Genomic DNA, 120,668 nt, shown 5'->3' with positions numbered 1-120,668 from the left:
CAGAGTTAAAATCATTATACTGAGAGATTTCAATATATACATAGCTGTAGAAAGCAACAGTCTTGGCTCTGGGTTTCTTTCCCTACTAGACTGGATTGGCTTTTCCCAGCATGTGAATGAACCCACTCACTGCTTCAATCATATCCTTGATCTTGTTCTAACATATGGCATTGAAATTTACTAGTTAACATTTTTTTTTTTGTTTACCTTAATTGGTTGCACAGCACTGAGGAATAAATTCAGCTATAGAAGATGTTTATCTGAAGCTGCTGTGACTAAATTTAAAGAGAACATTTGGTCATCATCTCCAACAATGGCATATCTAAATTCAAATGAGAATTTCTCTCATACACTGGTTGATGACATTGTTATTAGCACTATGGCCACACTATGTTCAAATCTTGATCATGGTGCCCCTCTCAAAAAGAAAGTAATCAAACAGAGGAGGCTGGCTTCATGGTATAGTTCCCAAATTCGTGCCTTAAAGCAGATATCAAGGAAATTAGTAAGAAATTGGTGTTCCAGTAAGTCGAAAGAGTCTCACTGAGCCTGGAAAGATAACTTAAAAATGTATAAAAAAGCTCTACACATTGCTAGAAGCTCATATTACTCAGCACTAATAGAAGAAAACAAGAACAACCCCAGGTTTCTCTTCAGCACTGTAGCCAGCTCAGTTGAACCAGTGATCCCCTTAGTTCTAAGCAGCAACGATTTTACGGACTTTTATACAGATAAAATTCTCTCAATCAGAGAAAGAATTCATCAGCTCTTACCTACATTAGACAATAATCTTCTACTGAATACAGCAACTCCTGAATCAACTGCAACGCCTATTATAGAAGCTATCTCTCAGAGCTAGCTTCTATAGTCTCATCATCCAGATCACCAACCTGTCTTTTAGACCCAGTACCAACTAGCTTCTTTAAAGAGATTTTTTACTTTAAAGAGGCTAGTTGGTACTGGGTCTAATAGACAGGTTGACGGTCCGGATGATGAAACTATAGAAGCTAGCTCTGAGAGATTCAGAGGTGAGAATGATTCCAGATGTAAAAGAGGCGCTGCAGCTGATTCAGGAGTTGTCGTATTCAGGAGGAGATCTTTATCTAACATAGGTAAGAGCTGAAAAATACTTTCTCTGATCATGAGAATTTTATCTGTAAAAAAGTTAATAAAATCATCACTGCTTAGAGCTAAGGGGATCACTGGTTCAACTGAGCTCTCTGTCAGCCTGGCTACAGTGCTGAAGAGAAACCTGGGGTTGTTCTTGTTTTCCTCTATGAGTGCTGAGTAGTATGAACTTCTAGCACTGCGGAGAGCTTTAAATGTTTTTAGGCTATCTTTCCAGGCTCTGTGAGACTCTTCTGACTTACTGGAACGCCAATTTATTTCTAATTTCCTTGATGTCTGCTTTAAGGCACAGATTTGGTAATTATACCAGGGAGCCAGCCTCCTCAGATTGAATACTTTCTTTTTGAGAGGGGAGGCATTTTCGAGATTCTAATGCAGTGTGGCCACAGTGCTAGTCACAAGGTCATCAACCTGCGTATGGGAGAAATCCTCATTTCTCCCAGCAGCATCAGATAAACATCTTCTATAGCTGAATTTATTCCTCAATGCTGTGGAGCCCATTAAAGTAAACTCAAATGTAATAAGGTAATGGTCAGTCAGGAGAGAGTTTTGTGGAAGAATTGTTAGCTTGTCAATTTCAATGCCATATGTTAGAACAAGATCAAGGATATGATTGTAGAAGTGAGTGGGTTAATTCACATGCTGGGAAAAGCCAATTGAGTCTAGTAGGGAAAGAAACCCAGAACTAAGGCTGTCGCTTTCTACATCAACGTGTATATTGAAATCTCCCAGTATAATGATTTTATCTGTACTGAGTACTAACTCTTATATAAACTCAGAAAACTCTGATAGGAATTCTGAGTACGGACCAGGTGGACGGTACACTGTAACTAACAGAACTGGTTTTTCACCTTTCCAGTCTGAGTGGGAAAGAGTGAGAGTGAGGCTTTCAAAAGATCTGCAGCCATATTTTGGTCTAGGGTTGATTAATAGGCTTGACTTAAATATTGCAGCCACCCCCCCTCCTCAACCTGTGGTACAAGGGATATGAAAGTTAACATGAGTTGGGGGTATAGCTTCATTAATGCTAACATACTCATCCTGCTGCAGCCACGTTTCTGTTATACAAAATAAATCAATATGATGATCAGCAATGAGATCATTTACTAGAAGAGATTTTGATGATAATGATCAAATGTTCAACAGTCCACATTTGATCGCAGTGTTATTTGAGACTGACTTTGTGGCTGTTTTCATTTCAGTTAGGTTATTGTTTTTAGCTCCTCTTCTGTTTAGTTTGGGTTTATTAACATTTCTAAATTTAGGTGATCGGGGGACAGAAACAGTTTCTATACCTAAACATAGACAGAGACTCTATTCTATTCTCAGCAGGTGATTGCTCTGACTGAGGCGTAGAGGAGCGTGTTAAACTGCGGCTGTGCCTCCTGGTCTCGACTCGGGATTGTCAGGGTTTTGGATTTGTAATAAAATCAGCCATATTCCTAGAAATGAGAGCGGCCCCCGTCCATGGTGGAATGGACACCATCTCTCCTAATTAGACCAGGTCTCCCCCAGAAAGACTTCCAGTTATCTATGTAGCCCACGTTGTTTTCGGGACACCACCTCAACAGCCAGCGGCAAAGATATCACTGTGCACAGGGGAGGCAGACAAACCAAAGGCTGAACTGAGCTAGAAAAGTAAGCCTTTTGGTTGACAAATGTTGAACATACATTGTATTTTGGGGTTTCTGTTCTGGATCAGAAAGGAACAAAAGTCAGGGGCCTTATGATATCTTGCTGATTGCTGTTTTTTCCTGAAAATTTGTTGCACTTTCGGGTAGTTTATTTTTTATTTAATCCTGATTATCTGCTTGCTTCAGCTGAAGACAGATGACAGACTATTCATTGTGTGTTATGACGTCCTGCGAAAACAAGGATATATACTTAGTTGTGTCTGTCTCTATTTAGTCTCACAAGGTTTATTACGCATGCATTTAGTAAAAAAATGTTTTCTTGCCATCTTGTATAAGACATAAAATTTCTTTGTTATCTTGATGATCGGGTTATCACTTCATGGCTTTACTACACTGTTTAAGCGCAATATTTGTCACAGTCCATCAATGCCAATAAGAGCTTACATAATGTATAAGGACTGCACTTTCAAATACAAGCACCTGCATCTCTTTTGATGATTGCAAACCTTATAAAAGAAGCTCAGGCAAATTATTCTGGTATGTATTGCTCAAATGTGGCCCAAACAGTGTTATGCTGCAGTGTTGCAGTGGCTGCAGGCTCTGCGGGGGGGCGTGGCAGAGTAAACAAACGGCACTTCACTGCAGATTTTACTTTCACAATCTATTTATTGGCTGGCTTTTTCCCTTACTACCATGACAACCTATACATCTCAGCCATATACAATGTCAGATAAAGGCTGAATGTAAAAAAAAGTCAGTAAAAGGCTGATAATACATGACGACCGTAATTTTTTCCAGTTGTCTTTCTCAGAGAAATATTTGAACAAGTTCATCTGAAAATGCAGTCAGCAGTTAATACATAATGACCTGTAGATATTAGCTTAATGCTATCAATTAGTTTACCCAAGTAAGTGTCACTGAGTTGGCTAAGTATAAAAAAGCTCTAAGTATACTTTTTCTCCGCTAATTCGCTGCCTTATTCCTCATGACTACACTTCTCTGGCTCTGACCTGGTGCCTGATGTGATGCCGCTTTCAGGCTGCGCTCTCACAAGTATTTGACTCCAATAAGATCCCCCAACCACCCTACTTCCTCACTCCCCTTTCCTCCCCTCCTCCCACTGTTGCACTCATCATCACACAGGCTGTGCTGTGAAGGTGGGGAGATGTGGCAGTGGTGCATTTGCGACAAAAAAATAAATAAATAAAAGAAATTTGAAGCCGTGGCTGCTATAATTTAGCAGTAGCGGGCCGTCACTGCTAAATGAATGTAGAGGAAACACTGTGCTGGTGATCTGTCCTTATTTTAGCAATGTAGTTGGAGCTTAAAGCAAGTTTAAACCATGGTGTTCAGGGTAGTGAATAGAGTTGTAACTAGGTTTTATTTAGTGCTAAATATTATCATAGAGCTCATTCTATCTAATGACCATGAGGGGCTGATTCCATTCATTCATTCATCTTCTACCACTTATCCGTTTCCAGGTCACTGGAGCCAATCCCAGTTTACACTGGGTGAGGGTGGGGTACACTCTGGACAGGTCATTAGTCCATCACAGTGCCAACACACAAAGATAGACAGAGACCAACAACCAACAATCACACTCACACTCAGACCTACAGACAATTTAGCATCAACAACTAACCCGACATGATGTCTTCTAATGGTAGAAGGAAACCAGCGTACCTGGAGGAAACCCACACAGGCATGTGGAGAACATGTAAAATATACACAGAAAGGCCCCAGGCCGGGAATTGATCCTGCCACCATAAGGTTAAAATATTTGGGTAACTATGTTCATGATTTTCTACATGAATGCATATTTACATATTTTTTTAAGTGCTGAATAGCTACTACAAGCACCAGAGGTTGTCATCTCTAGGGTTTTAAGTTATTTTCCTTATTCAAATTCATATAATTCCATGTTAATGAAAATTCATTTACATCTCAATAAATTCTAAACACCAGCTATTTAATTTGGATACTTTGTTTATAGAGGTTATGAAGCTAACAGGAAAATTAAAAAAACAAACAAACAAAAAAAAAAAACAGTATGCTCCTTGACATTTCTGATAACTTGCGTCAGTGGGTGGGATTATTATTATTTTTAAAAATTTTTTTAGCAAATAGTGAATTCTTAAAGCAACTGACAAATTAGCATAAGGTATTAAGGTAATAGCATTATAATTAGCATGCAAGGTTGCAGGGTGAATTTACTGCTAAACTGATAAGATTAGAGTGGCGGCACAGTGATCCAAAGACGTCTTCATAGCCACGAGTACTTTGTACCCCGGCCATAATGTGTTGCGCTTACATGTTCTCCCTGTGCCTATGTGGGATCCTTCAGCTCCCCAAGCTTCCTCCCAAAGTCCAAAAGCATGAACGTTTAAGTTAACAGGTGACTCTGATTTCCATATAGGGCTGATTGTAAGTGTGAATGATTGCTTGTCTATATGTATCAGTGCCGTGATAGACTTGTGACCTGTCTAGGGTCCTCACCCAATGGCTACAGCCCCCCAGGACCCTCATATAGGTGGTAATGGAAATGTGATTTTGCCTCACATTCACTGAATGACTGCAATATTAGCTGCACAAACCTGTACTATATTTGACAGAAGATGCAACTACTGTGATCTAGTAACATGTAACCATGGTGTCATTATCGAATGAATGAATTCTGTAAATGCTGAATTGTGCCGTCATCCCTTCAAACAAGATGTGTAAATTTGTTAATAACTTCATGCTCTGTCCCTGTCAACACACACACACACACACACAAAAGATATTTATGTTGTTTTCCAACCGAAAGATTAATGGAAATAGATGTAATATACAAAATATTATATACAGCTCATGTTCTGTACAATATCTGATTTCCACTTATATTATTGATTAAGTCAGTTTAATGCACTTAACTCATCACCGCCACAGGCAAATGTCTGACAATTACCGTGCTGTCACAAGATACATAGACGAGGACAGCATGACTACATTTTCATGGAAATCAGCAACCATCACAAAATGGAAGCTGCAGGCAGTGTGTTGAGATTTTTATGCGGAATATTCAGAGTACACAAATTCAGGACACAAACAGTGGGCTAGTGACCTCAGTAAATGAGGCTCTCCAGCATTTTAGCTCACATTCCCAAAAGTCAGAGTGGCTCATCACATTATTTATTTCAGTCCAATGAAATACACTTGGGAGACACAACATACCCCACAGGAGAGAAATGCATGGGTTGGGTTAGCATGATTAGCTCAGTGTCTGCTCAACAGCAGCTTTACTCATTAGAAGTGCAAAATATTTTACATATGATACGTACACTTATTGCATGATTAGATCACTTAGCAAATATTGCTGTGTACTGAGGGAGTTACAACAGATAGACACAAGAGACCTTGAATTGTAATGAACTGAATTTTATCAAAAGGTGGTCTCTTCGAACCATATCTCACTTGTAGCACTCACATTTCTGCCATTTTTAAGATCTCCACGAAGCCTTTTATGAGGTTGGTGAAAAATTGACATTTACATGCTCTGTTTCAAAAAACTTCCTGGGGCTACATTCACTTTTATATGAATAACACAACCAGAAAGGCTTAGTGGAGCTTTTTCCTTTTTGCCAACATGCTGCTTAGAGTGATTGTTTTTCTCCTGCCTGTTCATTTTCCTCAGGTTTTTTTCCAAGCGCAAGATCCCGCCTCCATGTTTTGAACACTTTTTTTAACGTACCTTAACATCTATCACATTATCAAGTGTGTCAGTAACAACTGTTATGTCCTGGTCTGAGTCCAGGGGAGAACAGGGCTAACAAATTACTATGACCAGAAAGGGAGAAAATAATATGCTAGTATTTTAGTAATTTCTTAAGGTGAAATCAAAATATCATACAGAACAGTCCTAATATAACTAATCAATCTACACCATTTACAAAATGAACACAATCCATTCAAAAGGAGGGACGATAAACAAACAAAAGACTGAATCAGTACAGTTTGAGCTAAACACAGTCATTCCACTAGTAAGCCTATACAATTTCATCTGGGAAACAAATGCACACTTTTAGGCTACTAGCACTATTAGCTGAACAAGCACACAGTAAACTAGACACAGAGGTTCACAGCTGAATTACCTTCTGAGGGGTAGAACTGTGACAAAGAGTGCAGCAATGTGAACCTAAGGTCACAGTGGAATAGGAAGAAGATGCACAGCAGGGAGGGCAGAGTTCTTGCACCATTTTAAGAGTAAAATTTAATGCTTTTTAAGACCTTTCGAAGACAATTTTTTTAAATGTTGATTTATTTATTTATTTTTACTTACAATTTAAACCTGGCTCTGCTGTGGCTAGCTGCTGCCACATACCGCTGGGGCTTTCCTCCTTTCATATGCAACTGGACAGCTTTCAGACCCGTTGTCTCTATCAAAAAAAGACTTTTTACATAATTTGCACATTGCCTCGTTGTTTTCGGCCTGCGCCAACCACCTCCTAAATGCATCCTCTTCCATCCATTTGTCATTAATTTTGCACTTCCTCATCTTTGCATGTTGAACCACTCACTTCCACAACCACGACATGTAATGGTGGCATGCAGCCCAGCATCAGTCTGTCGCTGACATACCATAAAACGGCTATTATTCGTGGAGTCTCTCTTTTACTCCATGGTCTCTGTACTTAGTTTTACAGTCAACCACTGTGCTTTCCCATTGGTATTAAACGCACTGCCTGGAAATTGAATACCTATCACAAATTTATGGTGAATTTAAGACAATTTAACGCCTTAATTACATGGATTTTAATTTAAGACTTTTTAAGGACCCGCGGGAGCCCTGCACGGGATGGGTTAGAGGACTTGCAATAGGCACAGATTGGCACAGGCCTTGATGAACTTACAGACATAGGGCATGTTGGGCCACCAGAAGCACAGTCTGATAAATATCATGGTGTGATTAACTCTGGAGTGACAGGTAAGAAGAGATGAGTGTCCCAAGTCTATCAATAGTCGCTATATCACGATATAAATCAAATAACTATTTCTGTCAAGTTTAAAGGTTCCTTTTTACTCCTATGTGAGATGTGAAGCTACCACATTAATATTGGTTGAATTATTATTTATTTTCTGTCATAAGTGAAACATATGAAATGTACTACAGAACTTGTAGAACTGTATTTAAAATAAAAAATAGGTTATATAATAAACTAAAATCTTAGTTCTAATCAGTCAGAAGCTTCAAGTGTTACAGGAGAACACAAACAAACAACTAAATTCTTTGGTCAATTACAAAAAAATAAAATAGGTAATATAAAATAGAAAAGTCTCAACACAAAAGCTCGACACAATTTGCACCGCACGCTTCTCTGCTTCATGTCGGACTTTGAATAGCCAAAATATCCCCATACTACCGAATTCCTCTGACCTTTCTTCTCAAAATGTCCTCATCTTTTGAGCCTTGGGGTGTCTTCTTCAGGGACACTGTCCCTCGTGTTCACATTTTCTGCCATTTTTTCACGTATTTCGCTCCCACTACCAATGTACTGGTGGCCAAAACATAAGCACATGTGCTTACTTTTAAGCCGGCTGCATCATCTACACTCTCTAGGTGTGTGTCAACCGAGACTGACATGACTCTCTTCCAAGCTGTGTGATTGGCTCGGCACGGCGCTATTCTCATTATCATTGGCTGTTCGTCTTGTCTGTCAAAACATGGATATAATGAGTTCTATCAACCATGTCTTTCATTTCTATGGAAAAGTTATTTCGTGATAATTATCGTTATAGTTTTATCAACCAGCCCTACCAGAGCAGACCAATCTAGGGAAAAAATGACAGTCTGAAGGACTGTTTCCTGGATCAGGTTCAGTTCTTTCTGCCTCTCTAAGTTCTCTATCTTTCATACTGCAGCAGCCACTAAGCAGGTGGGTGGGTGAGGTAGGGACTTTTGATTGAGCAAATTTCTCTCTGTGATGTTATCTGAGGTGGTTATCAAGGCGAGTACAGAGCTAGATGAGTGAATTTAACCAATGTTCCTCATCCTGATGGGCAAGTTCATCCTTAATAGCAACAGAAAACCCACAAACAAAAGATCCTTGCAAGAAGGCACAGTTCAGTCGGTCTCTGTGGCTAAAATTCTGATTTCAACTGAATAGTCTGGCATTGATCTGTTAGCTTGGTGAATGGAAAAAAAGATGGCTGGAAACAATCTGCCCCTCAGCAGGTTGGCCAAAGACTTTACGCATCTCATCAATTAAACTCAGATATGAGTTGCGCTCCCAAAGTGTGGTGGCCAACTGAGCAGCCCGACCAGTAAGTAACCCCACTCGGTTAGCAATGCACGCCTAGTCTGACCCATAGGATACAGTTTGCTGTAGTCCCACTCAGGCATGGGGAAGAAGGGTTCTGTAGTGGGGAGGGTAAAGGGCAGCAACTTGAGGAGAAACCTAGGAAGTAACGAGTGGTTTCAGAGAAAGGGGGGAGATGGGCTGCCATTTGACCTAGACAGGCCTGAATCTGAGCCGGGATGGCTGAATGTGTCTGGAAATACTCTCTAATTGCCTGAAGAGCTCTGGAGTGTTGGCCCAGGACTAAGGCTTGATGGAGGGCAGCTGGGTCTGCTGGGTCCACATGGCCAGATTGTTCTGTCATACTTAGAGATTATCAGGACCTAAAAGCAGAGACCGAGGTAAGAGACGCACGCCGTCAGCAAATCTTAAGTTTGATTTATCTCTCAGCGACAATGAGTCTCTTTAACAACCAGAGGACTTGGATTTGGTGGTACGAAATTCTTGGTCTTGATCTTGCCTGGTAAGAGTCTGCGTTTTGTTTATGGATGGTAGAAGAGAAGAAAGAGCCGACTGCGGGCTGGTTAGCTATACGGACTAAACAGCTGATGGGGAAACAGCTAACTGTGCTGTCAGCTGATGCCGATAAAAGATAGCTAAAGGAGGGAAAAAGATACAGACAACATGCGTCCGAACAAAATGCCAGCGTTTCAAGAAGTTGAGGAATTGAAACACAAAATAAGTTTCTGCTGTGAGCCAACAGCAGAAAAACATACTTACTCTGGTTGAGGAGGTAAAAGTCCTGCGCATTCAAAATGCAGAAAAGGATAAACGGATCGCTTACCTGGAGAGTCGGGTCGCTGATTTAGAGCAATATACTCCGTTGAACGATGTTGTCATCACTGGGTTCCAAGTGAGACCTCAGTCATATGCGAGAGCAGTGACCAGGGATAGTGGAGAGGAACTAGGCGAGACAGATGCAAACACTACCGAGCAACAGGTGGCGGCTTTTTTACAGTCTACAGGGATAGATCTGGACAGTGATAACACTGAAGCCTGTCACCTTCTTCCCAAAAGAGGTGCCAATGACAAATCATCTGCTATTATTATGAGGTTTGTGAACAGAAAACACAAGATGGCACTCCTGAAACAAGGGAAGAAATTAAAGGGAAAAAATGTTTACATCAGTGTGCATTTGACATAACACAAGCATAATGCTGAAATTGCAAAAAAGCCACGTTATCTGAGGAAAATAAAAACCAGAAGAGGTAAAGGTGCTAATGGTGAGAAGTATGGAGAATCGGGGGAGAGATATCAATAACCAACCATCTAAACACATACTTACATACATAATTATGACACCTACTAAAAGAACTCATACATCTGCATTTTGGGAAACTAGTAACATGACAGAGACAACTGGGGAGCATGGATCACAGGAACTGCAAACATTTCAATATACTGAACAGAATACACAGGATATTGAACATGACCTAGACCCAGATAATAACTTTTTCAACTCTGTCAGCAACAACTGCTGCTACTATACGGAGGAAAAATACAGCCATATTAATAAGGATGGGAAACCCTCAGTTATACATACAAATGGTAGAAGTCTCTATGCAAACGTCACACACATTAAGCAATACTTAAGGCAATTGTCACAACCAATAAATGTGATTGCAATATCGGAAACATGGATCAATATAAAGAAAGGTGTGGACTTTGGGCTGGAGGGCTATGAATATATACATGTAGACCGTCAAAACAAAGGGGGGAGAGGAGTAGCTTTTTATGGGGATAACAATTTGAGCTTTGGGGTGTTGTAAAACTTATCGGGACTGTTAATAATGTTCTGGAGTGCATAACAATAGAAATATATAAAGGCAAAAACAAAAGTACACTTATTAGTTGTATATATAGGACACCGGGTTCCAATATTGAATTGTTCAAGGACTGGATGGAGGAAATGTTTACAAAGAAAACTCATTAGAGGAGTTTAATCTGTGGGGATTTTAACATCGACTTCCTTAACCCTAATATCACAAAATGACAAATGATTTTATCAATATGATATATAGCTTGAATTTATACCCTGCAATTACTGGACCCACCAGAATAACAGACCACTGTGCCACTCTTATTGATAATATTTTTACAAATGACATTTTGAATAAAACAATTAGTGGAATATTACTTTGTGACATCAGTGACCATCTTCCTGTGTTTATAATATTTGATATGATATAACTCATCAATCAGATAAAGAAAGGACAGTGTATATAAGAGTAAAATCAGGAGAATCACTAAATGCATTTAAGAATGATTTGTTCGAACAGAACTGGGATGTTGTATATTGTGATGATTATGTAAATAGAGCATATGATTCATTTCTGAAATTATTCAAAGAATTATATAATAAATTTGTCCTGTAAGATCAGTCAGTAAATAATCTAAGGATAAGCACCATCCATGGATTACAAAGGCTATAAAAACTGCTTGTAAGAAGAAAAATACACTTTATAGAGAATTCATAGGAAAGAGAACCAAGGAGGCAGAGATAAAATATGAAAAATATAAGAATAAGTTAATTAATATTATAAGGGCCAGCACAAGAGATTATTATAGTAAAATAGTCAATGATAACAAAAGTAACACCGGGGAAATATGGAATATATTAAATAAGGTGATAAGGAATGGCCCAAGAAAGGACATAATATGGATGAGGTTGTCGACAAGTTCAATGAATTCTTTGTAAATGTGGGACCTGATTTAGCAGACAAAATTCCTGATCAAATAACTGCTGATGGATGGAGGGACAATCTTATTGATAGGAACATAAGTTCAATGTTTATTACAGAAATAAAAGAAAAGGAATTAGTAGATACTGTCATGGGATGTAAAAACAAAAAATCCACAGATTGTTATGACATCAGTGTGACTGCAGTGTAGAGTGTATGTAGCCATCTCGATTTCTGTCTCCTTTTAACTCCAGGGGCCGGCACACTACTACAAAGAGAGAGGGAGAGCGCATTCAGTTGAGCAGCTGCACCTGTGCTACTTGACTCACCTGGCACTAGTCTCCTGAGCTCTACTCCACAGCTCTCTCTCTCCTGCAGCTCGCACCAAACCACACCCCTCTTCACAGTGTAGTTGAAGGTATTTCAAAGCCACTGACATACATTTGCAACTTATCATTTAACACTGGTGTATTTCCAAATAAAATGAAAACAGCTAAAATCATAAATTTGTTCAAATCTGGGAATAAGCACCACTTTATGAAATACAAAGTGGTTTCTATGCTTCCACAGTTTGCTAAAATTCTTGAAAAACTTTTTATCAAGCGGCTGGATAATTTCATAGGCAAACACAAACTTCTCACCGATAGTCAGTATGGATTCAGGGCAGATAGATCAACAGCATTGGCATTAATGGATTCAGTAGAGGCGATAACAAAGGCTATAGTTCAAACACAGCATGTAATTGGAATATTTGTTGATTTGAACAAAGCTTTTGATACTGTTAAGCATAATATATTATTAGATAAAGTAGATCGGTATGGAATTAGAGGTTTAAGTTAATGGTGAATGAAGAGCTACTTGGATAACAAAAAACAATTTGTAAAACTGGGTGATTATTGTTCTAGACCATTGCAAACTACTTGTGGTGTCTTACTTACAGAAATTAGTATTAAACGTTGTCACAGAATTTGACAAATTAAAAGTATGGTTTAATCAAGATAAATTACCATTAAACTTAAATAAAACAAAAATTATGCATTTTGGTGGCTGGAAAAATAACACACAGACAGAAGCTTTACTGGATGGTGTTGCAATTGAAAGAGTAAATGCAATTAAATTTCTTGGGGTGACAATACACGGAAAAATGAGCTGGAAACCCCACATCAAGCATTTACAACATATCTAATGGTATCTAATATCTAATAAAAGATGCTAGATGTTAGTAAAATAAGTGCTATAAAATAAATTACATACATATACTGTATATATATATACAGTATATATATATATATATATATATATATGTCACACACATGTTAAACAAATTGTTAGTTTTTGCAAAAGTAAGTAATAGTAATAAGTGCTGTTTTGTTTTTTTTTTGTTTTTTATCGAACAGAATAGAAAGGTATTCTAGCGGATCCTTCCATGGTGGTCGGGGGGCTTGGACGACTGAATAAAGTTTTTTCTGAGATGGAGGTGTGTCCATTATTTCATATTAAGACCTGATGGTTCTATAGAATTAAAAATACTGATCCACTTCCTTTCTGTCTTTTTCTGCAGGGTTGACCAATTTCTCCTGCTTTCCAGACCAAAGGCTGTAATTGAAAATGTGCAGGAGGCATGCCTTACTTACTTTCTTGATTTTAGTCTCATTTCCAACATATTTTTGATTTCCCCAATATATAGTTTTTGTCACTGTTGGCATCTTATGCCATAAACCACATTTGTGGTTTTAAGATTAATAGTTCTCTTAGTTCTCTTACCTGTCAGAGGATTCATGAGGAATTTCAGGTGGGTGAAATGTTCCATTCTAGGTGGGGTTTCCTTCTTCATCTTAGCATGTAACTGGATATCTTGTAAATTTTTATTTCTCCTGTATGCTGAGATAATACTGAAGTCTCTCAGAGCTGTGTTTTCCTCCTGGGCCTGTTGGAAGTAGGCCTTGAGTTGGGAGCCCAGTTTCCCAGTGGTCTGAGAGTAGGTGGACACAAAAGGTATTGAAGATCTGTCATCCTTTACCTTCTGGTAAGTGCTTGACCCGGAAAATAGTCTTCTGATGTCCGTTTTGATATATCTAAGGATCTCTTGCTGTAACCCCGAGCTGCCATTGCTGTAAATAGTGTGTGTGTGGCCCTGTCTACATCTTCCTGAAAGGAACGGATCAGTTGAGATTTAATGATGCCTCTGAAAGTGTGTTTGGGGTGAAAACTGGTTTTATGTAACAGAGTATGTCTATCAGTGTCTTTAAACCATACTCTTGTGCCCAGGATTTTCCTCTCTGTTGTGTCTGAAATAAAGAATACTTGTGTGTCTAAAAACTCCAATGGTTCATTTTGTATGTTGTGTGTGATTTTGATGGCAGGATGGTGTGTGTTAAGGATGTCCAAGAAGGTCTCGAAGTCATCCCTGGAACCCCCACAATACAATGAGAAAGAAAGATTGTGACCCTGCCCGGAGGAAGCCCGAGGCTCCCTTCTGGAGCCAGGCCTGGAAGGAGGGCTCACCAGCGAGTGCCTGGTGGTGGGGTACACCATGGAGCTTGGCCAGGCACAGCCCAAAGAAGCAGCATAGCACTTTCTTCACCTCGTGGGCCCACCACCTGCGGGGATAATCAGTTGGGTCAGGTGCGCTGCTAGTTAGGTGGCAGTGAAGGCAGACAGCCTTGATGACCCAGACCTGGGCAGCCGGAGCTTGTGCGGGAGGTGGAGCAATACCAGCTGGATCTGGTGGGGCTTACTTCTACACACAGCCTTGGTTCTGGATCCCTACTCCTGGAGAGGCGTTGGACTCTATTCTTCTCTGGAGCTGCTCATGGGGTGAGTGCTCCACCGGGCTGGTGGAGATACTCACAAGCCCCCAGCTGCACACCACTCCATTGGGGTTTTCCCCAGTGGACAAGAGGGTCGCCTACCTACACCTCATGGCTCATGGTTGTGTGTGTGTGTGTGTGGGGGGGGACTCTGACTGTTGGTTGTACATTTATGCAGCAAACAGCAGTTCTGAGTATCCGGCCTTTTATGGGGCTCCGGTAGGGGGCTCCACTCCTAGTCCTATTGGTAGACTTCAACGCACACATGGGCAATGATGGAGATATCTGCAGGGGCATGATTGGGAGGAATGGCCTTCCTGATCTGAACCCGAGCGGTGGTTTGTTGTTGGACTTTTGTGCTAGCCATGGACTGTCCATAACGAACACCATGTTCAAGCATAAGGATGCTCAAAAGTGTACTTGGTACCAGACCACCCTAGGCCAAAGGTCAATGATCGATTTTGTGATCGTGTCCTCTGATCTGATCTCCTGGCATGAGAAGGACTTTCGGGAGGCACCAAGGTGTTTCTTGAAAACTGTTTGGCATCACAGGAGGAGAAAGCGGGGGACCATCCAAGCCATTTATGGTAAGGATGGATCACTGTTAACCTCGACTGAGGAGGTCGTGCGGTGGAAAGAGCACTTTGAGGAACTCCTGAACCCAACTTGCACAGCTCTGGGGTGGAGGCAGAGCTGGAAGATGATGGATGAACATCGTCGATCTCCCGGGAGGAGGTCACTGAGGTCGTTAAACAACTCCACAGTGGCCCCGATACGCTGAAGGCTCTGGGTGTTGATGTGCTGTCGTGGTTGAAACGGCACTTTAACATTGTGTGGACGTCTGGGACAGTGCCAAAGGACCGGGGTGGTGGTTCCCTTGTTTAAAAAGGGGGGCCAGAGGATGTGTGCCAATTACTGGGGCATCACACTCCTCAGCCTCCGTGGGAAAGTCTACTCCAAGGTGCTGGAAAGGATTGTCCGGCCAATTGTCGAACCTCTGATTGAAGAGGAACAATGTTGATTCTGTCCTAGTTGTGGAAAGACAGACCAGATCTTTACTCTTGCTCGTATCCTGGAGGGGGCCTGGGAGTATGCCCATCTAGTCTGCATGTGTTTTGTAGACTTAGAGAAGGCATACGACCGGGTTCATGGACAGAATATTGAGGCATAGCCATGGGGGAGGAGGGCTGCAGTTCGGGGAGCTGAAGGTTACCCTTCCATCTCTGCCCCCTGCTGCCTTGTCTGTAGCTGCAGTACCTTTACACATATTCACCCCATTTTTACACCCAGGGAATAATACATCCAACACTGCAGACACTACTGACACTGATGCCCACACCTCATACTCACTGACGGTGGGAGGGGGGGGCTAGGTGGGGTTTAAGCGCCCCCCAAAAAAATCGTAGCCCTCCCTAAGTACCAACAAGCAAAAATAACGAAACTGTAAGCAGCATCCACAATCAACTGCTGCGTTGCTATGCTGTTGCTGGGAGAGCTGTCAAAGCTGTAACATATGTATCAAACCCAATCAAATCACACATTACGAAAAAAGTTACATGTATACGAGAGAGCTAGCGTGCGTGTGTGCCCAACAGACAGTTAAAATTCGTAAGCCCCCCCCACCACCTCCAATGAAGACTTTCTGGCACTGTTGCTGCTCATACTTGTATATACAGCTGTATATAGCTCTCACAGCAGAATGTCTGTAAGGAGGACGAGGTTCTCGCTGACAAGCAGCTTTCTCACTAGGAGAGGAACTGCAGTCTGGCCCAAGAGCTTCCACAAATTAAAAAGGAACAGGTGGAACTCTGCACCAGTCTGGAGGGAGAACATCTGGTGCTGAAGCAGGATATTGAAATCTTTATGTTGACCCCTACTTGTGAGGAAAGTGAATGTTAAGATCAGACTGTGCACTCAAGTCCTGATGAAACTCAAGAGTGCAGCAGAGAAAGAGCCTTTTGTCAGCACATCAGTTAAAAGGTTTGTGGTACTGTGAGTACCACAGTAAAGTTCTCCAGGTTCTCTGAAGCAACAACAGACTAATAATAATAATAATAATAATAATAATAATAATAACTAATAATAAAAAAAATATAAAATAAAAAATAAAGAATGCACTGAGAAGAGTTTTTAACAGAGAAAAGTAAATAATTTGTTTGTTGTGCTTGTTTGAATAACTCAAGCTTCTCTTGTTTGTGCTTTGTTGCCTGACTTGAATATCTGCCATTTTACTGTTTTCCCCAAAGGAGCACAATGGAAACTGACTAACTGCAGTCTTGTATGGACTTTTACTATTGTCAAATTAATAAATCTGTAAATATATATTCAATTAACATCAAGAGTTTACATTTAATTCTTTGTACAAATCTATGAATTCACATTAAACTTTTCAGGTGCTATGGACTTTTTGTCATTCCAATCACAATATTTACATCAAAATGCTTTAGGTATTGTTGGGGTCGCCTCACATGTGCTCTGAAAAGAACAATAGAGAGGCCTACATATCCCTCCAAAAGCCTGGTCCAGAGTTGTCTGCCTATTTGAAAATGGCGCCATGACCCCCAGGATCCACCCCTAAGGTATGAATCTGAGTTTGGACAGGAGGGCATTGGCTGGACGCCGGGGCGAGCGCAGACTGCTGTGTTTCTTTTTTTTTTTTTTTTTTTTTTTTTGTTTCTTTCTGTTTTTCCCGTTTTTTTTTTTCTTCCCCTTGAACACGGCGCAGACCGCTGCAAGCAGCTGATCCACGCTGCAAAGACCAGCACACCAACTTTGTTACCTGAAGTTAACGAAGAACATCGTCTTCTGTGATCTTCCCCGCTGCTGCCAAGGAATTCATCACATCGCCATTGTCTGAGGAGAACACAGACCGTTCGCGTTGCGGAAACTCGGAGTGGATTTCTCTCTCTCTCTCTCTCTCCTTTTTACTACCTCACTCTGGAGGAGCAGAGCAACAAAAGTAAGAGGTTTATGTCTGGGCAGAGACTATTAGGATAGCGCGCATTGCATTTTGTTTCACTGTGTCTTTTGTTTATTTGGGATTCAGTTTTTGTTCATTGCTTTGCTTTGTTTTATTTCCCTTAAATCCCATAAGTTGAATTGATTAGTGCTGCTGTGACCTTTCGCCTTCTTTCTTCATCTCACACACACCTCATACATCCTCCATTCAAATGCAGCGCTCAGTCTTGGCTCCAGTCGGTGCATGATCGACGTCACTCCGTCGCCATCTTGGTTCCAGCGGGTGCGTGATCGACGTCAGTCCGTCGCCCACGTGACCTTGCAGCCATCTTTAGTGCATACACACACACACACACTCCCGCCCCCCCCCACCCAACACACGCACATATGCTCGCACACCCACACATACACACTCAAGACTCACAGGTAGACTATTGCAATTGCTGTTCCGATGTCATGGTGATTGTCACTGTAATTACTCACTCACTAATTACTCACTGTAATTAGTTGGTGATGTATGTGATTGGAAAACTGAACTATAAAAGCCACTTATCCTGAGTAAGGTTATCTTGAATAATTCTTGTCATTAATAAATTCTGTTATAATTTAATAATAATAAATAATAAATAATTTCCTTGTTTATGATTATTGTGACTATAATTGTGACAATTGCTGGATTCATAACAGTAAGTCAGTGCTCAAATTTACTCCTTTTGTTAACCCTTTTGAGACTCGATATTGATTTTGCTAATTTGGACATTGGTCCCTGGTAACAGGGTGGTGCCCCAAAATTTGCTACTTATAGTAAATATCCTTAGACGTCAATCAGTTTCATAATCATTGATATTAATTGCCAGTCTCCAAATTGCTCCTACTGGTGCACAACAGTATGTAATTTTTCCCCACTGGAAGCTATCCTATTCATTACTATCTCAGAGAAATTGCAGACTATTCCTTTAAATGTGAATTCAGATGGTCAATGTAGTAAAACTACATTTTAAATGAGCAACTTTTCATATATAAATATTATAGAATTGTGGGAAATGCAATTGAGGAAGGGCTCTAATTTGGACCCCCGCCAACGTCTATATCATGGTTATGCCCTTTGGTACTGTTGTGTCTCATCAATTTTATAAATTTCTATCATGTCTCATTGTGCACTTCCTTTTTTATTTTGTACTAATTTCTTCTCTCTTATTTTCAGATCCTGACTTCCTGTGTGTGGGTTTTTGTTTTTCTGCCAGTGTGATTGTCAACCCCACCCTGATTGATTTCACCTGTGTTCCCCTACCTCATGTATAAATAGTCCCTGTCACCCTTGTTATTGTGCCAGTTTGTCTTGTTCAGTATCCCAGCTAGGTTTTGTTATTATCAGGTTTGGTCCAAGTCTTGTGTTGATATTTTTTGATTCCAGTAAGTTTATCCTGTGTCGTACTTTGTCCTTCTGTTGAGCGTTTTATTTCGTACTTTGAAAATCATCCTTGAGTGCACCTTTTTTTAAATTGCAATTTAAATTTTAAGTATTTCTGTTATACCATCCTTTGGAGAGTCCACCAGTTTTGTGTCCAAGGTTGTTACAACATACTGAAAAGGATTTTTTTTTTTATTTAGTACACAGGTCCTTGTAGCTTGATAACTTAAAAAAACAATTCTGTAAGAATGACTGGAACAGCCGTAGGGCACCTGCTCCCTTTCTCTCCCCTTTAACTTCTCAGCGGATCACCTGTTTAACCACAGGGCAAAGTGCCTCAGCCAAACTTTGCCTGAGTTCTGTCTTGAAGTGTATTTTGATAATCCCTGTTTACCTGAGCCTTATTCTGTGTTGTATTTTCAAATACCAGCTCAGAACAATGACCTCCAGCTAAAGAAAAAAATAAGTAAAATAAATAATCATGAACCTGCCTGAATTCTAACAATTCACTGGAGAATATCTTCAGTTTAATTGTGTTGAAAAAAAATTATGATGCTATATAAAATAATAGTGGGCATTGCTGCCCTTTGTTCTTCGTATATATTTCACAAGGTGAGAGGAATTTGAAATTCAGCTCCAAGTTGGCACGAATGTGTTACATCAGAAACTAAAATCAGACTTTACTATCTGTGTTTGGTTCTGATCCAGTCTACATTATGTCCACCACAGTCTCAGATTTTTTTAGCTGATCCCAGAGGAGAATCCCATGTGGCCTTGAACTATTGTCGATTTTTCCAACAGGAACTCAGAGTTATTCATTGACAACCAGTACAATTTTAAAAGATATTGATGTTTTGGTGTGATACACAAAATATGTGATATACAGCTCATGTACTATACAGTATCTGATCTCCACTAATATTAAGTCAATTTAATGTGCTAAACCCATCACCACCACCACAGGCAAATATCCGGCAAATATCATGTCATCACATGATACATAGACAAGGACTGAGCATGAAGCAGCGCTTCATGAAGTACTTAAAAAGTGCAGTGCAGAACAGCACACAGCCTGACAGTACTGAGGAGGAAGCTGTTCCTCAGCTTGGTGGTCCTCGTCTGGATGCAGCCAAGCCTCTTGCCTGAAGGGGGGACAAAACAGTCTGTGTGCGGGGTGGGTGGGGTATGTCATGATGCAGGTTGCTCTGTCCCTGAATCTGCTGTCAGAGGGGGTGTAAACCATATCCGCTTGTCCTGCAGTGCCTGCTTCTCTGCCACTGTGCCGCTGTGATACCACACTGTGCGTGCCACCACACACCTGTGAAGGAGTTCTGGATGTTGATGCCAAACCTCACCCTTTTCAGCTTAGTCAGAACAAAATCTGCTCGGCTCTCCACCGATCTGTACTCCAACCCAATTTACTCTTCTCTCTTCTATTTAGGTCTGTTAGCACTGTGGTAATCTCCACAAGGAATGTTTGGAGAGTCAATATAAATTCTTCATGTTTACTTTGATAGTCCACACAAAAACACCATGTCAATTTTCATACATAAAAATGTCAGGCTCAGTGCTTTCAGGTTGCTGTTCTACTGTGGGATATCAGATGAAAAGAGCTACTGACTTGATAACAGTGATGACAGCGTTTCAGTCCTATGCTTTATTTTCCTCTATAATCTATGATTTCTAATTTTCATAGAATTGTTCCCGTTGAACTCTGCAAACATTCACTGGAAGTTTTATCAAAATGTCTGCTTGCCTCATATCTTAAATACTGCAATTAGAGTTCTGCACATCCTTCTAACAGTCTGAATCTTTAAAGCAGAAAGCTCTGCAGCCTCCTTCACCCTCCTGCGAGGGAGATGACTAAAAATTGCAGGCAGAGGCTACATGTCTCCATACTGTCAGATTTGAAGAGGAGGTTCTTATTTCTCTCCCTCCCTCTCTATCTTACTTGCTCTGCCTCTCCCTCTCTCTCTTGCTCCCTAATTCAATCCCTTTCCCTCTCTGTCTCTCGCTCTCTCTCTCTCTCTCAAACACACACGCATCTAATCATCTATGCTCTCACGATGTGTGGATCCACAGGTCTGATAAACCATGCAGGCATCATTCTATCTATCTGAGGCACTTTGGAGAAGGATTTGAGTCACAGCTCATGTGAGAGGTGAGTCATTTTTTTATCGCTTGTGTCTCTCACAATGTAGCCTTATAAAGCTGCCTTTTTCCATGATTTTTTTTTTTTTTTTAGTCATCTGTGACTTCTAGTCACAGAGTATGTGGTAGCTAATATTAAATGGGCTCAAAGGATCCTCAAGTATGGCTATGATTTTGTTAGGCATTATCATTATTTATTTTTTCTGCCCTCTGAGATTTCATATGATGAAAACTTCTCATTGCCCACATTTTAATCTGTGATTGAATTTGCAGACTTTGTCCAAGGCATTATATGACTGAACATGTTGCGGGATATTTTAATTTTTTTGTTTAAGATTAATGGTCTCAACAATATGTCACATCCAGTCAATCACTGCATATTAGCACACAATTATTAAAAAATGCATATCGCAATGTCTCAGATCAAATCAAGCATGCTGACAACTGCTAGTATTTTGCTTTTCTGAAATACTGCATCATAACAGTCGCTACTCAGCCGCTGTACATGAAAATCTGATTCACCTTAAATACATTTAAGGTGAATACATTGCTTTCATTTTTAATAGCGATAAAGCTGCACAGAAAAAAATCTCACAAAGTTCCCCTTGAGCTGCTCTGCTACTTTCTATGAAAAAACAAACATGGAGAGGTCCAAATGTTGCTTTGTTTCATGGCATTATGCCAGGTCTGTATTTACATTAGCTTTAAGTTACTAAATGTACAGCAAGGATATCTTGTAGTAGCTGTAGCTGTGTTTCAGCTTAGAGCTGGGGGCAGTTAAGTCACATGATGTTACACAGTGTGGCACAAAACCTGAGCAAATTGGATAGGTTAGTGCAACAATTAACTAGCACAAGAATTAATAAATGCCACCACATTGTGAATAAAATGCTCTGCAAGCTCAACCTGTTGGTGTTGTTAGAATTGTTGTTGCACACAGATTAGTCATCACTGTCAAAAAGCAGCTGCGGTGTGGGGAGCTCCTGGAAGCAAATCTCCTGCTGTGAAAAAGAATAGTTAGTTAATAAAACGTAGTTGTTTGTGTCATACCTGCATCTTCCTCCTCTCATCCAAAGTGGATTTATTTTTTTATATAAATTTGAAAATTTTGACAAAATTAATTTATAGATACAACCTGTATTTTTATATGCTGTAGTGCACATTAGATGTTTCATTTTGTAAATGTGATTGCCAAGGATTTCGCACAAGAATTAGTAGCTGGCATTAACTTCGCTTAACTTAGTTTAGTTTATGTCTCTGTCTCTCTGTCTGTGTGTGTGTGCGTGTGCACTGCATGTATAGATGTATATATGTACAGGGCCATGACAGTCACAGTTGGTTGTCCTTAGGATATTCCAATTGGTACTTAATCTAAATTATCCTTAATTTAGAACCCTAACCCTCTAATTATTAAACTCAGTCTAAACTCTTCATCATAACTTGAATCTTGATGCGGTCATCTGGGGAAAATTCCATATGAGACTATTTTTCTGATTGTATAGCCATGGCGATTTCATGTTTTGCTACAAACCATGTCATGGTCATTGGAGTCAGTCAGGTCATAGGATCAGCTGCATTTTGATGTCAGCATAGATCTCAGTAGGTTGTGCTACATCAAGTCTGTAAAAATAAAATCTAAATTAATTTATCTCATTCATTTAACTAGATTTCATTAGCTCATTTAATCTTTACCCCGTAATTTTTCTATTTTAGGATGTAGGTATATATTTTATCATTTTCCTATTTTACACAGGAACATTTAATTGCTGCATGCATGCAATGTTAGCAAAAAGGGCAGATCAGAAAAAAAAAACTCAAATCATACCAATTTGAGACTATTTTTGCATGGTACATGCACTACTTATTCACTTCCTCTTGCTCTTTCCTTCTCATCCCAGAGTAATGAATTTCACTGAATGAGTCATTACTTAGTGAAAGCAGATACAAACTTAAGTTATCAACTTAAGGTCATAAAAATTCTCATAAAATTGTTATTTGAAGCATTTACCATGGTTATCTAGTTAATAACAAGTTTCAGTTCTGTAAGCATTTGAGATTTTATCCAGCCCTCAATAAAAAAAAGAAAAACTTTCTAATACTAAGTCATGTTTGACATTTTGAAAGTGGACCATGTTCCTAGCTGTGAGCATGTCAGTAACAATGCATAATAATACGTAGTAATACATTAAGTCGCTGTTTCAGTCTTATATTGATCCCATATGGTGAAACTCGACTCAAGGCTCTTATTTAGGGCATTAAACTGGATGATTAGAACAAATTTGAACAACAGATTTTTAACTACACTCAAAGTGTGTTGGCCAATCAGGGGGAACTAACATGCACTAATATGCACACACATCATGAGACCAGCAACCAAAACAAACAACAGACGACTCAGATCATAAGCCAGACAGAGGGGCATGACTTAGTTTTCAGCTCAGGATATCATTATTACACAGAAAGTTTGTTGTTTGCAGCTATTTCATTGTTTAAAATCATCTTTAAATTGCTTCAAAGCTGCAGCAGCTTCTAAATATATAGCAGTTATGTCATTTCCTCTCATTCACTGTATTCTCTTTATGTATACCCATCGCCAGCATACAGATTGTTTTTTATGTCTCATAAATATTTCCCTGTGATTAGATTTCATTACATTTGTCGCATTGTGCATAAGTGACGGTGCTGTGCTGTGAATGAATCATGTTGAAAGGTGCACAAACACAAACTCACTAATACAGGATGATAGCGATTAAGTTCTTGATTGTCTGTATGTCCACCTCAGTAACCTGCCCTGGACCCTTGAGTTTTTGTGTTTTATTGATTTACAACAACATGATACAACCTGATTTGGACTCAAGAATGGACCAGTTGTGATTTGAGGGGAACTAATTAGTTGGCAGGGGCATAGAGTAATGAGCCGATACTATCCCATAATAATATTAAATTACTTCAAATATAAAAATATGCTCACAGTTTAATAACACTTCATATATTGTGTTTGAGCTGCTCCAGTCTTAATGCGTAGGTTGAGGGTGTTAAGCCTTGTCAGCTTTTATATCCATATAAGTTTTAATCATTATCATTTGGCCTGACATAGTTTAGGACTATGGACAATGTCTATGTGTCTGTTCTGTAACAGACAGAGACCCAGAGACCCCACTGGAAACAAACTGTCTTAGACTGACGGACAGAAAGACAACAGAGTTGAAGAGGGAAGTATATTCATGTTACTATGACAGGCTCATTTTTTTTGCTAAATTAATCATACAGTCATACAGTAATGACTTTAAATTAAGTACAGTATCACTAACAGCTTAAACACTGAAACTGTGACACAAGTCAGGTCAGAGCAAAAGTAAATGCCCATCCCTCTATGCAGCAAGAACAACCTGAATGTGAATTTAGTTAAATCATTACAGGTCCATGTTTTTTAAGTCAATGAAAACTCTTGAATCCCCAGCTAATACAAAAATAATTCCACAAGCTGGAAAAACTGCATCTGCACATAACAAATCCATGCTAATGCTCACTCTAATTGCTGAAAATTCTGTATCATAAAGAGCAGCTAACCTTTTGGTCTAAACAGCTGCTGTTCAGATGTTAATGCACCACCACTATATGATGATAGTATATATACACTATATATCAGAAAAATCAGACACGGTGCTGTTGAGGATTGGGGGGGGGGGTAGGGTGGGCAGGTTCCTCCTGAAATCCACTGTCATCTCCACAGTCTTGAGTGGATTTAGATCCAGGTGGTTCTGACTACACCAGATAACCAGTCAGTCAACCTTGTGCCTGTAGGCAGACTCACGACTGTCCTGGATGAGGCCAATGACTGTTGTGTCATCTGCAAACTTTAGAAGTTTCACAGAGGAGTCATCCAAGGTGCAGTCGTTGGTGTAGAGGGAGAAGAGCAATGGGGAAAGAACACACCCCTGGGGGGTGCCAGTGCTAATGGTACAGATGTTGGAGAGGATGCTATCCAGGCTCATCTGCTATGTCTTGTCGGTGAGGAAGTTGTAAATCCAATAACAGGTGGGGGCCAGCATGGTGAGCTGAGTGAGTTTGTCCTTTAGGGCTTCCGGGATAATGGTGTTGAACACTGAGCTGAAGTCCACAAACAGGATCTGTGCATATGTTCCCGGGGAGTCGAGGTGTTGGAGGATGAAGTGCAGTCCCATGTTGACTGCATCATCCACCGACCTGTTGATCCGGTAGGCAAACTGCAGGGGTTCCAGCAGCAGTCCTGTGATGTCCTTCAGGTGATTATGTACCAATCTCTCAAAGGTTTTCATGACTATAACAGCTTTATGTGGATAAAAGGGCGATGGGCCTTTAGTCATTCAACCTTGTCATGGTGGGTTTCTTGAGGACTGGGATGATGGTGGAGTGTTATGTGGATATAAAAGCATCCATATATACTATATAGATGCTTTTTAGTGGACTTACTTTAAAATACAAACGATCAAACACTATTCAATCTATAGAAGGGTATTTTGTTTAAATCTTTTATTTGGAGATCTGTGGATTTTTAGGCTCACCCTTCCAAGTCTACCAAGTGCTGAGTTTCACAGGCTGATCTGTTACACTTCCATTTGGCCCAACATCCCCCAACTGTATTTACAACAGTAGATGACTCACCTGACACATGTAACATTGAGGGGTGTATGCATAATTCACCTCTCTTTGCAGTCTTGTAAATGATTCACTGTTTGATATACCAGTACGTTTATGAGGAGATAATTGTATATAATAAAAGTGGTCTATGATTATATGAGGAGATGGAGCTGAGCAGGGTGTGGTGTGGATGTGAAGGCACAGAGCTCAGGTGCACTGTGGTTCTATTTAACATCTAACTCTAATGCTACTTAATTATAAGTTCTGGGAGCTATTAGTACAATGTCGCACCTGACTGATTCCTTACTGTTTTGTTTTTTGGGATGTGTGTGTTCTCCACTCTACTGGTCAAATAATTAATAAAATCCTAATAAATAAATATGCAAAATTAATATAAGCTTAAATTCAGAGAGACAGTGATTGGAATCAGGATCAAAAAACAAAACATCAGAACTTTCCCACAACAGACAGTTTCTTCAAAAAGGCTCTTGTTCCTCAGACCACCAAGACTCTATTCATCAATCTATTCATCCATGCCTGTAGATTTTCACTTCCAGTACCAGTGACGAACAGGACTCTGCTGTGTGCAGTATGTTTGTGATCACTCAACCCATCTAAGTTAACAAATTATATTATTAAAAATATATTAAATGAAAAGTTCATTAATGGAAGAATGGATTGATTAAGCTTGTAGGAGACCCAGCAGATCTCAAGACTCTTCTTAGCAATCAGTCTGATCAGGTACATTCATAGTCACAGATAACTGCTTGGCCACACTCTGTCAAAGCTCCTTTTGAGCATGTGCATGATGTGTGTATGTGCGTGTGTGTCTAATCCAATCTAAACTACTAACGTAAAGCGTAGCATCAATTCATCAACTTCAAGTGGATGAAAACAGGAATTTGTTTACATTTTATGTCTTTTGCTGATTAAAACTTAGAATTTGTTTCATCAGAGCATATGCATGTGTCAGATACAGGCTTTGATGAAACACTTTCACTGTCTTTATTCTGGATTATATTAATATAGGATGTAATTTTGAGTCATTATAACAGGTCAGCTTCTGAATGTGTTCATGATAAAATCAGCCTTGTGACAGCCTTGTGACAATCCATACTAGATTGATGGATGGATAAAGATATGCAATTTGTGTCAAACTAAAATAACCAATTGAGATAACATCTCTTCAGCCACTGAGAACATTGAAACTTTTGGGGACAGCACAATAATGGCAAGGGCTGTTGCAGGTTCAGCCTGGGGCCTTTCTGTGGGGAGTTTGCATGTTCTCCCTGTACGGGTTTCCTCCTGCCATCCAAACACTCAATCACTTTCATCCACTTTATCTATTTCCAGGTTGCAGGGCTGCTGGAGCCAATTCCAGCCAATTCCAGCCAATTCCAGCACACATTGGGCAAGGACCGGGGTACACCCTGGGTGTACACAACATGCAAGGACAAACAACCACTCATACTCACATTCAAACCTACGGTCAACCTACGGTCAATTTAACATTGCCAGTTAACATATACATGCATGTCTTTGGACAATGAGAGGAAACAGGGGGAGAACATGCAAACTCCACACAGAAAGGACCAGGGCTGGGAACCAAACCCACAACCTTCTTATTGTGGGGCGACAGCGCTAACCACTACGCCGCTGTGCTGCCCCCCGTCCAAACACGTTTGGGTTAATTGGTGACTCTAAGTTATAGGTCTGAGTGTGAGTGGTTGTTAGTCTCTGTCTCTCTCTATGTGTTGGCCCTGTGATGGACTGGTGACCCGTCCAGAGTGTACCGGGCCTCACCCAGTGTGAGCTCAGATTGGCTCCAGCACCCCCTGCCGACCAAATTTGCTACCATAATAAAAAAACTAAGTGTGACACTTTAAATTCGCCTGATCAGTTTTACCTTGTCATCTACTTATTTACTCCCTTCTCTTTTCTGTTCAATGCCCATACTTAATCCCTTTATTTCTGGCAATGTCTCATACTGTGAATTTTTAAGCAAAGGAGCTGATGCGGCCCCTGTGCAAATATGTACACAACAATATTGAGTCATTTGACATCACCAGAGGGTTTGTTAGCCCAGTCATGAGTTTAGAAATAGGAGAGACACTTTCCCGCAGGAAAGACTTGTAGGGTTTATTTTCACACAAGGCTTTTCTTTGGCCCAAACTCACGTAAGTGTCATGTATGGGACCTTTGCTCTTGTCTTTCATAAGCAAAATGGGGCATTTCAAACAAACTTTAATTTCATTATGTTTGGTCAGCTGACAGTGTGACTGAACACCATATAAAGGTTTCTTCATTTAAATGTAATCTTTTGATAATTGATGTTTCACATGACTTTATAACATGACTTCCCCCAAAAATACACTGTTTTCCACATATCAGTCCAATCAAGACAAGTGGAAAATGTGTTATATGAATTTGTTTTTTGGTTCTAAAGTTTGACTTTGACAAGAGTGTGTGTAGTTTTGATTGTAGTGCCTCATTTTACACCTCATTTTACACATTATAACGGTTAAAAATTGCTTATCAAAAATTTGAATTTGCTGTGAGTTTGGGATCATTAGCTGTACCCGCTGTCCACTGCTTGTCCAGCTTCAACGACCAAGACGACTTTGGCTTTTGTTGCTGAATGATATGTAGCACACTTGACACTGCGCTGTCAAAACTCTCATTAGGTCTGTCTGTATATTCCAGGTAATGTGAAATATTGCAGCTCACAGTGAAGTCTTTCTTCCTTTCCAGTCTGCTTAGAAAATGCCATCTCAACATGAACAGCAGTAACCTGACCCAAGCCACAGCAGGGATGAATGTTTCTGATGAGTCTCCCTACTATGAGGAGGGTCTCCTGGGTAACTCCACCTGGGGTTACTACCACCAAAACTACACCATGCCCCCTCTACTGTTCCCAGACAAGACCAGTACTTCCAAACCTGTAGCATGCGAGCAGGTCCACATTGCTATAGAGGTGTGTGTTTGTGTGTGAGTAACACTAAACTGACAAACCCCTAATGTTTCTGTGTTGGTTTGTTAACACTGTCAGGTTTTTGAGTATTTTCTGTTGTATTTGCTATTCCTCTTTCATATATGTCAACAAAATGATCTGTTGTTTTTATCTTGTGACCCCTTTAAAGACTGCAGAGGCCAAAACTCACTACTGTGTCATGTCTTTTCCTTCTGAATCAAATCATTCTGATTCAAGATTTTGCAGCAACATGTTTCCATGGAAGTTTTGTGATGTGCACAAAAATGATGGTGTTTTGCATGAATTACATTTTTGTACATTTCCCCATGCAAATTGCTCACACGCTACAATTTGACAGTAATTTGATCAGTTCATATATTCAGGCTGTAGCTTCTATAGACCATTTTTTTCTCTTTAGACTTTTAAATGTATTACCATCAAAATGTAAATGCGTTGAATGATATCCTTCTCTTCTCAGGTCTTTCTGATCCTGGGTATCATCTCTCTGCTGGAGAACATCTTGGTCATCATAGCAATTGCGAAGAACAGGAACCTCCACTCACCCATGTACTTCTTTGTCTGCAGGTGAACTACAACATAAAATAGATGTTTCAGTGAGTTTGCCATGTAGGGATATTTATTGAGGAATTCCATATACATTTCACCACATACGTTATTAGTCAGTAAGTCATCTCTTCAGAGTTCATCCTCTGCATGGTAATGGTCATTTTTGACCCGTGTGTTATAAAAGCATTTACATGACAGAAAAAAGTTCAAAGGCCACAAACACAAACTCTCTCTAACACACATACACACAACAAAGAAACTGGATTCCTATTGATGTATGAATTGAACTTGAATTTGCACCTTCACCTCTGACCTGCAGCTAACCCCTCACAAGATCCCAGACAAAACAAAAAAAGCTAATTCAGTGGAGAGGAACCCCCAGAGAACGAATCTCCAGTTGGTTACTTGCTGAAGCCATGACTGGACATATCACTGTCCAGCAGGTCCTGGACCAGATTTTTCCAGAGGTTCAGGATGAGCAAGAACACTATGATGCGGAAGAAGAGGTATCTGAAGAAGAAGATGAGGAGGAATACAACACAGACCAAGAAGCATCTTCAGATGAAGAAGATTTGACCCAAGCTGACAGAGAGACATATTTATCCAAGAACAGTAAAATAACATGGTCCTCATCAAACACGGACAGCACCCCAGAAAGAGCTGCAGCACAAAACATCGTTAGGATGACCCCAGGGCCAACAAGATATTCAGCTGCCCATGCCAAGGACATCTCCTCCAATTAGAATGCTAATAGAGCCACAACCCTAGATCTAAAACTAGCCTCAATATTCTTCGGCTGATAAACGGGATTACGCATTATGCATGATTGCTGTACTGATAAGGCAATCAAATAACTGGGTCTCTTCGCTGTAGACAGGGCAACTCGACTGTGCCAACAGGCTTCCAGCACCGTCACAATGTCAACATGGCAGGCAGAAATTGCTGCCAAGTAGACCTTTAAGGAGGAGGGGGACAAACCTTTGTCTAGCATGCTCTGAAGGAAACACAAAACAACCCTTATACTGCAGTAAATCGGACCTCCCTACGCACCGCACACCAGCGCGTAAAGACTTGCCATTTATGCCAGCTCACAGCCTTGCTGTGCCATTACCTCCACAAACTCCTTGTGGAAGAGTCCTTTGCAGCCAGCTCTGCTGTGGCTCCTTCCTCATTTCTGGACTCCTCTTCTCCGCCACAAAACTCGCCGACAGCTTCCTGTTCCCCATAATCCTCTTCCTCCACGCCCAACATGGCATCCAACTGGCGGGCATGAAAATCAGAGAGTTCCTCTTGTCTTTCTACAGTGGGCTGAATAAAGCTCTAAAAAACGACAGCAGGTGCTCGGGGAGTAACATAGACACAGGGGCGGCCTCAGGTGCGTCATAGCGCGGGAGAATATCACCTGGGTGTTCAGACCAAGATGTGACTTGGGTGGTGGTAGACGTTTATAAATAAAATTTTATTTAGCAGTGGTGCCAATGACAGCTTGACAGCATGAGTAAGAACTCAAGTTCGAAATAAAGTAAAACCATGTTTCAATGTGGGTTAATATCTCTTGCAATCTGAAATTGAAACTATGAAACACTTGTAAAATCCAGGAAAAGCACAAAGCACAAAAATGCAAGATCACTGTTGGAATGACTGAGCCACTTTCCTTAAGGTGCCATTTGTAAATGTATCATTAGATTAGTCATGATGTGATTTATTTTGATGAATTAATTAAAGATCATGTAATTGATAAGATTATTTTAATTAATTTCTGTACCAACACAATCAAACACTGATTTGTTTGTAAAAGGAGCCCAAAGGGCAGCTTTTCTGTCATCTTAAACCGTCTTGTGTTATGTCCATTTGTTAAGTTGAGAAAGACACAAAGTCAAAGGTCATGTGCATACATCACCAGAATAATGTTCAGGGACCAAAGAAAATGCCCTCTGGAGGGAAATGATGGGACGGGTTGGGCTACAGGGTACACCAAGCCACCATCCACAAACACGGCTGTGTTGGCAGGAGGAAGTACACTTTGCATGTTTAATTGGCTGAGCTTGGTGGTAATGAGGTTGATAGTGTCTATCAGATCCTGGAGGAAGCCATCTCATAAGATTTGTTTTCCTTTTAAAGTGCAGTGGGGAGTCTTCATCTGCTGGGTCCACGCAATGACCAGATTGTTCTGTGGATTGTAATCTAGCAGATTCTTTAGGATGCAGAACCAGACACCAAGTTAGAGAGGGGAGATTAGCAATTAATTTAATGTGAAAGACAGTGAAAGGGGTCTTGGGAGAAAAGGAGAGGTTCCAATTAGCACTGGAGAAGTTGGGGAATGAACCTGCTGGAGCAGCACATGGCACAATGAAAAGGCAGAAAGCTTTGTGGGGCAGAGGCTCGAGTGCACAGAGCACACTCAGCCAGTACAGGCATTTATTTATTTATTTATTTATTCATCATTTCAGTGTGAATATTCAATCAACATTGAAACAACAGTCAATAAATCCCATTCCATTTCGGAAGATATGATTTATTTATAATCAGCCTCCATCATGTGGAGGCTGATTATAATCATATCTTCATATCTTCCGATCTTATCTTCCGATTACAAATGATCCTGATGAAGTTAAGTGCTGAATCAGAATGATCTTCACTTGCCCTAACTTATCTGCTTGTTGCAGTCTGGCCGTAGCAGACATGCTGGTGAGTGTGTCCAACGCCTGGGAGACCATCATCATTTACCTTCTTAACAACAAGCAGCTGGTGGTGGAGGAGCACTTCATCCGGCAAATGGACAATGTGTTTGACTCTATGATCTGCATCTCTGTTGTTGCATCGATGTGCAGCCTACTGGCCATTGCTGTGGACAGGTAATGACAGTTTTTGGTGTATATGAATAGATACAAACACTTCACTAAAAACATTTGTGTTTTTACCCACTGTCAAAAGGCTCTGTTCATAATTGCAATCCATTCATTCATTAATCTTCTACAGTTTACGTGGGGGGTGCTGGAGCAGATCCCAGCTCACATTGGGCGAGGGTGGGTACAACCTGGACAGGTCACCAGTCCATCACAGGGCCAACACACAGAGACAGACAGAGACCAACAACCACTCACACTCAGACCTACGGATAACTTAGAGTCACCAATTAACCCAAACATGATGTCTGTGGATGGTGGGAGGAAATCAGAGTACCTGGAGGAAACCCACACAGGCAAAGGAAGAACATGCAAACTCCACACAGAAAGGCCCCAGGTCATGGACTCAAACCCATGAACATCTGGTACTTGAACAGCTCTAACCACTATGCTGCCATGATCCCCATAATTGCATAACTCAATACACAAAACTCATAGATTTAACTAAGAAACATAAGCCACAAAATGTATTTAGCTAGCAAAAGAAATATATGATTTCATTCTTTTACAGAAACTACATGGCAAGAAAATGCATTTGTTGGTGAAGTACTGCACCTAATTTGTTTCATAAGGAAATTACACAACAATATCATCTGAGTCATTTTCAGTTTCTATGAGGCAGAAAGCACTAATTAATCAGTAGCAGGCAGGGACGGTTTATTAGAAAATACTATGTAGGTGAGTGATAGGGAAATGTAGTAGCCATATTTTTTTTGGAGGGATACCAGGGAGCAAAAATCTGAATGAGAATGAATTTATTAATTGTTCTGCTGTGATGTTGTTATGCACAAGGTGGTGAGCCCATCTGTTGTACAGTGTTGGAATAGAGCTGAGCTTAGTGTGGACACTTACAGATTGGCATGATTGAAGGCATGTGTATGTGTAATAAATGAATGTACAGCCATGGAGACTTTGCATTGAGTGACTGATGGCTAGTATTGCACAATAATATAGAAGTGAGGCAATCCAAATTCAGATCTAATCAGCCAACTGAGACTTCTGATGAATACACAGCCATTGCTCACTGTCCGCAACATTACACTGAACTGTTTCTGCCTCTTAACGGAAGTTTTTCCTTACTACTGTCACCAAGTGCTTGCTCATCGGGGGATCTGTTGGGTCTCTTTAAATCATTTTATAAAGTGTGCCATGTAACTTTGTTATGATTTGGCTATATAAATAAACCTGATTTGATTTGAACTAATGTTGACTGTCTGGACATCCTAAGGACTGGTACTGGGTCTGATCTAGCAAAATTTAATTGATCAAAATTAGATCCTGTTTTTACTGTGTTCTGCTGTATTTCCTGTGTTCTCAGCCTCCTAATGCAGACTCTATGCTTTATGGTACATTTTCCAATAAGTGGCACAAATGAGCACCATGTTATATTGAAGAAGACTGAGGCCATGAACCCATTAGGAAAATGTTTTTAATGAGCTAATAAACCTCATGAGAAGGAGGAAAATTTCCATTCTAGCTAGTAAACATATGCTACCTCCTAAATTGCAGGGTTAGGGTTAGGGTTAGGGTTTAATTGTTTTCATTTTAATTGTAGCTAATGCTCCCAACTTTGTTTGACTGCAATTATATATCAATGCAGCCCTTTAAAAGGTACATAAGTTTGCACATATTATCTGCAGTACCTCAGAATTCTGTTCCTGTAACCCTGTATAGAACAAAGTGGTGAGTCTCCATAACTACAGAGAGGCAATGGCTTTGGTATACAAAAATATCCTTGGACCCAAGGGATTTCCTCAAAGCTCAACTCTGTTGAGACAGATGTAGGATAGATGGATCTAAACTGACGCTTAAAAAAAATCACACACACTGACAAATTAAAAAATGTATATTTGGTACTGGACCTTCAATCGTCAAATAGCAATTGGCGTTGTGATTTATTTGCAAAAAGGTCACAATTTAATAGTTTATTTTGCAAGTCACTTGCTGGGTTTGTCCTATAGTGCTCCAGTAGTTTGTCTCTAAATGTCAGCCCTGTGATAAACGGGAGACCTGTTCACTTCTGTCCCAACCTCAAAGATAAGATGTTTAGTTATTGGAGTGGTCAACTCAAAATTTTATAGGTTTCTTGTAAACTTTGACAGAAAATCATTGACTCCTTTTTGAAATCATTATACTTTGCTATCCACAGATACGTCACTATCTTCTATGCCTTGCGATACCACAACATTATGACAGTGAGGAGAGCTGGCTGCATCATCATGGGAATCTGGACCTTCTGCACAGGCTGCGGTATAGTCTTCATCGTCTACTCTGACACCACCCCCGTTATCATCTGCCTGGTCTGTATGTTCTTCGCCATGCTGCTCATCATGGCCTCCCTGTACAGCCACATGTTTATGCTAGCCCGGTCGCACGTGAAGCGAATTGCAGCCCTGCCTGGCTACAACTCCATTCACCAGCGAGCCAGCATGAAGGGGGCAATAACACTGACCATCCTGCTGGGGATCTTTATTGTCTGCTGGGCCCCCTTTTTTCTCCACCTGATTCTGATGATCTCTTGTCCACGGAACCTCTACTGCGTGTGCTTCATGTCCCACTTCAACATGTACCTCATCCTCATTATGTGCAACTCTGTTATTGACCCGCTGATCTACGCCTTTAGAAGCCAGGAGATGAGGAAGACTTTTAAGGAGATCCTCTGCTGTTGCAGCCTGCGGAACATCTGTAATAACTTCTGTGCTCTGACAGGTAAGAACTGACTGACACAGACTGAGAGGAATGAGTGAAAATTCATCACTCTCCTGGATGACCTTTTTTTTTTTTTCCAAATCTACAGATAAATGACAATTTAAAGGAAAAGGCTGAAAGAGGAATGAAGAAACAGGATGGCAGTGTGCCTCATCACTGGGGGATTTAGGAGTATGATGTGACCTTCAAAGAATTACCTAAGTGAACAATTAGACTGGACTGGACTTGGACTGATGGTGGTGAAGGGGTGCTGTCTAACCCATGACAGCACCCCTTCACCACCACATCAAAGCAGTAAATGAAGGATGATGCTTTGTAAGAAGAGACTGAACACCTTTAATGTTGGTTTTCCTTTCATTTGTCACCCACTATCATGAGTACAACACTGCATATAGGAACACTTTTATTTTAACAATGCATGCTTTTCTGCGTTCCCTTTTATTAATATTCATTAATTGTTGTGGTTAGTGTTACTGCTAGGTCCAAACGACTATGTAAAGTCAGAGGACACTTCACAAAGTACGATAAATGTTTACTGACCACTTCTTATCACTGATGGAGGCTATGTTATCATTGACCTTGTGTCCAGCATCTCAGTTGGTTCATGGGTGAGACACATTTTCACAAGATAGATGTGTGCAAATAATCCGTTTCTGCTGCTTTGATAAAAACAATCTTTTTAATAATTGTCCAACCCAAATTGGCTCACATGGCTGTGAGGTTCCATGTATTATGATTACTTCGGACTGCAAGATGTACTTTACAAGTCAACAGCTGTTTATTCACTTTAAAGTCATATTAGAGTAGTAATTTACTATTGTCCAAAATCTTACATTTTGTATTATTACAATGTTTTGGTGTAGTCAAACCCTATGAAACATTTTACCAGTTCAGATGGTTAATCACAAGCAACATTGTCAAAGCCACTGTACTTTGCATGACATGAAAAGGAACTATGATACATGCTTTAAATGTGATTGTAGGGATGTCAAATAGTGAAACTCAAATGTAAATTATATAATCCCATGACTGGAACTGAAAAAGGAAAGGAACTCTTTAAGCAATTTCCATTGACTCAATTCAGGAGTATATTCTGTAAATAAGTTCATGAATTGTCATCAAGTTTCTCACTTCATATTTTTGCTCTTCTGTCTGATGATGAATGCAGTAGGAAAGTATGAAGATGTGATGCAATTTTTTAAAATCTATTATTATAAGATAAGAAAAGTAAACTGATGAGTGATTAAGTCAATAAGTCAATAATGATATTATTTTTCTAATCAGAGACATCAGAGGTTTAGTTTTTATTTCTAATCATTATTATAAAGTCTCCTTGTCTGATGATGAATGCAGTAGGAAAGTATGAAGATGTGCTGCAATTTTTTTAAATCTATTATTATAAGATAAGAAAACTAAACTGATGAGTGATTAAGTCAATAAGTCAATATTGATATTATTTTTCTAATCAGAGGTTTAATTTTTATTTCTAATCATTATTATAAAGTCTCCTTGTCTTATGGGAGGGAGAGATGGGAGGGATGAAGATGAGTTAAGGCTTCATTATTGTTCACATTATCATCACATTATATTTCAATGAAAAATGAAGCTGGAATATTTATGATGTAATTATGGAGTGTGATAATCCAATTGGGTTCTGTGTTTATTTCTCTACAGCCTTAGACACAGTGGAGTCTGATAGTATGTTACTGTTGTTTGCTTGCTGCAAGTGAGTGAACAGTTTGCTACTGAATCTCTGCCTCTGTTTACTACTGTGTGTTAAACTTAAGAAACTCAATCTCTCATAGGTTTATACTCGAAATGTAAAAACTGAATGTGCAAAGAGCTTCATTGTGTGTCTCCGTGGTGCCTAACCTCCTTTAAAGAACTTTATAAAATAAATCACTTATCAGCTCAAACTGCTTTTCAAACAATAAAATACGCATCATTGTTATGTGGAAGATGTAGAGTATTTGTTTTGCAGTGTTGCATATTAATATTAATTGCAAAGGACGGTGAGATATTTGGGATATTTGTATCTTCACAATGATTCATAGCATCTTCATGCATGCAGAAAAAAATGAAAGCTGTTTTGGTAACAAACAAAAAAAAATCTAATTTTTGTTCTATGGTGTATTTCCGATGAACAATTATGATACCATACACAACTGTATACTAAATAAATATGCTTTTATTAAAACAAACTCATAAGACTGCATGTATTGTCTTTTCCCATCTCTGTTTTTCTCAGTTTGCATTCGCCTGTACAGTGAGACATCTTTGCCTTTTTTCTGTTGCTTATGAAGCACTTAGCTCTTGTTCCCACAGAAACAGCAGCCCAACTGCTGACATAATGGTGTGACATCATATAACTCCGGGCAGAGTTAACACCCACATACTGACTACTAATTGCATGTCCTCTGTTATTGCGCAGTGAGATAAGGACAACAGCTGTGGGGTTGAATCAATGATGCCTAAAATTAACAATTTAATTTGTTGTGAAGATATCAGAATAAAAGCAAGCAGTAAGACAAAGGGCTGTTTTCTTATCATTGTTCCCACCAGGAGCTAAAGGTAGGTGTGAATGATGCTGAGGTCCTTGCTCTACAATTGGGAATAATAGCTTGTTCTGTAAGTAAAACAGATTATTGAAGATATGCCTCAAAAAATAATTGTATGACTCTATGAGCAGTATTGGAAAAGATTAGCAATCGGGGTGAAACAAGAGTCGTGAGAGAAAGTAACGTTGTTGGAGGAGTGGATGGTTAGACAGCTAGTGACGCAGGGAAGAGATCAACAGATGCAAATCCATTCTCTAAACAGTATAAATGAGCACACGCTGTTTTACTCCTATCAAATTTAATGCTTTCATTTTTAACAAACTGCCGCTTTGGGGTTTCTGCAACTCTCAATACTATACTGTGATTTTCTTGTCGAACATCCTCCTGAAAGTTCCAAAAAGAACTGAATAAAATGTTTTGCTGTGTGCTAAGGATGCCAGACTCATCAGGTGTGTGTGTTGAACCATCTCACTCGATCACATGTTGTAGGCCAACATCTGAAATGGATGGTGACGCAGTGTTTTAATTACTCGTTACAGCCTTAAAATACACCTCATCACTTAGTGCACCTTGAGAGATCTTGACTTTTGACATTAAATGACTAAATCTAATAATAATAATTGAACCTTTGAGTTAATATTTGAATAAACGTTTAAAACATTTCTTCAAGGTGTTCCTGAAATATTACATTTATGAGACTGTGACAAATGGACAAAAACACTTCAGCAGTTCTGTGAAAGGAAACGCATTGTTGATAAGAGACACCTGATGGGTTTAAGCTGACAGAAAGGTTGAATTTTGGGCTCATTAATACAGCTTAACAATGGTTTAAATTTTGGACATTGTAAATTGCTCATGCTTTAATCGGTTACCTGTTTGGTGATTAAATCATCAAAAATTTCTCCATGTTCAAAGGGGGTACACTTCTGGCTCCATGTTGTACACACTCACTTGGTGCATGCAGAACAGTCAGTCACATGTGCTTTTTCACACACTGAAGAGCAAAGGGAATTTGTCCAAGTAGCTTTGATCTGGTTTGAGTGATATCCCAGGCAGGGAAAATTAAAGGAAGAAAGGCAAATTTTTGCTGGAGCACCCATAGCTGCTCATCAACAGTACAGGTCTATGTTCCCTCCTAGAAGTAAATGCATGTAATCTGGTGAAAGTGGATTAGCCACTGTTTCCAAGGTTAAATAAAGGCCACTAAAGGATGTTTCTATGGGCATCATTTCCAATTTGCAAAAAGCAGCATTTTCTTGAAGGTTTCTCTGAGCTCTGGGCTGCGGAACGCGTAAATGGTGGGGTCGATAAGTGCATGGCTCATCAGCAGCACCATGTGTAGCTGGAACAATGATCGGTAACACTCACAGTATGGGTTTGTGGGGCACACCATGATAATGATAAGATGAAGGAAAAATGGCCCCCAACATACCATGAATGCCCCAAACAGAATGGTGAGAGTGAGGGCCCCCCTCATACTGCTACCCCAGCGCTGCTGATGGTGACAGTTCCTCCCCCCACTGCTTGGAAGAGCTGCAATCTTCCTAGCATGGATGCGTGCCAGCATGAACATATAGACATAGAGAAAGCATATAATCACCAAAGAAATTATGAAAAAGCTGACAAAGCAGATCATGATAAACGTGGAGGCAAAGAATGTCACCATGGATATAGCCGACATCCCACATGTTATCCAAATGACACCCAGGATGGCCCTGGTGCGCTGCATTGTCATGATGTTATGATATCGCAGTGCATGGAAGATTGTGATGTAACTGAAAATGAAAACAAGTGAGTTAACTGTTGCAGTTGCTTATAAATACCTGCCTAATGTTTCTGTGATCAAATTAAATCCCTACATTTAGAATTCCTTACCGGTCTACAGCAATAGCCAGGAAACTGGAAATGGAGCCAAGGAACGACATGCACAGCAGACAGTCCATCACATCATCCAGCTTGGTCTCAGAAGGACCTTTCTTCTCCAAGTGTCCTACATCTGCAAATGTGATCATCAGGTTCTCACAAGTTTTGGTGAGGCTGGCGATGGTGTTGAAGGCAGCCAGGCTGCAGATGAAATAATACATGGGCGAATGGAGGTTCCTGTTGCATGTCACCGCTACTACAACCAGAACGTTCTCAGCCAGGCTTGCTAATCCAATGGTGAAGAAAAGAAAGATGGGGACTTTCACATCAGGACAATCCGACTGGGTCACCAAGGTGGTGTTCATAGTTTGCCAGGGTGGTTCTCTATGTGGGTTAAAAAGCTGATTAACATCAAGACTACAACAGCATAGACATCAATAACGTCATCTGGAGTCTGCAAGTTGTTGTGCAAAGCTTGACAAAAAGGTTCACGAGGGACATTATCATTTAATACATCTTATTCCTCCTTGCCAAGGTCATGCTTAAGGTTGGGTCAACAGTGTGCCCCAGAAGTAAAACAGGATTATCCCAATTTTAAATCTTCCTGTAAGCTTGAAAGTGATACTGTGCACTTTGGGAAAATGTACAAAGCTGAATTGGTCACAGTGTGACTACTTCCTGGAGTGAAGTTAAAGTTTTACAGTGGGAGGCAGGTGATATTTTCGTCCTTGAACGTCCTTCTATGTTCTACTATCCAGGTGGGGTTTATCTTGGCACCACATTTACAGTCAATCTCATCAATTGCATCAATACTTTCTTCATGATGAATAGTGCAACCTTTTGTCCAGGAGCTCATTCTGTCCGTCAGCAAAATACTCCGTTCAATATTAACCACATTTTTAAAGGAATATTTGCTGATAATCAATTAAAATGAAAAGTACTTTGGAATCTTAGCTATGAGTCAGATTCCTGTCAGGCTGCAGACTGAGGATAATATCATGAGTACACCAAGTTCGCTGATGTCCCTTTCGTTTGTCAACCTCAAAACAACCTCCATGTTTTTTGAATTACCAAGGACTATACATGAAGTCCAATAGCTTACACTTCTAATTGAAATTGTCATTTCACAGACTTTACCACCTCCTATGAGCTTTAAATGATCATTGTTGTAAAAACAGAAATGTAAAAGTGAAATTTTAATGTACCATTTTTCACTTTGGTGTTAAACTGTGGTGTTATTGTTCAATGGCTATATGAAAAATCCAATAAATTCATTAAGCAATTTTTCAAGAAGATCCAAAATCTCACTGATAAGATGCCATAACTTCTCCAAAAATGTAAAAGAAAATACACCAGACTGTCTAACAACAATGAAGCAATGAGAGAGAAATACTGACTATTATTATTTATGATGAGGTATTGAAGACTGAAGCAGACACATATGCATGCTCCAATGCAATGACAGTGCAAATGCTCTTGTATGATGAGCAAGTAAGAGCAGTTGTTGGTAATGGTTGTGATCTAAGTTTAGGAATTTGTGGTGGTGGGAGGGGTCACTGTTCAGCATGGTAAACAACAGCAAATGTGAGCTGGTAAAGGTCAAAACTGTGTGGTGAACAATATCTGTTTTAGAGTTAGTGGATTACTCATACATTATTTGTCAATCTGTGTTAGTCTGCTCCAGAGCAGGTCACTGTTGGCAGCCTTGGACCCCTGCCACTCAAACAGATAAAGCTTTTTGTGCACCTTCAGTAAAAAAAAACTGTGTGTGTACTGCCTGACAAAAGGCCTGATCACATAGTTATCTGTGATGTACAGATTGGACATACTGACCACATAATGAAGGTGTAATTCCACTGGTGGTGTACTTCAGGAAATAATCATTTCATCAGGCTTGGTATCTGTGTTAGTGTGTGTGTATGTGTGTGTGTGCGTGTGTGTGGCATCTGCCAGATCATCGATTAGGTGACAATATTAAATTGATTCCAGCGTCTGTGTACCTTTTCTGCAATTTCAGGCACACTTGCAAACGTCAAAACTAATAGAATTTTCAATTGAAAAGCTTTTCCTATGTAGCCATTACTTTGCACAATTGCTCATTCACTTCTCACTTGCCTGTCATATTACACTTATATAATTTTTTTCTCATTTCTATTTTTATCCTCTCCAGCTGCAATGGCACCTTTAGCCTCGGGAATCATGAAAGTTTAATTCAATCTCCACTGATTCAGCTGATGCCGTTACTGTTGATACAAATCAACAAAACTTGAAACTTTTATTTCTTAGAGCATTGAAGTGTCTCTAACACTGTTCAGTTCATGACTGTATCTTAAAAGATCCACAGCTAAGTAACTGATGCTGCAGAACTAACCTGCTCTCCAGCTGGATAGCTGTCAAATTTAGTCACAATGAACGGTCAGAGACAGACTCATAAAGTACAGAGTCAAAAGTCATTTTGCATACATTAAATTTTTGTCATGTTCAAGTTTATAAGTAAAGTTTAGACTAATAAACTGAGTTCTGCTTTTTTTTCTGTTTTTCAGTTTACAGATCCAAAGTCTATGGCCATTTTTGTAAACAGTGAAAGTAATCAATGAGTCCAAAAGTTAATCAGAAATACATCAGGGCCTGTGTGTATCACAGAGTTCATCCACATCAAACTTCAAGGTTCATTTATAGTTATTTGCATGTTTGCACATGAAAAAAATGTTATGAGGTTAGGACACCAGCAATGATAATGTAAAGAGCTCCAGTCACATGTCGGCAGAATGTCAGACAAGTCCATCTTGCATGCCTTCATATAACATATAGACCAGGAATTTATATACAGCCTATATTACATATAGAATCATATGATATAATCACTAATAAAAAAAAATCCCTAAAAAAATCACCAGTCTAACGGTCTCTAAGTGGCAGCTATGTTTGAGCCAAGTTGTTCTGGTTTTAATGCTCTGTAGCCTCTTGCCTCTGGGGAGGGGGTGAAACTGTATCAGATCTGCCTGTGGGCAGATGGACAGTCTATGTCATGTTGAATAGGGAGGAGCAACTACTGCCACGAAAAAGCTAAAATATTATTTCCCATGACAACATCATTTGAAACTGTGACTATACGTGTGCCACCCAAATTAAAGGTAATATATGCGCACCGACCTATCCTAACCAAACTGGGAGTTTGACTATACAGTGTATGCTCTATAGGGAAGGTATCCATATCAGGGCTGTGTACTGACATTTTTGGGGCAGGTGGTCAAGCAAAGCAAAGGGAATATCTGCCTCCGTATTTCTCTACTTTAATACCCACAGTTTTCCAAATGTTTATTACTGGACAGATTTCAACATTATCATTGTTTACACAAATACAACTGTCTTTACATTTCCCACTAGAGCAGACAACAACAAACTAACAATAGCACATAAGGAGGGAAATGATATTCAAATGTAGTCAGATAAAGAGTTTTTAGTTTTTAGTTTTTTAGTAAAATGTTTTTAGTTTTTTTTTACTCATCCCCGATGAACTGTCTACTCTCATATGAATTCATCTGAATTAGTTGTTGAAAATACTACCAATGTGAAACTGCAGCGTTTAACTGAACCCCTTAGTTGAGGCTGGTAAAAACCAAGGAGAGCTGAAACTATGTCCAGTCTTATTATACCTATTTGGAAAGATAGAATTTTTTTTGGTCCATCCAGACATACCAACTCTGGAGTTTTCAAAATAAAAGAGATCCAGGAGCGTTTTCAAAGCTCTCTGTTAGGAAACTACAATCATTGGAGAGGATGTGAAAACATAGCAAAAGAATTTCAAAGTTAGAATTTGAAATTTAATCATTTGGATATGTATTTATCAGGAAACATACAAGAAAAACATGAACATGACAAATGAAAAATTTGTGGTCTACTCAAAAAAGCCATCATCACTAGAACTTTTTATGCTAAGGTTTTCTTTCCACTTCAGGCTTCTCTCTCCGTAACTTTCCCTTTCCAAATTCCAAAACCGCTGCACATTTTTTTCTGCCTTATCTTCTTATGATCCCGTTGTTACCTCCATGGTTTCTGTGCTGGAGATCAAATGGCTAAATTTACAGGGCATGATGTTATACTGTTGGATGTTCCACATAGTCATATGATCTGTCCTCCCACAGGTGATAGTGAGAAATACAAAGACTTTCAGCTTTATTGTGCACTAACTGTTGCAGCAGTAGAGCTGAAGCCAAATAAAATGTCAATTGCCTGAAAACGAAGATGATGCACTTTGGAGCACGTCATGACACCCACAGCTGGAGTCCAGTGAGGCTGTAAATGTGTGAGTTATGTGTATCTGAGGTTGCAAAGATATGATTCCAAGGTAACACAGTTTTAAGGGTTGCATGTAAAAGAGGGTGTCCATTTTTTCCTGTTTCTTGAAAACTATTAAAATTTCTCTGCAAGGTCATGCTAAAGTGAACTGTGACAATGAAAGAACTGGCCCTCAGCAGGGAGCACTCATGGAAAGGTGATCAAGGCCAGATGCAGAACATACTAATAGAGCCTGAACTCTACAAAGTGGGAACAGCAATGATAATGTAAATGTCGTCACATGTTGGCAGAATGTCAGACAAGTCCATCTTGCATGCCTTCTTATAACATATAGACCAGGAATTTATATACAGCCTATTTTACATATAGACCTGACTGAAATTCTCTGCTTTTAATTTAGTGGAAAAGGTTTTGAAGCACTACCTTCTATAGCAACCCTCAGCAGTGTCTTATCCTTGAAAAACATATTAGTCTGATAGTTTACAACTAGTGTAGCTACATAAGACTTTAAAAATTCAGGACATTGGCTGCCTGGTACTTACAGCTACATGAGGTTGCATAAAATAATACACATGCCCCAATTACTCCACAGAGTCCTTAATTGGACACTGCAAATATAAAAGCTTGAATTAAATGAAAAATAATGCAAAAGCCTTACTTGTTCTTCCTGCTACCAGCTGCTAAACAACTTTCCTCTTTAAAGGCATTTTAGAAGATGATTTGCCTTTTCTTGTCATGATTTCAAGCATCTAAACAAAAGCTGAAAGTGTCGGTCTGAGAGTGTTCTATGAAGTGGATAATGTTTCCATGAGAAAGACCAGGAAGAGTGTTATTGTAGCCTTGAAAGGCTGCTTTGCCAAGGCTGTGACACATGTTATTTAGTCTGTTTCTGTTTTCTTTTTTGCCAGAACGTCCCTAATAATATCCGTACAAGGACACTCACTCCCTGCATTTCTATTTTTCTCTTAGCCTAGACAGTTCTCATGTTATTGACTAAATTAAATTTAAATTTGCTTTTATTCCACTTTCTTGGAAAAATTATTGAAAATACGCTTCAACAAGAATATCTTTGCATTAACTTTTATACCACTGGCCACATAAAATTATTTTTAAAACTATTTTTTGTTGTTGTTGTTGAACTAATTGAGTCTGAATTAATCCCTCTTTTCTCTCACTATGTTGTATATTATTTTGCAGTCGGATGACCACTCTTTCTGCAGATGATGCAGATTAAATGGATGTAATACTTGATATTTACATCAAAGTTTCCTGTTACTCTTTAGTGATGTATGTCACTTTTGGATTAATTAAATAATTTAATTTAAATGTACATACACAATCAGTCAGAAGTTTGGATGCACTTCCCCATTCAAATGTATCGGGAAAGTATGTCCAAAGGTTTGACTGGTACTGTAAATGTATAGGTGTGCATGTTTGTGTGAGTGTGTGTGTGGTGGCTTGTGGGCCAATTAAAGAATCAAAAGATTGCTTTTTCATGAAAGCAGCTTTTTATTTGCTGTTTGTTGTCTACAGGAAATGTATTTTATGCAGATAAATGGGTTGTTGTCTCGTAATAATCATTATCATCATTGTGTTCTGAACAAAGATGAGCAATCACTTATTTGGTCAATATCTATGTATATTAATAACAATTCCAACCAGACAGTTGATCTCTGATGTGTCTATAACTAAAAGTTTAAGCCATTTATGCCACTGCAGATGTGATTATGTGATTTCAATATCGTGGATGATGAATATCTTGACAGATATCCCACGTAAATTCCTTCAGTAACCTATATTTTCATATTTTTGCAGAACACACAACTTATTAGATTCTTGACACCTGAAATATTTATATACCAAACAGTACTCCAGGGTCAAATCCAGCAATGCAACAAAATTAAGAAAAGGATTTGCTCTTATTTTTCTCTTAGTAATGAATAGCTGTGTCTGCTGCTCCTCTCAGACATCACTCTGGTATTATTTACATTTTTACACCTCCTGGTGGACACTCCAGGCACTGAAAATTCAACTGCAGTACAGTACAACTTGACAAATCATTTTGTAATGGCTGTAAAGCTGTAAATCTCAAATGTTATATCAAATCAAATCAAATCATATTTATTTATATAACACCAAATCATAACAAAGTTACATCATAGCAGTTTACATATAGAGTCTAACTCTTTATAAAGAGATTTAAAGAGACCCAACAGTTCCCCCGATGAGCAAGCAGTTGGCAACAGTGGCAAGGAAAAACTTCCTTTAAGAGGCAGAAACCTTGGGCAAAACCAGGCTCAGGGGGGACATCTGCCTCGACTGATTGGTTCAGAGAGAGAGAGAAAGATAGAGAGAGGCATGGGTGGGGAAAGGCAATGTTGGGTAGAGTAGGGAGGGAATGAAATCAGGAGGAGGGGATATTCAAAACAGGTACAAGCAGGAACATGATGCTGCATGGAGTTCATGGAGATGATCCTGTAGTATGGAATTCATGAGAATAAGGGAGCAGCAGGCATTGCAGGTACATGGGGTGGCAATGAGTCATCACTTGCAGGATGAGGACAGGGAGAGAGAGGAGAGGAACTGGGAGAGACAGAGACTTCGGGAGAGCATGGTTAGTGAATGGTTACACGTGCTTAGAGCTGGGAGAAACAGGGACTTCGGAGAATCATTGTTATTGATATGTCAGCACATGCAAGGGAGAGGGAGAGCGAAAGAGTGGGAGAGGTGTTCAGTCCTTCCCCCAGCAGCCTAGGGCTATAGCAGAATTGCTACAGTGTAGATGGACTTTAACTTTTTAACTATAAGCTCTTCGTACAGAAATGTTTTAAGCCTAGTCTTGAAAATTGCTAAAGAGACCTCCCCGCGGACCAATACTGGAAGTTGGTTCCATAGAAGGGGAGCCTGATAACTGAACGATCTGCCTCCTGATTTACTCTTGGAGACTCTAGGAACCACAAGTACACCTCCATCTAGAGAGAGGAGTGGCCTGCTAGGACAATAAGGAACTAGGAGCTCTCTGAGATATGATTGAGCTTGACCATTAAGAGCTTTATATGTTAACAGAAGGATTTTAAATTCTACTCTATATTTTACCAGCAGCCAATGAAGAGCAGCTCACACTGTGATCTCTTTTCCTAGTTCCTGTTAATATCCATACAGCAGCATTCTGAATCAACTGAAGGCCTTTCAGAGATTTGTTTGGACAGCCAGATAGTAATGAATTACAGTAGTCCAGCCTAGAAGTTACAAATGCATGGACTAGTTTTTCTGCATTATCTTGAGAGACGATGTTTCTGATTTTCCTAATGTTTCTGAGGGGGAAGAAAGCTGCCCTACTGACTTGTTTTATGTGAGATACATGTCCTGGTCAAAAGTTACTCCAAGGTTTATTTCAGTAGAGCTAGAACCCATGTAATGCTTACCAGACAGATTAGATGATTAGATAGGATTTCTCTGAGTTTTACAATCTGTATATATACTATTTATATTTTGATATTTCCACTTGATTTTACTTAATCATATGCTCACTTACTTGAATTTTATCTTTAACTTCACAACTGTAACAAACCAAATTTCTCAAGTGGATTCATCAGGTATTTCTGATTCTGAATGGACAAAAGAAGGAGAAGGAACCACATTATATTAATTAGAGAACATAAGGCAAGACAGAAATCCAATAAGCTTTACTGATTATTGGCCAAGTTCATGCAGTCCCCAAATTCATTGATTCCAAAAAAACCAAGACTTTACTCTTCTGTCTTTCCTGCTGCTGCTGACTTTAACCTGATTACAAATTTTAACCCCCATATAGACAATGAGTTCACATGAGTGTGTGACAGTGATATACACTAATTAACCATAACATTATGACCACTGACAGATGAAATGAGTAACAGTGATTATCTGTCTGAAAGACACATATCAGCGGGTGGATATAGTTGGCAGCAAGTGAGCTTTATTAATAGTTAGCCTCACACCTAGAAGATTCTGGGTGAAGTGTGGATTTTGCATGTTCTCCCTGTGCTTGTGTGAGTTCCCTCTTTGGTCCCAAATTTCCTCCCACTGTACAAAGAATTTATATAGTGACTGTTAAATTGCCCTTAATCTTAATCACATTAATCTTAATGTGATCATTAGTGGTTGTTTGTCTCTTCATGTCAGCTCTGCAACAGACTGGTGACCTGTCCAGGGTGCAGGAAATTGGATGCATGCCCTTACCAAATTCCAACTAGATTGGGTTCCAGCCCCACTGCAACCCTGACAGATTGGAGGTAGATAATGAATGGACTATTATGTCCTGAGATTGAACAGGGCCAGTGCACAGGATCACTGAAACGCTTTAAGAACACATTAAGAGAGCAAGAAATACAGGTTAATCAACTCTTGACAAGAATAGCTGTTAAATGGAAAGCATTCCAGGTGACTATCCAATGAAGCAGGATAAGATAATGCTAATATGTCCAATGCTTCCATGCCAGTAAATGGTGCATAATCCAAAATATGAAAAACATTTTTGCTTTTGTGAATTTCTCCATTGTGGGACAATAAAGGAAAATCTAATCTAATCTTTTAGAGCAGCATGGTGGTAAAGTCGTTGTCAAACCATGTTAGGTTCCTACATGAATGCAGGTGTTAATTCATATTTTGGTGTTTTTATTTATGCAGTGTAGTAATACACATAAATGAAAACCTATGAATGGATAGGCGTGTCCAAGCTGCTGACTTTAGTCTATACTGGATCCTCTGCACCGTGCTGTGTCTATGGCTTGGCCCCGGCTGAAGCGAACCGCTGAGATCTGCTGCCCCCTGACGGTGACGTAAGCCGGACGGGCGACGTGAAGGAATTTCCGCCGACGTCAATGCGTATGTCCATAACAGGGCTGCAGCTGTCTGAGACCAACAATAACAAGCCGTACCGACAACTTCACGACCGCTCCAACGGAACCTGACAGCGCCACAGGCTGCCGACACTCACAAAATGCGGCTCTCCAAATAACTCCGGCCTCCGTCTCCTCGTCCTCCGAACCAAAACCGCGTTGTCGTCGCTGCCAAAGCCGCGGAATAAACACGGAGGCTCGGCCGCAGGGAGAGCAGGGCAGTTCGGGGCTGCCTCTGGGTTAGCGGGCCCGTTTGCTGTACCGGTGCCGTTATTTTCCCTGCAGTGTCCCGCTGCGCCCGTCCGTCCTTTCACTACACAGCGTGTGAACCGTTTAACCCGCGGTAACATGCAGGCCAACGGGGCGGGACAGAACCGGGATTCAGAAGTGTCCTGCAGAAACGGAGCTCAAAACGGCGAGTCGTCCTCCGCCGGGGCAGCTCACTCCAACGGAGTGGTGTCAGTCACCAACAATGGAAACACTGTCAGCAACAACAACAACAACAACGGAGTGTCGGGGCAGCCTGCGGCCAACAGTAGCAACGGCTCGTCGGAGGGGAAGAAAAAGAAGCGTCTGTCTCAGTCGGAGGAGGATGTCATCCGGCTGATAGGACAACACCTCCACGGCCTCGGGCTCAAGTAAGTCGGCCGCTTTAGGCACCGTTTCCTCGACCAGCTATATGATGTCCTGTGCCGGGATAGTGATAATGAGTTGTGGAAGAGGGTGCAAAAAAAAAAAAAAAAAAAAAAAAAAAAGAGAGAGAGAGAGAGCCCGGTTCTGGCCCCCGGTTTTAAATGTCAGGAGTCCATAGGTCCCGCAGGTGTTTGGTACGGTGTCTCCACAGGACATGGTCACTGTTAAACAGAGTGTTCATCTTCCTGTCGCACATGTGTATACGAAGGCGGTGTGGCAGAGATATCAAACAGCTCTGTGAGTATCATATTATGTAGTAATATCCTGCAAGAATAATTTATATTAGTTGATTATATTATTCTTGACAGATGTTAGGTTCAGGTCTTACGGCTTATCAGTGGCTGTGCTACATTCTCTGATCTCATGTGGTGTGTTGACACAAAGAAAAAGTAACGACCTATCGAGATAGTTTTATATACTTTTCTTTCTTGGTGTCACAGTTTTTTAATAAGTTTGTGTCAAGTGTCTGTAGGTGATCAATTTTACAAGATCCTACCTTAAGCCTTAAGTTATAGTTAAGCTACTTAATGTTACTTATGTTATTGAGCCAATTACATGCAGTTTCATTACCATCATTGTGTAATTCTCAATATGTAGACAGTGGTTACAGAATCTGACCTGTCTCTCAGTCCCTTCAGTGTATTGTGCCCCACAGTCATATGCTTTTTTTTTTTTTTATAAGTTTCTCACAGGCCAACATAGACATGTTAAAACTTGGACATGAGTGTTGATCTTCGTTGGTCTTCGATAATGATTGATTTTGTCCACTGTCCACAGTCAGACGGTGGACCTCCTGATGCAGGAGTCTGGCTGTAGGCTGGAGCACCCCTCTGCTACCAAGTTTCGCAACCATGTCATGGAAGGAGAGTGGGATAAGGTGCAGCCCACTTATCTTCAATGCACATCCGTTTAGTAATCTGTACAGTGCATGTATGGGCATGCTTTGTGAAAAAACATGTTTCTTTACTCTTTGATAGTCAACTAAACTCAGCAAAACATAACAGATTTTCTTACTTTACTCAGGCTGAGAGTGACCTGAATGAGCTGAAGGCATTGATGCACTCCCCAAGTGCAATAGTGGTAAGTGGCAAGTCCATCAGTGCTCAGATCACTGAGAGACAGTTTTTCTCTGTTGTTTTGTCTAACTATGTAAACAGGGACAATGCAAAAAGGATGAGCTGGTTTTAGAGATGTGCATTAACAAAAGAGAGCAGAGAAAATATTAGTTTCACAGAAACCACAAGAAACTCTGATATGACAGGATTCACCTCAGCAATGAGAACAAAACACATGATGTGTGTGCCTTTCCCCACCCATGCCTCTCTCTATCTTTCTCTCTCTCTCTGAACCAATCGGTCGAGGCAGGTGTCCCCCCTGAGCCTGGTTTTGCCCAAGGTTTCTGCCTCTTAAAGGAAGTTTTTCCTTGCCACTGTTGCCAAGTGCTTGCTCATCGGGGGAACACATGAGCATGATGAGATAATAAGACTGCAAATCCTGATTCTGTAGCTCAGAGATTCATACTGCCTCAGAGGTGACTGGTGCTTTTTACTGCATGTTACTTTTGATTTAATTTTATTTTTAATTCATCAACAACTGTGAAGAAGGGGTGGAGCCAGTCACTGTGTGTGATTGACAGTCCATCACAACAACAGCAGTGCAGAGATTTCACGCTGATAGACACGCTGTCATCTTGACGATAACAATGTGTTTAAATGTGTGATATAGATAGAGTTTGAGTAGCAGCAGTGTATTACTGTCTCTGTAGAACTAGTTGGTTCCAGTGTGAAGACCGCATTCTACACTTATGGACTATGAACATGGTGTAAAGGCAGGCTGAAGAAAGGATTAAAGACTCAGTCCAGTGTGTGTGTAATACAATACTACAGTTTGGTGTTATATTGGCAAATGTAGATATTGTGATGGCCATTGCTCTTTCTCTCCCTTTCTCTGCCTCCCTCATCTTCTTGCCCTCTCTTGTCTACTGATCTGTCTCGTTATATCTATTTCTGGCTTGCCCTCTCTTGTCCACACCGACCTCTCCTGTCCTCTATTTCTTATTTCTTTGATCATCCTTTTTTTCTCCTTTCCTGTCTCAATTTTTTTGTTGTTCTTTTGTCTCTTTTCCCATCTTGTCCTCTCTTGTTCTTTATTATCTCCTCTCATCTTCTTCTCTTAAGCGGATGAAGTTCCTCTTGTTGCAACAGAAGTATCTCGAGTATCTAGAGGATGGGAAAGTCTTGGAGGCCCTGCAAGTCCTCAGAGCTGAGCTGACTCCCCTAAAGTTCAACACAGAGCGGATCCACATCCTAAGTGGGTAAGTTCAATTGTAGCGAAGGAGCTGAGTTATAGTGTAAATAACTAATGGAATCAGAGTGAGCACTTGCATGAAGAAGGGAAGCAGAAAGGACTGTGCAGCCCCTCTCTCAACTTCACTGTCATTTGTTTCAAAGACAGTGGTCATAACTGTACTTTGACTGGCAGGGCTGTTAGAGGCCAATAACCAACAGAACTGAAGCTGCGTGATCAAAATGAGGTCTTAAGTCACAGTGGAAAGTGCCTGAAACAAGACCTCCACGCATTAGAAAAACAAAACAAACATTTGTCTGCATTGACAGTGTTTATGATGACCATTATTTTTCCATCATATCCAGCTTAGCACCTATGAACATGATCATATCATCTTTCACAGGCAGCAGGAGAGTTTTAAGTGTGACATGCTGATTCATCTCCCCACAAAACAATAAAAATCTACCTTTCAAAGCCCAGTATATACAGTTGAAACCAGAAGTTTACATAGACTATATAAAGAGACCCATAACCTTTTTTTCTCACCATCTAACGTTAAATCAGATTAAACTTTTCCTGTTTTTGGTCAATTAAGATTACCAAAATTATTTCTATTTGCTAAATGCCAGAATAATGAGAGAGATATTTTTTAGACAACCTTTTATTACTTTTTATTACTTTCTATTACTTTCTTACATAATTTTCATTAGAATTTGGTAGCATTATCAAAAAAATGTCTGGAAAATTATCACTGGCTTCCAGCAAGTCATATCCAGTGACTTGCTGGAAGCCAGTGCTAACAGTGACAGTTCTCTGTGAACTCAGTCTAAAAGCAAGAATGAGCATGTGTGACAGTAGCTGAGCATCTGTAACCTTGTGTGTTAAAGGTACCTGATGTGCAGTCATGCAGAGGACCTACGAGTCAAAGCAGAGTGGGAAGGCAAAGGCACGGCATCCCGAACCAAACTGCTGGACAAACTGCAGAGTGAGTGCAGGCTGAGTCACACCCACACTCTTCCTGTAACTAACACTCCCCGTGTGCCATCACTTCTATCTGTCTGAACACTGACTTGGCCTTAACAGAAGCATGTCCTCATGTAGTGTGTGTTTGCCCTGAAACCCTGTAGCTGCCTGCTCCAGGACATCAGGTGCTTCCTGCATAGAATAAGATTCCAGTGGATTATACAGTATGTGTAAATAAGACCAGAAATACTATCACTCCATCTTCTAGCACTTATCCATTTCCGGGTCACGGGGTGCTAGAGCCAATCCCGGCCAATGCTCCAGGTCAAGGTGGTGTACACCCTGGACAGGTCACCAGTCCATTGCAAGGCCAACACATATAGAGAGAAAACCACTTACACCCATGCTTACAGGTACTTTAGAGTCACCAGGTAACCTAGACATGCATGTCTTTGGACGGTGGGAGGAAAGCCATGTAGGCACAGGGAGAACATGCAAATGCACAGAAAACCGAACCCACGGCCTTCTTGCTGGGGTCATATTATTATTGTTGTTGCTGCTGCTGCTATACTTGTTATAATAATAATATTTATATTAATATTAATTACATTTGCAGTAATTTAATTTGGGTCATGATGCTCTTAGAGTCTGCCATTACATTGATAATATATGATAAAATGTAAAAAATATTAATGGAGTATGACATTTAAAAAGCTCTACTCATTGTTCAAAAGTCACATATCAATGTTTTTGTTGGATCATGAAGAAAGCAATAAGAAGAAAGGATCATATATTCTCTTCTGATTGGATCTCTGGACTTTTTGATATATAATAGCACCTGATGTAAAACTCCACTGAGGTAGTTTTTGCTTCTTAAAACCACAAATATATATTGTAATGAATATCAACACTTAAAATAAAACACTGGAGTGGATAAACCTTTTCTGATAAGGTAGTTGTTTTTCTTGTGTCCTAGCTTAATATTCATGAGTGTATCTGACAGCAGCCCTGACTAAAGTGACTGGAAACATTTAGTTCGTTTAACATGTACAAATATTCACAAGTACCTGAAGCTGTGCTTCTCTAAATATATAGGCATAAAAACATCTCTGCAACATTATAGAAGAGAAGGATGTTTTTGAGCCTACTCTACACTACACTACTGGCTAGTAGTGCATCCAACACACACACACCTTCTAAATGTCTGCAAGGCATTCTGCAGATCACCAAGTTTAATGGTTAATTTAACTTTCTCTGTGCAACAAAACGGGCTAAAATTAGAGAGAACAAACCAAAATATAAGAAATATGAGAAATAGTCACACACATGTACAGTCCCATGACTGTAGTATTGGAACAGCAAGGCCAGTTCCTTTCTTTTGTTGTTCACTGAAGACAATAATTAAGCATTTCAGCTTTTATTTCCTGGTATTTACATCTAGATGTGTTTAAACATTTTCGGACATACCACCTTTTGTTTGAACCCACCCATTTTTCAAGTGAGCAAAACTATTGTAATATGTGACTGACTGGTGTTTTTTTTGCCCAGGTGTTGTCTTTTAAATTGATTGTTTAAGCATTAAATAGCTCTTGATGACTGCGCTTGGTTTTAGCCTTGGGTTTCACCTGTAAAGACTGCATTTCTTTTTTATTAATTTCTTAATAAAAAGGATAAACCAACATGAACATAAGAGAGCCATCTATGTGAGACAAGCAAGCCATTTTAAAGATGAGAAAAGAAGGAAAATCTATCAGAGAAATTGGACAAACATTGGGCATAGACAACACAACAATTTAGAATTTCCTGAAAAAGAAAGAAACTACAGGTTTACATCTACTTATGATCCAAAGCTTACAAGCTCATCTTTGCAGCATGGTGGAGGTAGTGTCATGGCTTGGGTTTGCATGGCTGCTTCTGCAAAAGGCTAATTAATATTTATTAATGATGTAACTCATGATGGTAGCAGCAGAATTAATTTTTAAGTCTACAAAAATATTATGTCTGCCAGTTTACAGAGAAATACATCCAAATGAATGGGGAGGAAGTTTATCATGCAGCAGGACAATTACCCAAAACACACAGCCAACACAACCAAAGACTTCATCAGGAGAAAAAAATGGAAGGTTTTAGACTGGCCAAGTCAATCATCGGAACTTAACCCAATAGAGCATGCAGCTCACTTCCTGTAGAGCTGACTGTAGGGAAAAACCTCCCAAAACAAAGAATAACTGAAAGAGGCTGCGCTAAAAGCCTGGAAAAGGAATCACAAATGAAGAATGCAAAAGTTTGGTGATGTCAGTGGGTTGCAGGCTTGATGCAGTTATTGCAAGCAAAGTTTATGTAACCCAATAATCAATGCTATATACTTTAAGACTATCTGTTTCTTTACTTTAGCTCACCTAAAAATGGGTTGGTCTAATACAAAAGGTCATATGTAAGTTGTTTAACACATAAAACAAACAACAAAAATAAATACCAGGAAATAAAAGCTGAAATTCTGAACTCTTGTCTCATATTCATCTTTTGATCTTTAACCCAAAAGTCTTCAGTTAGCAACAAAAACAAAGGAATTGGCCTCACTGTTGCAATAATTTTGGAGGGGACTGCATGTATGTTCACCTACATGGAGAAGCTGAGCGCAGAATTGATAAGAGGATGTGAGTGATTCTGTTGATGACGTTTCTCCTGAAGGATCAGGGTTGCATTGTACTTAAGTGTTTTCTAATGAATCTCATTCATGCTCTGAACTGTGGATTTATATTTGCACAGCCTACCTGCCTCCCTCAGTAATGCTGCCCCCTCGGCGCCTGCAGACTCTGCTGAAGCAGGCAGTGGAGCTGCAGCGGGAGCGCTGCCTGTATCACAACACCAAGCTGGACAGTGGACTGGACTCTGTGTCCCTGCTCCTGGACCACACCTGCAGTCGGTACAATCCCACACACAGTGCTGAACCAGAATGCAAGGCTGAGGGATGTTTGTGTTTTTTATGTAGACTGAATTTGTTTCCAGATTTTCTCATTAGTAATGACTGACGCCTGCTCAGGGTGGTCTGCCTGCAGCTACGGAGAATTTTGTATTAATATACAGACACAGGTAAAGATGGAGTTAATGTGATTGGGCAGCAGATGAAATAAACACGAGGGGGGAAAGAAGTTAAGTAGAAATATGAACATTAAAATTCAGCATTGTTGAACTACTGCAACAACAGCTGACTCTTAGCAAGTGTTGTGAAAGGTGCATTGCATTCATCTCTTTGAATCAGCTGCAGGTAATCTCTGATCAGGTTTCTGACAGCTCATTGGGGGCATGTCTCGTGAGTTAAGGGTCATTAATACCAGGGGTTAAATTGGGCTGGAGTTGTCCTGGGCTCAGCCCCAGCACATAATCATAACTAGTTTCTCCGTTTTCCCTGCTTTCATTAAAAGCAGCACGCAGTTAGATCCATAAATGTTTGGGCACTGACACAATTCTCAGCATGTCAGCTCTGAACACCACAACAATGAACAGGTAAAAAAAAAAAAAAAACATGGCCTAATATTTCGCTCAAGTTATGTCGTGAGTTTAATGCAAGTTAGTCTGCAGCAGGTTGCCTCCAGTTTTTGGTGGCTAACTGTTAGATTAAGGAAGTTGGTATGCTCTAGTCAGAATGAAGTTAAAAATAGCAAGAGAGCAACTCATGTTCCACCACGATTAGCACTTAATTCTTAGAACCCACACATGCACCCATGGCAACCCTGAGGCCACAGAGCCCCCACACATAACAAATCCCAATTAGACCAGCGATTAACACTAAATTTAGACTGCACTATAAAAGTCAAATCATAAAAGCTGTCATTTATTTCTGTTTTCTTGCTTTAAAAACAAAATGCAAAGCACTGTAAGAAAGCACTATATGATTGTACAAATGTGTTTCGAGGAAAGAGCTTTGAATGCAGTCCAATATGTGTCTTCCTGATGCGTAGGAAACAGTTCCCCTGCTATACTCAGCAGATTCTGACTGAACACTGCAATGAAGTTTGGTTCTGCAAGTTTTCCCACAACGGCACAAAACTGGCAACTGGATCCAAAGACACCACAGTCATTGTATGGCACGTTGACATGGTAACTGGTTGTTTACTCCCCATTAGTCAGGAAACATCAGTGCAGTGTGTGAGAGCTGAAGTTACTGGAGTAAAGACATGTCTGTTGGTCAACAGGAAACCCAGCAGCTGAAGCTGATGAGGACTCTAGAGGGTCACGCTTACGGTGTTTCATACCTGGCATGGAGTCCTGATGATGCCTATCTGATAGCCTGTGGTCCTGATGACTGCTCAGAGCTGTGGCTGTGGAACATACAGGTACAATAGCCTGCTAGCCATTCCCAGGCAGTGTGGATCATACTGGGGTAATCATAGAAATCAGCACTGAGGTTTTATATTTCACACAAGATGAGCCTCTTCCTCCTCTGAATTAAATGTAATAAAACAACTGGAGAACTGACATAATGATCTCATGATCACATCAAGATCTCACATCTGTTTTGTTGACAGCCTGTTTGTCTGTTTTGGTTTGGCACAGTTTATGCTTGTGGTCATTATTAAATCTGAAAGGGAACAGTCAGCCAGTAAGAAATGGTGTTTTCAGGTGGAGAGTCATCGGTGTTGTAGAGTGTGTGGGATCTACTCTGTATTTGTCCTCTTCTGCTGTACAGACGGGGGAGTTACGAACAAAGATGAGTCAGTCACATGAGGATAGCCTGACTAGTGTGGCCTGGAACCCAGATGGTAAACGTTTCGTCACCGGGGGACAGAGAGGACAGTTCTACCAGTGTGTGAGTGCTTAAAACAGCACACACACACGCACACACTCATTGTGTCAGGGCCCACAGGCTCCTTGTGTTATTTACACAAATCTCCATTCCATTTTGAGTTGGACCAGTCTGAGTGATAAAAGGAACCTTGTGTAAGGATCAAACTTCATTTTTTCTTGACATCTGTTTAAAAAGGTTAAAATGAACACCAGTGTTTATTCGTTTCACTCCATCTTTTCTGCTTCTGAGGTCAACTTGCTAAGCAGCTAGCTTTCTGTTGAGTCAGTATAGGCTCTAGTCTGACATAGCTGTTTACAGGGTGTGTTATAATGTCTTTATTGGAAAAAACTATGTATGCACATAGACATACATACACACACACACACACACAAACACTTTATGGTGCTTCATCTCCAATATGTTAAGCTGCAGGATATTTGTATATATTGAAACATTAATAAAGAATGGGAACTGTGAGGGAGCAACAGTCTGATTAATTGGTTATAGAAACAATAACAGCTCTTGCTCATGTGTTTGCTGGTGTTGTGTAAACAGATGTTAAATTCCATGTTGTCCCTTGTTTTTCTCCTGCAGCAGAATTGATATGTGGTTAGAGCATCTTTCACCAGAAGAGCGCCACCAGTGGAAACTTAAACGTTTGTTGCGTAATGACCTTTCATTTAGTCACCAGGTCAGACGTTCATACAGACTAGGAAGACCGAATAATAGAACTGGACCTGATCATCTCTGCAGTTTTCCATTCAAATAAAAAACACACTGACTAGAATCTTACTCTATATCCTGCTCCTGACTACATGTTGTTTCCATCTGACTCCCAGGACCTGGATGGAAACCTGTTGGACTCTTGGGAAGGGGTTCGGGTGCAGTGCCTGTGGTGTCTGAGTGACGGCCGGAATGTCCTTGCATCCGACACCCACCAACGTATCAGAGGATATAGCTTTGAGGACCTGACAGACAGAAATATGTACGTCACATCCAGACTGGCTGAGTAACCCCAACACCCACTGTTCCCGTTTGCAAGATGTCTCAATCAAACGTTATGAATACATATGAATTAGATCTGTTAGCTTTTCTGTGCCAGGAAGATGGGACATTAGAGACTGACCTTCAGGAACCAAAGTCAAATTTAGGTGAGAAACCTTGTGTGTAAATTGTATTACCAGGCCCTGATCTAATTGGATTGTGGTGGAAGGAGTTCAAAGGACACTGTGAACCATAACTTAAGAATCCTTGCTCCAAGAAGTGTTTAACATGTTACAATAAGTAATGAGACTTTAGAACCAAGTTAAACATCAGCTTCACTGTGACATCATGTTTTGACATGGATGTAAACTGGAACCTAAAAGGTTGGTGGAGCAGGAACAGCTGTGAGTTGGTCATTCATGTTCTTTTTGTGTGTTGTGTCTGTGGATCATGTTGTCTGTTGTTACAGAGTGCAAGAGGACCATCCCATCATGTCTTTCACTGTGTCCAAAAATGGGAGGTTAGCACTGCTGAATGTTGCAACACAGGTGAGCAGCTGGTTGGACACTGTGCTAGTCTCTCTTCGGATTCAGTCCAGTGCAGCACAGTGTGTCTCAGTCAGTCTTCTGTGCTTGCAGGGAGTGCACCTTTGGGACCTGCAGGATCGGGTGCTGGTCAGAAAGTACCAAGGGGTCACCCAGGGCTTCTACACTATTCACTCCTGCCTTGGGGGGCACAATGAAGACTTCATCGCCAGTGGTAGTGAAGGTAAGGCAACGTGATGAAGTCAACATGAGGTCTGTCTAAAGAAAACATGAAAATAGAAAAAGTTAACATCAATAGGTTGTATATATAAGTATAAATGAAGAGTGAAGTGATGCCATCATTCACATTTGTACAGCCTGAGAGGTCCTCCTCCCTGTGATTAAACAGACCTGCGTCCGTTCTCCCATTAGACCACAAAGTGTACATCTGGCACCGGCGCAGCGAGCTGCCCATTGCTGAGCTGACAGGCCACACCCGCACAGTCAATTGTGTGAGCTGGAACCCCGTTCTGCCTGGACTACTGGCCAGCGCCTCAGATGATGGAACTGTTCGGATCTGGGGACCCGCCCCTTTCCTGGACGTCCAGAATGCAGAGGGGCTCAATGGTATGAACATGTCAACTGATGTGAATGATTTTTTGAAAAGTTGTGGACCTCATTTGTGAATGAAATCTATGTGCTGTTGTATTCATTATATCATCAGGCTGCACTACAGTAACAACAGAAAAGGTCTGAGTCCAGAAGTTGTTGCAGATCCAGTGGCGTGACAGCACGTCTGAGCAAGTGATCAAGTGATCTGTGAGGTTGTGACCTCTGTCTCCTTCCTGTCCTGTCAGAATGCTGCAGCATGGACAGCTGATGACCTGCTGGAGCTCTGCACCTGAGGAGTGTTAAGACTCTGTAGACACTTGAATGGATGAAGCAGAGGAAGGCTTTGGTGATTGGACAGCTGCTTCCTGGAGGTGGGGCCAACAGGGCTCAATGTCAGGATGTCACAAAACAACGATGTCAGACTCAAGTCACGTGACTAAGACCAGACCCAGCTGATCAAAGCTGGACTCCTGGACCTCCAGTATCTGACCCACCTCCTCCTGTCTGGATCCTGTTCCTTCAGTACCATCCAGGACCACACATGTCCTTTTATTTATTCTCAGCTACATTATTTATTCATGATTAATTCAATGACTAGTGCTAAACTGTGGCAGGTGGAGGGTGGAGGGTGTAGTTTTTTTCAGCTGCTTACAGCTTCCTCCCTCCATCTGCTCCTGAAGCTCTGAATGATTTTTGCTGCAGGAGCATTGGATGCTATCACACTTGAAGAGGAGGATGTGTGCACTTCAGACACCTGTTAACTTGTCTTTTCAAATGCACATGTTTTTTTCCTTCAGCTTTTCTGCATACAGCCAGAGGAAGAATTGGCTGAGCATGTTGCACAGGACCACATTTTTGATGGTAACATGTGTTTTATACTTTGTATATATCTATTAAAGAGTGTTGAGTTATGGCTGCTGCTGGGAGTCACGTCCTCCCACCTCACTCTATTGCAGCCACAGCATCTTTAAACTTTGGTTGAGTTGTTTCATTTTTAAGTTTCACTTATTATCACAGTGTTTTCTTTTTGATTTAGTGGAGCTGTGACATTTAAGTAGATATTCCCTGATTACCAACAAATTCTTGTCTCAATTGTCAACTGCTTTAAAAGATGAGGCAGGGGCTTCTTCTGTCCCATGGTCAGAACCATCAGTGTGTTAGTCTGTTTCCCTCCTCTTACTGTGTGTCTCAGATCTGTGCTCGTTGGTTCCTACTGAGGACATTAGTATATTTCATGTTTAAGAAAAAAAATAAAAAATCATTAACTGAAATAGCTGCTAGCCGGAGTTTTTATCAAACAAACAGGAGGGACTTGAACATTGGTTAAGGAGCATTAATCTATATTTGTTATTTTATTGTGTGATAAACTGAGAATAAAGTACAGCATGTGTCATGGTGGTGAAGAGTCATGTGGCACAATAAGTCAGTGTGTTTTTGACAGTGGAACTCTATGGAGACTTCAGACTGTAGACACACACACATATACACTGCACTACTTTGTAAAAGTAGAAAAGAGAATTTCCAGCCATATCCCCTTGAGTTCAATGTGACTTTGAGGAAACAGTAACACACTGATGGAGACAGCCAGTCTGACACATATGTACACAAATGTAACATAAAGTTATAATAGAACTGCTCTTAGAGTCAGGAGAACAGGTCTTGCCTGATGTGATGTTATGTGTAATATGTGCTGTGTAGTTGTATCGCATGTTCCACAGGCAGACAGGAAGAAGATTATGCCCAGGGTTCCCTCACCTGGTTCTGCAGTCAGATGTGAGATGCTCTTCCTCACTGTTGAAATGGAAAGCAGTACATTCACACCTGGTGACGGAGACAGAGAAAACCAGGAAACACTTTTTCTTTTCAGTTTGTTTATTTATACATATATATAAATTCCAAAATTTTCTGGTCCTGGATGACACCTGCCGGACTGTGGGAACCCTGTTCATCTCCCCAGGCACCATCACAGTCACCACCAGCTTCAGCTCTGCCATTACAGAACACACCACCCTAGATGTCACAAACACGTGCTATTCTAGCCTCTTTCTGCATTTTGTTTATTCAAGTATTTCCGGCTTCTCTTTCTGCTGTAAGAAGCCAAAGTAGAACTTTGTTTGCTTGCAGGCAGTTTTACATTTTAGATGTGTTATTACAAAAGTGATCGTACTGTTCTGTATTGTTCTGTAGGAAAAGTATTATGTATGCATACAAATATTTTAAATAAAGAATTCAGGGTTTTAAAATGGATCTTACGCTGAAACTTGTTCCGAAGTGAGCAGTTTGTTTCTTTACCCTTTGACTGAACAGATAAGTCTGTGTGAATGTGTTGTTTGGTCAAGTATGGTTTAGTTAACCAATGTTGGCCGGTTTCTAGTTTTTAGCTAGTTAATATTCACTTGTATTTAACTCTAGCCTCAAGTTATAGTTTAACTAATGCTGGCTCATAGCATGCTATTTGATTTAATTTGAAAATCTTTAATGTCAATTTCAATTTTAAGGGCAATTTGGTTTGCAAAAGAAGTTAAAACAATCATATTTTACATGGCAACACAGTAAATCATACATGACAATAAAATAAATAGTGCAAATTCAAAACACATAATACACAGTCACCACAGTTTCACGGGTGTATCGTTTCCAACAAGCTCAGCTACAGCTTATTTAATAATCTACTAGCAGATGGAACAAAGGAGTTTGATTTTGCCCTACAGGGAAAAGTGTATCTTCTCTTAGAAAGGAGAAGCTGAAACTCTACATGAAGAGGATGGAGCAGGTTCTCCAGAATGGCCTTTGCCCTCTGGGTGACTCTAGCTTGATACACATTTCCCAGATTGTTCAGGCTAATGCCAGTCAACTTTGCAGCCTCTCGGGGATTACGTCACACACACTAGACTAAATAATTACCATGGGGGGACACACATATACACCCAGAAGGAAAACCAGATATTATCATCAATTAATAATAAAAAAAAAAAAAAACCCGACGCCCCGGACGGGAAGTAACTAGTGGACATGTCCGGGGAAGGGAGGACGTTTGGTAAGTCTATACAAGAGTAAACTATTTTATTCTGATTCTAAATACAAAATAGGAAATAAATAACCAAAAGGCTTGTCGTGTCTGTCCCTCTCTTCTATACACGCCCAGCGCCACTTATTTTAAGTCCGCTGTCTGTTGTTAGGACGTCTTCCCCTGGATTCATAAACCATCTCTCCATCATCTCCAACAGTGACTTCGAAAAACGCCGGCTTGTGTGCTGCGTTCATTAGACTTGGAACCGAGACTTCTATAATCCAACTCGGAAATTTCCGACTTCCGATATCATAGCGTTCACGCTACAGGTTAACTCGGAGGAGAAAAAATAATTTGGCATATTTTTACCGTTTGCTGAACGCTAAGATATGTGCATCATCCATTTATGTTTATTTTGAAAGCAGTTATTTCCGAGTTTGACAACTTAAGACTCATTTTTCCCAATTTGTTATGAATGCAGCATCACCTGCTGCTGGACCTCAACCAGGTTTTCCAAAACCCACCCCCACTACTTCTGATTGGCTAGTTTGTTTTTGAGTGCCTTTAGAGCCACTCTAGTTTGGTTGAGAGGGGAAGCTACGTTACTCTCGTTCCATTGGCGACCTCAATTGACTGTTCGAATATGAAAATATCCCGCATCAATGAGGTTTTTTTTTATATATATAATAATGTTGATGTGCTGGAAAACTTTAAACCCTGCATATAGGTTCCTGGGCCTTCTTCATATTCCTATGCAGGCCACTTTTTTAAGCAATGTAATTTGTCATTTATAATACAATTTGCATTTTGAATATCTAGTTGATGGAGCTGAAATAATATTGAGTTGGTCAGTGATTGGTTGACCTGGAGGAAAGCTCAGACAAAATAAAGAGATGTACATATGTTAACACCTCTTCAAAACAAATTATTCACTGCTGCTGTTACCATGGAGTCAAAAGAGGACAAGCAGTTTGTCTTTCATGTTTATTTATGAAACTCCACATTTCCCTCAAGAAACAAAGTTAACACTGCATAAGACATTAAACTGTGGAGTGATTCATACATGAACCCGTTCACCAGTTCTCCCAGTTCACCCATGCCTAAAGAAATAAGTAGAGAGAGCAGGTATGAATGTCCTGACACAGAGGCCAATGCTGAAGTCACTTGGTAAACATCATAATCATCAGTGCACAACTGAGGTCAGGTCCACACACACAAACACACGCGCTTCTTTGAGCAACCAGTTTTATGGGCAAACACATGACCCCTCATTCCACAGCATCCAGTTGTGATGTCATATCCCTCCAGCACAGCAGATAGGACTGATGTGTTTAGTGTGACTGTCCTTCATTCATAATAATTCAGATTATTAAGACATACATACTACCACACATGATTTTGTGTGTGCGCGTATTTGTACTGAACCATAGTGCATGATCAGTGGAGTGTGATGCTGGAGGTCTGCTAACTCCTGTTTGCACAGAGACTCAGAACAGGATCAGTGATGAACATCAATGTTGTGATAGTCACAGAGCTTTCACTTCAATACCAACATGACAAACACCACTATGTACTGGCTCCTGATAAACTTTTTCCATTATGACCAAACATGCTGAACAACCTTACATGTTTATTCAGGTGTCACATCACGGAAACAAAGGCGGAACTATGCTGGGTTAAACAACAAGTGCCAGCCATCCAGCACCAAATGACAAGTTGGGCCATTAATCACCTGATCTTTAGTTACACACACTCACTGTCTTCATCCGAAAGTCTTTGAATATAGTTAGGCTTCGTATGAACTACTTGTCTTACTTAGTTGACTTTTGTGGGATTCCTTTCTTTTTTGTTCTTTGTTCTTCATGAAGGTGCTATATAGCTGAAGGTTATTGTTATTACTGTATCTGACAGGAAATATTTTAGTTTCTTTTTGGTTCTTTGTTCTTTATGAAGGTGCTATATAGCTGAAGGTTATTGTTATTACTGTATCTGACAGAGGAAATATTTTATCTCATTGTCCCAGATCGAATAGGTCAGAAGGGCTGACAGACAGCAATAAGATCTGATTGAGTTTTTTTCTAAACTAAATGTGACATGAAACCAGGATTTACTTGTGGAAGCAAAAAGAAAAAGGCACAATAGGGAAGAAATTAAATCTGAAGATTTATGGGCCTCTAACATTCCACAAGCTGAGCAGCAGCAGAGTCAGACACTCAGCTGGAAGACCAGTGGAGGTGGCTCAGTCTCCATGTGAATGGGATCATTGGAGTAAAACATGGGCCTGCCTGTGCCTCTGGCGAACTACCAGCACCTACACTCTACACCTAGCCTCAGCCCCACATGACAGGGGCATACACAGTGAATGCTCACACTTAATTTGATACATCTACATATCAGCCAATCATGAGACGTGGCATCTTAAGGTGAGGAAAGGCAAAACAATCATAATGCTGGGTTGTTGTTATTTTTTAAAAATACTTTTTCCAAAACTCTGCTTTGAGATGTATGGCCGTGTATGTATGATTTGTTAAGGAGAGTCATGCCACGGGCTGCATCTGCCTACTGCCCTCTGACTCAGTCCATTCTGCCAATTCATCTCACCTTGAGGCTGCTGCTCAATGAAAAATCCTGAAACGGATTATGTCACAAGTAGAGTTTGTCATGATAGTACTGAAGTGTTAAACAATTCGTACTCTGGGATTCAGATAACACTGGTTTCAGGGCCATCTCTGGCTGTTCTGATAAGTTTGGTGCACACAGGACTAAAGAGGCTGGGGAGTTAGCGGGGACAGTGAACCCTGGAGTATGGTAGCTGGGGTCAGAGAGCCTGCTGAGGGCATCAGTCATTGATCAGAGCCAGGATCATGCTGCAGAAACAAGGTGGAGAAACACATGTTAGCAGAGGCAGTGAGGCTGACTGCTGCAGTCTGAGCACTGAACACTGATGCTGTCACCTGTACAGGTAGATGAAGAAGCAGAGCAGGTGGTAGCCCAGTTTAATCATTGCCTCCTTCATGTGGGACTTGAGCTGGCCTCGGTTGTGAATCTCAGTGGGGTCAAACACGCCCATGTTTCCCATAGGGACCTTCACGTGCCTGCAGGGAAAAGAACAGTGAATCTTGTGTTGATACCTACAGTGGACCCAAGACGTGCTGTTTGTGACAATATGTATAATTAAAGAAAAAAAAAACCTAACCAAAAATAATAAAATCACTATAATACACAGCTCCTGAGACACTGCTGTACACTGCTTCACTGCAGGAGTAAATCTGTAGCTACATCACATTATTAACTCTCCAGAGGAGCCTGGCCTGAGGGTCACTGCAGGAGGCAGCAATATACAGAACACACCTGTAAATGTTCCAGGCTGCTACAGGCAGGTTGAGGAGGAGGATGAACCAGTGCATGGAGACGAGCATCAGCATGGTGGACAGACACTGGCCCACCATCTCTGGAATGACCCACTGAAACATAGCAGGATGAACACACATGCTCACATGTCACACACAATAGTGGAGACTCAGGACACAGTTGTATGATGGTAGGAGCCAATAATACATCATCTTAAAAAAAATCTAATGTAATAATCAATGAGTGATAGTCACAGAAGGAGGCCCTCAGACGAATGATCCAGGCTATGACTCACTTTGTTCAGTTTAGAGCAGCATGCTCGAGCGTTGATGTAGTCACACTCCAGGTCAGACAGGGTGATGATCTGAGCACTCAGTCAAGGTGGCACACACATCAACATTACCTGTGTCTAGAGGACAGGCTGACATCACCTATCTCTCCTTCATAAACTGTCTCATACACTGTGTTGGGTTCGTTCACTGCTCTACGACAAACATGGACATAAAGCGAGGAAGTCTACATGAGGTTGTATTCACACAGAACCTGCTCTGAATGTGTAGAGAACCAAGAGAAGTTGCTCCAGTCGCAGCCTTTATGTTATGTACGTGTGAGTGTCGTTGTGAGTCTGTTGTGTTGCTCCAGCTCCAGGCTGAAAGGACGTGCTGATGTTGGTGGTGTTCACGAGCAGTTACAAACACACACCTGCTCTCCGGTCGCCGTCCGACAGCCGTAAACATGACGGAGAATTCCGGCTACAGATCCGGGGGGCGTATCTGACTGCTTCCTGACGGATGGATTGTGTTGTTGTAACCAAACCTGGACCTGCCGTCGCCCCGCGGACAGAAAGTGGTTTATCGGAGATCGCAGTGGCCTCACCAACACCGGAGCAGCGGGCCGGTCTGCAGAGGCCCGCGCTCAGAGAACAGGACCCACCCAGCTGCTGCGGTCACCGAGCCGCGCGCTCCGCCCGGCACCTGACCAGAAAGGATACGAAGTAGACTGAGAGGAAAATCAGTGCACAGCAGTCCACCAGCGACAAGATGAACACTGCCGCCTCCATCTTCCTTCTTTCGTCACTCAATCACTGCCATTTCCGGCCGGCCACCTTCAGCTGCGGGGAGCTGACGCGGTGCCGCCTGGTGGAGCGGAGAGGAAGCTGAGGGGGGTGGGGTGGGGGGGTGGAGCCAATGCCAGCTCACACTGGGTGAGGGCGGGGTACAAGCAAGCACGCAAACCCGTGACCTTCTGCATCACCGCAAACCACTATGCCACGTGCTGCCTATATTTGCTTACTTATTCAATAATCATATTTGAAAGGAACGTTAAATTCTTCCCTAAAAACCCATTTCTTTTCTATGACCTTTCATAAATGAGCACATGCTATTTCTAGAAACTATTTCTAAAAACTGTAATTTTTTAGTGCCTTCAGTAATTTAATTTATTTATTTATTTATTTTTGTTTATTATTATATTATTATGTATTTTCATAAGCATGCCAGACCTTAACCACAGTTAATTTGCATCCATAGCCCTTTGGCAGGAAACAGCTGCCAAGTTTGCCAAGTATCACACCTTCAAACACTACCTCATTTATAAGAGACACAGAACTCTTGTTTTTTCTTGTGAATTTCTGCGAGAACTAGTATGAAAGTATGGAAAGCAACACATGTGATGACAGACGCTTCTCCTTAAAAATAACTCACCTGCTGTCAGTCACGAAGAGGGCAGGGCTGCAGGGAAGAACATGAGAGCAGTCAGGCATGAAGGCAACAGGAGGGAATTTCTTCTAGCCAAACAAAGATGCTTTAAAATTAGAATATCAGTGTCCCTGAGAAGAAACAACACAGAGAACAGAGTCCAGGAGCTGAATCCCTGTACAGAGGAACAGCAGAGAGGACAGGACCATGCCTTGGACTGCTTTGATCATCTGTTCTCATCTCACACTTCTTACTGTGATCCTAGAGACAGGACAAGCTGCTGCTGAAAATGACACCAGAGTGCCAGCAGCTACAGCCCCAGGAGATGTTATAATCGGAGGAATGTTTTCAATTCATGAAGATGTAGAGAAGAGGAAGAAGGGTTCATTTGAACCACAGATTCAACCATGTGTTAGGTGAGTTCATTAAACATTGATTTTTTGGATAAATGGGCGGATTAAATAAGATTATTCTCCTTTCTGCTCCCTTTCATTCAGATTTGGGAATGTTGTTTATATTGTATGTTTTTTTTTCAATGAATGAAATAAAATAAATAAATAAAATTAGCAAATGATAACAGCAGCACACACTCAATGGCTTTCTTTGAAGCTTTCAACACATCTTACAATTTTTTTTCAGTGGCTAATGATAAAGTTCTATAAAAAAGGAACTTTATAACATAAATTATGAAATTGAAATAATCCCTTACTGTCTCCATTCCTGTCCCTGCAAAATTATTTTCGTCTCCCTGCAGTCCGTTAATTAATAATAATAATAATGATAACAATAATAATATACTCCAGCAGTATACTGCTGGAGTATATTATTTTTGCCATACTTATTATTGTTGATGCTGTTGTTGATTTATTATTTTTTGTCCTGTTCACTCAGGTTTAAAAACAGAGGCTTAGTCCACACTCTAGCTATGATCAATGCTATAGAGGTGATGAATAAACAGCCTCAGCTGAGAGCTGTGAACATCACCCTAGGATACCGGATCACGGACTCATGCTCTGATGTCAGCACGGCTCTGAGAGCTACCACAGACTTCTTAAAACAGGGGCAATGCCATGCAGGAAGCAGCAACTGCGGACAGCCAATAATGGCTATTATAGGTGCTGCCCTCTCCGAAACATCCATCGCCATTGCCAGGCAACTGACACTCCAGATGGTTCCTCAGGTAAGAACTAGGATCAGATAGCTGACTCAGAGTGAAAGCAGGATGGAATTGAAAAGCAGCCAAACAGAGTCATCGCCAGTAAATGTCATACAGATTTATTATGATCATAACATCAGTTGCTAATGCATGATTGACAGTATTTCCCCCTCACAGGTAAGGTAAGGGTGTGTGTGTGGGCTGAAATGTGATTGCTATTAATGTGACAAGGTGACCAAGCAGCAGTTAATAGCCGTAAGAAGTAGCAGTAGCAGATGTCCCCACAGTTACTCTGCAAAAGAGCATTAAATTAATTTCCTTTTCATTATTTTACAATTTATAGTCCTAAACCTTCCAACATAGAAATTAACCCTCCATAATAGAGTTTAGGACAATTAGGACATTATCTGATGAATCTGAACTTTTGATCTATTTGATACTTTCTGAAATATTTCATGTTTTTTGAATGTTTCCCCAAAACTTTTTTACATAACTTTTCAGGCATTTTTCTGATTTTCAACCCCTTTTTCTCTTTCATGCTGTCAGCTACAAACGCAAATCAAATCAAACTTGAAACTAACAATATAAGGTTTTTTGTCAATCTCATTCTTAGTTTTTACACAGGGGATCATGTTCATGTTTTGTAACAGTTTTAGGCCTTTAGGGCCTTCAGCTTTTTTCCTTAGTTTATTCATATTACTACAAGAGCAAGTGAAAAATTCATGTTCAAATTTTCTTCCTCGACAGAGTGACAACCAAAGCTAATCCAGAATTTTTGTCATATGCAGGACTAGCTACCAAATGTCCCTCAGTATTATTAACAGCTCAAAATCAGGAGGGAGGCATCATCTCTCTCAGAAAATATGAAACTCAGAATGATGGTAGTGACAATTTTTAATGGAAAGATCTGAGTGGATTGTTATACTGCTTTCTTTATGCAGATGTAAAGAAGGGGTTAAGCTTAATATATCACTATGCAAACATTTGCAGACACACAGGCACCGAGATGCACGAATAAACAAATTTACAGAGACATGCAAAAGACATACATTAATACATTGATCCAAACTAAAAATCATTTGACTGCTTGATACATGATACACCTTTAATTGTTGTGCACTACTGATACAACAGTTTTCACTTTTCCATCTTAGCCAACTATTATAATTGCCTCTTCACACAAATTAAACCAATGACACAGTTTAGCTTCAGCTTGTGCAGAGGTAGCAATCCCCCTGTTTCTTGTGAATACATGTCTGTGGTGATTTAGCCTTTAACTTTTTGACAGTTAGACATCTTTGTTTCCTGAGTTTTACTTGTTTGATCACTGAAAATATTAAAATCCATGAATGCTAAGTAATTAGTGACTAGGGCTCCGCACAGAGTCACTGTTGCCTCTATAGCAACAGAGGCAACAGTGACTACTATTGTTATCCTGCGCGTTTACTATTCTTTTTAATAATATTATTATTCCTCTTCCGTAAGAATTTTGTTTCGCTTCTTGTCGGAGGGCTTTGAATTTAGCCCCACGGACCAAAGCCCATCATGTGGGGCCTGTTTGGGATCGGTGTGCTATCCGATTTCAGGGTAGAATACGATATTTTGGCGCCGTAAACGGCGAAAACGTGGACTCCATTAATTTCCTATGAGAGACAGCGAAAAACCTCAAAAATCTTCACCTTTTTCAAACCTCTGATACTTTGGCATACGTCCAGCTACACAGTCCATTTTACCATCAAAGCGGAGGAAAACTTGTTGCCTTTCAAGTGGTGTTTTCATCTTTCTGATATCTGTAATACTTTTCGAACAGCGATTGTTCAAGCGTGATGCTCGTCTCACCTCATTTCTGCTGTTTCCCGTGTGTGTATTGCACGGAATGTTGGTGGCTTTTTGAGTGGCGGACACTTAAGTCAGAGTGCGTGAGTGAGCTGAAGATTCTCTAAAAATTAATTTTTAAATCGCCCTCACGGCCACATAGTTTAAGGTACGCGCCTCATTTTCTCCAAAGTAGTAGAGATTCTTGTCCTCTCTTGAAAAATATCTTTACTTTAACGTCGGACAAACCAAATTTAAACTGTGCCCCTCTAAAGGACATGCTCACCCCTCGTCTCTCCTATTACTCACCATGTATTTTTCTCTGACCAGAAGGAGAGGAGTTCACATTTTCATGCGTTTTTAACTCGCTCTCCTGTCCACATTTTACATCCTAGAAACACCAAAACACACACACAGCTTCAGACACTTGTTGTGGCGCTCAGCGTCTGCTCGGTTTTCTGATAGCAGTTACCGTTTTGTCACAAATTGCCTCCAAGTGAGAGGCTCGCCGAGAGAAATGAACCTGTTTTCTAATGGGTTCTCTGAGAAGGATGATGCAATCCAAGCTCAGACACACAGCTGCAGTCAATTAAGTCATCAGACTCCTCTGATAGGAGAGCAGCTGAACAACTGCTACCACTGACATTTGTGTTAGACTGCAGGGGACACACAGACACATACACACAAATACATATAGACACGCATATGCATACCTACACAGACACACATATAGATAGACGGGCACACAAAAACACAGCCAGGCACATGCAAAGAGACACAAATATACAGACAAAGAGCCCTATACATAAGTACATACAGACATACACAGACACAAACACACACGTATACAGAGAGACACACAGAGACAGTGGCTCACACACAGACACATTTACAGACGCACACACGCACAAATATACAAACAACCACTGACACACAAATTTACACACAGAAACACAAGAATTGTGCACTGGAATTGCGCCAAATCAAAGTCCCAACAGCACACACCCCGAGTCACTCTCAAAATTTCTGCCAAGGAATTTTTCTAATTGTATTAGCTGCATTGTAAAGGAATTAAGTATATTTATTAGTAAAGTGCATTTACTCTCCGTAAATCACAAGTAATTGTTTTTTGAGGTACTTGCATATATTTAAATTTTAAGTGATTTCATGCTTTCATTCGCATATTTCTGAATGAAATATGCAATGCCCTTTCTACTTGGCTAAATTTATTTGAAAGCTTTAGTTGGTAAGACACTGTGAATGCTGTCACACTTCAGTTGACTGAATCACCTGCACTTCACTACTTTTTCAACTGGAAAAAGGTGTTTGTATAATTCCCACACTATGTGTAATTAATAACTAATAAATACTTCATTCTGTGCTCTGGGGACTGTTGGATCAGCTCAAAGGATTTAAAGGTCCTGAAGAAGAAGTGTTCGCACAAAATTGTTCACTAGAACCAGCACTGTGATTTTTTGTCAGCCCACAATGGGCCCAGGCATGTTATACATGGAGCAGGAACACACCTGTGACGAAACAAATCAAAGTGTTTGGCACTCTATCACATAAATGTCAAAGCTCAGCAGAGATTACACTGGATAATTTGGAGCAGATCAGTTCACTAGCTGGTAAAACTGGGCACTCAATAGCAGAGAGCACACACAAAGGACATGGTCTGACACGATGCATACTATTCACTGGAGCATTAAGCCAGATTTTTTCAGATTTGATATGTCTATGTCTTTACTCACACCTAGAAACATCACATCTTTGCCTTGTGTTCTCCAGATAAGTTGTACTTCAACTGCTGTGAGTCTGAGTGATAAGAGCCGATTCCCAGCATTCATGAGGACCATCCCAAATGACCTGCACCAGACAGCCGCTATGGCCCATCTGCTAGAATGCAATAACTGGACTTGGGTGGGCATCATCATCACAGATGGATCATATGGCCGGTCAGCTCTTGAAAGTTTTACATCCAGTGCCTCAAACAAGAGCATCTGCGTGGCCTTCAAATGGATCCTCCCTGTCTTTGTGACCAGTGAGGGTGTCAGCTATGCTATCAAGCAGACTGCCACAGAAATTCTCCAAAATCCCAAGGTGAAAGTCATTGTGTCCTTTGCAAAGGCGTCTCACATGGAGGCCCTTTTTGAGGAGCTAAAGAATCAGACACGAAGCAAAGGAAATAGCATGGAATTGATGAAACGAGTTTGGGTGGCCAGTGACAGCTGGTCTTTGTCCATGTCTGTACTACAAAAAATAACTCTAAAAGAAATTGGATATGTTGTGGGTTTCACCTTCAAAAATGGTAATGTGTCATCATTTAAGGATTACCTGAGCAAAATGGATGCTGATGGACACAGAAACACAGACAATAACCCCTTCCTGCAGCAGTTCTACACGCAGCTAAATGACAGTCGCTTCTCTACAGATGCTGAGCTGGTTTCTGAGGGTGTGAAGCTCCTAAAAAAAGAAACTGACAATGACACAATCTTAAGCCTGGAGATGGCTGTGAGTGCCATTGCTCAGGCTGTAGCATCTGTCTGCAAGAAAGAAGACTGCAAAACACCAGGCAAAGTGCAGCCCTGGAAGGTTAATTAGTTACACATGACTGTGTGTGTGTGTGTGTGTGTGTGTGTGTGTGTGTCTGGGTTCAGGTGGCAGCATCAGGTTCAAACCATTGGTGTCATTAAATCTATGCATCATATATATTATGTTAAATGTAATATGACACAAACACAGCAACAATTGGGAATCTTGTCTCACACCTGGAGATACACCACACCTGGACCCAGCAGTGAGGCAATGACGAGAACAGGAGTTTGGTTTAGAAAATAGGGTTTTTATTTACCCAAAAGCAATACAAACCAAAAGCTTAATATCCAGCCCTATAAAAGAGGTCAACAAAATAGAACTCTACTCAAAATAGCAACAAAGAGGTGTTAACTGAACAAATAAACCTCCCAAAATGAGACACGAGGGAACATACTATACTATAATATACTGGCTCGGCCAAACCAAATAACACACAAGGGGAAAACAAGATGGACGCACACTATAACCAATACAATGCAAATGAAATCTTCTAAACCTAAACCTAAATCCCCCTCCCTCCAGCCTAGCAACACATGGTATGGCCTGATTGCCAGGCTTCAGAATTTAAGAGTCCTCCACCATTGGCCAAGTCTTTTATGTTCTCCATAAAAGCAGTTCCAATCTCCACCTTCTGGAAGGAATATATTATTGGCTGTAGATATATCCAGAGGTCTCTGTTTCCCTGGCAAGAGGCCTGTAGAACTGAAGTGCAAACAATTTCTGCAAGAGTCTGTTCATCCTCACTAAGTGGAGGAATTTATCAGGGACTTAAACTTAATCTGATGACGATGATAACAGCTGATCATGTCCTGCAGGTAAATAAAGCTCTGTCGAAGCAGGAGTTTGAGCTGCAAGGAAAGATATACATGTTTGACTCAAATGGAGACATCAACCAGGGCTATGAGGTGGTCATGTGGCAGTCTAATGGACGAGAGGTTGACGTCCATAATTTTGTGGCTGAATATGACTTAAACACCAACAGCTTCCATTACACCAACCGAAGCACCATCCAAAAATTCATTAACCTGAAGGTAAGCCCAACTGCCAGCCATTTTCGACTGTTACAGCTGACTTTACAATACAGGCCACATATTGCATTTTAAAAAATTATCTCTCTCTCTCTCTCTCTCTCTCTCTCTCTCTCATATATATATATAGCTATATCTATATATCATATATATCTATATTTATCTATATATAGATAGATATAGATAGATATATATATATCTATACATCTATATAGTGCTTTTGCACAGCACTATGCATATATATGTACAGTATATTACAGTGCTGTGAACAAGTATTTGCCCCCTTTGTGATTTCTTACTATTTTGCATTTGTGTCACACTGTTTCAGATCGTTAAACATATTTAAATATTAAACAGAGATAATCCAAGTAAAGATGAAATTCAGTTTTTCTGTTATGATTTCATTTGTTAAGAAAAAAATACTATCCAAACCTACATGATCCTTTGTGAAAAAGTAAATGCACCTCTTGTTAAATGATAAGGTAACTGATTAATCTTATTATTGTGGAAAGCTGAATTCAATTTCACAGCCACTCCCAGGCCTGATTGCTGCCAGACCTTTCAAATCAAGACATCATTTAAATAGAACTTATGTCGCCACGTATATCGGCCTTGTGAGAGACTAACCTTACAACCGGACAAGATGTGCTTTAGAGTTGCAGTACCTGAACATAACGAACATAACTGGTCACCATTTACCCAGAGTTTTAGGTTCTGGGGAGTTGGCAGGACATCATATGTTGCCCCTATCAAAAATCTAATCCTACTTTCCTCCATACTCCACTGCTTTTTCCAACTAAGCTTTTTCTTCTCTACACTTTCCCAGTTCAACCACTGTCCCTGCTTAGCCTGAACCACTGCCCTTGCACCTCTTAATATGTCTTCCTATCTATGAACCTGCTCTACAATTAGCTTCCTCTTCTCTTTGGGATCTGCTCTACTCCACACCGGTTTGCCTGAGCCAAGCCCAAAGCCTCCCCGGCCTATCTGTACATTACCCACAATCTCTGTATGCCTAAGAGCTGCTTCTGCTTCCTGCACTGCCATTCTTGGGTTCCATTTTCTCCCCTTGGTTGGGTTTGGAACCACATTACTAACAACCACATCTTTACTCCCAGATAACAGGAGCTCTGTCCTAACCTTAGTACATTTACACTCCTCCACTAAACTAGATACTGGGAGCTGAAGTATGCCTTTCCCATACAGTGCCACAGTGCTTAAACATCTCGGAACCCCGAGCCACATCCTAATGTAAAAGCTTACTAGTCTTTCCATTTTCTCTGCTGCCGATATTGGAATCTTATGTACTGACAGTGGCCACATCAACCTAGGAAATAATCCAAACTGCAAAAACCACAGCTTCAACTTTCCTGGAAGTCTTGATTTATCTATTCTATCCAGTCCCTCAGCAACATCCTTCCTAAACTGCACTACCTGTTCTCCGTCATGCAAACCTGCCTTGTACCACCTACCTAAGCTCTTTACTGCTTTTTCCCTAATTATTGGAATTGCCTCTTCATCTATTACAAACTTTCAATCACTTAATCTTCCTCTACTTATTGAGATACTTCTAGACTTACTAGGCTTGATTCTCATACTAGCCCATTTTAAGTTTTTATTAAGTCTCTCAAGTATTCTTTTCATACATGGCACCATTGTAGTTATCAACGTCATGTCGTCCATATATTCCCTAATTGTTGTAAGTCAGTCAGACTCTTCAAACTAAGGATGGACAATAAAAGGAAATTCTGGAATTAAGTTTGATGCAATATCTCTACTCTTGACAATGGTCTCAGGCCTGTTTCTTGTCCTCAGAACATCTTCTCAAAATGCTCAAACAGCTGCAAACCTGGACAGAGCAAGAAAACAGCTGAGGGTCAACACACCTGTTGCTATGAGTGTATTAACTGTGCTAAGAACTACTACTCCAATGGTATAGGTAAGACCCCATCCAAGACACGCATACTCGCACACTTGTCACTTGTGACCAAGATGAAGAAACATCTGGTCCAGCGCTGACTACAGGAAGTAATTGGCTGTCTTTAAAGTCTACATCCGCACTGAGGGATCTCAGCAATAAGTCTGATGTGTGGGTGAGTCAGTGTGAGACTAAGACACTAAAAGTTGACTAAAATGCAACAAGTACGCTCTGTTCTTTTACCAGATCCACACTTAACCAACTGGCCCAGAACCTAGATCTTGGGTTGAAGCAGGTCTTTGTGAGCCCAAATGTAATTCTTTGTGTACCTGTGCTCCCTCCTCCCTGCAGACATGGACCAGTGTTTGACCTGCGACGAAGGCAAAGAGTGGTCTGATGAGGGTAGTTCCAACTGCACCCCCAAAGCCCAGATCTACTTCTCCTGGCATGATGGCTTTGCTGTGGTGCTCCTGACCTTCGCTGCTATGGGCATCGTCTTGGTCTTTATGGTATCAGCTCTGTTCTTTCACAAGAGAGCCACTCCAGTTGTGAAGGCTGCCGGGGGGCCCCTGAGCCAGGTCATCCTGTTCTCTCTGGTCATCAGCTATGTCAGCGCTGTGCTGTTTGTGGGCCGACCCAACGGCATCCAATGTAAGGCACAACAGATGATGTTTGGCATCAGCTTTACTCTTTGCATCTCCTGCATCCTGGTCAAGAGCCTGAGGATCCTGATGGCCTTCCAGCTCAACCCTGCAGTGCAGGTGGTCTTGAGGCAGGTCCACAAGCCATATGTCACAGTCGGTATTGTTGTGGGCTTGCAGGTTGTTATCTGCATCTGCTGGCTGGCCCTCAGGAGCCCTTCTAAAGAGATTCTCAACCTGCCAAAAACTCTGCTGGAGCGATGTAACAAGGGCTCATACGTGGCCTTTGGGGTGATGCTAGGTTACATTGCTATCTTAGCTTTTGTGTGTTTTATCTGCGCTTTCAAAGGACGTAAACTTCCACAGCACTACAACGAGGCAAAGTTCATTACCTTCAGCACGCTGCTTTTCCTCATCTCCTGGCTGCTCTTTATCCCCATCTACGTCACCACTCCAGGACGGTATATTTCAGCAGTGGAGATGACTGTCATCCTCATCTCCAACTACAGCATCTTAAGCTGTCATTTCTTCCCCAAGTGCTTCACAATGCTCTTTAAAAAGGAAAAAAACACAGAGAGTGCTTTCAGGAAGAACTTGTATGAGTATTCAAACAAATCCGTTGACTCTGTGTCTTGGAGTTCATGGTCTGAGTCACAGTCCAGCTCTCAGCATGTCATCATCAGTACTCTGTCCCCTGTTGTGCCTCCTGCCAAATCTGCTGTGGTGACAGACTGCAAAGACACAACCACCTTCAAAGGTTTGTACAGAGGCCAACACTCATGGCACTGCCACAGTAGAAGAAGCAGCATTTGACGGTCATTGTAAAAAGCTTATACCAACTGTTCTAATCAGATTTATTTATATAGTGCCAAATCATAACAAAGTTACATCAAGGCACTTTACATATAGAACAGGTCTAGACCAAACTCTTTATAAAGCTATTAACCGTTCAATCTGAAGAATTCTCGTTTCTTCCATGAAAGGTCATGCATGTTTTTAAACTGTAAAATAAGGAGGATCTCTGAACACTGGATGCTTGTCACATCAAAACACGAGTCATCAGCAGACTCCAGCTGATCACATGTCTGCTGACCCAACCAATGTTTACAGTTCAACAAAGTTTTTCAAAGAGTGTATAATCAAGTCATCAAGCATCATAATTATGCAAAAAAACTGATTAGGAGTACAATGGCCTGAACTGTCAACATAATGCATTTTAAGAAAAAAGTCAGAAACATCTTTGAGTTTTACAATTCATGAGCTGTAAATAATCATAAAGCAACAGACGTGTGACAGACCTCATAGATGCTGTTCAATTATATATTATTCACTCTATAAATGAGCATATAACACTTATTTTTAATTATATCTTCCCAATAGAAGAATTTTATTTGAAGATTTGTCAAATACATAGTGTGAAATCAAAGCTCCATCTGTGCTATGAAAAGATCCAGAGACATCCACGGGATATTTCCTAACAATATATGAGGTACTTGCACTGCTGTTTAAAATAAATCAACTGTTTAAATACTAAAGAGACTGCATTGGTGATAGGGTGGAGTTAAATGGCGGTACCTGAGTTAAGTGTGGTGCTGCTCCCTCATTAAATCAAAGAGCTCTCGATTAACAAAGCAGGCACTCACTCCTTCGCTCTATCCAGAGACAAGCTGAGCTCATCACTAACACGGACTAACACATTTGGACACTACTTACATATTCAACATCATAACAATATTCTGAAACTGTGCAACACTTTTCAATAATAAATTTACGTTTTTTTTATGTGCTGCCCCACATTTCAGTTCTAAACAAAAAAAAAAAAACTGTTTCTGGATCAGAAATCACTCCACATCCTATACTGTTCTATTTTCTTACCATATGTAAATTATTGTATTGAGGGGAAATAACTATGAGTTCAATCTATTCACCACGGATCACTCATAATGTTGGTTTAATCAGCCAAAATTACAAAAACTTACAGACTTAGTGAAATTCCAAACAGTAAATATCAAGTACAAATCTCATAAAATCCTTCCACCACCAAATGAATGAACTGGGCGCGTGACAGTCTCTAGGTCTTCACAGGTTACTATTACTAATTATTTATTTATTACCGTATTTTTCCCACTATAAGGTGCACTTAAAATTCTTACATTTTCTCAAAAAAACGGCAGAGTGACACCTTATAATCCGGTGCACCTTATGTATGAATTCTTGCTTTGCTTACTGACCTCAAACCAATTTTATGTGGTACACTGCGCTCAAAAATCTATCAAAATGTTTTAGTGCGACTTTGGTAAGTGACGAAGCTGCTCCGCTTGATGGATTGTCAGAGCATTCCCAGCTGACACAAGGCAGGCCAGTGAGAAAGGGTGGGATTGGATGTTTTTCTCACTCCTTTTTGGACATTGATAACAACTAAGTTGTTCATTGTCTGTTGTTACTTTCTTCTTTTTTGATGTTCAAAATAAACTTTCAAATAAAATAAGTCAGTCATTGTTCATTACTATATACCTGTCTCACTAACTATTAACTAACAACTCTGTATTCGTGTTTTATTACAAATTCCAATAAAATCATGAAAAACTTAATGTAAAATGATTGTCAAATAATTGATGATGAACTCTGGAATGTTATTCAACATCTTTTATAAGACAGTATGAAGCACATGGGGACTGAATGTTACTCTTGAGTCACAATAATTCTAGTTCAGGTTTCTGCACAAGATGAAACTATGAAAAACTGCTGACTTCATATCCCCCTACTTCAGACAGACTGGTTCAATGTGAGATGTCATGTCACTTATACCCTATTACAACATGGACTGGAGTTCATATTCCTGACCAGGTTTCCAGTTTCTCCTGCCTGCAGCCATCCCATAATGATTATACCAATCCAGGTGCCTTCTTGTAGAGCCCTAGTCCACCACTGACAGAACAAGGATACTGAGGCAGTGAGGTGAGAAGGTTTAATATTTAAATCTCCTGTGGTTTCCCTGTCTGTACCACCTTTATTTGAGGTGACAGAACTGGATGGGCCGGTTCAGAGCTGGGGACTTTCCGAGTGAAACTCAATGTCATGTTGTACCCAACACTGTTTACTTCCTCATCCTAAAGTTTTGAGGACAGTACCGAAGCAGCATTACTTAAGTGTTTTTAGTGTACATTTTGAGTTTCTGGACCTCACTTCAGTGTATACATATATATATATATAGAAATGTCAATGAATGATTTTCTTTTCTAAAATGCAATCTGTGTGTGTGTTTTATTGAAGTTGTGATGCTGTGCCTATACCTTGCATGGGCGCTACTGACATCAAACAGGTAAACACTGAACCACTGTTACTTTTCTCTTCTTTTTGATTTGTTTGGTTGTATTTTGCCACTGCATGAATCCCATTGCATGATTTCTGAGACACATTACAATTATCTGTTCATCTGGCCATGTTAGAACTACTGTATGTGATCATGTTTTCTGTCATATTGTACTGTCAGAGTCTTTAGATAGAACTAGACCAGCTTTCCTGTGATGAATCAATATATTTTTCTGCGAATCAGAGTTGTGAGAGTTGTGAGAATCAAATCAAATATAGCAACAAGGACCAACTATCCTGTACCACAGGTAAATCCACTTCTTAGCAAATTCTTCTATATGTGCATTCATGCATTTTTTTCTCTTAGAGACAAGAGTAAATACATTCCATCATCCCAGTCAGTCCACACTCAGTTCCTTATAACAGCCTATAATCGACTTTTCCTCTGGGTGAAAGGTAACCCAGTGGGGCATAGGTGTTACAGTCCTCGCTGTGACTTTTAACTAAAGCTGCCAGATAAATGTATTAAAATAAAAACATAGGATATATGAAATAATATATTATATCCACCAATTTTACATAACTACAGTATTACTATAATTGTAAATATTCAATTACTTTCCATCACAGTAGTGATGTCAAATTACGGTAGTCATTCTGACTTTTTAACTGTGAAACATCTTTGGTTGCTTTGGATTTATATTTAGGGTTGTTGTGCTCGTCAGTGTCACGCCGGAAAACGTGGTGTGAGTGCGTTGCAGGGAGGACCCAAATGCAGGAGCCGGAAAACCAGGTAGGTGACGATGAAAAACACTTTAATAACGAACTGACAGAGCAGGAACAGAATCTGGCAAAGAACTAACAAGGACTAGACAGGGCATGGACAGAGCAAGGACAAGGCAGGAACAAAACAACAATGATCCGACAAGGACTAGACGGAAAACAGGACTTAAATACACCGTGCTAGACAAGACACAGGTGATCCACATTAGGGCAGGGATGGCAATCAACATGGGACACAACCAGGAAGTAACATAACAGGGAACACGCAGGAACCAGGACTACAAAATAAAACAGGAAGTTAGATGGACAGAACACTAAACACCAGAATTAACTCAAAACCTGACAGTCAGGTTGCTTAGGGGTGCGCACATTCGCCAGTCAAGTCTGTTTTTTATAGATCACAACCTTTGCGTAGAAAGTGACGTAAGCCACGTTTGTAAATGAGGGCCCTGGAGAGCTACTTTCCTGCACGTTTTAGATGTTCCCTGCTCCCACATAACTGACTCAAATGATCAGCTCATCATCAAGCTCTGCTGAGGGCTGATAAGGAGCTACTCATTTGAATCAGGTGTTTTGGAGCAGGAAACATCTAAAACATTAAGGACAGTAACTCTGCAGGACCAAAAATTGGCTTCAGCCATTGTTGATCTGACAAAAGATCATAACACATCCTCTGAGCAGCTGTACAGTGGTGTGAAAGTGTTTGCCCCCTTTATGGTTTCTCATTTGTTTGCATTTTGTCACACTTAAATGTTTCAGATCATCAAACAAATTTAAATATTAGGCAAAGATGACCCCGTGACCCAGGAAACAGAAGCAGTTTAAGATGAATGAATGAATGAAAGACAAAGATGACACAAGTAAACACAAGTAAGCACAAAATGCTGTTTTTTTAAATGAAGGTTTTTATTATTTAGGGGGAAAAAAATCCAAACCTACATGGCAAGGGATTGCCCGCCCCCACCTTCCCCCTTTAAAACTTAAATTAACTGTGGTTTATCGCATCTTTGGAAAGCTGAGTTCAATTTCTCTAGCCACACCCAGGCCTGAATTTTTCCACACTTCTTTTCAATCAAGATATCAGAGTAGTAGAGTACTTAGAGTAAATAGGGCCTGTCTGACAAAGGGAAGTAGACTAAAAGATCCCCAAAAACTAGACATCATTCTCCAATGCAAAGAAATTCAGGAACAAATGTGAAACAAAGTAATTGAGTCCTATCAGTCTGAAAAAGGTTATAAAGCCATTTCTTAAGCTTTGGGACTCCAACGGACCACAGTAATAGCCATTATTCACAAATGGCAAAAACATGAAACAGTGGTGAACCTTTTCAGGAGTGGCCAGCCAACCAAAATTACCCCAAGAGTGCAGCGACAACTCAACCAAGAGGTCACAAAAGACACCACAACATCATCCAAAGAACTGTAGGCCTCACTTGCCTCAGTTAAAGTCAATGTTCATGACACCACCATAAGAAAGAGATTGGGCAAAAATGGCCTGCAAGGCAGAGTTCTAAGACAAACACCACTGCTGAGCAAAAAGAACATAAGAGGCTTATGTCAGTTTTTCCAGAAAACAGCTTGATGATTCTCAAGACTTTTGGGGAAATGTTCTGTGGACTGATGAGAAAAAAAGATGTGTGTCCCATTCCATCCAACACAGCATTTCAGAAAAGGAACATCACACCCACAGTAAAATATGGCAGTGGTAGTGTGATGGCCTGGGGCTGTTTTGCTGCTTCGGGACGTGGAAGACTTCCTGTGGTAAATGGAACCATGAATTCTGCTGTCTACCAAAAAACCCTGAAGGAGGAGGTGTCCAGCTATCTGTTCATGATCTCAAGCTGAAGCATGCTTGGGTTCTGCAGCAGGACAATCAAAAACACACCAGCAAGTCCAACTCTGAATGGCTTGAAAAAAACAAAATGAAGTCAAAGTACTGACCTGAATCAGATAGAGATGCTGTGGCATGACCTTAAAAAGGCAGTTCATGCCCAAAAACCCTCCAATGTGGCTGAATTACAATTTTCCAACAATGAGTGGGCCAAATGCCTCAACAGTGCTCTAAAAAAAACTCACTGCCAGTTGTTGCAAATTGATTGCAGTTGTTGCTGCTAACGGTGGCCCAACCAGTTATTAGGTTTAGGGGGCAATCAGTTTTTCATACAGGGCCATGAGGGTTTGGATTTTTTTTTTTTTCCCCTTCATTTAAACGTTTGTTTTAAAAACTGCATTTTGTATTTGCTTGTGCCATCTTTGTTTACTATTTGACTTTGTTTGATCTGAAACATTTAAGTGACAAACATGCGAAAAATTAAGAAATCAGGAAGGGGGCAAACACTTTTTCACACCATTATATCTACAGGACAGCTAGCTGTTTAGCATGCTAAACTCAGTGGAAGAAAACGTGATAAAATGTCTATATCATCATCTTTTCTACAGTTCAGTGTAAACTTCTGAAAGGTAACAGGAGTTGAAAAACATAACAGCAGGTCATTAAAAAGGACTGCAGTGCATTCAGTTTGTAGCCGATAAATCAGTTTATTAATTCTTGTTACACAATCAAAGTGTGTGTCCCCACTCAGAGCCAGGTCCTAGTCAGACCCAAGGAAACAAAACACACTTATACTGAGAGCCACAACAAAACAGCAACTCAACTCCAACAGGAGAAAAACAAAAACACTACCAAAAACCTAAAAAAATGATATACAATTATACAAACCAGAAATATTAGAAAACTATACACAATTCAATGTGCTTGATGTCATTTCTGCATTACAAATATTTTTCATTCCTCATAAATATTTGATTCGTTTCATGTTTGATTCTCCAGCAGCCAATGGTGCTCAGATGTGCACAATTGAGAAAAAAACAAAACAAAACAAAAAACTGTCCAATCATGGTCGTGGCATGATGCCAGGAACCAAAGAAGAACGAACAAACAAAAAAAACCCCACTTTGCTTCCATTCCAAGACTTCACCCACAACCTAAGAACATGGAAAATAAAAATCTGAATAAAGGTTTAGCAGAGACAAACATCCTCAGCATGATAGAAACATAACAACTGCATATCAGCCAGGAAACATAATTGCATATCACACCTTCTTGTAGCCACTTAAATACTCTGGTTACATTTTCTCACATGTATATATAATATACAAAACCCTCCAAGTCGACTCATCCCATTACAGAAACAAGTGACTTCAGAAGAGAAAAAAAAAAAAAAAAAAAAAAAAAATCGTAGTAGTCTTGTGGGTGGAAAAAAGAAGATTAGGAAGACTGCTGCACACAGCGCACACACTGCCCTCACACAGAAAAGAAGCAGCAAACACTGTCACAGATCTCAAACCACCAGAAGGCTGCAGACCAGATACAGGTTCGAGGGTGCAGCTGTCTTCAGTCAGAGCAGTGGGTGCAGGAGAGGAGCAGCTCCTCTGCCGCTCCAACAAGACCAACCGGTAAAGACCTCAAGTGTCCAGGTGCTCATCTAATCCTTTTACACAGGAGCAGAGAGCACAAGTGTGGCAACAGCAGCACACAAAGAAGAACTGTATTCCCATCCACGAGTTACAAATCAGTCTCTACTGCCCCAACAGGGGGGGGGGGGTCTCTCTCTCTCTCCCCCTCTCTCTCTCCCCCTCTCTCTCTCCCCCTCTCTCTCCCCCTCTCTCTCTCTCCCTCTCCCTCCCTCTCCCTCTCCCTCTCTCTCACTCTCTCAGAGGTAGTTGGGATGTGAATGTTGATTTGTTTCTGACTGTAACATAAACATTATGACTTTAATCATAACAGGAGGTCAAAGGAACATTAAAGGAAGAGATCTCCTGTTTTACGTGAATTTGTGTTTCACAACAGGAAGCCACTCAGCTGAACCTTGGTTCAAAATATTGGCTCTTACTGTCTCAGACAAGGTCAACAAGTTCAATCAGCTCTCACTGTCTCTCTCTATTTTCACAGACCTCTATGTCTCTTCAGAGTGTGCGTTGTTGTGAAGGCATACTAGAGGTGTAGGTGCAGGGAGGAAGTGGTGAAGCTGGTCCAGCAGAGACAAGGTAAGGTACCAGGAGAATTCCCAGACCAGCAGGCCCAGACTCAGAGACAAAGAAAAATGGGCATTGGATATGATGTGGAGTTAAAGCTGGAAACCATCCATGGGCCCCTCCTGCTGCTGGAAGACAAACTGGCCTTGACTCTGGTCCACCTGTGGAGCCAAACTGGCATCCTCCTCCTCTACGCCGAAGTAGTGCTCGATCAGGTCAAAGGCCTTCTGGTAGATCTCCTGGTTCTCATGGCTCTGCAGGAACTCGATCTTGTCCAGGCCTTAAGCAGGGGCAGGGAGACAGGAACGAACACACAAACACAAACACAAACACACACACACACACTTTTATTCAACCACAATCCAAAACTTTCATTAAATAGAAATCAATGTTGCTTTTCATTTATTAAAAGGAATAAATAGACTAAATCCTGCCCTGTGTTAGTACGCGGGTTATGTTGTGTAGCTCAGGTACTGTGATTAGACCATTTTGAGGTCAATTACTTGGTCTGCCAGGGGTGTCAGCAAAATGTCCCTACTGCTGATGAGTCATAATAATGCATGAACAATATAAAGCTCACATTTTAATGTACATTTGAATGTCAGATGTGGTTTGATGTGATCTGTCAGAGAGAAAGAGAAGATTCAGTTGTTTTTAATAATGAAAGAACTGTCCCATAGATATTTGTTGAAACGGCTGTTGTCATGTCAAGTGTTGTGTTATGCTGTGCTGTGCTGCAGAGCTTTACCATAAGCCTCCTCTATGAGAGAACAGTATGGGTTGATGCCAGTTCCGTTCTGTTTGGCCTCTTGTTCTCCCAGTCTAAGGATGTTCTCCAGACCATTCAGAGAAACCTGCACGATCTTAGAGTCCATCACAGTCAGCAGGTCACACATGGGTTTGATGGCATTCAGAGACACCAGATACCTGTTCAGATAGGGAGGTATTCATTGATTTATATTTTTGTTTGAATAGTGAAATTATCCCCATATAATTTATTATTTACATTTAAGGTTTTTTTTTTTTTTTTTTTTTTTAATTACTTCAGGGAGATCATAGTGGTGATACTAATGCTTCTCCAAAACCACATGCTCTTAAAGTGGAAAAATGAAAAACCATGGCCTACCTTATAAAACGCCCACTCCTGATATACATACTGTACAATACTGTACAATGATAAGAAAATATCTAAGTGAAGGTGAGTGCACCTGATTTGTACAGGTGTGCCTCCTGAGGTGGCATTGGTGATGGCCCACGCTGCCTCCTTTCTTGTGCGGAACTCAGCCTTCTGGAGGATCTCAATCAGGACCGGGAAGATGTTGGCATCAATCACATTCTGATAAGAAAAGACATGCTGTCAGCTGCACTGAACAACAGATTTTCCTCACACAGGAAATACTAAGGTCAGGTAAAGCAGCCAAAACCTGGATCTGAGCTCTGTTTCCTGCTGTGATGTTGGACACAGTCCAGCATGCTTCCTTCTTGATAGACTCCTTGGGGCTGCTGAGGAGGTGGAGTAAACAAGGCAGAGCTGAGCAGTTCAAGATTACCTGAGGTGATAGAGGGAAATCAGAGCACATGCTGAATAATAGTGTTGCTCCTATGTGAATTAATGAGGGGCTGAAGAGAGAGAATCTGTGTCTACCTGAGTCTGGATGTCATCTCCTGTCACAATATTTCCGACTGCACGCAAGGCAGGCGAGACCACCTTATAGTCACTGTGCCTACGGGGGAGACACACAAACATCCAGGCAAATTTCCCCCAAACACACTGAGAATCTGATTCAATCATCTGCTTGTGGGAATTATTATCTCCTGACTCAGAGAACAAAAGAAATTACATTAAAATCACCTACTCAACTAACCAACACAGTTTCCCATCAGACCAACAACTTACAGGAATGTTCCAGGATATTTCTTCCTTGTGCACTTCACAAGAATATGCCAACTATAGAGGGTGGTGCTTCCTTCATACTGTTGTGCTGTTCTGGAATTTGAGATTCTAAGTGAAACAGTTGTGTAATTCTATTTCAAACATTTATATATAAGTGTGAACTCAAACAAACAAGGGGTTTCCACCCGACTGACATCCACCTGTTGTCAGTTCACTTCAGTGGGGTGGAGGGGTAAAAAAAAAAAAAAAAAAGGAAGAAGCTGGAAAAAAATAATGGACTTGTGAAACAAAGCTTCTCTTTCTTTTCCATGCAGCAAGAACAAAAGTTTAGTTTTTTCATACTAAAATCCATAGTAATTGTGAAGCTGATTATTTCTCTCACTGAAAATCATCCATTATTGCCCCACCCCTACCTGTCATCCTGGCCTGTTTCCTCAACTGCTCAAATAACTACTCTGATGTGGTCTTTCAGCTTCTTACATTAGCAGCTCCACCAGCCTGCGGCAGACCCCTGAGTCAATGACTGTCTGGATCTTCTCATTGGGGCCGTCAGAGAGGTAGGACAGGGCCCAGCAGGCATCAGCCAACACATCTGGATCACTGCTGAACAGAAGCCTGGACAGTACACTGAGACAAGGAGACACCTGACACCAGAGGAAGACAACAAAGAGAGGGATGCTGCTTTAGATTTGGACCTATTCAACAGGATTCCAGGTCAGTCTGACAGCTAAACTGACCTTGGCAAACTCTGGAGGTGGGTTCTTCCCTCTGCACAGATTAGACAGAGCCCATACTGCATTGCGGGTTGTTGTGAGGCGGTTGGATTTAGCAAGTAGCCTGTATGTGACACAAGAAACAAAGTCCAGTTGTAAAGTGAATACAAGGTGACACATGGCACATGCTGACAGACATGAGGGGTAGACTTACTGCTGCAGGGACGGCAGGATCCCACAGTTCAGAACATAGTCTCTGCACTCTGCATTATCTCCTGCGATATTTCCCAATGCCCAAACTGCCTGAAACACACCAACACATGGTCAACATAATCTGACAGGCCTACAACACCTGTGTGGGTCAACAGTTCAGATTCATCTTCAAGTTTTTCCATAGCGTGGACCATCAGTGAGCATTTGGCTAGAGCAGGGGTCGGCAACCCGCGGCTCTTTCATCCTTATACTGCGGCTCTGAGTGGCTTGGGAAAATAAATTACTAAAAAAAAAAAAACTAAGTATTTAATTGAAGTGTATTTTATTTGTGTTAGTTCTTTAATATTTTAGTTTTAAATTGGAAGATTATTGTGATCCTGACATATTAGAATAAATATATTTTATTGTTTTTCGTCGCTCCAAATAAACGTCATACTCGCGAAAGCCGGTATACCCGCCAAAACGCCGTCCATTTGTCGCGACTTTCAACCCCAGCAAGGCCAAGTATGGAGAAATGTAAGAAAAGAAAAATATCTGAAGAAAATAGAACATTCAATGATGCCTGGGCAGATTCATTTGCATTTACCTCTGATGAGAGTGGCCTACCAGTATGCCTAATTTGTGGAGAAAAACTGTCTAACAATAAAAGGTCAAATGTCGCAAGACATTTCAACATTACACACAGAGCCTTTGCTGAAAAATATCCAGAGGGAGAAGAGAGAAAAAAAAGCTGTTTCGGAACTGATGCGGAAGGCTGATCTGACGAAAAATCACTTAAAGAAGTGGGTGAAGTCTGCAAATTCAACTACATATGCAAGTTTTGTGGCCGCTCAGGAAATAGTCAGGCATGGGAAACCGTTCACAGATGGAGATTATATGAAACAATCATTCCTTAAGATTTCAGAACACCTATTCGCGGACTTTAAAAACAAGCATGAAATTGTGCAGAAAATCAGAGAGATGCCTCTCTCTGCGAAGACTGTCAAAGACAGAACCATAAAAATGGCAGAAAATATCACAAAACAGCAAATTAAAGACATCAATTCAGCTGCAGCGTACTCAATCGCCTGTGATGAGTCCAAAGACAAAAGTGACATTGAACAAATAGCGCTGTTCTGCTGATATGTGAACTCTGCCGGACCACAGGAAGAAATGGTTGAGCTGATACCACTAAAAGGCCAGACACGGGGGGAGGACATCTGTGAGGCTGTGATTGATTGTTTACGAGCCAAAGAAATAAAAAACAACCCACCTAGTGTCAGTGGCTACTGATGGGGCACCGAGTATGACTGGAGCGCACAGGGGCTTTGTGGCCTTGCTGCAGCATCCTGCACCAAGAGGCATTGTGCGCGCAAACTTTTCCTTCAGAATGTACAGAGATCATGAATGTTGTCATTCAGATTGTCAATAAAATAATGGCAAAAGGTTTAAATCACCGCCAGTTCCGTTCGTTACTGGATGAGGTGGACAGCACATACTCTGATCTCCTGCTGCACAACAGAGTCCGGTGGCTGTCCAGAGGAGAGGTGCTGAAACGTTTTGCTGCATGTCTGGGAGAGGTGAAAACTTTCATGAGCAGCAAAGGGCTCACCTTTCCTGAGCTGGAACAGCCAGAGTGGCTGGAAAAGCTGCACTTCATGGTGGACATGACAGCGAACCTGAACACGCTGAACACAACTCTTCAGGGGAGAGGAGGCACAGCGCTACACATGCTGGAGGAGGTGTTAGCGTTTGAGTGCAAACTGACAGTTTTAGCCAGAGATTTACAGAGAGGCACACTGTCTCACTTCCCCTCTTTAAGGGAGTTCCAACAAGCTCACAAGGTGATCAATTCAGAGTATTTGCAGTCTGCAATCACCACAATGCAAGCATCGTTTGGGAAACGATTCCGTGAGTTCAGAGAGGAAAAAACCACATTGTCCTTCCCCGTCATTCCCCTGAACATCGATCCATCCCTGCTAAATGTGACTGCATTTGCAGGTGTAAGTCAACCTGATCTGGAGCTGGAGCTGGCTGACATAGCTGACAAACACATGTGGGTGTCCAAATTCAAACGCTTGACAGAGGACCTTGAAGATGTTGCCCGTCAGAAGGCCACTCTTGCTCAGAATCACAAATGGAGTGATATTGAGAACCTTCCAGGACCGGACAAACTCGTGTTTGAAACATGGAATGCCATCCCCGACACCTACATGAACATGAAGACATATGCCTTTGGAGTCCTGTCGATCTTCGGATCCACATATGTATCGAATCAAATCAAATCAGATTTATTTGTATAGCGCCAAATCATAACAAAGTTACATCAAGGCACTTTACATATAGAGCAGGTCTAGACCAAACTCTTTATAAATTTATTTAAAGAGACGCAACAGATCCCCCGATGAGCAAGCACTTGGCAACAGTGGCAAGGAAAAACTTCCTTTAAGAGGCAGAAACCTCGAGCAGAACCAGGCTCAGGGGGGGCGGCCATCTGCCTCGACCGGTTGTATATGTATGTGAGCAGCTATTCTCCACCATGAATTACATTAAAAACAAACACCGCTCACGCCTCACAGATGACAGCTTACAGTCCTGCGTAAAGATGAGTGACTTTGTACAGCCCCGATTTGCAGACGCTGTGCGCAGAGGTTCAGGAACAGAAGTCCCATTAACCAGGTAAAATAAATATTTATGCAGATATTTTTCAAATATTTATTTTTCATTGTTTAGTGACACAGTGCTTTTTTCCCCAATTTATTTTTTAAATTCAGGTCAAGGCTCCGCTACATGCTCTGAAAGCCCAAAGGCGATATAAGGATGCCGGCTCACAGCATTTTTTTGCTTTTGTTTGCTACATGGATAATTTAAGTTCAGCTTTTTCATTTATTTGAAAGAGACATTCAGACATTGTATTATTTTTCAAGAATTCAAAATGTTCAAAATGTGTTCATTACATAGATAAAATTAAATTTTCTCTGTAGCACTTCACTGTGGATTTCATAAGCAACACACTTTAGTTGTTTATACAAAGTGTAAAGGTAAGAAAAAGCAATATATACATAAATATCTTCATTTTAGATAAGATGATAGCCCATCTTCAAAAGGGTAGTCAAAGCACTAATAAGTGTACGGCTGGGGTGAACCCCGAAGCATGAAAGGGAAGTTGTTGTTGTTTTTTTAAATATTTTTTCTTTCTATTTAATAAATGCGTTCATAAATAAATTCATTTTAGATGTCAGTGTTTTCTTTTCCGTGGAAACCGGATCAAATGGCTCTTTCGGTGTTAAAGGTTGCCGACCCCTGGTCTAATACAACTATACATATTTAAACAAACCCACATCTCTGTGTATCTATGTGTTGACTATCACCCAAATGAGAGTAGTATGATTGAGCCTGATGGCATTGTGTTGCAGTCTCTCACCTGTTCCTGGACATCCTCATACTCGGAGTTCAGCAACTCAATGAAAATAGGAACAGCCCCTGTCTCAATCACCACTTTGGTGTGGAGAAAGGTGCCGGAGGCAATGTTGGTGAGGGCCCAGGCTGCCTCAAACTATAGGTAACACAAGTAAATACAACACAATCAGTCAGCCTTGTAGGGAAATGAGACACAGATTCTCCTGTCCTGCTGAATAGGCACTAGAGATATGAGATTCATCACACTGAGACACCAGGTCTGATGGGTGGGGATGTCAGACCCACTAACCAGATGTGTTATTGAAAACACAGCTTTCAGTAACACACACACACAGTATCATAGTCTTGTGATCTTTGTGAACATTGTGCAGCTGTGTGGAGTTCTCACCTGTAGTGTGCAATTTTCACTTCTCTTCAAAAACTCCACAAAACAAGTGACAACGCCGGGTGTGGAGATGACCTCGTCTATGGGTGGGTTGGGTTCTGCAGAGGAACAGATCAGAAGTCTTCTACAACTGAACAGAGCATCAAGATTCTCATCATTTGGACTGACTGAGGTGTGTAACAAGGCTGTGGTTTTGAACAACTATTGCACATGAAACAAAGTTCTCCTTAGACCTCAACAGAATGCAAACTATCTTATGTTACAATCAGTGAAACCAGTACTAAGTGAGTCCACCTGCCGTCTGTTTGTTATAATCATTTAAATTAATACGCATTGCTGGTCACCAGTGCAGATGTCTGTCTGTTGAAATGTAAGCACTGTCTTCTGTCACTTCAATCTCTGTTGAGTTGATCAGTGGCATAGTTGGACAACAGACACCGAGTTAAAAATGTGATGATATAGAAACCTCTGATCTTATAATTTTCATTAATATTACATTATATTGCCATGATGCAACACAAACCTTTAGAGAGTAATTTCCTGAATTTCTGTGTAGCGATGAGTTGCTGGTCTGGATCTTCAGAGAAGATCATCTGGATCATATCAGGAGTTATCACTCCATCCTGCACAAAGACCACCATCTGATAAATATTCAAAGAACTCTGAGTTTGCTCAGTTAAGCGTCTGGCTAAACAAAGCAACAGAAACACAAGATCTTTGGCAGATGAGGTAGAGCCACAGATCAGCTTCAGGCCAGACTGATACACACTATTATATACTTACACCTGTGACAGGTACTGTGGAGCTGATATCTGGATCCTGGATTGGACACTCCAGCATGGATTCATCGTTAGAAGGTACACACACATTTCTCCTCTTGAACAGCTGTCCACACAGAGCCACAGTCATATGATTAACACACTGTTGGCCGGATGAACTGACAGTAACAATATAAACATCAACACACAGTGACCTCTCCACCTTACTTTATTCAAATACAGATTTACTCTCTAATGCATTCTAGACCCTGAAAATTTTCCCTGGTTATGTTTTCAGATTGGCTTAGTGTTGAGTTTCGTACCAAGAGGCTGCGGGGAGGAAATATGAGCGAGAAATCTTTAATGGCAAAATAAGCAAAATACTCTTTAATGTGTAAGGTGGTTTGGTTATTTCATTTGATGAGCATTTGTCCAGCTTAGAGCTCAAGCTACTCTGAGATTTTTTTTTTCTTTTTTAATTATGCTCCAGCTGGTGAATCAATTTTAACCAAAGTTGAAAATAATGATCAATTATGTGAGCACTAGTGGTTGGGTGGTTCAGAGCGCATGCCATGTAATCCCAGTTTTATATGGCCAAATAACTCTAAAGAAATAAGAATAATAATAATGATAGTGAAATGGTTAAAAACAAACAGCAAAAAAAAAAAAAATCAGTGAAAATAAAAAGCATTTTGAATTAAAAAATAAGTGAATTGCTTTTTTTGCATATTGTGCAGCTCTCATACAAAGAGAGCATACTAACAACCACATACAAACTTTTATACTCTTGGAATACATTGTTCTGTTGCTAATGTAAATACTCAGACATACTGTGCTTTTAATGTTTAATAAAAACGTGCCATCAATGGCACCATTGTGAGTGACTGTTTAATTAAACGTGTCACATTTGATATAAACTATTTAATAATGCAAGCAAATTATAATGTATGCGGTCGTAAATTCTGTTCCCATTAATATCCCTTTAATATCTTAACAGTGTGAATAAACAATAGTTATTCAAATTAAATCATTATTTTGTCACTGTCTGTCTTATGACTGCTTTGTGCTTTCTGTACTTTTTGTACGCCTTCAACATGCCAATTCCAAAGGCCATGAAATATTACAGATAATTTTCACATTTTCCTAAATTTTGTAAACATTTTAATTTAATTACAGCATTCATGGTCTCAAAATAAATTACATTCATGACTACCGCTTCTACTGATTTTACCATATCACCTTTAAGGATCAAATGCAGCATGTCTCCAAATATTAATTATTATTAAAGGAAAGATTTGTGTGAAAGTTTTTAATACTCAGATTATATTTGTGGTTCGTATATTTTATTGGGAGTCTATCTAGACAGTCTATCTGGGACATTGTTAAAATTTCCCTTACTAAGACATAACCAGTTGGCTTCTTCACTAATTCTTCAATCCCATCTGAAATCCCATCAGGCAAAATTTAGTTTTTAGATTCCCTATCATATCCATGTACACTTAGAAGGATCCATGAATTTCCTTCAGTGTTCTGCACTACAAAAATCCAGTGTCCATCTGTATCTTGTGTAAAATTGATGATTTCTCACAGTTATTCAAACTTATGGAGACTCCAGCAGTCCTGCTAATACCATTACTAGATAAAATAGATTACTTCAAAATATTGAGTCCTCCCTGTTGGTATGAATCTCTTGTTAAAAAAAACAAAACAAAACAAAAAAACCAAAACATCAACATATCTATGGTCAAATGTGCACTTCATGCTATTCCCTCACAACACATTTTCAGTATCAAGTTACCATATTTGGAAGTGCACACTGCCACCCTCTGTCCTGCAGTATGTTCACCTCCAGTCTGTGCTGCTGCTTACAAAGGCTGAAAAAAAATGATCAGCCAATCACAGAACTGACTGCAGCCTTTCTGCCTTGATAGAGTCATTCTGCTGAAAGAGCCAATTGTGCAATAAAAAGGCACTTTGAAAAATCTTAATTATGAAATAGGGGAAAACCATGTTATTGTTAAAAAAAAAAATGCCAGATGAACTTATACCAAAATTATATTTCACAAAAATAGAATTATGATAATGTAATCGATTTAATATTGATGGAAAAGATTTCCTAAAAAATTTAATATGTTTCATAAAGATTAAAGCTTTTTTTATTATTATTTATTTCACAATATTTTATTTCATAAGTGATTAATAAGCCTATTATCGCATTAAAATTACAATATAGTTGATTGAAAAGACTAAAACTGGGCAAAAAAGGGTACAGGATGCTAAAAACATTAGCCTAGCTCAAAGGCTACAAGCCAGATGGATGAGGCTTGTGTTGCGTCTCATAACTCAGCTCTCTGGTTCACAGCCAATATTATCAGGATAAAAACCTAGCACTTATTATACTAGCTATGTGTAAATAATAAAATAATAAGTCTGTAGAATACACTGCTTAAAATACCCAACCTGAATGAGTTTGCTTTCAACACCACAGCCTGGGGTCTACAAATTTTCACAACACTAACACAAGTTAGGACTAATCATTCTGCATTTTTCATTGTGCTTTAAATGAGGTCAAATATTTTACCTGCTCCTCTCTTTTCTGTTTGCGTAGCTGGATTCCTTCTTCCTCTCGTCTTCTACGCATCTCTTGAGGATTCAGTGCTTTATTCTTATAGTTCCTCATCCTGTAGCTGTCTTTCCCTGGACTCGCCATTGCATCTACAGAGAAACGGTAAAGGACAAGTAATCATGAATCATTCATACATACACACATACATGCAATGGATTGTGACTCAGTAACGGCATTGAACTTGTACTTAAAATGGATAAATTACGTTAAAATTAAATGAAAAACAGAAAACTTTCTACTTAGGAAGGAAATGAATTTCAAAGAGGACGTTTTTTGACAAGTTACTTCATATCTCCACAAAACACTAACTGCAGCGTGCAATGAGTTGCATTGAGGCAAAGGTTACGAAGTCTTATACAGGGATAGAGCCAGAGTCAAGTCACAATAGCTGAGTTACATTGAAGTTAGGAGAACAAGCCTGCCACAACGGCCCAGTTTAATGTCCACAGGCTTGGTATATATGAATACTGACCAAATAGCCTATGGATCATTGAGGGCTGATCAATGGATGGTAAACAGGAGGACTTGATCGATGACACTGGCTTTAATATGGGGGCTGGACCGGCGTTCATGTTCATCAGTACCTGCAAGTACATGCAAAGACCATGCAGGTCCCATCTCTCAAATGTGGGGTGGGGCGCAGACTCAAAAAAAAAAAATAAAATAAAAAATAAAACACCTTCATTAGAGCTGGTGCTGGAAGTGGTCTTTCCAGTCCTCTCCACCTGAGGAGAGATCGGGGTCGTATGCGATAACGGACAGCTACTCAGGTGGAGGCCGTGTGACACCCATCGTCCCCCCGCACAGGAAAGGAGGTCATGGCCAACTCCTTCCCACAAACAGCACGAGCTTAAGTGTTTGCGTTGTTCCGTCCGGGTCCCGGTTTTAAAGCCCCAGCCGAAGGACGCCTACGGCACTATAGTCAACTTTACTACCACCTCCCCAGGCAACACATCAACACGGGTCTCGACTGCTCCTGGTCAGTCATGAACTAGCCTCAGTGCTAGCTCCTCAGCTAACCCTCCACTGTGTCACACATGGTGGTTGTATCTAGTTGCACTGACAGCTTCCACACCGCCGCAGGGCTGCATGGAACCTCTTACCCACTGAGGAGCAGACCTACCTGGGATTGTGCACGGCTCTATGGTCGCTTATAGCGCTGCTGCTCTTCCTCTGTTTCCAGGAGCAAAATGGCGTCCGACTAAAGCTGTCCCAGCAAGCCCCTTGCATCAACATCATACTGCGTCACTTCCGTCAGCTGACGGCTAGACCTGAACCGGACCGAGGGACCCCAGATAATCCTAGAATTAAATTGGCTGTTTCCTGTTCAATCCTAAAAACTAGAGTATATAAAAACTGTCACATTTAATAAATATTCGCTTATTATCCCCACAGCGGCTAAATCTGCACTGCCATAGCAATCAACTGCAAGAAAATAATTATAAAACGTAACTATGGAAATTACGTAGATTGAAAAACTAATAAAACACATACACAATCTGATATTTGCAAAAAAATTCATATAAGTGATATGAGTGGCATCTTGATGGGTCATGAGCTTGTGCCCAGGACCGATGCCTGCAGCACTGATAACACAGCAGTAGACAGAGGACAGAAGAACATTCAGGACAATCATTTATTAACAACATTAAAGTGGACAGTTCGTCGATGAAATTGCAAATGCTCCATAATACAAACATATTGGTTTGGTAGGTATCATCAGCAGGAAACAGAGCAGGATCACAATGAGGTAGAGAGGTTACAGAGGTCCGAGGGAATTACCGTGATATCAAGACTGAGGCTCGGTGGATTCAGCAGTACACCATTAAAATTAGGTTGATCGATTTCAGGCAGATGTAACCATTGCCTAGAGTAAAGAGTCTGTAAATGAGTATAGCATGCTATAAATACCAGGAAACCCTCAAACAGAGTGGCTGTTTTCTTCTTCGACCAGGGGGGCCGATTTATGTTTCTACTAGTGGGTACTCACCGTGCTTGCATGACTCATTGCTATTTTGACGCGCACACATAAGGTAGCTGGGAAGTGCTCCAAGAGCGAGGAAAAAAGTGCTGCGAGAGAGCTGTTACCAGCGCGCCAAACTATCACTCAAAAAAATCGCCCCGCTCGCACGAGGGGGGGGGGCGGTACTGGTTCTGCTGTGATTGGTCGCTAGCTCTGATTGACACCAATTCTCTGCTGAAACGAAGAACAGCGTCTGGGCAGATTTGGCCGAATTCAGGCACTTGTTAACGAAAACAGTGACGTGTGAAATGTCATGTTTCTGAGTATAATTTACGCGCTCACAGTGCGCGTGTGGATATAATACGGATAATAATACGAGTTCTTTTTGGCACTAATGTGTGAGCGCTCCGATCCCAAAGCACCCATGGAATCGACGCCTGGAGCATGTCTGCTACAACAGAAATATATTCTTTTCGTGCACCTGTATTGAGGTTCAGATCTGGTCTGATAGTGAGATTGGCCATTCAAAACCCCAGAAATATAGAGAAATAACAGTACACTGTGAATTAATGTGTTTTACAATGCGGTTTCATACGGAGGAGTTTTTGTGCCACTATGAAATAAATAAGTACATCATTAAGTAAATAAATTGTTAAAGAAATAATTAATTAAATAATTACTTAAATGTATCTTAATTAAAATACTAATTAATTCTATGTAAAAACACATAATTATTTCAGTATTTAATTAATTATTTCATGGTCCTGCGATGCAGTGTTTCATTAATTTATTTTATCTGTCAAACTCACCCATCAAAGTCAGTGGGCGGGACTAAAACCTGATTGGTTACCCAGAGTATTAAGTCAAAACAGTTCGAATCCAGATAATGGATTGATGCAGAGCTAGTGAACATACTCCGATACACTGGGTGGCGCTAATGCACCTTAACAACAAAAGGGTCTGCACAGACTGTAGAAATGGGTCAAGAGTAGTATTCAGTCCTGCGAGTTGCGGGAGTCGGACGAAAAGTCGAAAAGTTCCCCAGAGCTGCTGAGAAAAGCGGTTAATTTGATCGAGGAAGCAATAAGCATAACTTCTTTGGCTCCGACGGCTCGGTCACCCACCGCTCCCACTCTGTCACGTCACGTTAACGTTGCACCGACTCCGGCGGCTCGGTCTGCCACTCCCAGAACCGCTCCATCTCGTGGACCTGTCCCATGTAAGCTAAGTAATTTAATTAATTTAATGTTAACCAGTAATCAATGACTCGGGACACAGGTGTGGGTTAAATTAGTAAACTATTTGGAGCTGGATCAAATGTGTTTGTATGCGGGATGTTAGGTGTGTAATGATAGGAGCATTTAGTGTTAGCTGGTAGCAGATAGAAAGAAGGTGAGACTAGCTGTTTTAGCTGACTGGTGACCAATTAATTTGTGATATTTTTCTGTGTTGTAGCCCACACCACCATGGATAACAAATCTCCACCTGTCAGAAAATTGTTAACACACAAAAATACAGCTGTACTGTAAAACAATTCTGCTGACATCTATTAAAAGACGCAGTCTTAATCGACTAATCACTACTAATCACTGACCTGATGAGCTTATGATTGCCATCCATATGCCATAAACAGTTTGGGCCAGGAACAGACTACTGCCGTTGTCTTAATACACACAGCCTTAGACGTCTCATGTAGACTCCCTCTACATCGACTCGGCATAAAAACTCTTGCACTCTTGAGACTGAGGAGAGAAGAATGAAATACATAACCACACACTCTAGCTACTTAGCTAGTACTGGAACATAAATACTTGTGTGGAGTCACTTATTTTGAGTAAACAGTGGTGTGATAATAATATAGTGAGGTGTGTAAAAGTATTACAGTACAGAACCACCATATCCTCAAAATAACCACAGTTAATTCAATTTTCTGACAAATAATTAACAAGTTGCTACACCAAACTTCAGGATTGGATATTTTAATACATGGCTAACTGGCCTCAAGTAAACTGCAAATAATGCTGCCCATACATCAGAAGATTTGAAAATACTCTTGAAAAACTCTGGTCTCAGACCTGCTCACATCTAAAGACAACTTTATGGAGTTTTTAATCACAGACTGAGATTTTACAAAAACTGTGAATCTTTCTGGGTCACTGTTTACAAGACTACAAATACATTCTTTTAGTAAATACCACGTTAATTAATAATGTAATTACATATGATTAGGTTAGGTTTAGGCACAAAAACCACTTGGATAGGGTCAGGATTTTTTTTCCCCCTTTTAATTACCGGTTATTAAATTTGAGTAACTAATTTTACAATTTGAACAGGCGCTCCTCTTTCTGTACAGCTTGGGACCTTCGACTTCTCACCGGTGTTTCCTGTTCATCCATGCCACTCTTGTGATTGTTTATCCTCCAGGTTTCCTGTTTTAGATTTTGTTAGAGCTCATCTATTGGTTGTTGATATGTCATGTCACCACAAAGACTGAAAGACTTCAGATAATATCAAACACGTTTGATGTTGTTTTAAGGCCAAGACTAGGTAAAGACTGGTCGAAATCATCTCAGATTACCACCTTACACTAAAAGATCGAGATAATGTGACTCCAGTAAAACTCCCAAGATTTCCTTAAGACTTGAGTTTTGAGTCTGTGACTAAGGTTAGGTGTAAACTCAGCATAAGATGACTGACGCATTGCAAATAGAAACGTAGGCTGCTTGGACATTATTTTAAATTAGCAAGACTCACTATTCTACTGTATAGTTCATATTTAAATAATAAATACAGTATACATACATTAATTACATACATACATACATACATACATACATACATACATACATACATACATACATACATACATACATACATACATTTAATTACTCCGCGCTTCTGTTAAATACTGCATTCTACATTATGTTCTAACCTGTTCTATGTATAACACACTGTTGCTAGGGACGCTGATACAATCAGAGGAGCATAAAGGAGGTTCAAGAGGAACTATGCAGGATATTTTTTTTATCATTCTACATTATCCTTTACATCCTGGTCATATTATACTTACGTGTAACACGCACACCTCTTCCATTCACAAGACCATGCATTAGCTTGTAGCCGGTGTTTGGATGTCTTCTGTGGAGTTCTGTTACAATATGGTCCAATTCTTCATTATTCACAACTGAGTAGAGGTCCGTTTTTCTGCACAAATAAAAACGACATTAATATCGAGTTCGTTATACTACTCGTAATATCATTTCAGAGTGGACGAAACTGGCGATTCATAAAGTTAAAACTTAAAAATTGTGTGTAAATACCTTACACTTTTTTGTTTCATACGCCTTCTGATGGTCCTCTTTGACACTCCGAACATCGCTGCAATTTGACAAGCTGGTCCTCCGGAAAGAATGTTCCAGAACTGAACTCGGAATGTCAAACGCCCTAGTCCCTGTGTGTGTTGTGTCTGTTGCGCCCTGGTACCAGAGAAGCGGCGGAGCACTTCTTCTAAATTTGCAGTCACTCTGCTTTATACACTACATGCTCTGGGTCTGCAGGTCCTGCTTCCACATATTCGGCGAGGTCTAAAAGATCTCTCAACAACTTTCGTGAAAGTTCATGCAAGTCCTCCATTGCCGCCATGTTTGGAAAGGCTGACTGACTTAAAACCAAAGCAATGGATCAGACTAGATTGGCATTAGTGCACCCACTGACTTTGATAGGTGACTTTGACAGATAAAACAAATTCATGAAACATTGCATCACACGACCATGAAATAATTAATTAAATACTGAATTAATTGTATGTGTTTTTACATAAAATGAATTTGTGTTTTATGTATGTAATGACACATTTAAGTAATTATTTAATTATATATTTATTTATTCAATTAAGTATTTTAATAGTTTCAATGTCCCTGCTCATTTGATTGAGAATATTACAGATTTCTTTAAATATTGGACTAATTCTCAGTCTGGGCCAGTTGGAGGTGGTAACGCATCAATTCGAAGTTTATTCACCAATAAACCGAAGAAGAAGAAGAAGAAGAATCGTGTCGGTTTCGCAACATCAGAAAGGAAAGGAAAGGAAAGAAAGGAAAACGGACGGACCGCAGCGTCTTTTGTCTTGTCGTGAGTACATGTTTACTGTATGAGTATGACAGACAGCTGAATGTGATTCTCTGAGCGAAAACCTACCGGAGTTTGGGTCATTGTGAGTCTATCATCCAGTCACACAGTTCGCTCCGTTATTTGTGTCTCACCACCCAGACTCCATTCAAAAATGGGATAATTCACAGTGGTGCCATTAACGGCACAGTGAGCCCTGTGTAACTTTTACTGACCCCACAGTATATACCTGTCTTTATTATGACATACACATACAACGCCAAACAGCTCTCATTCAGAAACAAGACCATGTTTTAATAAAGGAGTCCCTGCAGGTTTCATTCAACAGATACACATAAACCTAACTTTGATACTGTAGTTGTGAATCAGTGAACAGGGCCAGATAGATAAAGGGGAATGAATGTGGTGAAACAGGATGACAGTCTCCACCCTCAGGTCACAGGGGCCACTGAGTGCCTGAGAAGGACCAGGATGAAATGAATCATATACTGTGACTGTTGCCAGAACTTCATGAGATTCCAGACAGGTTTCACCTTTCCCAATGACTACAGGGAAGTTGTTGTTGGAGATTGAAATATTAATGAGATGAGTTTCTGGTTGTATCTGCTTGTAATGTTGAAGAAATGTTTCCAGAGTCAGAGTCTATCTGGTTCCTTTCTAATGTATGACAGTGAAGTACATCTGATGCTTGGTCAGCTCTTTGTTATATTTAATTAGTTATTTTGTATTATGTTACATTTTCCTTTGTAAGGGTAGGGTGTATTGATGATAACTGGAGCTGCTGCTCCTCAAACTGAAATGCTCTTAGAAAGTACTCCTTAACATCGGGTCCTTTGGACCCAGCTGTGTGATACTCTCTCTTTCTGTTGTTGGAAAGTAGCCTGTGTGCATCTGCAGACCGGAGCCATGCTGACCTGTGACATCTGTGGTAAGGAGGTACTTCTGTTGGAGGAAATGAAGACGCATCTCCTTCTCAGCCACCTGGAAAATGCCATTAAGTGTCCGCTTTGCTCCCTGTCAGGAGAATCATATGATGAACTGTGTTTTCACATTAGCTCTGCTCATCCAGAGGAGCAGCTCACAGTGCAGGGCCCCACTGACATCATATCCAGCTCTGGTGGAACAGAAACTGGCCGCACTGACAGGGAGCTGTCCCAGACCTCCCAGTCCTGCTCAGCTGAGGACAGCTGTGATACAGCTGGTGGAGGGTCCAACAGGGACCCGGGTGTCATTTCAGACTCAAGGCAACTTGAACTAAACAGCACACCTGAAAGTAGGTGTTTGTCACTTGGGAGAACTGAACTCATCACGTTGGGTCCTGAAACACGAACAGAAACTATAAATTACCATAAAGAGGACAATGATTGGTTTGAATCTGGGCACAACAAACCCAAAGAGAAGCGGCTGTTCTCACCGAGAAAAGGTGATTCACCCTCCTCAAAGTTTATTTAAATTTTTAGAGTTGGTGTTGACTTGATCTGTTTGTTACAGATAAGCTGTTCTCTTGCCCCATGTGTGCACTGGTCTGCAACAGCTGCTTCATCCTGCAGGAGCATGTTGAGCTGCATCTGGAGGAGCAGCATTCCGTTGAGGGTAACTGCTCTGCATACAGAATGTACAGTTCAGGTACCTGATATTTTTAAATGTGATAAACATCTAATTTGAAAAGCTCATATTTGCCTTAAGGGTAAACCCCAGAAACCTGGCATGAATTTAAATACCTGCAGGACTAATGGCACTCCCACTAGAAACTAAATTATTCATTGCTAATTAATTGCTAATTTCTGTTAATTAGAAAAGCTAATATTTTAAACCATATCTTATTGTTGAAAGTTGGTGGTGAGGTTTCACACTTAGATTTAGTAATTTCTAAAATTATAAATGTTTGTAAATACCAGCCATTTGAATGTTCAAAGTTTTTATCTATTTTATTTTTGTTATTTCCTTTTATTTGCATATGATTTAGACTACCAAGTTTGGACACACTTTCCTATTCATTTGAATGAGAAAGTGTGTCCAAACCTTTGACTGGTAGGTAGATTTTTATTTAGTTTTTGTCTTCTCTGTCTCGTATTTGACAGTGACAGTGAGTGTTAGGGAACACAGTAGTTGTGAAATCTGTTGCAGTCAGAAACTAGAAACCTGACCTCATTTAACTCTTTTGGAACACCATGATGAATAATGTGGAACATGTGTTTTAACAGATGGTTCATGGGCAGGTCCATTATTATTGAAGGATCATATACTTCACAGATGTTTCTCAAAGTCTCCCTGCCTTATATGAAACTGGACTGACAAGTTTCCATTTGCATTGTAGGAGAGAGGAGACTTGAGTGTCCAATTTGCTCTGTCATCTACAATGACAGCTTTTCTCTGCAGGAACATGTGGAATTGCACTTAGACCATCAAGCAGGTGGGGATAAATCACATAATTCACTCAGTTCTCTCTGTCTGTTTAAAGACCTCTGTGCAGTTTCATTTATATATCTGACTTGATGCCCCCTTAGCCTCTGGTTCAGCGACTGTAGGGAGTCTGGGCTCAGACCTAAAACTGGCCACACAGCTGCAGCAGGAGGAGGAACAGCAGTGGAGGCATGAGGCGGCCCAGCAGGAGAGAGAGGATTTCAAGAAGCTGCAGGTCTGGACTCTGCACCAGAATCCCTTCTGTGCACATGCTGGTTGAAAGCTTACATTACATTTTCCCTTTTCAAACCCCAGAGGCACTCTGGATAAACGGCATAAACGTCATTATGCATAGTCATATAAGCTGAACCCTCAACATCAACACTTTTTCAGTCACTTTCACTCCAGTGAAAGCCAGAATAAGCACACTCCAGTGAGCTGCTGGGACGCACTGAGTCCCAACAGCTGTTAGGTCCACTCATCACAGACACATGATCATCTTAGCTTCAACTAAACATCTAAAATTCAAATGACAATGAACCAGGGACATGTTTATACTGAAATGCTCTGCCCTGTGGTGTAAACTCATCCCACACACAAAGTGAGAACATATTTGTATAAATGTTTTTAAGAATATAAATATGATATTCATATAATTAATTACAGCTCAAACAACAATTAATGTTAGCTAGAAGTTGTAAGGTTAACAAACCAGCAGCTCCTGGCACACACTCCATGTTGGGTTTGACTCTACCTTAGTTTAACTGTCTCCACTGCAGAGTCAAATACAGTCCTATGCTAACTTTTATTCAAACAATACCAGTGTGCCTTTAGTTACCTCTTATCTGAACATGATGCTGATCAGTCAAATTCTGTCATGTTTATGTTGCTACACTGTTGAGGCTGTCCAGATGAGGAGCAGCTAACAGTGTCACTTATCCCCAACGTATGATTGTCATTCATATTCATATTCATATTGTATGAGTGTTAGAACCCGAAGTGATGTCTTTTCTCGGTGCCATTTGGAGTTTGACTACAAATTATTGTTGCAATATAAAGGGCTTACAAATTGATTCTACATACTTTCATCAAAATTGACTACAGGTCTTATCTAAATGTTGAAAAATGAATACCGAAACAGTTATAATTCTACAAAAGTCTCACAAATCAAACAGAGCCCTGTTAGTTTTATTTTGAATATGAAATATGATGTTGTAGACCATTTTCCCTTAACTACACCAAACTTTATGAAACACGGTTCACTCAGGTATTACAGTCCACACAGCATGATATTTGCTGTTGATTTCACAAGTTCATGATGGGGTCAGATTCCTGTCTCAGACCCATTTCTGCAGTTTAGTGTTTGGTCAGTCTTTCCTGTCTGAAGTTTGTGGTTCTCTCTGAGTGAATGTGGTACAGCAGTACATGTTTGGGTATGTGTAAACTTTCTGTCTTATGCTTGCACATGACTCACCTTGACTTGTGTGGTGTCACTCTGCAGATGCAATTTGGCCTGGACGGCAAAGGGGGCTACCGCAGACAAATGGAGAGGACTATGGAGAAAGCGGTGGCCAGGGGCCACATGGGAGCTGCAGAATTTCACCACAGGAAGGCCGAGATGATGGAGTCTCTGGCTTCAGGGGTTGATGACGGCAGAACCAGAACCATGGGTATGTTTGTTCGTATCCACAATCTTGTAGCCTTGCTCCCCTAAACTTTGTGAAAGGAGAAAGGACAGACTGCTGATTGCAAGTCTTTTTAGGGTTTTTTTTAGGTCTTTTCAGTCATCACTGAGGTTTGATGCTATTGCAGTCTATTCCCACACTGACATCATGTGAAATAAAATTATAAATTTGTTGCTGTCATCCTTTCTTTTCCCTCTGCTCATTGATCTTTCATGATGGTCATGATGCAAGGCAGAGACATCGATAAGAAGAATTATTAAGAAGGTTTAAGAACTGGAAACCATCTAAGTGCAGTTTTTACTTGGTAAAAACTTTTACTAACTACATTGGCCACAACGGCCAATTAAAGATTTCAAGGGAATAGCAATCCTAGTAGAAAAGGCTAATTTAATAAACCAGATGGTCAGAGCCTGCCAGGATATAGAGAAAGGTAGGTCCAGTAAACTACTGTGTTTCTTGGTTATAATGTTTCCTTTACATTCATTTAGGAGTACCTAGGCATTTTTTCATTATTTCTTTTAATTGTCTCAAATAAACCATCGCCGAATTTCTCCACCTTCACAGCACAACCTGGTGATGAGCATAACGGTGGGGGGTGGTCCTATTGGAGTTAATACGACGATGTTAATTACTCACAAGAGCATGGCCTTAAAGTGACATCAGGCACCCAGGCACCAGGTCAGAGAGTCAGACGAGTGTCGTCCTGGAAAATAGGGCAGTGACTTACCAGAGAAAAGGTAGACTTAATAGTTTAGAGATAACTCATCAAGATTTCATCTGAAACACAAATTTTACAAGTTAAATAGACATTCCAAATTGCATTGTAGGATTCCTGTCCTACAGGACAGATGGCCAGCTAATGTTACGTAACATACTGGTAGTTAATTAGGCCCAGTGCCAACTCAGTAACGCTAATGTGGGTAAACTAATTGATATTGTTAAGCTAATAACTACACGCCATGATGCATTAACTGCTGACTGCATTTTCAGATGAGCTTGTTTAAATATTTCTTGAAGAAGAGAGAGACAACTGATGAAGGTCATGCTCATCAGGTATCATTAGCCTTTTACTGACACATAAATGATTATGGTTAGATAAAACATTGTAATCATATAGACAATTAACATTCGACGAGGAGTAGTGGAACAAAGTGAAGAGCAAGTAAAGAGTAGCACAGGCTATCAGGCTGGGAACCTAAATGGGTTGAAAAAACAAATATGTTTCTACTCATGGTTCTACCATACTGACAATGGTGAGTGTTAGTGAACCTTTTTTTCCTTTCTTGTTTTTTTTTTTTTTTTTTTTTGCATCATATACATGGCAATATTTCTGTTTACGTCGCCCCAGCCCCCAGAAAGCCTGCCCCCGCTGCTGAAAAAAATCCTAGAGCGAAAACTTTGATATATGCATATAAATGTATGTAAGTGCGGTTAAATTCTTCTAGCCCTTCCAAGGGGCTCAGTACTTTTAACTTCCTTGATCTCCTATGTGGGTATTTGCAGGTGACGATGTATGAGGAGAGCAGATGTCTGCCGTCATTACTTGTTACTTTAGTGGTCTTGTAGTGTCTTAGTCATGCTAGTTAAGACTGATTGCATTGTTGCCAGCACCCATAAGCTACAAACAAAAGATTTTGTTTGTGCCAAGGGTTTATTCCCTAGTTAGCAGACACTGGCTTTTCTCAGTAACTGGGAATAGGCTGAGCAGTGCCATGACTCCACTTTTAAGTTCTCTGTGACTCGAGCACTCTTACAGTTGAGGCTGTCCTGATGCAAACAGCTCAGGACAAGGAAATTGCCATCATCTTTTCATTAAGAGCTTGTCATTGTGCTGAAACAAGGTATTTTACCTCAGAGAAAGGAAGTCAAGGAGTTGTATGGACAATGGGGAAGTGATGTCAATCATTCTTTCATTCATCTTCTACCACTTATCCGTTTCTGGATCATGGGGGTTGCTGGAGCAAATCCCAGCTCACTCTGGACGAGAGCACGGTACACCGTGGACAGGTCACCAGTCCATCACAGGGCCAACACACAGAGACAGAGAAGAACAACCACTCACGCTCCCACTCAGACCTTAACAGTCACCAGTTAACCCAAACATGTATGTCTTGGGATGGTGGGAAATAACCGGAGTACCTAGAGGAAACCCATGCAAGCAGTGGGGGAACATGCAAACGCACAGAAAGGCCCCAGGGCGGGAACCAAAACCATGACCTTCTTGCTGCGGGGCAGCACTAACCACTGTTTTGCCGTGCTGCCCGGAAGTGATGTCACCACATAGAAAAGGAAACCGCAGAATATACCTGAACATTTGACTGCCCCACCACCACCCAGTTCTTTGCAAGGAATTAAAAAACATCAAGTTGACACCTTATACAAAGAATATCATCAAACTCAAACTTTCGCTTCCCACAGCTCACTTATGATAGTAGCATGGAGTGTTATACAAATGTGTAGCTTCAAAGTATTGTTTGTGGATTCAATATTGCCTGGGTGTTACAGCTGTACCTGTGCTCGGGTTTCTGGATAAATTTTCCAGCAATCCAATTGGTGGTGATTTGGAAATGATGACTTAAAAGTGTAGAAAATAAGGGTGGCTAATGAATTTTAAAGTACAGTGAATTGTTACATGGTATCTCACAGTATATGTCTCTGTATGCTCCACCTGTTTTATAACTTACGGTTATCTTCCTGTCTTATTCTTGCCTAAGTGATATCTTGTTAACACTTCATATTTGGCATAAAGAAACTAAAGAAACTGACATTCATTTGATCTCCCAACACTAGATTTTGGTGAATACTCACAGTCATAGTCAAAACAAATTTATTTAAGGCTAACATTTCATGATGACATTTTCCAAGATGTCTGTACAATATGAGAAAAATTTATAAAAGCGATAAAATAGTTCAATATTGCATTGGCAGTATGAACTGTACCAATGAACTGAAATGTGCTAGTAACAGTCTGATCTCTTCCTCTGTCATGCCAGCTAACCTCCCCCTTCATCTGCTAAGTTATAGACTGTATGCATATGGACTATGAGTCTGTAAAGTGAAGCCAGTACAAAATAATAATCATTGGGCAACTCCACTCCAGAAAAAAGAATAATATTGGTTAGAAGTCAATTGGAAAACTGCACCACTTCTTATCTTGATTTATTGGAGAACAGAACAGCTCAGATCCGCCCCTCAGTCCTCCCCACCTTAACATTTTCAACTAAATATAGTTTCTTCTAGCTTTAAAAACCTGGAGGCTTAACAAACCAATGGGCTTAAATTGAGGTTGAAGTGGAGGTCTCATCATCTTTAATAACACAAAGCTGTGTAATATCATTTTTATCTTATCTCATCAATACAATACAGCTAATCTGGTTCTCTTTTGATATTTGAAATTACTAGATTATTGGTTATATAGAATAAAATTCACCAACATAAGGGCTCTAACAACTCATTCAGGTGTATTGTAGATGTGAAGATACTGCCAATGGACTTAAGTTGTTTGAGGAGAATAATCCATATGTGGCAACCTTGTGTAGATGCTCTTTACTTGCACAATGTCTTGTCTTCCCTACTTCAACCTAACTTATTACAAAACCATACAATTGTTCAGCACACTGGATAATACCTGTAAAGAACATTTCATATGAAAAATAACTGCTTGCACAATATGCTCAGCCTTTGAGAACAATTTTTCCTTATGTACACAGTTACTACCAAAGTTGCTACTTGTCTCCTACTGTCATTCCTGTCCTGTTTGCAGTCTCCTACTTAATGACATATAAACTATCAAAAAATAAAGAAATGAAATATACAAGGAAATGATAAATAACTATCCCCTCCAGTCCATTTCAGTTTCCCCACTCATGAAATAAAAATATAATATATAATATATAAATATATTCTAACAACTTAAACTTCTTTAGACTTCTCACTCCTTCCATAGTCAATGACATCTGGCCTGCATGCTGCCAGTAGTGAACAAGGCATGGTCTTCCTATGTATGAGTGCATGTTTGTGTATGTGCTCATCAGTATGTTGATGTGTGTCATTCTGCCCCTCCACAGCTGTGACATACAGACAGTAGAAGAACAGGAGAAGTGGCAACTCCACCAAAATGAAAAAAATTGGAGCATGTGAATGTTTTGGTATAAATATGCTCTTGCCTTTGGCATGAGGCAAGTGTTAATTTGGGACCCTGGTTCGGACCCACAAATTTGATACTGCTAATGCATGTTAATAATACCATTCCCATAGCAAAGGTCATTAGGCGTGAAGAATAAGGTAAAATGATGCTGCTATAACCATAAAATCTTTTTAAGTTTGATGGCAAAGCAGCAGACTTTGGGTCCTGACATTGGGTTACCAGCCGACAGGATGAGTGGCCTTTGTAAACCATTCAATGTGGTCTGTCCTGTTGTTAAAAGTGAGGTAAACACACAGACATCAGTAGCACACACCCGTGTTTTACTAATGAGCAAAGAGTTTGAAGGCGTTCTGAAGGTGTTTCCAGCCTTCACTCTGACAGTTAGTACCCTGAAGCATGAGACTTAGTTCTGCCGTAGCCAAACAGCCTGTTAGGACTTTGGAATTAATGTTCCTGTTCCAGTGTCTCTCATTATCAGGCCAGGCTTTTATCATGGACCCTTTTTTTTTTTTAAATCCTCTTCTGTCTTACACAGTATTTTTGGAGAAAATCCAGCGGGGTCCAATTGAGTTGTCTGTCCTGAAACCATGGTCTCTGGCACAGACCATGTTCTCCGGTACGGACCAGTGGGCCCTACCAGCTCCTCAGTAGTCTGTCCTGTGGTCCCTGTGGTCTGGATCAGTTGGTAAGTGGTCTGTGGTGCGGCTTTTGTAATGTAAATGCACCCTCTCCCTTTTCTGGTCTTTTTGGGGGCACTCTTAGCTGGATAAATGTGTCAGAGATCATAAACTTTTGTCAGCAAAATACAGTCATCAATTATTTTTATTATTTATGCAGGTCCACGTAGTCAGGACCAGCTCCTCAGTGGTCGCAACCAGCTGGTCTCTGGCACAGAGCAATGGTCCCTACCACTAGGAGTGCTAAAGATACTGGTCCTTACCAGCGGCACAGTGGTCATGACCAGCTTCTGGCAAAAGTCACATCACAGACCACTCACCAACTGGGACCACAGGGAACACAGGATAGACCACAGAGGAGCTAGGAGGGACCACTGGTCTGTGCCAGAGACCAGCTGGTCGTAACTAGTGTCTCTTGCGTCCCTAGTGGCTGGTCTCTGCCAGAGACCATGGTCTCAGGACAGACTACAGAATTGGCTACACCCCCTCTCAATAATCATTTGTGTGTCTTTAAGTGCATATTAGTGTGTCTTTTAATACACCAACCATATTTGTTGTTTGTAGTTGCCTATACAAGCAACTGTCAACTTATGTAAGTCACGTGAACATTAACAGTTCAATGAGTTAGTCATGTAAAGAGCATGGTGTAGTGTGGGTGCAGCATCAGTTCAGGTGCTGTTTTCATGTGTCATTAGATGACATGGCATGCTGTGACCTCAGCACAAATGACAAATACTACCAATTTGCGCTGTTCATGTTTTAGAATTTTAGACAGCTCCATTAAAGAGTGACACCAAAGGTCTTAGCTGGACCAGGACCGTTTCAGTCCAGTGTGTTAACCCCTTAGCCCCAGGAGCCCCTCCTCTCCACCAGATAATTACTGATGTACTGCGCTGAGTGTTTTAAAACCATTTGAGGAGAATGATCCATCTTCAGCTTCCTGGCTAAGATTTTGGATGCATTGCAGTGTCAACACATCTGGATGGTCCAAGACTCTTAATCATAGTCGCAGCTCTTGGTTGATCAGGTGTTTATGATGGTACAAGCTGCTTTTTATTTCACTTTTTAAAATTTCATTTCAGACATGTACAAAATACATTCATCTAAAAAAAAAAAAAAGACTGATGTTCTAATAAGTCATGCTACTAGGCATGTTAGCCATTTTAGTCAAGATCCATGTTTGTATTTACCTTCTCAACATCAATGTGTTCATCTTGTCATCACAGCCACAGTGTGGTTCTTTATTCTCTGATGTGCAAACCCTCGGCTGCTCTCTTCGCTGAGCTGCTGAACTGTATGAATTGAGCAGGATCCGTCTAATTGGCACTCTCCTCACTTTTGTGCAGGTGTGACCAGAGTGTTGTACGAATACTACCAGACCGAATCCAGAGATGTGGCTCATGTGTGGCTGAGTGCAGATACTGACCACTACTCTTCCTCAGCAGGGGATAAGGGCTGGGGCTGCGGCTACAGAAATTTGCAGATGCTCATCTCCTGCCTGCTTAGAGTGGACATGTATCTGCCCTACCTGCAAGGTGCACAAACACACTCACCTGTATATATCAGTATAAATTTTCATCTCCCATGTTTCTCTCTGGAGCTCTAAAAAAACAAGCAAGTCACAAAAGAGCACCTTCATACTTATGAACCTGTATAACTTAATATAGAACCTACACCTGCTATTTAATCAGAAAACACAAGGACATTTACCTGCAGACTTGGCAGACCTCAACTGATGTCTCAGCACACACTCGCCATTTTTATTTAAGTTCATGACGGCAGGGGGGCTTAAGTCCCCCTTCAAAAAGTAGGCAAAAATAAAAATACTGAAAAATGCTGTAAGCAGCATTGCTATGCCGTTGCTGGGAGAGATGTGAATACTGTAACATATGTATCAAACCAATCAAATCACACATTACGAAAAAGTTTCTTACGAGGCAATCTGAACTGATGTTTGCCTGGCTGGCTGACCTGACCTCATCTGCAACAACTGGTAGCGAACAGTAGCGATCCTACCGACAGCATTTAGCCTGTGTGTGAATGTGGGAGAGAGCTCAGTGTTTTTTTGCGAATAGGTGGATGGATTCTACTAGCCTATATTTTATAATGGTAGTAGGCCTATTCAGCGAGTGAAAGTTGTTCATGTTGCAGTGTGTGCCCAATTTTCCTGAGTTGGACTGCGGTTAATTTACTCTGATATAAGTTGTTTCGTTGTATTCAGGTTTTTGTCTCAGAGAGTAGGCTATGGAATTTTACTTCACTCATGCTGTGTGCTTGTGTGTGGGTGCAAGGCCCTGCTCTTTGACAGCAGGTGCAACAGGTGGAGACAACAGTATTTAAATATTTAAATGAGGGTTTTGTGTCTTAGTGGAGAGTTGGACCAGCAGAAAGCTGTAACCAGAATGCTCTGACAGCTCATCTGCAGGAACCCCAACCATCCCGCAAGAGCGCAGAGTGTGTGTGTGTGATTGATCATGTGTGCATACGAAAGAGCTAGCGTGCGTGTGACTGACAGACAGTTAAAATTCGTAACAACCACACTGTATCTTTGCTGAACACACATCAGCCACAGGGGTAAGTTCACCATACATAACACTAGAGCCAAAAGTAGAAACAGTAAAAAACACCACTGGAAGAGACAGTGTCCAAAACATGGCCCCTGAAGTTTTTAGAATGGCAGCTCACACTCAGATGAAGGGCAGCTAAGGTGCATGATCGCTAACTTTAAAAGGCCAAGCATTAATAACGACTGTTTTCCTGTGTTGCCCCATGTACACTCAAACACACTGATGTTGCGTTCCCCATGCAGAGAGGGTTGTGCCAAGCATTCCCCAGTTGCAGCGTATGATCGAGGAGGCTTGGAGAGCAGGACTGGATCCACAAGGTGCATCCCACTTCAACCAGAAGCTGCAGGGGACGCGAGCCTGGATTGGAGCCACAGAGATCTACAGTCTCCTCATCTCTCTGGGAATCAGGTGACCAGGACCTAACCGAAGAAATTACTATGAAAAGTGTTGTCACATAGCATGAGCAATCAGACAAATAATTTTCAAGCTTTGCAATTATTGCTGAAAATCTGCCTAATTGCTCTGTTTTTTATGCTGTGACCTGATTGTATGTGTGTGGGTTTGTAATATGTGAAAGGAAACGTGATTCAAAGGATAGTTATGGATCTAGCTGCAGCTTTTCCTCAAACCAAGTCATGAATCTGATTAGCCTGTGAGGAGTGTTGTGTTTTTCACTCTGTGCTGTTAAACTAGAATGAGTTTTACTTAAAACATGCATAGCTCAGGAAGTTGTGAGGAAATGAGTAGAAGAAAGTATTGCACTAAAAACTAAAATATAGCTTGGCTGCTGTCCTTGTTGGAACAACCCAGTCTGAGGTCCAGACTATGTCCTGCAGATATGATGCTTGGCATTCAGGCCGAAGGGTTCAATCTTCATTTCATCATACCAGAGAATTCTGTTTCTTATTGTCTGAGAATCTTTCAGATGCCTTTTGGCAAACTGCAGGTGGGCTGTCGTGTATTTTTTTGAGGAGTGGCTTCCGCCTGGCTGCTCTATCATACAGGCCTGATTGGTGGAGTGTTGCAAAAATGGTTTCCTTCAGAAGGTTTGCCTCTCGCCACAGAGCAACACCGGAGCTCCATTAGAGAGCTCAATGGGTTATTGGTCACCCTCCCTGACTAAGGCTCTTTAACCCAAAATGCTCAGATTGGCCAGGCGACTAGTTATTGCAAAAGCGGCCATTGACAGATGATTGAGGTCACTGTGCTCATAGGGGCCTTCAATGGTGTAGAAATGTTTCTGTAACCTTCCCCAGATCTGTGCCTTGATACAATCCTGTCTTGGAGGTCCACAGACAATTCTTTGATCTTGATGGCTTGGTTTGTGCTCTGACATGCGCTGTCCTCTATGGGACCTTATATAGACAGGTCTGTGCCTTTCCAAATCATGTCCAATCAACTGAATTGACTGCAGATGGACTCCTATCAAGTTGTAAAAACATCTGAAGGATGATCAGTGGGAAAAGGACGCACGTGAACTCGATTTTTTTAATATCATGGCAAAAGATGTGAATGCTTCTGTAGATGTGATTTTTTTTTTTTTTCTCTCTCTGTCTCTTTTTTTTCTCTTTGTGATTGAGGAAATTTTTGTATAAATTAGTAGGAAAATAATATAATCCATTATGGAATAAGGCTGTAACATAACAAAATGTGGAAAAAGTTTAGTGCTGTGCATACTCTCTGGATCAGTGATTTCCGACTGTTGTGCCGCGGCACAGAAGACCACCAAATCTCACCCAACCAGCACTTGAAGCCTTAAAGTATCCAGGTGAAACTTTACAATCCTCCACAGCACACCCACGCACTGCACCACTGCAGTTGGGAATCACTGCTCCAGATACACTGTATGAGGTTGGCCTTGGGCGACATGTGAATGTGATCAGGCTGGTGCTGTGTGTCTTTTCAGTGCCCACATCATTGACTTCCACCGACCAACAGGCCCAAGAGACACCCACCCCCAACTGTTTGACTGGGTGAAGCAATACTACTGTGACCCTAGCAGAAGCAGCAGGCTGCCCCCCAGTGTCATCCAGACCTCCCTGCCCCCACTGTACCTGCAGCACGAAGGTATAGAGCCTACACTACTACACTGTTTACACACCGTATTTGCTGGACACTAGACTCTATCCATCAGTCAGACATATATTATGATCACCTGCCTAACATTTTGTTGGTTCCCCTTTTGCTGCCAAAACAGCCATTGTCCTTCAAGGGATGGACTCCACTAGACCCCTGAAGGTGTGCTGTGGTATCTGGTACCAAGATATTTGCAGCAGATCCTTTAAGTCCCATGAGTTGTTAGGTGGGGCCCCCATGGATCAGACTTGTTTGTCCAACATGTCCCACAGATGCTCGATTGGACTGAGATCTGGGGAGAAATGTAGTTCATCAGACCAGGCCACCTTCTTCCATTGTTCTGTGGTCCAGTTGAGGACAAATGTTCAAATGCTGGCTGTATTTGTATGTATTCCAGCCATTAACAGGTGTAATACTGAATAGATAATCAGTGTCATTCACTTCACCTGGCAGTGGACTGAAGGTTATTCCTGATATATATTTACATAAAATTTTTAATAGTCTGGTGTGGGATGCTCACTCTTAAGAATAAAAACAGGCATTGTGCATAGCATGGTGGACGAATGTAGCAAAATTGGGGGTAACCATAAATAACCTGTCAAATTTACATTTTGTCAAGTCTCAAATAAAAATCGCAAACATCTTTTCAGATTCCATTCATTCTCTTTTGAAATCATTCAGATCTTTTGCTCCTACACCTATTTATCTTTTAAACAAATGAGTAATTTTTGTTCAACTTATCCTTATTTATTCTAATCTGTAAGGAAAGGGCTAGGATCTATTTTTTGTTTCCTTTGCAATTCTTTTTTTTAATCTTTGTTTGTATTGTAGTTTTTTTTTTTTCCCAGTTTGTTAATGTTAGGGTGGAAACTGGCCACACAATATTTGCCCAATGGGGTCACAATAAAGGTCAATTGACCTTATTTATAATGGTTTCCAATTGGACATACAGGGTAGTAAATTTTAAATCTGACACTTCACAAAAATTTATAATGCATCAAAATCGCTGTTTGTGCTAATTATTCACATATCTGAGGCTGTGATATCTCGCAAAAAGTAATTCAGTTTGCATTAAGCATTTGGAAAGTTCCAAATTGGCCAATTGGCATTTTTTCATAAATAATATTGGCATCCTGCAAATGTAAACATTCATCTGTATTCATCTGTATCAAAATTATAAGATTTTTAGAACAAATTTTGGTCCATTGACTTAAAAGGGTAGTAAATTTGTATACAGTTTATTATTGACCTATTAGAAAAATGCAATGCCAAATTCATCGCAACATACAGTCCCTTACAGATATTAAAATAACACTTTCATAAAAACAGTGTTTTGTTTACTTTTAGTGTTTCATCCTTTAGTTTCCGCTTGTTTTGGGTTTCACCTGGAGGAAAAAGGCCTTTGTTGCTTTAATATTGACCATTATTTTTGAAACTTATCATTTCTCCAGCCAAATGAATTGGTTTTGGTTGGGACATTTATCCTCCTTTCATTTTCTAAAATGAAACTAAATCATCTGTAACCTGCTGATGAGCTATACCAGTAAGAGATCATATCCCTCTTGCACTTAATTAAAACTGGAAAAGTGTTAGTGCCAGTTTATCAGGTCCATGATCAGCAAATTTCTCTGATCCCTTTCACTCGAAAACAGGTCATGTGGTCCCGTTAACATCAACATCTTTGACATCAAGGTTATGCATTTAAACATGCCGACTATGGAGTCACAGAATGATTCCACATTTTTAAATCTCTTGTTTGTTAATGATTGCACATAAATCTGTGTGTTTTAAACATTCACATCTCTCAGCAGAGTTGAAGGCCAAATTCTTTGATCAATTTGTTTTGTGTAAGAAAACATGGTGAAAGGTAACCATACCAAACATAGCATAATGTTTGGATTGTCATTCTACTATTTGTGAATGATAACGTATTTTTGCTGATGATTGGAATAAACTAATTGGATTGGGACTTGTTTTTCTTTTTTGTTTTTATTTTTAAAATCTTCCTGTTTTTTACCAACTCATTGCTTATCAATACAAGCGGTTAAAGACCACGCGGTAGATAAAAACAGTATTTACCTCAAGACATCTGTATTGTTTTTTGAGACTATTGCTAGTAGTAGATTAATCTCTTGTTTTTTTGCTGCAGAGAAGAGGTGTATTTGCATTTGTATGTGACAGAATGAAGTTAAAATAAACTCCAGTTGGTATTGAGGGGGTTGATCTCAGAAAGCAGGTGATTTTGTTAACTCTAAACAACGGAAGTTTTCTGATTCAGAAAGGGAGGTAACTTGAACTCAGTAGGTTACTATGGTAACTGGCTGTGTGAACCTAACTAGCTTTTTTCAAGAAACTTGTAGTTGATCTGCTGCATACACCTGTAGTTGTAATATGTACATATATCTACATAGATATAATTTTCCTGAACATGGCACCACCTTTAGGACCCTATAGATGAAGTAGCTGCATTAGTATGCAGATAGTTTAATACATGTTAAATAAGAGAGTTAAATAAAACTCAGGAGATGATTATCAGACTTTGAATAAATACGTTATATTTCCAGATGACTGTTTTTCTTCACATTTGAAGAATGTGCATCACCACAGGATTTTAGGTGAATTAATTGAATTATGTGAAAATTAATGAATATGAATTGAGTTGTGTTAATAACATAATGCTGCAATTTCAGACTGGAATTAGTAATTTGAATTTCTTTGAGGATGAGCCCAGTGATTGACTGCATCAATAGCACTCACATTCCCGTCACTGCTCCTTCCCAAATGAAGCTGATCATGTGAATAAGTCCAAAAACCTTATTAATGTGCACACCATACATCACCCAGTGTCTCAAAATGTCAAAGCCTATATCACAAACCTATAACTCACATTTATAATCCTCTGGGCCATCAAGATCATATGTGATTATGGACATATTATTGTCAGTGTGGAGGCAAAGTGTCCTGGTCGGGGCATGAATGGTTAGGGTTAGGGTTAGGTGCTAACCTCTCTAGCCCTAGCTGGACTAGAGTTAACTTACTCAGAGTAGATTGAGCCAACTCAAATCACCTGTTCCGAAATCGGTTTCCCAACTCAGAGTAAGCCAACCCAGAGTTTAGGGTTAGGGTTAGGGTTAGACTCAGAGTTTGTTGAACATCCTTATTGAAATAAATCCATGGCAATGAAGGAACATGTTACCATGAGACTCAGCGAGTCTCTCTGATGTTTTTGTTTTGAACTGGAGCTTTGAGTGTAAGATATGATTTGATCTGATGATATGATCACGTTTTGGCACACTGATTTGTATCAGTGTATCATCCACTGGATGTGGAAGGTCTGTATAACAACTCCATAAAGAGTTTGGTCTAGACCTGTACTGTATGTAAGGTGCCTTAATGTTACTCCGTTATCATTTGTCGCTATATAAATAAATAAATATATATATAAATAAATAAATAAATATATAAATAAATAAATAAATAAATATATAAATAAAGATTTTTGTGACATGTCTTTCACCGACCCATTCTCCTTCTATCTAAACAATATCACATCTCTCCCCCTCCCTGGTCCTCTCTCCTCTCCCTCTCCCTCTCCCTCTCCCTGATTCGTTCTCCCCTTCCTCTTCCTGGTCCCCCTCTGCTAATGCACATCCTCCTGCAGGACACAGCCGATCTATAGTGGGCTTGGAGCAGAAGAAGAATGGGAGTCTGTGCTTACTGGTCCTGGATCCAGGTTCCTCCTCATCAGACACCAGTAAGCTGTTAAACAGGGATACCATCTCCAGGGCCATCCGCCATGTCAGGAAGTTCTCTGGGAGCCTGAAACACAAACAGTACCAGGTGGTGTCAGTGCAGGGGGTGTTGACTGCTGAGGAGAAACAGGTGAGATCAGCGACAGTCTGAACTGAACTTGAAGTGAATCAGAACCTTGGCATGCCTGTCTCTGAGATATGTAGTCGCTCTTTGCTGTGGCATGGTTAGGAGACGCTATACAAAGACCTTGTTGATGGTCTGTACTTGAAAAAGAGGTTCAAAGCTGTTTGAATGAATGACTTGTGCTTGTTCTTACAGAGAAGCATCTTCAGCTCTGGGACGTTGCGAGCTGAGAGGATCCCATGAACAGTAACACTTTTCAAACTGTGAACAAATCTAATTTCTCTTGTATTTAATATTCTTTTTTTCTTTTAAAAGTTAGTCATTATTATATACTCTATTTTGAAAATATTTAAATAAAGTATTTTCTCTCCATGTGGTCCAATCATTTACATTGCACATCATCACACTGTTTAACTGATGAAGTCATGAGACATTGACAAGTCTCAGTTTTTGTGTGTAACCTCATTTGGATACTGTCTCATTATCACTTATCCATCAGGTTCGCAGGGGATATTAGAGCCAATTGTCTGTCTTTTAGACCCAGTACCAACTAGCCTTTTTAAAGAGATTTTTTACTTAATTGAGCTGTTAATTTTATATCTGATTAATGTGACCTTATCTTTCAGTTATGTACCTCAGACTCTTAAGACCGCAGTCATCAAACCCCAGCTTAAAAAGCCGAATCTTGATCCCGATGTTTTGGCCAACTATAGACCCATATCAAAACTTCCATTCATTTTTACAATCCATCCATCTGCATGGCAATGGTTTGCTTGAAGAGTTTCAGTCAGGATTTAGAGCCCATCATAGCACAGAAACAGCGCTGGTTAAAGTCCTCAATGATAATCTAATGGCTTCAGACAATGGAACAGCCTCCATACTTCTCTTAGATCTCAGTGCTGCATTTGACACAATAGATCATAACATTTTACTACAGAGACCAGAACATGAAATGCAGACGACACTCAGCTGTACCTATCAATGAAGTCAGTCAGATTGTCAAACTGCAGACATGTTTTGAAGACATAAAGCTCTGGATGACCCAAATTTTTTTTCTTCTTAAGTCTGACAAAACTGAAGTTATTGTACTCGGCCCTAAGCACCTCGGAGAAATGCAATCTAATCATCTAATCAGTCTGGACGGCATTAGTTTGGCTTCTAGCTCCACTTTAAGAAACCTTGGAGTAACTTTTGACCAGGACATGTCTTTTGTCCCTCACATAGAACAAGTCAGGAGGGCAACTTTCTTCCACCTGAGAAACATTAGGAAAATCAGAAACATCCTCTCTCAAGAGGATGCAGAGAAAATAGTCCATGCATGTAACTTCTAGGCTGGACTCATTACTCACTCATTACTACCTGGATGTCCAAACAAATCTTTTTAAGGCCTTCAGTTGATTCAGAATGCTGCTGCACAAATATTAACAGGAACTAGGAAAAGAGATCACATCTCTCCTGTGTGAGCTGCTCTTCATTGGCTGTTGGTAAAATACAAAATAGAATTTAAAATCCTCTATTCTGTTAATATATAAAGCTCTTAATGGCCAAGGTCCATCATATCTCAGAGAGCTCATAGTTCCTTATTGTCCTAGCAGGTCACTCTCTCTAGATGGAGGTTGACTTGTGGTTCCTAAAGTCTCCAAGAGTAAATCAGGAGACAGATCTTTCAGTTATCAGGCTCCTCTTCTATGGAACCAACAATGGAACGTCTCTAGCAATTTTCAAGACCTAACTTAAAACATTTCTGTATAACAGAGCTTATAGTTAAAAAGTCCATCTACTCTTCTACCATCTACTCTGCAATAGGCCTGGGCTGCTGGGGGAAGAGCGGATAATTAGAAGATGAATGAATAAATGACATCACTTCCCCACTGCCCATACAACGAGTAGACTACCTTTCTCTGAGGAACCTCAGTTCAGCACCCTATTCCCAGTACAGGTTACTGAGAAAAGCCACTGTTTGCCAACTGGGGATTGGCTCCAGCACCCCCACCCCCGTAGAAGATGAATGATTGATGAATTGATTAATATGGCTCTTCTCAATCTTCAGAAAAAAATGTAAGTGGACTTTGAGTACAAAAAAAGGACAATTCTTTGAAAAGAAGTATACCTCTGAACCTAGGAGCTGACAGGTGTGGAAACTCCAAACATGTGTGACCATAGCCTACATTGGCCAGACAGTTGTAATCCCTTGTTACAACCGTCCCTGAAACAACTAGTCAGTGACTTTCAGTCAAATTCTTTACCTTGTTCTTTCATCTAAGAAACGTAGATCATAATTTTCATTTGAATCGCTTAACCCCAAATCTAATTTTCGAATAATTACGAACCAAAATTCCTGTGGAGCTCTCAGCTAGGACAGTCCATTCAACCCCACACTACTACCCCGCTGACTAAGTGACCCCCTGGCAGCCCCTCCTCTTCTCTCCTCTCCTAGGCACTGATGTGATCTGAGTCCGAGCTGGACTCTGAGCTGATTTTTATA

General features: G+C 40.5%; 7 protein-coding genes and 1 long non-coding RNA gene across 17 annotated transcripts; 4 read left to right on the top strand and 4 right to left on the bottom strand.

Annotated features, from left to right (window-relative positions):
• Positions 1–28,528: 28,528 nt before the first annotated feature.
• Positions 28,529–34,892, top strand: LOC115044598 (melanocortin receptor 5-like). The gene is made up of 4 exons (XM_029503720.1): positions 28,529–28,702; positions 29,178–29,284; positions 31,933–32,121; positions 34,322–34,892. The coding sequence occupies exons 1-4, from the start codon at positions 28,541–28,543 to the stop codon at positions 34,890–34,892; spliced, it is 1,029 nt and encodes a 342-aa protein (XP_029359580.1). The 5' UTR covers positions 28,529–28,540.
• Positions 34,893–38,664: 3,772 nt separating this feature from the next.
• mc2r (melanocortin 2 receptor) lies at positions 38,665–39,667 on the bottom strand. The gene is made up of 2 exons (XM_029503669.1): positions 39,315–39,667; positions 38,665–39,214 (listed from the first exon to the last, which is right to left on the bottom strand). The coding sequence occupies exons 1-2, from the start codon at positions 39,665–39,667 to the stop codon at positions 38,665–38,667; spliced, it is 903 nt and encodes a 300-aa protein (XP_029359529.1).
• Positions 39,668–46,895: 7,228 nt separating this feature from the next.
• LOC115044907 (WD repeat-containing protein 26-like) lies at positions 46,896–61,582 on the top strand. Of its 2 annotated transcripts, none has more exons than XM_029504236.1 (14): positions 46,896–49,119; positions 49,952–50,051; positions 50,198–50,254; positions 51,352–51,488; positions 52,348–52,445; positions 55,193–55,349; positions 56,386–56,524; positions 56,620–56,760; positions 57,114–57,233; positions 58,052–58,197; positions 58,666–58,744; positions 58,835–58,964; positions 59,153–59,347; positions 59,445–59,585. In XM_029504236.1, exons 1-14 carry the CDS (start codon positions 48,830–48,832, stop codon positions 59,474–59,476), a joined length of 1,821 nt encoding a protein of 606 aa, XP_029360096.1. In that variant the 5' UTR covers positions 46,896–48,829; the 3' UTR covers positions 59,477–59,585. The 2 variants fall into 2 exon arrangements, with proteins under 2 accessions (XP_029360096.1, XP_029360097.1); XM_029504237.1 differs by having other exon boundaries at positions 46,898–49,119; positions 59,578–61,582.
• A 1,736-nt stretch (positions 61,583–63,318) lies between these two features.
• Positions 63,319–66,824, bottom strand: cnih4 (cornichon family member 4). Of its 2 annotated transcripts, XM_029504643.1 has the most exons (5): positions 66,685–66,824; positions 65,989–66,057; positions 65,694–65,806; positions 65,297–65,437; positions 63,319–65,209 (listed from the first exon to the last, which is right to left on the bottom strand). In XM_029504643.1, the coding sequence occupies exons 1-5, from the start codon at positions 66,751–66,753 to the stop codon at positions 65,182–65,184; spliced, it is 420 nt and encodes a 139-aa protein (XP_029360503.1). In that variant the 5' UTR covers positions 66,754–66,824; the 3' UTR covers positions 63,319–65,181. The 2 variants fall into 2 exon arrangements, with proteins under 2 accessions (XP_029360503.1, XP_029360504.1); XM_029504644.1 differs by lacking the exon at positions 65,297–65,437.
• Positions 66,825–67,439: 615 nt separating this feature from the next.
• Positions 67,440–78,422, top strand: gprc6a (G protein-coupled receptor, class C, group 6, member A). 2 transcript variants are annotated; one of them, XM_029504226.1, is made up of 6 exons: positions 67,440–67,806; positions 68,282–68,570; positions 72,150–72,461; positions 73,772–73,987; positions 75,800–75,923; positions 76,254–78,422. In XM_029504226.1, the coding sequence occupies exons 1-6, from the start codon at positions 67,598–67,600 to the stop codon at positions 77,354–77,356; spliced, it is 2,253 nt and encodes a 750-aa protein (XP_029360086.1). In that variant the 5' UTR covers positions 67,440–67,597; the 3' UTR covers positions 77,357–78,422. The 2 variants fall into 2 exon arrangements, with proteins under 2 accessions (XP_029360086.1, XP_029360085.1); XM_029504225.1 differs by having other exon boundaries at positions 72,150–72,953.
• Positions 78,423–84,295: 5,873 nt separating this feature from the next.
• kpna5 (karyopherin alpha 5 (importin alpha 6)) lies at positions 84,296–95,885 on the bottom strand. 3 transcript variants are annotated; one of them, XM_029504233.1, is made up of 15 exons: positions 95,785–95,885; positions 94,617–94,750; positions 92,061–92,162; positions 91,801–91,900; positions 91,281–91,375; positions 90,897–91,028; positions 87,495–87,583; positions 87,305–87,404; positions 87,048–87,211; positions 86,571–86,660; positions 86,319–86,397; positions 86,098–86,223; positions 85,882–86,009; positions 85,422–85,600; positions 84,296–84,953 (listed from the first exon to the last, which is right to left on the bottom strand). In XM_029504233.1, exons 2-15 carry the CDS (start codon positions 94,743–94,745, stop codon positions 84,766–84,768), a joined length of 1,701 nt encoding a protein of 566 aa, XP_029360093.1. In that variant the 5' UTR covers positions 94,746–94,750; positions 95,785–95,885; the 3' UTR covers positions 84,296–84,765. The 3 variants fall into 3 exon arrangements, with proteins under 3 accessions (XP_029360093.1, XP_029360091.1, XP_029360092.1); XM_029504231.1 differs by lacking the exon at positions 95,785–95,885 and adding an exon at positions 95,134–95,245; XM_029504232.1 differs by lacking the exons at positions 86,571–86,660; positions 95,785–95,885 and adding an exon at positions 95,134–95,244 and having other exon boundaries at positions 84,297–84,953.
• Positions 95,886–96,293: 408 nt separating this feature from the next.
• On the bottom strand, positions 96,294–100,266 carry LOC115044906 (uncharacterized). Of its 2 annotated transcripts, XR_003840849.1 has the most exons (4): positions 99,945–100,266; positions 99,695–99,828; positions 98,219–98,366; positions 96,294–98,109 (listed from the first exon to the last, which is right to left on the bottom strand). It is a non-coding gene; the product is annotated as an uncharacterized LOC115044906 (long non-coding RNA). The 2 variants fall into 2 exon arrangements; XR_003840848.1 differs by having other exon boundaries at positions 96,294–98,366.
• Positions 97,583–118,555, top strand: zufsp (zinc finger containing ubiquitin peptidase 1). Of its 4 annotated transcripts, none has more exons than XM_029504228.1 (12): positions 97,584–97,843; positions 100,598–100,755; positions 101,630–102,175; positions 102,244–102,378; positions 103,070–103,165; positions 103,260–103,390; positions 104,657–104,825; positions 111,011–111,199; positions 112,474–112,639; positions 114,138–114,298; positions 117,969–118,189; positions 118,379–118,555. In XM_029504228.1, exons 3-12 carry the CDS (start codon positions 101,659–101,661, stop codon positions 118,424–118,426), a joined length of 1,833 nt encoding a protein of 610 aa, XP_029360088.1. In that variant the 5' UTR covers positions 97,584–97,843; positions 100,598–100,755; positions 101,630–101,658; the 3' UTR covers positions 118,427–118,555. The 4 variants fall into 4 exon arrangements, with proteins under 4 accessions (XP_029360089.1, XP_029360090.1, XP_029360088.1 ...); XM_029504227.1 differs by having other exon boundaries at positions 97,585–97,843; positions 101,633–102,175; XM_029504229.1 differs by having other exon boundaries at positions 97,583–97,843; positions 100,598–102,175; positions 102,244–102,345.
• Positions 118,556–120,668: the final 2,113 nt, after the last annotated feature.

Source organism: Echeneis naucrates, chromosome 6 (genome assembly GCF_900963305.1).
Source record: "Echeneis naucrates chromosome 6, fEcheNa1.1, whole genome shotgun sequence".
Taxonomy (NCBI): Eukaryota; Metazoa; Chordata; class Actinopteri; order Carangiformes; family Echeneidae; genus Echeneis; species Echeneis naucrates.
The sequence above is the reverse complement of the archived record's forward strand: the minus strand, read 5'-3'. Positions and strand labels throughout refer to the sequence as shown.

Bases quoted from the DNA above. Each gene is read 5' to 3' on its own strand.
- LOC115044598 (XM_029503720.1), top strand. From the start codon at position 28,541: ATGAATGTTTCTGATGAGTCTCCCTACTATGAGGAGGGTCTCCTGGGT. The intron at 28,703-29,177 runs GTGTGTGTTTGT...TTCTCTTCTCAG, and splicing joins AGGTCCACATTGCTATAGAG to GTCTTTCTGATCCTGGGTAT. The intron at 29,285-31,932 runs GTGAACTACAAC...TGCTTGTTGCAG, and splicing joins ATGTACTTCTTTGTCTGCAG to TCTGGCCGTAGCAGACATGC.
- mc2r (XM_029503669.1), bottom strand. From the start codon at position 39,667: ATGAACACCACCTTGGTGACCCAGTCGGATTGTCCTGATGTGAAAGTC. The intron at 39,215-39,314 runs GTAAGGAATTCT...TTTCATTTTCAG, and splicing joins CTGGCTATTGCTGTAGACCG to TTACATCACAATCTTCCATG.
- LOC115044907 (XM_029504236.1), top strand. From the start codon at position 48,830: ATGCAGGCCAACGGGGCGGGACAGAACCGGGATTCAGAAGTGTCCTGC. The intron at 52,446-55,192 runs GTGAGTGCAGGC...ATATTTGCACAG, and splicing joins ACTGCTGGACAAACTGCAGA to CCTACCTGCCTCCCTCAGTA. The intron at 56,761-57,113 runs GTACAATAGCCT...TCTGCTGTACAG, and splicing joins TGTGGCTGTGGAACATACAG to ACGGGGGAGTTACGAACAAA.
- cnih4 (XM_029504643.1), bottom strand. From the start codon at position 66,753: ATGGAGGCGGCAGTGTTCATCTTGTCGCTGGTGGACTGCTGTGCACTG. The intron at 66,058-66,684 runs GTATCCTTTCTG...CTGAGTGCTCAG, and splicing joins TTTTCCTCTCAGTCTACTTC to ATCATCACCCTGTCTGACCT. The intron at 65,438-65,693 runs GTGTGTTCTGTA...TTTTCCCTGCAG, and splicing joins GCAGCCTGGAACATTTACAG to GCACGTGAAGGTCCCTATGG.
- gprc6a (XM_029504225.1), top strand. From the start codon at position 67,598: ATGCCTTGGACTGCTTTGATCATCTGTTCTCATCTCACACTTCTTACT. The intron at 67,807-68,281 runs GTGAGTTCATTA...CTGTTCACTCAG, and splicing joins CAGATTCAACCATGTGTTAG to GTTTAAAAACAGAGGCTTAG. The intron at 68,571-72,149 runs GTAAGAACTAGG...TGTGTTCTCCAG, and splicing joins CACTCCAGATGGTTCCTCAG to ATAAGTTGTACTTCAACTGC.
- kpna5 (XM_029504231.1), bottom strand. From the start codon at position 95,239: ATGAACATGAACGCCGGTCCAGCCCCCATATTAAAGCCAGTGTCATCG. The intron at 91,029-91,280 runs GTGAGAACTCCA...TGTTACCTATAG, and splicing joins GTGAAAATTGCACACTACAG to TTTGAGGCAGCCTGGGCCCT. The intron at 86,010-86,097 runs GTTTTGGCTGCT...TTTTCTTATCAG, and splicing joins GAAACAGAGCTCAGATCCAG to AATGTGATTGATGCCAACAT.
- zufsp (XM_029504228.1), top strand. From the start codon at position 101,659: ATGCTGACCTGTGACATCTGTGGTAAGGAGGTACTTCTGTTGGAGGAA. The intron at 102,379-103,069 runs GTACCTGATATT...TTTGCATTGTAG, and splicing joins ATACAGAATGTACAGTTCAG to GAGAGAGGAGACTTGAGTGT. The intron at 103,166-103,259 runs GTGGGGATAAAT...ATGCCCCCTTAG, and splicing joins GCACTTAGACCATCAAGCAG to CCTCTGGTTCAGCGACTGTA.